This window comes from Cygnus atratus, chromosome 22, assembly GCF_013377495.2.
Source record: "Cygnus atratus isolate AKBS03 ecotype Queensland, Australia chromosome 22, CAtr_DNAZoo_HiC_assembly, whole genome shotgun sequence".
Lineage (NCBI taxonomy): Eukaryota > Metazoa > Chordata > Aves > Anseriformes > Anatidae > Cygnus > Cygnus atratus.
This window is the reverse complement of record NC_066383.1, coordinates 5,498,014-5,620,603: the sequence shown is the minus strand read 5'-3', so window position 1 is coordinate 5,620,603 and position 122,590 is coordinate 5,498,014. Positions and strand designations below refer to the sequence as shown.

Genomic DNA, 122,590 nt, shown 5'->3' with positions numbered 1-122,590 from the left:
TTCCTTCGTTGAGGCCCAGCTGGTGAAAGCTCTTTCCTTGCTACCTGGACTAAGCTCAGAAGCAAGGACTGGCTTGGTATTTGAGCCTGCCTCACATCCAACAGAAGGTATCGAGTTGTAGGGTGTGCGTTTGTTCTGTTGCTGTACGAAGGGCTCCAGGTGGTGGTGGAAGGAGGCCCTGCTAATGGCATCCTGCATTTCTGAGCCCCTCGCTTGCAGGCACTGCTGGAGGAAAGAACTGTGAATTTCTGTCTCCTCCAGCATCTGTCAGAACCTGAGTATCCTCCCAGCCCTGCTGAGATTCAGCACGTCCCTGTGAATAAATGCACGTCTCTGTCCGCCTGCCTGGAGAGGTACTAATGAGGCCCCATCTGTCTGCTCTGCAACCTCCAGCTGTGTCTGCTGAGCTGCTAAAAAGGTCAGGGTGGATGTGCAGGGTGGGAGAGCATCCGAACCTAGCAGGACTCGGGATCAGTGCTGTCCTCCTGCTGCCTCCCTGCCCAGTTCCTTGTCCAGAGGACAACTGCTCTGCGCGACTGGAGCGCTGCAAGCGGGGCAGGACGGAGGTGCCTCGGGTTGTGGGATCAGCAAAGAGGCAGAGGTGGAGGAAACATCCTGGTCCTCCTCCAGATGTGTGCATGTGGCTGGATGTCTGACTGGGGAGCAGGGGCCTCACTTGTCCCGTAACTCCAAGAATCCTGCTTGGAAGGTGAATTTCTGGGTAAGCGTTTAAACACGATTCACAAAACAGGCTTCAGACGACTCTTGCTGCAACAGGGCGACCTTCTCCATGCTCCGTGCGGCACAGAGAAGGCTGCTCTGTCCTCCTCTGGCTTCTGATAGACCCCAGTGGCATTGCTGGAGCACTTGTCCTGCCTGGAGCAGGCAGAGAGTTGTCCTCCGGGAGGTTTCTTCAGGCCTGTGTTGAAATGGGCTGGTTGGAAAGGCTGGCTGGGGAGGAACAGGGTGGGGACCCGATGGCTGCAATTCCTCTGCCTCGGAAGGAACATGCTGTCCAGGTGCTGCCCTGTGCCGTCGAGCCCAGCCCGATTTCTCCCTCGTACAAAGAGGAGGCTGTTTTGGCCCTTCCTGTTTTTTAATCCTCCCTTCTGACTTGGCCGGGGAAGCTGCGCTTTGAACGCGTTCTGTCGGAGTCAGCAAGGAACAGCAGGGCCACAGGCGGTGGGGTTTGTGCTGGGTTCGTAAGCACCTGCCCGCACCGCCAGGTTCGGGTTGCGCCCAGTCCCTCGGTCAGGACGCAGCAGTGGCAAACAGAGGCTTGGGTTTTCACCTTGACCTCGGGGCGGGTGGTTTGCACTTCTCTGGCGTTCCTTCCCCTGCCGGCAGCCTTTCAGGCAGGTACGATCCTTGCCTGCGTTTCGCAGCCCCTTGCACTGAGGGCTCCTGGGCTCTGCTCCGTGCTGCTGCACGTGAGAAACCAAAGGTGGAAGCCTCAGGTACGGCCATCGAGCCCTCGGCTTCTTGCCTTGCTTCAGGGCGGGCTGGGTGGTTGGCTTTCCCTGGGAGGAGACTTTCCTGCTTGTTTTCCACGGCCCACCCTGGCCCTGAGCGCAGTGCTGCGGGCAGACCCTGGCGGTGCCCCGCTGCCTTGGACCCACGCGGCCGGGCTCGGGCCCTCGTCTGCCTCCCGGCTTCCCAGGAACACGCTCTGGGGACAGGCAGGAGCTTTCCAGCAGCTTTATGCAACGCTGTCTGAATCACACGATAAACAAGTCCAAACCCTATTATTAGACTTTGGAAACTGCTGCCTTAGAGACAGGTTTGCTTATAAATATCCATTATTTTCTCTCCGTCTCTTCGCTAGGGAAGCTGGCAAGAAAAAGGGGCCAGCTGACCAGAGTCCAAAGACCAGAGTCTGCCTGCCCCTGCTGTTGTTGTTCCTTCCTACCTGAGCTCGTCCTCCTCCCTGTCCCAGCCTCCCAGGCTCTGTCTGTGCTGAGAGGAGCTCGTACCCCAAAGTGGGCTCGAAGTTGGGTTTCAGGACTGCAGCCTGGCAGCTGTGCGGCAGGGCTGGGCTTGCTGGTGGGATGCTCAGGTCACCCTGCGAGGGCTGCAGGAGGGCTCGTGGCTGGAGCAGGATCCTTCCCTCCGCATCCTTGGGCTCGTCTCCCTAGGGTCAGTGCTTCGGCACCGAAATCTGCCGTCGGTGGAGAAGTTTTGAGCACGTGTGTGAGCGCATGGCGAATTCCTGGGCGGGTTGGAGCGCTGCCCGGCTGGGGGACAGCCCCCCGTGGAGCGCGTGGTGTGCTTTCCAGATTTTTTACAGACGTTTAAACCTACACGCTGCCGATAGTAAAACCAGGCGGGGTGGGAGATGGAGGTGCTGAACGCGCAGGGAGTGAGGAAATTCTCGATGCTGCCCCGCCGTGCCGAGAGCTTTCCTTCTCCCCTGCTCGGGGACTGCCGATCATCCCTTTGCTTCCTTGCACAAGGGATGCGAAGCAGACCCAGGGCCTTCTGGCAAAGCGGGGCTCTCTATTCCTACAGCAACCCAGAAAACTGTCCTGCCTAATTGGGATTATTTCTGGATCACATTTTCCCTAGAGAGTTTACGCGTATTGACAGACAATCCGTGTCGGTAAGGAAAAGGAACGATTAATTGCTTCCTTTCAATTAGGCTCCCTGTCCTTCGTCTTGCAGAATTTGCTGACGAACGCATTCTTTCTGGCGGTCCCAAACAAGCAGTTATCCCCGTACGGGGCTGGTGCAGAATCCAAGGCTGTCCTGGTCTTTCCCAAAGGAGCAGGCCTGGAGGTGGGAGCCACTGGGCAGGAAGAAATAAAGTCCTCGTCCACTTTCGGGGCCATTTATCGGGGTACCTTAGGCAGGGGTGTGTGTAATCTGATTTCTACATTGTGTGAGAATGGGGAGAACAAGGCAGAGCTGCTACCTGGAGGACTTTTCATTTCTTTTTTCTTTTTTTGACATCATAAAAACTCCCTGGGGTTTTGTCCACAGCCTATATTTCATAGTACTTGGGCCGGGAGGTATTTTCTTCTAAACACAAGCAAAGAAAAGAAGACAAGGTGCGTGCCAACAGGTTGGGCGTTAATAGGGCTGCCTCCTGCATGTCAGCGGTGGTCTGACATGCCTGCCGCATGAATGATTTACAGGAACAGCAGCGTGTGTGTGTCTGAGCTTTCGGTGTGAGAGCGGCTGTGATGTCTGTGAGAGTCGGATGGCACTAGAGCTGTGTCGCGACCCCCAAAAGCCGCCTTTTCACTCTGTTTCTCTGACAGTCACCACGTAGGGCGCTCCAGTTACACCAGTAAAAGGCTGTGCATTTCAGTGCAGCTTGCTGGTGAGTTCACAGATGCATTTCTGTGGACTTTGTACCTAGCAGTGGGCTGGTGAAAATCGTTGATGTGCGTTTGCGTTTGGTCTTCATGCCCCAGATAGCTTTGGGCAGTTCTCCATCAGCTGGCTGCGATGGTGGTGGTGCTCGGGCAGTAACTATCGCCATGGGAAGCTGACGCAGGCAAAAACAGAGTGGTTGAACCTCTTGAACGAAGTCCTTGCAGAAGAGGGCAGACCACGGGCCAGCGTCTCGCCAGAGGAGCTGGGTTCAGTTTCCAGCCCAGCTGGGGCACTTGCAGCTTCTGGCCATCTGCTCTAATTCCGCATCCACCCTTGTTGGCCGGGGCAGCAAGATGTGCAAAGAACCCAGTCCTCTTTTCCCTGGTGAATCGCCTGAATGTTTGAGCTTACCCTTTAGAGGCTGCAGACAGCCTTTGGGACGCTTTTGTTCATGAGCAGAGCCCTTGAGCAGCTCGGACGTCCAGCAGCACCTTCCAAAAACCTGTGTTACAAATGTCCTTGCAGTGTTCAGCTGTGCCTGCTGGCTTGTGAGGGCACCTCCTCTGTGCCAGATCCGCCTCCAGCAGCAGGGAGGATGCGCCGACTTCTCCCAGTCAACCAGTCAATATTTGTTCTTCCACACAAGCTGTTAAAACGCCGTCGCTCTCTTGTTTTGCTGTTTGTTTCTCCTGTCTTGCTGGAATATTGCCCCAAAGTCTCCCACGTTGGCAGCCCGTTCGTGTAGCAGTGACACGTGGGCGTTCATGGGAGGCGAGGCTGGGGGAGCTCCCAGTGGCTGCCAGGTCATGCTGTCACTTTCTGTCGTGTATGGAGCGTGTTTCAGCCCATCTGTTTCAAGAAACGCTGGAGTTTGGGAAGAGAAAGCCACGGGAGCATTTATTCAGTCCTAAGGTGAAGTCTTGGTTCCACTAAAATTCATGAGGAGACTCCTCGCGTCTCTCGTGAGTTTATTTGCACCCCGTGTTCCCAGGATAGGGGCATCCCGGCCTCCTGGGACCATTCTCACCTCCCCAGGCTCCTGTCTGCCTTTCCGTCTCCGTGCCTGCGCCCTACGCCTGCAGCCCTGGTGTTCCCCTGCGCCTCCAGGGAAGCACCCTGCAACAGTAGGTGGATGTACAAGAAAAAGTGAGACGGCATCTGGTGAAAACGTGGGCTCAGGCGGTGTCAGGGGCACCCGGCAGCCCGGTCGCCTCTGGCCTTCGGTGCCAGCGGTGCTGGAGTGCGAGCGGCTCGCACCCCAGGGCACAGTTTGCTGAGACCGAGGGGTCAGGGCGGATCAGGACCGGCCAGCTCGGCACGTGTACAACAGGGGCACTTCTGGCTGCATTGCTCTGTCCTCTGCATGTGTGCTGCGGCCGTGCTCAGGTGGGCCCTGGTGGTGACAATCCACGCTTGCGTTACTTACCTGCAGCATAAAGGCGTCGAGGATGCTCTCTAGCAAAAGCTTTTGGGGAATTCTGGTAGAAAACCTTGCCCAAAGCCCAGCCCTCATTGATTTTGTGTGTGTGCATCGCTTGGATACGGCTTGCGTGTAACATAAGCTGGAGCTTTGCCACTGCAAGTCCTTGGCCTCTCTCTTTATTTTCAATTATTTCAATTTCTTCATTATTACAATTCCCTGTAATATCAAGCGTTTTTTTAAGAGAAGAATGACACTTGCTGACCTACCTCTCAGTACGCTTGCTGTTGCCTTTCTGGTTCGCTAACAAGAAGCCCGAAGATCTTCACTGGGCAAATTACTTTGCCAAAGAATTTGGCTCCATTAAGAAACTTTTCTCCTCTGCTAGCAGGGGAAGGCAGCACGGTCCTTAATTGCGTTCTGCAACGTAGCCAAGTGAAATCTATCTTTATGCCCTCGGAGCTGAAGCCAAAACCATACCCCTCGCTGGTCCCTCGCGCTTTGCAGCTCCTGACCGAGTGAGCCTGCTTCCAAGGGCTTGTCCCTCCTGGGATTTATAACCAGGGGGGCGGTTGGCTCGAGGGAGAACATTTAAAGCTCTCGTGTGTCAGCCCCGCACTGGGTTGAAAGGCAATTTGCGCTGGTTCTCTCGGTTTAGAGTCCAGGTAGACAAGAATGGAAAGAGCTTTAGGGAGAGGGGAAGCCTCTGCCCTGGGCTGTTCTCCAAACCGTCTCTTGCTGGCCTGCATGTCTGTGGAGTTGGCTAGGTACAGGTCCCTGGCTTGTGATTAAAGGCAGCGAGCGAGCTCAGGTCTAGAGCTTACAGCGCGACTTTCCTCCTGTGATACTGGCTTTAAGTATAAACACACACCATTGCCTCCCGTGTGTGTGGAGCCCCCAGGTTTCTGCCAACCACCAGGGGCTCCTTGTCCTTTGGCCAGCCTTGTTATCGGTCCCCAGCTGCAGTCTGTGGCCTCAGAGCGTGAGCTCGGGATGGCTGTGCCTTAATTCGGGGCTTCCAGTCCTGGGGTGGCCCTGCCTCAGTCCTGGGAAAGAAGGAATTCAAGGCAAAGGTGTTCACCTGCTGGATTAGTCTCTCTGGGTGGTGAACATTTGCTCCATTCATACCAGTTTCAGTTAGCTGGCCTCTGCTTTTCCTTTCTTTCCACTTATAGCTATTGTGAGAAGTTTATTCAAAATCACAGTTCGATAATTGTTACCCCCAGTGATGGAGTCAGAAGTCCAGACCACACGGTGTGGACAGCAGGGAGAATGAATTCTAGGAAAGGTCTGAAGAGAGTCCTGGAAGCTGTGGAAGAGCACGGAGCCTGCTCAGGTACTGTTCACTCCCTTGCAGGGGAGAGAGGGGATTGAAACTCGTCCGTCCCCAAAGACAGGTTGTCGTGGATTGGTCTTGCAGTAGTGAAACAGGGAATATCTTCCCCCAAACCTGTCAGAATATTAAGGCCCCAGTTAGCCTGAATTTTTGGAACCGGAGGAGGAACATTCGCAGCAGCTGTGGGGCAAAGTCAAACAGCCGTTGCTGGGGCAGCTGTGGAGTACACAGCTCTCCTCTTGCACAACCGCTGCTGCTTTGACTACTTTATTCCAGAGAGCTTCTATACCACAGCCCTGGGAGCAGTTCCACAAATTAGAAAACCAGCCTCCAACGCTTGCTTCCCTCCAGCTCCCCAGGCACCATGGGGCAGGTTGGTTTGGTTGCAGGGGAATGGATTCTCCAGCTCTTGCAGGTGTACAGCGTGAGGCAGAAACTCACGGACACTGCGGCCGGTTTTCCTTTAAGGCAGGCTTTTGGGTGGTTGCATTCCTTTGGCTGATGACAGTTTACAGAGAGTACGTGGAATTTTTCAGGCGATTTTCTGTTGACGTGTGATTAATGAGCAGTTGTGAGCACATAGAAATAATAGCGGACCCAGGTATGTATAGATGCTGTAATTAAAAACTCTTAGAGTATCTATTCATTTTAAATTACAAATGGCAAAGGTTGCTATGTCATCCTCTGGGACTTGGCTGATATTCCTGGGGGGGAGCAGCTCCGCTGTTTAGTGTCTAGGGGATAAACCCACCCAGCCCACCATTGTCTCAGCGTCTGTCCTACAGAGCTCAGCGCCCAGAGCCCAGCCAGCGTGCTAGGAATAGCCTAAATTTCACGAGGGCTTCTTTCTGTAGGCACTTGAGGTGTCTTCTCCAACAGAAAGGCAGCACGACCCCGTAACAGGGCAGTGTGGGCATGAAAGGTTGCCTAAGAGCCTCTTTGCTCGTGGCATCTAGGGCTTGCTTGTGGAATTAGGTGCTTCGCACTCTAAGTAGTGTGTCAGACCTAGTCCTAAATTAAACGGGGTGTCTTCAAAAGTAAAACGAGCCAGGAAAGGTGGAGTGATGGGGAGAAGAGATCAGATCTGGTTAGTAAGTGCAGGCTGTCCAATGTGTGGGGTGTTTTATTCGGGCTCTGTGAATTCAGGTTGCTTGTTCTTTTACCTCCAGGTGGAGAGAAGAGCTCAGGAACTTGTAACCCTGCTAAATTGCTCATTTTGCGTGCCAGGAAGGATGGGGTTTGCAATTAAACCCGTGTCTTTGAATCTCGAGATCTTGTTCCAAATCCTTTTGCTGACAGAAGTGGGAGAGCGACGTCAAATGGAGGAAATGCTCCCTTTGCAAGGAAGGGCGAAGTAGAATTCGTTCATGTTTGCAAAGCTCTTTGCACTGTCGGCTAGAGAGCAGAGGTTCAGTTTCTACCACCAGCTCCTTTTCAGAGCTGGTTTCTAGCACGCTGCCTGGAGGGGAGGCATCTGGTACTTCAACATCAGCAGAAAAACGCAGCTCAGATGGGGCCAAATTAGAGTAAATGGAGCAGGGCTTCGTGAGCTGTGCCTCCGAATGCCGGAGCGTACCTACTGAGAGCTCCTGGCACCTCCTGCCTCTGGGAGCCCGGCCAGCAGCGCACTCTGTACGAGACAGAGCACCGGAGACGTGCAGAGGAGCAGCTTTCAGCCAGGTGCTTCCTTCAGCAGTCGGGCTCCCCCAGACACTTAAAAACTTGTTACCGATAAAAGCAGCAGGTAATTGCCTAATCCAGAGGGGAGAACGGGTCAGGAAAGCAGCGTGAGGAGAGGCTGACACTGTCTGGAGGAGGGAAGCTGAGCCACCAAAGGCCGCAGCCTCCAGCAAGGGTAGTGGCAAAGCTGAGAAATTGAGTGCAGTCTCCTGAGCCCCAGCCCGGGGCTTTCTTGGACGAGGCCGTGGTGAATCCTGCCTTGCAGACGAGTGGCAGCAAGGGGGCTGAGAGCTTGCTCGGGAGATGCCTTCCTGACCCCGGCCGGTTGGGTGCCACCGGGGGAGGCAGGCCGTGTCTGTACGGGGGTGCTGCAATGAGGGAAGCAGCACCACAAAGGGCTGGGTGCCAGCAATGAGAGGAGTACCCAGGGGTCAGTACTGGGGCCAGTCTTATTTAACATTCTCATTACCAACGTCTCTGTTGGTGTTGTTTTACTGCAGCGGTAACTGTTATCGAACAGCAGCCTCTCGGGCAGGAGAGTTACCGGGGGTAAGGGCAGAGCACGCTGGCTCCCTGCTTTAAGCGAAGACTGATGTGTTCAGTAACCGCAGTCCACAAAGTAACACAGAAAACATGCTGCTGGGCCCCATCAGATGTTCCTCTGACTTTTTTTTCAGCTTTTTATAGTCAAAAATTACATTCTGAAGGATTAGGAAAGCAAGCAAGGAAGGGAGGGTGTATGATTTGCGTGTTTTCCCCCTTCCCTCGCAAAGCAGCTCCCAAAGTTGACTTAAAGGTCGGTGTATGAGTTTATAAGGAGTGGTGAACTCATTCCTGAGGAATCTGATGGCATGAAGGACCAGGCTGAACCAGCCAAAACATGATTTTGGTGGTGCCCTGTTAGCACTGGGCCTGCCCCAGAGCTCCTGGGAGGTTTTCTGTTTGCTCTAGTGCGTCCTCCCTTAATTTGCTGGGGAGAGAAATGACAAAGGTGCTTATTTGATTCCTGTTAATGGCAACACGAGGAATTCTTGTTGGGCAGATGCTCAGGTTTTGCATACTCTTAGGGAAAACTGTTAGGGAAAGACCTAGCCTGGAAGAGGTGCCCGCAGGATTTGCACACGCCAGCAGGGTGATGTAAACCTCCCGCCAGTGCTTACCTTGACCTGCTTACGCAAGTGAAAAGGACAGCAGCTCTACCTCCACCAGCAGTTCTACATGCTTTCAAGGACGCTTCCTCTAACGAGAAGTAACATCAGTGAAAGACAGCCCCGTGCAAGCAGCATTGCCTGCACAAAAAAGGCTGGAAAAGAGCAGGAAGGAGCCTCACTGTGAGCTGTGCCTGAGCTCAGTCCGAGGAGCGGTGGGGTGGCATGGCAGGCTGCCTGCTGTGCTCCACCTGCCGTGGGTTACATGTGTAAACGTGTAAAAAACACTAAAGCCAACATCTTTTTATGTTCCTTCCTTTCTGGGAATGGGACAAAATGGCAAGTGCTCGTGAAACAGCTCCGCTTCCAAAGTCGGCACTTCCCTGCAGACAAAGCATGAAATCCTTGCAAACTGCAGCGAAACGGCCTGACTTGAGTGGACTGCTCCACTGCTGAGGGCTCGAGCTTTTGTTCTGCCTCTTGAGCTGCTGTGATCGCTGATTTAGATGAAAATTCGTATTAGTCACTAACGGGTTTGTACCTGGAAGGTACAACAGGTACAGGTTGGTCAGCGTGAAGGGGAAAGGCAGCGGGGTTGTTGCAGAGCTGCTGTCGGTGACTGCTCTTGGCACTGACGTCATTCACTGAGAAGTGCTGCTGAAACAGGCTGTGGGATGGGAATGGACATTCCTTGCAAGCAGCATTTTTAAATGAAATTAATCATGGCTGAGAAACTGTAAGCTTCTCCCTGTCTGGGGGCAGAGCAGGCAGGGAACTTGCTTTCCAGAGCTGGAGAACGTGGCTTAGAAGGCTTATCCTTTTGGGTTGCCTGACTGTTGACTCCTACAGCTCCCTTTTGCAGGTGGGACGATGCTTTTAGACCATTGCACAGAGCAAACAGTGGTACAGCAAGCTAAAGGTATCGCCTGTGTGCCCAGGGAAGGCTGGAGTCACAGGATAATTCCCAAGTGAGCCATTCAGCACGGGGTACTACAGCTTCCCGAAATCCCCAGCAGGTGATGTGCCCTTCAGCTAGCTGCAGCTTCTGCAGGGAGCTGAGTTCATCCTTCACGTCCCCAGCAGCAGGCCCGCAGAGCTGGATCGCTGCTAGAGCCAGCATGGCCAAGCACGTGGCTCTCCCTGCTCCGTCTGACCTTCGCCTTGCTTCTCCAATAAACGGGGGGACTGCTGGACCTGCTCCAGGGGAACCCTCAGAGATGTGTGGGTACGTCACAGCGAGGTGCTGTGCAGCACCGGGGATCTGACTCGGCTAAATTTACCCACCGGCTCACTTGCTGGGTATTTTTGGGTGACCTTGGAAATACCCTGTGTGCCTGGTGGTAAGCTCGTTGCTAACAACTAATGCCTTATCTCCACGATCTGGTCAGAAAAGTCAGATTATTCCCACTTAGATTTTCAAGACCACTCAAGAGTCAGTGCTGAGTTTTTGGATGTTTTCTTTTATATAAAATAGGGAGTGTAACTTTCTGTCTTAAAAAAAAAATTACCTTCCTGAGCCTTTCTAACCCTCGCAGACAGCAGACTTGGTAGTACTGTTTCCAAAATCCCCTCTGACAAGACAAATCCCTCCCAGCAAATGCTTTAGCCTCGCCTGCCGTGTGACTGAGACCTACTTCGGAAGGAGGGAGAAGGGCACAACTGACAACAAAGCACAGCAGCTGATCCTGGCTGCAACCCCCCCCGGGGTGCCTGAACTGCCTGTTGGCAGCAGGAGATCAGATGCTACTGGCGTCAGCTGCCTCTCCTCTTAAGAAATGTTTTGGCCATTTTTCTTTCTGTTTAGATACAGCCCGAATGGGTGTGCTGCTCTGTTAACCCCTCACCTGCTGCCTCCCCTCCTGACCGAGCTCCGTGTTCCTGGAAGGTAGAGGGGGTTGCTCTGTGCTGCTGGTGGGTGACACGCGGCAGGAGCCAGCTCCTGGGCTCCTTGCTGTTATGGGAAGGCACTTGCATAAGATCATCACCTGCGAGGGCAACACCCTGACATGTTTCTCTTTTGTGAACCAAACCCTACATGCCAGCAAGAGCACCCCCACCAAGGGATGCTCTTTGCAGACTAGGACATTTGGCCATAAGGGAGAGCCCTTTATGTGCATTACAGCATCTCGTCCTGCAGCTTTGTGCCTTCCAAAGCTGACATTTGGATCCCGTCAGCCTCACACCAGTGGCTTTTGCACCGTGAAGCCTGTTAGGACACGCACCTCAGGGCAGAAGTGCAGCAGCCAGAGCATGCACAGCCCCCAGACACCATTCCCTGTCCTGCTGGGCATCGCAGTGCTCAGCTCCGTGCTCCTGGAGCACCTCTGCCTGCCAGGCTGCTGCAGGGAGCCCTGATTGCCACCACCTGGGTGCCACCAAGGGCACTCAGATTGCTGCCACCTGGGTGTTACCGAGGGCACTCAAAGCTTCTCCATGGTCCTTCTCAAGGTAGGCAGAGTGTGTGGGGCTTGTGGATAGCTGGAGGTAAGACTGGAGGAGTGAGGGGGGCTTGGAAGTGGGGTGGCACCACACTGGTGGCTCTGTGCGACCCCAGACTGGGGCTCTGGTGCTGTGTTCCTGCATCCTCTCTATAACCGTTTCTGTCGGGCACTGCACAGGCTGTGGAGTCCCTGCCCTGAGTGGCTTCCTGTCTGTCCTAGCACACGATTCTTGGTCAGACACCATAGCCACTGCTCCATGCTCAGGGCAGACAGGCTGCCCTTGTTTATGTGCATGGTTGGATTTCAGAGGTGAGGGTTGCTGTGGAAAAGTAGCAGCTAAATATGGTCCTTCTGGTGGCCAGCGGGAAGGTGTAGCTCTTCCCCTTTGCTCTGAATCTCCATGTCTGAGCTGCTCTGTGACCGCAGGAGGTCTCTTGGCTCGCCTCGGAGGTTTCCCCCATCCCCCAGTGACCCAGCTTGGAACAATGGAGGCCACGCGGCACAAAGACCGCTGCAATAAAGCTGCCAGGAGCTGACGTTTCTTTCCCCTCTGAGTTTTTCCAGGCTTATTTTTAGGCAATTTACAATTAATTCTCTTGGAGGAAAAAAAAATGCTGTTGTGGTTTCTAAGAAACTGTTAATATAAAAATCAGCCCTTTTAAAGACTGGTATTCTGGGACAAATACCCCAGGGAAAGACAAAAATCTGGGTATGTCGTGCCAAGGCTCTAGGCAACGTTTTCAAAATAAAGCAAAAATGCCTGGGTAGGCCTTCCACTGTATGAGTTTTTGTTATTTAAGTCAGCCCCCAGTTCTGAGGTGGGGTAACAACACATCAGTGAGCTGCTTATGAACCCGTTTTGTGCTCGTGCTGTGCGTGTGTGTTTATCTTGATCTGATTTTGTTGTCTGAGCAGGGAGCGAGCAGGGAGCTAGCAGGGCTTCTCTGGGCTCCACGAGTGGTTTCTGAAGGGGCTGACTCTTCGTGGGCTCTTTGTAGCAGGTTGTGTGGCCTTTCCTCATGGTGACTTCAGAAAGCCTTCCCCAAAATTCCTGTTGTTGTTGTGACTGCGTCTGCTGAAAAGAAGTGAATGGCAGTCAAGGAGTTTGCTTTCCAAGTCCACCTTGGTGTATAAAGTATTAATTAATTGTCCTTTATCAGAGTTTGGGCCCAATTGTGCTGGGGAACTGACAAACGTCTGATCTTTTTAGGCCGGCAGCACTGAACCGGAGCTCTGGCCTCTCTTCAAACATGTGATTACTTTAAATAAACATTAATAAAGCAAGGTGAAGTGCTGGGGACCACAAGAGCGTCTGTGGAGCTCGAGGTTAAGGGCCTGGTTGAAACCAGAAGGGCTAAAGGTTAGAGCTGTGTGGTTCCGGGAGGAGGTCATGGTCTTGCTTATTTAGCTGCAACTTGGCACCCGAGTGAGTATGTGGCAACTGAGGTACTGGGGGAGAAACGGCCTTCTGGCCTCGTGATACCGTGGTTGGGTTTTGCTTGCTCTTGTTCCAGGCCTGCTGAGGAAACAGCACGTGGTTTTGGCTGTTCTGTGCACAGGCAGTGCTGTATGTGTACGGGGTTGGTTTTGCAGGCGCCTGAACCCCTCAGAGCCGGCCCTAGCTCTTCCTTTGGGGTAATGTGGTCACACAGGTCCGGGGAAGAGCAGGACCTCAAGGCCGTCTGGTTCGGGCCTCGGGCTGTGGGTGAGTCCTGGGAGACCAGGACTCAGAGCTGCTGTTTTGGGGATTTTGCGTGTGTTTTGTTTTTTTCCTTTTTTTTTTTCTTTTTTTTCCTTTTTCCTTGACCTTGCAGCATCTTGAGAAGTCGGTCGTTCCCTCGGGAGGGGAAATGTGGCAGCTCGTCCTGCCCGTTTCCTCCAGGAGCTCAGCAAACCGGCTTGCAGCCGCTCCGGCCGCCTTCCTGGGGAAGAGCTCTCTCGGCACCTCCAAAGGGTTAAAGCACTTCAGAACCTTCCTTGGCTTTCTGTGTTAAATTACCTTCAACTTTCTCCAAGTAGGATGGCCTAGACAGATGTGTCGACATGGCAACAGCTCCAAGGAAACGCTTGTCAGGAGCGGGGAGCAGCTGGCCTCCGTCACGGCGAGGTGCCGCAGGCCTGCCCCAGCCGTGCCCCCCGAGCTCGCTGTCAGCGCCCCGATCCCTGTGAATAATTCATCCGTCTCCTGACCAGCCTCTAATGCGGCTGCCGTGACGTGAGCAGCGCTAACGGGACCTGACCGCTAATTTGCTGCATTAATAATAACGTTCTCCTGCTTCTGCTCGCAGCAGATGTGACAGGGAGGGAGGTTAAAGGCAGCCTGGCTGCTCGGCGGCTCCGATTGCTGCTCCCCTCTCTGTCCCAGATGGGCTGAGACGCTTGGAGCCTGCGGGGCTGGGAGCTGCCAGGCAGGACCCGAGCCTTCGGCTCCTTTTCAGCCTGTTCGGAAGGCAGCAGACCTTGCTTGCTGGAGAAACAGTGTGGCCTAGTGGCTAGGGCACCGGGCTGGGCTTTGGGGGATGCTGCGAGCAGGCCGCTGAGCTCTGGCACTGCTGCTGCGAGTGGAGGGGGCGTTCTGCTCCCATAGGTGTTTACACAGGTAATTAATTGCCTGTGGTTATCTGCTGTTAGTGTGACCCTTGTTGGAGTGTTGTGGTGCCAGCCCAAGGGCAGCACCACTGCACAGCACCCTGTGGCTGCTGCCAGCCCCCTGGGCAGCGGGCTCGGTGGTGCCTGCACAGCCCTAGACGGGAGCTCAGCACCCCTGGGCATGTGGCAGCTCCCCGGAGCAGCAGCAAAGTGGCCTCACCAAGTGATTAAAGTGTAAGCTGTTAATTGCAAACAGAACAGCCTGTCCTGGAGCGTCCCTCTCTTCTGCGGGGTTTTGGTGCTTGGTGCGTGTGTCACAGCATGTGAACGGTAACTGTGCTTGCAAAGGAAGAGATAACAAGGTCTGAGATGCTCAAATTACCTTTTTTTTTTTTCTCTCTTTTTCCGTGGGGGGGTGGTGGTCTTGAAGAATATTTACTGGATCTGCTGTGGTATTTTCCATGCAAGCAGACACCTGGGCTTCCCAGAGCGCTTTGCAGCCCAGCGCGCTCAGCAGGCTCTGTTGAAAGGGTAATGCATACCCAGGTGATTTCAGTACATGGTATTATTTACCCTATTGACGTCAGCAGCTGCATGCTCTCGGCTTCTCTCCACTATAGCAGCCTGCAGGAGACAAGCTGCAGAGAGCTTACGAACTCCCTAAATGCGCCTAACCTTTCCAGAACTCAGCATATAATTCTCGGCTAAGTAAATGTCCATTTGTGAGTATTTTGGGATCAAACCTCCTATTAGCTTTCCAAAGAGTCGCTCATTTTGCTGCTATTCTGCAAACCAACACCGCATGGCTTCTTATCAAAACACTGTAGCCTTTATTTGCTGATAAGTCAGTTCAGCAGGCACTGTTATATAAAACTGTATTATGGCATTTTCCTTGCAGAAAATTACCCCATTAATGTACCTTTCTGAGCAAAGAGATCTCTTCTCAAAACCACCATATTTAAAGTTTCCTAACACTGAGTGGCAGATATATGGGAAATGGAGCCCTCCCTTTAGGGATAACATATTGAACCCTTGCTCGAAAGACCTGAAGAAATGGGCAGATAAAACTTCGGAAATAAACTGGGCAGATAATATCTGGTGTGTGAGTCTTGTTTTCCCTGAATAACCTTAATTGATACCGATGCCTGTATGGGAACGAAAATCAATGTGTCCTATGGTGTGGTTCTGTTTGGTTTGTAGCTGCAGATTGGGCTCGGACAGAATATTTTGGGCATCCCAGTATTGCCATGTAGCGCTGCTGTTGTGCGTTTCAGACTCAGCTTTGATTAAAAAGGTTTGGTTTTAGCAGTTTGGGTTAGAAAAAGCTGCTCTCGTGTGAGCCAAGCGTCACCGCAGCAGAGCTGTCTGCTTGGGTTCGCAGATGTTTTGGAGCACGGTGCTGAGCCGCGTGATGAGCTGCCCTCCTCCCCTCCGGCTCTGCATGGCCACACCGGGGGCAACAGAGGCTCCCCTGCACACTCCTGCACTTGGCTGCTGGTGGGAGAGGGAAGATCGCCCACACAGGCTGAGCTGTTTAGAAACAGTTGGGTGTTGTGGCAGTAGCAAGCGACAGAGTGAGATGTTAGAGGAGGGGAAGGTGATTTTAGTGTGAAACAAGCCCGACTTGGGTTGCTTACACCTTTGTACCCACACACTCACGAGCAAGTTACTGTGATGTGCGTATCCGTGAGGTCTGTCTGGGTTTCCCTGCGGTGATGCTGAAGACGTGCATCTCACTGTCCATTCAGAGATGGGTGGTGGCATGTAGGTTTGGATACACCTTCCCGACCCCTTTAGGAGCTGACAAGGCTCAGCCTCTGAATTTTACCCCTCAACCCTGCCCCTCTGCCTCCTTTGTAAGCCACCAGGATTAACTTACTGTCCCTTGTAATATTTGTTGGCTTCCTAACGTAATACAGTTTGGCTGGTTTATGTCAGCTTATGGACAGTAAATTATGGCACCGAATGGTATCCTCTGTTGCTAAAATGGTGGCTTTGATTTCTCATTAGGTGTCTATAATTTATATTAGACATTATGGTGAGCTAGACGTGTCTGGTTCCTGGTTTCAGTTTTTGTGCAGTCCTGGGATTTCTCATTTGGCTTAACCTTAAAGTTCCCAGTCTGTCTGGATGCCCATGCTCCATTATAATTACTGCGTCACGCTAATTTTCAACAACTGAGGATCAGAATAACCTGTCCCAATCAGGTTAATATTGCTGTTAGTCCCCACAGAGTATATTCCCGCAGACTTGGAAATCTCAGTCAGTGGCACGGTGTTACTCTTGGCATCCTGAGGTGTAAGAACGCACCTTTGCAATCGCTTCCTATAACCCTCAAAGCAGTGGAGGCAAAAACGTTCCTTTTTTTGCCACCGCCGTTAACAGTAGGAGGCATGTCCGTCCCCACTGAGAGTTTCTGTTGCTTAGTAAAACTTTCAAATTGGATAATCCTTTTTTTTTTTTTTTTTTTTTTACCTCTCCCCTTTTCCCTCCCTGCTCTTTTCATCTCTCTCCTGATCATCCTGCTCCAGTTTCTTTCTTCTGTTTGACTTTAGCTGTGGCATTTGTTTATAAGGAGTGTTATTTGTACGAAATGCCAGAGGCTCATCCGGTTTATATTTCTGAAAGTGCCTTCCCATTTAGCCTGTAAATTGTGTCTTTTAGGGTGTCAATTTTGAACGCATAAGAGTCTCCTCCTTCCCATACACGAGTGCTGGAAGGCCCTGAACCCTCTGAGCAGGGACTCACCAGGCAGCGTGCGTTGCCACGGGCTGGTTTTGTGCACTTTAGTAAATCCCAGGCTGCGTGTGCACGAGAGTTGACTTGTCATGCACATCTCAGCTCTGGATCCAGTCTCTTGACACCTGTTTCTGTACTGTCCCACGCCGTTATTTAGTGTGTCTCTGTTTCCAGGTAGCAGGTAAAGTGCTGAGACGTCGGTTTATGAATTTCTCCTTTTCCTTTCTGCCTTGGTGCTGTTGTGCTGAACTAACTGCCGTCGCTATTTGCTCTGTGTGCCCCAGGTTGGCTGCTGCTGGCGTGGCTAAATGGGCCTTATTTCTCTGCTTTGTATTCCTTTGAGGTTTTCTGTACCTAATTCACAGCTGATTCCCTGTGCGATTCACCCGATTAGACATTTCTTTTCCTTGTATTTAGAATGAGCTTTCTGCTACCCGACCTCCACTTCAACCGTGCAGTGTAATATTCCCATCAGAAAACAACCTGAATCAGTGAAAATCACAGCGCTTTTGTTGTCCTAACGTGCAGTTGTCCACGCTGGGCTGACCTGCTTGGCAGCGTTCCTTGTACTTTGTCCCTGGCAGGGTCACGACTGCAGAACCCACTTAGCGTTTTCCATTGACGCACTTTGAATGTCAAACAGTGCGTGCGTGGGGGGGAATAATTCCTGCTACAATCTTACATTCAGTCTTAAGTCTGTTTCAATTTCATGTTTAAGGTGTTCTCGTCAATGACCGGACGGTCATTCTCTGCTCCCTTATTAGAAAATACACAAAGATGGTAATTTAGTTCTGCCTGCTGCTTGCCACGTAGCATTGCTCCAGTCTTATTTGAAATACCAGCCATTGATCTCTAAGGATAAGACTGATTGTTTTTTCCTTAAATATCCCAAAACAGCCCTAGCATAAAGCCTAGCAAACGTGTTTCCTTTTCGTGTTGTCCAGCAGTAATGCCTGTAGATAGTACTCCTACACCTTCTTGGGTTAGTGTGGAAAACGCCAGTGTGACGATGTGAGATCCTACAGGAGAGGAAAATGGGGTTTCAGTTAAAAACAAACTTGCTCTCACTTGCGCTCTCGTGCCCGTGTGCTCACAGCACCAGATGCGTGTCTCCGTGTGATGTGGTTGGGATTCCTCGCAGTGGCGGAGGTGGAAGATGGGGCCATGGCTGTGGCGTCCTGCTCACATCTCCTGGGCTGTTCTTAGGGCAGGGGCGACGTGCTGGATTCGGATGTGCCTTCTGACCCCCTCGGGAGCGGGCAGGGATCGGTCTCAGTGCCCGTATCCTGATCTCCTGTAGTTCTAGGTACTGCTTTTGTGCACCTCATGTTCTCTTGTGGGAGAACATCTGCCTCAGGGGGAGATGTAGGAAGGAAATGAGCGTGTGTGTGCATGCAACCAGCCCTGCGCTGGGGTCCCAGCAAGGCAGGGGCTCCTCTCAGGGCTATTCCCTGGGCTCCAAGTCCCCCGTCCCCCTGATGTGAGTGAAAAGCGAATCAGTGTTGTGTGCAGGCACTGCATGCAGGTGGTGCTGGACACAAGCTGGGCAGAAGCAGGGCTGTGACGTGCCTGGGTGGCAAGGACTGGGCACTGCTGTTTACTCGGGCTGTGCTGAGCGCTGCAGCCTGCCTGTGCTGTGCCAGATAACCCCGGGTTGGTGTCCAAGAGCAGAGCTTGGGGGCAGGGGCAGATTTAACCTTGAGCTGACCGACCTGTGGGGACTCGGCCAGCTCTGTTCTGCAGCTGGGCAGGGGCCCCTGGTCCTTCCAGCACCCACATGGGTACGGCTCCAGGTCACCGCACGCGGCCCCGTTCCTGTTTGGTGCTGCTCCCCAGCCCAAGTGGCAGACCTGCCCGCACCTCGAGGAACCAAGATTTGGCTGGTGCCCTGCAAGACCGAGGCTTCCAGCTGCAGCAGTATTGCTCCTGGAGCTTTGCTGGCCACGTGTCTGCGCTCTGGGCTGCAGAAGCCATTCCTGCTCTCTTTGCACAGAGGATCTTTTTTTTTTTTTTTGCAGCACGCGTGGGTTTTGTCTGTGTCTTTCTTTAGAGTATTCACTATCTGGGCCTGTCAGCTCCTGCTGCCGTCTCCTGGACATCTCCCTTTCTCTCTCTCCCTAGTGCAGCCGTTCTTCCATAGGCTCTCCACTCATTCACCAGCTTATCGCCCTCGCTGCTGCTTTGCTCTATACCAAAGGACTCAGGGATGCTTTCCAAGGCTTATCTTAAATATGTTCAGGACGCTGGGGGAAGGTAAGCAGAGGCTGAAGCTTGCACCCACACAAGTCTTAGGCACGACCTTCAGACGAAGAGGTCTGAGGATACACCTCACTGTTCAGTTCAGTCTGCCAAAGCCCAAACAGCACGAGTGACGTGTGAGCATTCTGCTCGCACCCCGTGCGTAAGTTGTGCCGTGGTCGGCTGCTGCCCCGTGCGTGTTGTGTTCCCCTGGCAGCCCGGCTGCTGCTGGTCCATCTGCCAGGGGACTTAACTGAGCGGTGTCAGCCAGGCAGCGCTGAAAAGGAGAGCGCTGCTGGCCCGCAGCCCGGCAGAGAAACGCTGCGCTCTGCAACTTTGCACGGGGTTTAAAGGCTGTGACCTAGTCTGTAAGTCAGAACTTATCCCGGCGAGGGGGAGGGCTTCCTCCTGGCTCCGCTGGGATAAGGAGGGCTTAGCCTTTGTGTTTCGGGGGGAGAGAGGCTTCCAGACACCTCGAGAGGTTGGCCGAGGCAACCCCTCGAGGTGTCACCTTCTCTGATTTTGCGCTGACTGCTAGCAGCAAATGAGCGTGTACGGAAAGCACATCCTATTTCTTCTGTCCTGCCGTGGCGCTGCCGGAGGAGGAGTGACAGCCCCGGTCCCTGCAGCTTGACTCATCCTCCTATCTCCGGCTGACGTCCCTGGGCAAGCGGGGCACGCAGATACCACGCTTCACCCTTCTGCCTTGGCTCATCACCCCAGACTCTATCAGGAGATTTAGGAGACAGCGGGGAGTAGAGTAGATGGGAAAGCAGCCCCAGCAGATGCAGTGAGCGTATCGACCTCGGGTAGCCCGAGCTGTAGTCTCAGGACTTCTTGGCACTCGTGATTCACGGCAGCGTGGAGGCCGATCAGTCGGTCAGTACCGCTACAAACAAAAACCCCAAATCTGGTGCCAAGTGTTCTGTGTCCCCGTGCGTCACACCAAGAACTGCTGCCTTCAGCTGCAGCTGTTCACGGCCAGTTACAGTTGAGGTCACTGCACAAAGGCGACGGGGACAGCAGGGTTTGTGGGAAGATAGGTCGATTTGCTGGGCTCTAAGCTCATTTCTGTTCAAAGAATCTCTGAGCATTGTGCATTTCTTATTGAAGAAAGCCTGGGGGTCATAAGGATGATGTTAGAGTTATAAAGGAGAGAATTATTGAGATTTTTTCACATATCCACACTTGTATGATCTTTCCTGGCATGTAACTCCTGTTGCAGTCCTATGCAAGAAGCTGTGATGGAATGTTTTCCCTGCTTCAGGTATCTTCTTGCTTCTGATGCTCCCTCTATGAAGAGCACGGCATTTTGCTTTCCCCCAGAGCCCCTTCTGGAGCTGCCCATTCTTTCTGTAAACGTGAACTTTCTACCTAAATTATCAGAGAACTTTTGTGGTTCAATGTTTTGTTTTACCTCAACAGTGGTGTAGTGCTTCAAGCAAAAGAATAAGATGAAGTTTTTGCTGCTGTTGCTTGTAGTTCTGGAGTGAAAAATCTTTTCTAAGAGGAAAGTCCCAGATTGTCCTAGGCTAAGTCCAAGTAAGCCTCTTACACCTTAGATCAAGGTGAAAGGCTTCAAGGAAAGTAGCGAATGGGATGCAACTCATAAAGAGCTGTCTTGTATTCTGAGTGGGGGCGTACTCCTAAAGCACAGGACCGATTTCATGGCAGAGCAGGCAGTAAAGAAATGCAGTTATTTTTTGTGAGACTATTAGAATGCTTTCTCCATTTGCCTTGAGAATCTTGTGGTGTCAACTGCCCTGTGCGCGTTACAGCGATAGGAAACCAACTTCAGTCAGAGAAGCCAGCCTTGGCAGCATTTTCTCTCTGTGATTTGCAGCTTGGGTTGCCAGAGAGGAACGAGCTGCCGCGTAATGCATAAAGAGGCTGCTAAAGAACACAGGGCTGCAGAGGCTGTGTTAGCTCACCACGTATTTAAAAATGAAATGTACATATTCTTTATTTTGTATTAATACACTGTAATTGCTTTACAGAGTCCAGCATACCAGTTGCATGTAAATACTACAGATGAACTTGCCAAACTGGAGCTCACAATACTAGTGCATTTATCCCAAAGCAGAGACTAAACCCTCTAACTCCTTAAAAAAATACATTAAAGAACGTACCACACACACACATATATTGCACTTTTCTCCATATGAAATTTTTTACCCCAAATACATCACACCAAAGTCTCTTCAAAGGAGCCTGTAATACGAGATAATAAAGCTAAGAATTACTCTAACAGTAGTGTACGCGGTCCTCTAATGTTAGACGTAACAGACTGGAACAAAAGAGCCACTTCAAAGTAGCGTGAATACGAAGTGGTGCCCAGTGGATCCTCTGCTCTATTAGAAGGCATTAGAAGCCTTTTATTCTAATTGGCTTAAAGGAAATTACGTGTGATGTGAAATAGGCTCTTGGTCGAGGGAAAGAGTCTAAACTACATTCGAAAACTGTCGCTTCCCCCTTTCCAGCACTGCCAGGCTCAAAGGAGCTGAGACGACTTGGCACGTTCTGACAAGTGAATCAGTTAATTCAGAATTATTTCTCTTTGCGTCCTGAAATGGAGGTGATGGTGGGGCTGGACAGGGAGGGAAGTGGTCTCGGTCAGGGCAGTAACCCAGCTCCTGGCGCAGAGCTGGGCCCGTCGCTGCAGCTGTGTCCCGGTCGCGTTTTGGCTTTGTAGTTCCTCGAGCACTCGTCTGATCTTAGAATCACGGAAAGGGTAAATTTTGTTATTCTCTGAGACTGCCAAGGAGTGAAAGGACAGGACTTGTGGTTGCCTCCTTTTCTCTTGTGCAGTAGTGAAACGCCTGGTCTGTGGTGGTACCGTGTGCTTCAGCTGGTCCCCGGCCCTTTGCTAGTCACCTGGGGGGCCGTGGGGGTGTCTGTGTGCCACAGCTACTGACCCTGTCAGAAAAGGGGTTTACTGTGGGAATTCCCTTCCTAAGGAAATTTGTCTATCTCAGCTACTTAAACTAGAGCTTTCCAGCCCTCTTTATCTTGCATCTAATAAGCAATCAGTGTGTGGATGGGATCCCTGCTCTTTAAACTTCCCTTTGCTGATGCCTTGAGAATCACTTCGCTAGCCGAGGTAGAAGCTGAGCACTCCTGGATTGAATCCAGCCGCACAGCTGGACCAGAGCCTGCAATACTCCTGAAGTCCTCCTAGCCTCCGCTTAACTGGGGTCTTATTGCTGTAAATGCTGGCTGATTTTTCACCTTTCTGGCGAAGGAAAAGAGAGCAGCTTTGAGAACTCCTTTTTCTAGCTAGGTAAGATCTCTGATTTGACACGCGCACAGAAGACCCAATGGATCAGAACTACTTTTAGTTTTTTTTCTTCTGGTGCCTGCTGAACCCAGTGCTTTGCTATGGCATCTAGAACACTAAAATATTTGTCTATCTATTTTAAGTCACTACATGCCCTGAACACCCAAACTTTGTGGTTGGTGACTACGCCTTCTTTATTCGTAGTGTCCAGGACCTTAACTCCCCAAACTTAATACTGGAGAAACTTTCCAGCAAATAGTGGTGTTTTCTATGTAAGCTATCAGCACGGTTTCTCCACCATTCTTTGTGCTTTAATGAATCTGCAATTGTGCTTTAAGTTTGCTCAGAAAAGGGCTGAACTGTCTAGCTGTGAGCCTCATCTTACAGGCTGATAGACAATAGCCCACAAGATTTCGAGACCTGAGACAAAACCCTTATTACAGAGATCTGAACTTCCTGCAGATTCCTGAACAATCCTCCTATGACTGACGTTTTGTGATGGAAAGTTCTGGGGACACAACTGCTTGTTGAGTTTCGTATTCGTTGAAATGGTTGATACATCAACAGTTTGTGATGCTAAATATTGCTGTAATACTTTCAATGTTATATATACACAAACAATCAAAACACTAACGAAGTTAAACATTATGTTCCACATGGTGGAACGTGTGCTCTGAAGGGACTTTGGCTGTAGCAAGGATATAAATGGGGTATTGTCTACTTTCTTCAGAAAAAAAGCATATAGTCTGATAAAGAACCGAAAAAGGCACAGCACTATCACTTCACAGGGGTTTTTTTTTTAAGCTCATTGTTTTTATCCTTAAGTTCTAAAACCCTAAATAATTGTCCAAATATACAAAGCTCAATAAACCACCAGCAACACATACTGCAAACTCAAAACACAGTTTGTTTGCTTGTTTTTCAAATGCCGCAGAAGGACAGATGGATCCTCTCCAGTGATCAGAACTTCTCCCAGACCAAGCCCTCCAGGAAGGCCTGTCTGCAAAAAGGGGTGATTGCAAACGCCACCCCGGTGGATTTTTTTTGATGTCACTGGCTACAGCTCTTGATTTTCTCATGGTACTTCTCCCCCCCTCTCTGTTAGCTAATCCTTTATCTTTCAGGTTCCTGAGCCCCACCCCGAGGTCTCTACAAATCACCGTGGTGCCCTGCGTCAGTTCCAGGTATCTTTTGACAAAGTCAGTATGTCACTTAGCAAAGATCCAGAAGCTTCCCTTAGTGAACAATTAAAATTTCCTTGTCCGGCTTGGGAAATAACTGCTCACTGGCTAGCAGGAGGAAGCGCAGGCTCCTGCGATGCCTGCTGGTCTCCCGCTTACCGTGGAGGAGTCGCAGCTCAGAAGCTTAACCAGCAATTGGATGCCGAAGTGCAACTTCCCTTGAAATCCACCTTACGCTACTGTTTCAAGGGTATGACAGTTGCCATCAGCTCAGACCCAAATCTAGTCTGAATTTCAATGAAAACTATTGCTTTTATTGCCAAAAAGTAGAATGCAATATGCATTCCTTCTCCTTTCTCCTAGTGAATGCTAGATGAATGCTGCCAGACTATCCTTTTTATTTTTTTCCTTTTGGAAGGGACCATTTCCTTCCTTTAAAACTCACTTTTTTTTCCCTCTCCTTCTATGCAAACTGGTTCTTTATGGGACCAAACTGCACTGCCTCTTCTCTAGCCCCAGCCACTAGCAAGAGGAGCTAGTGGCCAAACCCTTCTAGCCATCTCCTGCCTTTTTTTTTTCCCAGTCAGGTGGATTTTTAACTCCCCTGTTGCTTCAAGGGTTGAAAACTTTTGGGTTGGAACAAAAACAAAAATTCACATGCTTCTCCATTTGTCCCGTCTTCCACTCTGATGTTAGACACCCCGGGGTATTAATTCACCAGGACGTAGCCGCTGTGCTGGGGGTCTACAGTCTCCATCATTTCGCAGTCAAAGAGCCCGGGCAATTCTGAGAGGGTTAACGGGTCGTAGTTTGTCTGGGGCTCGTGAGATGCGGAGCTGCTCGGGCTGTCGGGCAGCGCTGCGCTGCTCTGCTGTGCTGGCTCCAGGGAATACTGGCACTGCTCGGGGAAGTCTGGCTCGGAAGAGGTGACAACGGGCAGCTCACAAGTCTGGTAGGAATATTGTAAGGGCTGGGGCGGCTGCTGCACCTGGATGGGTGCCGACAACCGCGACGAGCTGGTGATCTGGGAGGGCGGCAGCGGCTCCAGCTGCACCTTCGGATAGTGGCTGAGGAAGGGGTCGTATTGCATTCCTTCCGAGGAAGGCTCCAGCACGGGGCTCAGGGGCTGCTGCAAACTGAACGGGGCCGACTGCTGCTGCTGGGCTGGCGGCGGCGGCTGCTGCTCCTCCTGGCATGACAGTGGCATTTGGCTTGCCCTTGGGTAGGAGCTCTCGGCTATCTGCATCTGGTTGAAATAGGCCTGCAGCTGGGACTGCTTCTGCAGAAAGAGTCGCTTCTGATGCAACCTGAATCAAGGACACGAACAGCAATTATTTTTGCCCTTTGAAGTGTCAAGGCACTGGCACGAGTGCTGCGTGCTAGTCACTCAAACAGTTCCAGCAGGAAAAGTCCTGGGCACTCTTGCTTATTTATTGAAATCTACTCTGGGGAGCTGAAGAGTCGAGCGTCTGTGGCTACCAAGGGAAGAGAGCAAAGCCTCCCTCCCCCATACTCCTTTTCTCCTCCCCGTGAAGCCTTATGAAGCTCCATGGTTTTGACCCTTTACAAACAAGAATTTCCAACACAGTGCCAGGTGACACAGCTACCTTTGACAAATTCCTGCGACAGGACAAAGGGGAGGTCTCCTGCCAGCCAATTCCCAAAGCATGCAGAAATAGGAAACTGAGTACTGCCGCGTGCCGACACCATTCACAAAAGGAATCTGTTCTTTCTCAGCTTAGGCAGACCTCCTCTTCTTGAAGGAATATACCAAGGTGCTCTGAATGCTGTCAGTTGTGTCAGTTAAGGTCTTGATTAGAATTAATCAGTTGTCACGAGTGACCGTAATTCTAGATTACAGTCAAGTCCTCAGTGTTTTAGTTTTATAAAGCATGCAACTAGGTTGTTGTTTTCCTTTCTCTTTCTGCGATTCTTCTGTGGAACTCATGGATAATAGCTGTGGTTAGTATCTGTCTTGCTTGCTTGTTTAATGACTACTAAATGATGTGTTCATAAGGAGCCAACAGCCCTTTAACGTGGCAATTAAAATCTAGTCTGCTGTAATACAGACACGTATCAAGGCACACTTGCAATCTATTTACCCCCTTAAGTTATTTTACTTTACTGTAACTTTTTCAAAGAAGCATCACTTCTGACCTTTCAGTGACAAGAAAAACTTGATTCACTTTTTGTGTTCTTTACAGTAAAACTGATGGACCATGGGAACAAGACAGGAAATTCCTAAACGAGTGCAGGTGGAAAACCATGAGCCACGTTCTGACTTAGCATAAATACTGCAACATGTAATGAGTAGGGGGGATGAGGCAGAAAATGAATACAACAGTGTAACTGCTAGAGTAGCTTTCTCTATGCTTCCAGTTGTCCATTAGCAGTAAACGAAGCATGCAGGCAGCTGCAGTCTACCTGCACCGTAGCAGCATTAGCTGACAAAGAGCCTGTAGCACAGCACTTTGTAAACTCATGGCAGGATTGTTGTCCCTCTTTAAGAAAAGAACTGTGACATTACAAATTTTAAAGTGAAGCCTTCCTTCTCAAAGACTTCCTAAACCAAGACTGTCTCAGTTCTTCCATTACTCATCTGCATAGTTAGAAAGCTTCTTACCTGTGCTCCTGTAACTGCTGTTCCAGACTCCGGGGCAATTCTTTGCAGTACAGCTGGCAAGTATTCTGAGCTTTTGATAGCAGAGTGGGTTTCTGCAAGAGAAGCGGTGCTGTTGTAAATTATATTTGTTTTAACGCATCCATCCAGAAAGCAAGCGAATGACAGTTGCCTCCCCTTATGATGGTTTAAGTGACCACCTCCACTTCCAGAAGCTGTCACTAGAGCTGTCTAAAACCACCGTCACTACTGCTTACTGACTTCTGCTCTTGGGTTGTACAGCATCTTTGCATGAGGGACTTACACAATACCATCTACAGAAAGATTTCTTCCCAAGTGAAAGAGAAGCTGTGCTGGAAAAAAGTTTGGTTTTAATAAACTCAAACTATGTGAAAAATGGTTTAAAAAAAAAAAAAAGAGGGGCGAGCAGAGAAGAGGGAAGAAAAGCAGCAAGCCCCTGGGGGTCAGAAGTGGGGCAGATGCTCCTCAGATCCTGATGCATGCCCCTTATGGGGCGCAACACAGATAATATGTATTCACTAGCGGTTACCTCAAATTGCTTTAATAGCACTGTACAGTAACAGAGTAGGAAAACAGCAGCGATACAGTACGCATTTGGCATAATTAGGGTCAGCATCTGACAAAAGACAAACACAGCATAATTTCAAATTCAGCTGTTCTCTGCTAATTTAGCCTTTGACTGATTTTTTTTTTTTTCTTGAGGAGAATAACAAGAGCTGAAGGGCTGGGCTGCTGTGTAGCAGCAGCGTCTGGCTTAATGCAGCGGAGGGGAGGCATGGTACCTGGAGCCTGTGCTGTAAGAACTGGGTTTCTAAGCTCTGCCGTCTGGATAATAATGGGGGATGTGCACCACTAGGGAAAGCAGATGCAGCCTCCTGCTGCTGAGATGTTTCCTCCTGCAGAGAGAAGAGGAAGAATTTTCATCCCCAGAAAAAGCTTTTCTGCCTCAAGCCTTTCTTTAAGGATTTTCCCCTGCCAGAGGTTCCACAGCTGCCGTGTGAAGTGGGTCTGTGGCGTCACTCACAGCTTTCCCTCCATGGTGCGGAGCCTAAATTACAAAGCTTTGAACTATCTGTGCTGCAAAACGCTACGGGTTTACATCTGTATGCAAAACATTATATATATTATGTATTTTGTGACTTGCCTCCCTCTGAAACACCAACAGTACTGAGTTAGCACTGCCCAACCTCTGCGTGTGCTTTTGTGCCGCTGTGGCTTTGCATTCAGTTTTGTAGCTGTGAAAAGCTTTCCAGTGGTGGAAAGGATAAGCACAGAGCAGCATCTCCAGCAAGGAGGAGTGCTGAAATGGGAGGGGAGTCAACTGTTGTCGAGAGGATACCATGAGCACTGCAGGATGTTTACATCAAGTGGGAGATTCTCGTGAAAACATCACAACTTTGTGGCTGCCAGAGTGAAGTTTTGCAGCAAACAGGCAGACAGAAATGGATCTGGAGCTGTAAGAATAGCAGCCTTAATCTGGAACATTAGGTGCTTACAGTGCCTGCGTGCTGCTTACTTATTTTATTCATGGGGTCTAACAAAGTCATTATTCCCGTTTCCTGCAACCTGCTCCATTCCAAACAAGTAATTAGGGAAATGGTAGAAGCTATTTAGTATTTCACTATACAAATCAGGCTAACCGTTATCTCTCAGCTTTTGCACTTCTTAGTTACAGCCGGCCGATTCCAACACAGAAAGGTGTTAGTTGGGCCTTGTTAAATCTAAAGCAACATTCAATTAAAAGCAAGAACAGACCATTGGACTCAGAGTCCACGAGATAGCCTTGTTAGCTTTCCATAAGGATACAAAGGCTAACCTGCCCAGTCTCCGTTCTGCAAGAGCCAGAAAGGAGAGGAGGGAACCTGATCTGTAAAATAGCCCTTCTCAGATCTCCAGAACACCTTATCCTCTCTTTGTCTGTCCCAGAGCATTAGCACCTGAAAGGCCGAGCTGATTTCTTTTTGGTGTCGGTACCTGCGGAGGGCTGTTGACGAGGTCCTGCAGCTGGGTGGCGGCTGATGTCAGGGCAGGTTCTTCTTCCGATCCCATCTGTTCGTACAGCAGCTGGACTTTGTTCAGTTCCAGGATTCCTTTGGTTCGGGCCAGATTCTGGAGGTGCTGTCTGAATGCTACAATTCCTGTACAAGAGTTGAGCAGAACCCCTTGTCAGAAAATCGGTTAACGTGAGATGAGCTGCGCAACAGCCAGGGTGCCGTGGTGCATGCAGCACATTTGTTACCTTGGGTGAGGGACGTGTCCGAAGCCCTGCGCCCCTCTCGGAAGCTGACGGGAGAGCGGTTGTGGGTCTCTCGCTTTTGGGAGGTGAGCGCCTGCATGGCCGGGTTAGCAGGTCTCAGGCCGATGAATGGTGGCGCCATCCTGGGTGCTGGCTGGGTGGTGAGCACCACTTCCTTCAAGGAAGGGGTGTCCTCCAGGTAGCTGACGTCTCTCTGAATGGAGCCCATGTCATACTCCGAATCAATGCTGCCCAGAGATGAGTTCTCATCCAATGAGTAGACCTTCCCTGTGACAAAAAGCACAAAAGCCAGAATAGGAGAGTGCAGCAGTGCTTTAGCAAGGCAGAAGTGCCACAGACTTGAGCTACTCCTGCCAACAGTGTCTCCAGTGACTGTCTTGGATGAAGCGAAACAAAAAAATAAGTTTCATAAAATAATTGTAACTTAACACTTGCAGTACTGGATTTTATTCATGTATTTTTTTACTGCAGGTTTTTACGTTATTGCAGCATTAAGACACCATGCAGGTGATGTTCACCGTTCAGTGCTTTTTGTAGGTGATTCTGACAAGATTATAGCTTGAGCTGCTAGGCTGGGTCACCTTGCTGGTTTTGGGATACCCAAGAATCCAGAGGGTTTTGTTTTCCCCTGTCCTCTCCCAGCATGTCTTTAGGGGATGAAGGATTTGGCTTGTTCTTTCTCACATAACTAAATGTCCCCAGCTTGAAAGACTTCACCAGTTGCTGTTGGTACATGGCCATAGCCGGCTGTTTTAATTGTGGCTTTGATTTTACACTACCTGTACAGCACATTTGGGGTTGTTTTTCTTTTTCTTTTGCTTTTTCCTGTGGCCTTTCTAACAAATGCGAAGTGAAAAACCCAAGAGACTCTGTCTTGTGCTTGTCACTTTAAAAAGCCAGTGTTTTTCCTCCTGGGCTTATTAGATTGCATACTGAGAGCAGGAAATGGGCTTTGAGATGTCTGTGCTGACTTCCGTACCTGTGCCTGGCACCATCACCAGCTGGTTGGTAACTTCTGCCAGAGTGTGACGTCTCTTCCCACAGCGAGCTGCTTGGAGGGCTGCAAATGCCTGTGCAGGGTCATCCTCTGACTCGCCTTCTGTCTCTATCCCTTCGTCGATAGACGTTTCCATCATGCTGGTAGGCAGTGACTGGCAGCCCTTCCTCATCACCATGGGAGGTACGGGATCTAGCAGGCAGCCATTTACCTAAATGTCACGAGGAGAAGACGGACAGCTTTCAATTACTTGCACACGGCATCAGCCCAAGTGTAGGAAATCTCTGCCTACCAGGTAGGCTGAAGGCAGCCTGGTCATTTAAATGCATGAACTTCCCCATAACCTGCTGAGTTAAGTAAGACTTGCTAAGAACTGCACAAGACAAAGGAACCCTTCCAGGTGGTATCACCACTGACATTCTCTTGGTACTTGAATCCCTAACTCTAAACACTCTTATTTGCCCAGCACTGTGTTCTCCAGGGCTGTTCTTTCTTGTTTAAAACAAACAAAAACAAAACAACAAACCAACTTTGCCAGCTCAGTCAAATACAAATATTTACAGAATGTACGAGATTATTCCCCTTACTATATTTATCTTGCTCAAATAAGGACTATGCAAAGAAGTAGTCTTGTATTTAATTCACTAGTGTTCTTGCAGAACTGCCGAGATGTCTTCAAGAATAATACAATAAACGCACCCTTTCCAGCAGGAGTCCATTGGACTTAAACTGCTCTTCCACATAGAGAGGCTGTGGAATCCCCTTCCTTGGATTCACTCAATTCTGAGCAGTGTCATCTAGTTTTGATGTCAGCCCTGCTTTTAGTGACAGGTTGGACGAGATGGCCTTCAGACCTACCTTTCCAATCTGAAATACTCCTAGAATTTTATTTCTATGTTTACTCTGTTTTTATACTCCTGATTTAGCATAAAACTCCACTGCTCCAGGTGATTTTATGTAAAACTGTTGATGAACCATTCCCTGATTTTCTTTAGCCAAGATCTCTGGTATTTCCAAGACTGGTGTATTTGGAAAAGAAGATTCACTGCCTTAACAGTGGCTGTTAACAAAGGATCCTAGCAGCAGCCTATATTGCAGTATTCTGGGGAAGCATTTAAAACAGTATTGAGCAATGCTATCAAAATTCTGAGCTTCAGTATAGCAATGATATTGGCACAGGAAAATTCTGGATCTGGTGCCCCTATTTTAAATTAATGTATTTTATCTTTCAGCTTAATTTCTTGCACACTTTCCTTTCCATTTGTGACTTTCCCATTCAAATGCCTTCTACTCACATGGCAGCAAAAGCACTGGAAAGAATATTTAGTGAACTGCTAAAAGGGAAAGCTGAGCACGCGTGCAGCCAGCTCTTTACAGTTTACCATGGCACATGGACCAGAGCCTGGAAGTTTTAGCAGCTATGGTCTGTAATACTCAGACACTGAAATATTCCCGAGTCAGCTGTGATTTGACATCTCCCCTGTAGTCACCATTTACTGATTTTACTCTGGACAAACTGAATCTATAAAAGCACGAAAGCAAAGGAGGATACAAAATAAAGTTTGAAATGTTAACTTCCAAATCTCTTTGAACCACTTTTTGGTTTCCAGCTACAAGGGACCACACAAGCTGTTACTTACAACAGCGATGAGATCCAGGGCCGCACTCTTAGTGTCAGAAACTAACCACTAAATGACAAATAAAACTTTCAAAATGGTAAGTGTGAAATCAAAATCCTGTCTGGCAGCAGGCAGAATACAACATGCTAAAATGAAAGCTATAATATGATGTGATAGGAGAGAGAACAATAAAAGTTTCACGGGAATAATACATTTCATAAAAATAGTTCTCATAAGCAATTTCCCCTTCCTCACAAATGCTCCTGAGTTTTATCCCCGCTGCCACCTCCCATGCACTTCACTTGGTCTTTGCTGCCCTGCAGAGAGTTGTCACCGAGCTCAGAGCCGGATGGCAAAAAGCATCAGCCCGAAGCTCCCTTCGGAGAGCCGCAGCTGTAACCCTACATTTGTACGGCTGCGGAGCCATCACGTCCCATTACGTGAGCTCAGCTCAGGCTGGTAACTGGGAGGTGTGGGAAGCCTACACCAAGTCTTCCCGTCTGATTACAGGAAACAAAACCCATTAGATGGGACTGCAATCTGACAGGTCTCTAGAGGAGAGTTTACAGGCAGTCCTAGTTACAGGAATGGCCTAGCTGCGAACCGTGACCGCCTACTTGAGATGCTGCCGCTCTGATAGTTCCTGACAGTCCGCAGGTCCTGCAGGCTATTTACCATTCAACACAAAAATTAATAAAATGTAACTCTTTTGGCTGGCTTATTATGAAATCGGTAGATAATGACTTTTGAGTGTAGTATTTTTATAGCTTTAGCTGGCAAGGGCAGCACATGTTCCATTGCATCCCCCTGTTCTCATTTTTCTGAGTTTTTGGATGAGCAGCTGGGCAGGTTCCTCCCGATTTTCAGCACGAAGAGCGCTCAGGGAGTTAGAGCAGAGGCCAGCCGTCAGTTTTGGAGGGTTAGCTGCAGTTTTAAATTGAAGGAGGGTAGATTTAGATTGGATATAAGAAGGAAATTTTTTACGCTGAGGATGGTGAGGCAGTGGAACAGGCTGCCCAGAGAAACTGTGGATCTTTGGAGGTGTTCAAGGGCAGGCTGGACGGGGGTTTCAGCAACCTGATCTACTGAAAGATATCTACAGACTAAAAGGTCCCTTAAGAGGTCCCTTCCACCCAAACCGTTCTGTGGTTAAAAGACACAGGAGAGATACTGAGGTCAAGGAACTGACGTGGGTTTGGATTAGCAAAGGTTCTGGCCTCGACTCCAGCTCTGTGCTAGGATGACCAACGTCATTCTTCCCCGTCAGCAAAGGAAGCGATCTTCCTTCAGTTGTTCACCTAGAGACATTACCGCTGGCTGGGCTTTTGCTAGGCAGTAATTCAACAAGCAGCAATCTTGTTTTAGTTTGACTAAATTTTGACACAACAGTAGGGTTCTTTTATGCTTTTAGGTACCTTTGGTGTCTCAACTCTTTCTTCTTCCATAAATGCTGTCTCTGTCTGGCAGTTGGAGGGAGGGAACGAAAAGGTTTCTGCTCCCGAAGCTGGGGGAAGTCCTGGAGACCGCAGCAACCTCGCATTTTGTGAACGCAGGTTCACTGGTGGCACCACAGTTTGTGCCTAAAAGATGAAAAAACTCCAAAAACTGAACAATTTTAGGTAGAAAACAGCATGCAAAGTCACAATTAGACAATACCCATCCCATCAAAAATGAGATGTTTTTCCCACAGAAAACCCAGTCTTAGTACAATAAAGACCCAGTTTCTGGACCTTTTCTCTTCCTCCTTGCTCCTCATTCCTATTCACCTGCTTTTAATACATCTTATTATTATTATTTTTTTTGTCCTGTCTCTTTGTATCATTAGAACTACTCTCTAAGAAAATAGCTGGTTTTAATCTCTGTCAGCCAGATTATTCCTGGACTTAGGTTTTCACAGTTGAAGTGGTTTGGCTTCCACTTCAGCAGAATGCGAAACCAAATAATGCCTTGCTGCCTTAAGCAAAAAAGGAGCAGCATGGTTGTGATTTCTCCTGGAAGCGGAATCCGGGCCCTTGTTCCATGCGGCAGCAATACCGTACCTAAGAGGCTGTGAACTTGGGAGAATATTTACTTGAGCCCACGATAATCTGAGTCATCTTAGGCCAAGTCTTTTGAAGAGGTCAAGTCTTTCATGTTTCCAGTGAGGCATTAAAAGGAATCAAAAGCTGTACAACGTCTGTGTATCTTAATGAAACAAAAGAACGCAAAAAAAAAAATCTGAGAATTATTGGAATAAGACACAATAAACTGTACGTGACCTTTCTTTCTGATGGAAACTACTAGGGAAGAAGCCGACTGAATAGCCGTAGAGCCTGTGCTGAATCAGTCAGTATAATTAGAGAGGATGCTAAGTGGACAGCCTGCTGCAATGGATGGGCTGGCACCAGATGTAAGGAGCACCCAGAATTGCTCTTGATAAAACACACATGACATCCTTAAGACCTAAATCAATTAGTCATCCCGATGGCTCCGTGGTCGATGCACATGGAGGTTTTGCAGCCATGCTGTGAGATCTCCTGCAAAATCGGGCTCTTGCTGGGTAGCAGGAGTAAAAAGTGGTGCAAGTTTTGGCAGAAATGACATTATTTAGGGACGTATCTATGAATCTTGAGTGACTCAGAGTCTCACAGCAGCGATACTCGTATTTTCTACATAGATATCACGGTGATTTGGCATCTTAACCTGATAGATTGATCCTAATATTTTCTCTTGGGTACCTCTTTCCTATTCTTTGCTATGCTTCATTTCAAGGGAGATAGAAAGTGTATCTAGAAAACAGCAGGGGAGAAAGTGATTTTATTTTCAACAGGTCCCTTTAGGGTACCTATGTTTAATAACACTGAGTTGAGCCTGCATGCTTCTAGCCCCATGCTAGCAGAGCTCTCCATAAATTCAACGTCTTGTTTGTCGATCACATTAAAGATACTCCAAGTGTTGCGCAGTCTCCAGAACCTGTATTTCTCTAACACTTTAACCACTGACTTCCCAGCAAAAGTTTTGAAATTCTCAAAAACTGAAGTTCTGACAGGAGCCAAACGTAAAAAAATCTTTCCAAAATGATGCTGCAAGTCTACATCCTATAGAAATCAGAAAATAGCAGTGACTTCTAAGTGAATGTAGAAACAATTTCAAAAGAAAATAATGTCTTGCACAGCCTTAAGCCCACCTCTGCTCAGAAAGAGACCTCACCTTGGCTACGGTCTGCTCAGCAATGGTGCTTGGGCGGCGCTGGCGAGCATCAAGTCTCTGCTCCACAGGGAAGCTACTTCGATGGGATTTGAGTCTCTCCACTAACAAGTAATAGATAGCAGCAAAGTGGTTGTAGCTCTTGTTCTGCAGAGACTGGAAAAGAAAAGCACAAGAGTTGGTGTGCAGCCAAATGTGTGTTATCTTTTCTGTTCTGTGAGACAAGGAATAAGACAGAGTTGTCAACTAGGAAAAAAAAAAAAAGATATTTAAGAGGTGGTGGGGTGGGCAAACTCTGTAGCAGTTCTGAATTGAGAAAATTTCAACCCAGAGCGCCAGGCAACAAAAAGCATCAGCCTTGGTTCAGTGGCCCCTGTAAGTCACCAGAGCTTGTAGTTCACATTCAGGGCTGTTCTGAGCCCCCAGAATTTGAACCTGGAGAAGAGACTGATCTCTGGGACCTCCTGAATATACTTGGCCTTTCCAAATCACTTGAAGCAGCAGGGAACTGAGCCTCTGCAAAGCAGAGAAAACAGCGTCTGCTGGCAGGAAGTGCTCAAACGTAACCTCCACGCTGGTTAAAAATATCAGCCAGTCCAGAGGAAATGATTGTGTTGACTCCACGGGGAGTCTTTCAGCATTTACAGTTGGTAAGCAGCATGATTTGGGATTGGAGGGAGACATTTAACTGCTCAGTACTTTTATGCTCCTTTTTGAATTTCATTTCCCAACCTCTTAGAAGCTCAAAATGAATTTAATTTCATCTCTGATTTTCCCTCCTCTCTCTCCCTTTGACAAGTAACAGTTTATCCATCCTTATTCCTACTCTTCTGCTTAAAATCCAACTCGGCTAACAAATCTCTACAAATAACCAACCGTAAGCCGCAGCAAGTGTCACCACCCTAACAGAAAGTCCTACAAGGCTACCATTTTGTACATAGTGCACACTGTATTTCCATGCATCCCCTTGCCTAATGCAATTGCAACATCAATTTTTTTTAAATGCATGCTTGTTTAGATGGAAGTCAATGGTTCATGTGCTAAAAGAACAGTACGGAGCCCTGGGATGTGGAAGCAGAATGCATTATTCTCTCCCATGGGTTCTACTTTGGATTCCTGACACAGAGGAGGATCTTGCCTCCCACAGTGCCGCCCTTTCAGCAGACTTGCTTTCCTCTGATGGGCAAAGAAAGCCTTGGACTGGACTAGCTGTTTGTGGCCAGCCAGAATGAGGTACACAGGTGAAATTGTCTGGGGGGCCATCACACAGCTGGTTTGCCTGCGTAACACAGACACCTCGCCCTGCCAGGGCTGGTCTTTAGGAAATTTTCTAGAGGGATGACTCTCCCTCACCAGCCTGCTGGCACAAACCAAGACATCAGCAGGACAGGAAGGAAGCAGCACAGCATTGTAAAATGCTTCCTTTTTCTAGGGTCTGACCTAGTAAAATATACCACCAGTTTTGATTTTTCTAAGTGTTGGAATGAAGAATGCTGCGAGGAGCTCAGGTAATAGGTTCCAGCCATCGAGACAGAGCAGGAGCCCTCCCACCAGGGACAGATAACCCTTGGAGTGTGTTTTACCTCGATGGTTTTCTGCTGGTCTATCCCCAGGCTGTGCATGAGCCGCAGAACCTGCTCGTTGTACTCTCCGATGGAGGGCTCGTTCTCCTGGCCCGGTGGGTAAAGAACGGGTCTCTGGGCAGGAACCTCTACAAGCATCCACTTGTGCTCTTTAATGTGAGCAATCGTCAGCCGTTTGGATGGGTCTAGGACCAACATTCGCCTGATGAGATGCTCGCACTCTGTCGGGAAGAACACCACGTTACCCACCTGCCTGCAGAGCTTCACCTGACACCCACCAAACAGGTCACAACAGGAAGCTGCCGAGCCTCTGTGCTAAAAACATTTCCTGGAGGCTAAAACCATCTTTCAAAACAAGATTAGAAGTCACACCTAAAATGACAAAAACTCAACTACTTTAAATCCCCGCAGGGCTTCAAGAAATGTGCAGATGTAGACCTTAGGAGCACGGTTAGGTGGTAGACTCAACAGTTCTAGGTTAAAGGGTGGACTAGATATCTTAGAAGTCTTTTCCAACCTGAAGGATCCAATGAGTACACCTACACAGCCCCTGCACAAGGGTAATGGTAATATTTAATACCTCTTTGAAGCCACTTGTGCTTTTCTAAGTACAGTGCCACCATTAACTGATAAAGCTTCAAAACTCCTCCGTGAATTGTGTGTGTGGACTAATTCGCATTCTCCCCTAGCAGTCTGAAATAGCTTGTCCAGGCTTATGGGGGAAGGGATTGGCAAAGCTGCACTTCAAATCTGGATTATTATTATTTTTTATTTTAATTTTGTTTTAAATTTCCACACCAGTAGTCACAAAAACAAAGGTAAAAGTAACACCTCTGTGGCTTTGAATAGCAGACGGTGACTACGACAGCAGGTTTATCTGTTTTAATTCTAGGAACAAAGCACAGTGAGTGCTTTAGGTGGCTGAATAATTCTGAATATACCAGGCCATTGCTACTTTCTGACTACTACACATTGGACAGGGTTAAAAACATCACTTCAGTGCAGTTGCCATGAGTCAGGCCATTCAGGTAGTTCTGACAAATAGTTTAGAGAGAGATTTCTGGCTATTTATTCCTGTTGACCTCTTTCGGTTTCAATGTTTTGCTACCAGGCACACCCTTCCCCACTCCCTGCAGCGCCGTGTGAGCAGCAAGGGGAGCAGCAAAGCTGGAAGTGAAAGAGCAGATCTGCGCTGCAGGCACAGCGAGGACAGCAACTTGCACCGAAGTACCTGGATCGAGCTCGTGTACTTATGTCAGCAAAGTCATAGACACAAACACAGCTCAGCACACGCTGCAAAATGTGCCAGGAAGCTGAAGGCTTGCTGTGGTGCCATAATTGCACTGCTAAAAGCAACCGAGTGCTGAGCTAACTAGCTCAGCTATAGCTACTCTGTAGTGGCTATTTTGAGACGCAGCCAGGAAGAAAAAGGGGAGGAACAGAATGTTTTGCACCACAGAACCCTGAACAACAGGCCTGAAAACTTATTTTTAATTCCCTTAAAAACAAAAAAAAAATCATGGAAAGGAGTGTACTGAAAAGGGGGATTTGATTCAGGAAAGCTGTTATAAAGTACTCAGGTTTTAGACCCTTTAACATAGGGAAGCTGAAGGACATCGTCAAGCCCTGTGCAAAAATGGCCCCGTTTGTTCTTGTCTGAACAGGCACGAGGGAGAGTGAAACCCAGCAGACGAGGCAATTAAGCAAGGCAGAGATCTGATAGTCTCTTTGTCACGTGTGGGAGTGCCAGATACATGACTCTGAGAGCCTGGCATATGAATTGGTCGCGCACTTCTTTGCTTCTGTTTAGCAGACACTCAAAAATCAGGAGACACCCAATGCACAACTTCGGTAGAGCAGCCACACTGCTCCCAGTGGATTTTCTATACGAATTAAAATGTTAGTGGCCTTGCAGAATGAAATTGAATTGCTACACAAATGTGCCTCTCCCCCTGTACCCCTGTATTTCCGGTCATTGTAGGATGAGAGGTCCTCCACCTTCCATTTTAGATCTCTCCTTGCCCTTGGGCAAGCTACACTGCGGTCTCTAGGAAAGACGGGCTGGTTTCTGTACCTAGCAGCAGCAGCCTGATTGCAGAGGTATACAACTCATCTAGGCTTATTTGTGTTTCTTAGCAAAATGAAAAATAGTCTGCCATACTGTAATCTGGTGGGCAGGTGCACCACCCTTCACTGTATTGCAGCAGAGAGTATTCTAGAATTTATTCAAGGTTTCCTATAATAAGAGTGGGAGAGGACAAATTGTTACCTTCTGACATAAAATAAGGTATCCTGAACCTTCCTTCCAGAACTCGTTGCCTCAGGATGGGGAGCGTTGGCCCATCAAAAGGTAATGCTCCACAGACCAAAACATAAAGAACTACACCCATGCTCTGTAAAAAAAGAGAATATTCATTTCATTTTTCAAGCTACCTGCAAGGTTGTTGAGCTTGGTTAGCTAAATCCTGTCACAGAGAAAAATTAAATTATGTTCTGCAGAAACAGGAAATTTATACAAAAAGGAGTAATATTTCTGGAGATCCCTAGACATTAGGAACTGTCAGCTAACCCCAGATGGGGAGGCTGGCAGTACCTCGTGCTGATAAGCAGGTAAGGTGAAATGTAAAGTGTTAGAGACTGGCTCTAGCAGGATGCTCCACGCATGTGACTGAGGGGTACCTGCAAAGTGAGCCCCCACTTCAGGTGACAATTAGAGACCATTAATCTGAACGTTGTTCAAACAAAAGCAAACCTCAAGCAGCCACTCAAAATAAGAAATTGTAACCTTTCACGTTTACCAGCTTGCAAAACCTGGGTAAGAGGCACGCTGGTAACTTCACCAACAGTCAGCTTCAGGGGAACACCACCTAATGACTCTGCCTTGCTGCGTACAGTGCTGAGCACGAGGGATTATGCAAAATGAGCAAAAGGAGACAATCTGGGCAATAGCTCTCATCCAACTGCCAGACTCATTTTTTAAAGTATGCAAGTTAATTGGCATTGCAAGTGGAAATAGTCTTGCAGTATAGGCCAAAAAAAATACAGCGCCACACTAGATGAAATAACCACAGCAGATGAAATAACCACACCAAGCCCTCATGCCATCAGCTGGCACAGAGAGTCACAGCACTGGATTTCTCCAGGGGGAAAAAGCAAGTATTTAATATTCACCTTAAAACCTTTTAAGTACACAGAGATTTTAAAATCAAATATGTATTTTAAAAAGTCATTTCCTTCCTTACCCCGACAAAATTTGAACTGGGGATTGCTGCATTCCTCCTGCCAGCTTAGCACTTGCAGCAGACCTATTCTGTGACTGGATGTCGCAAAAGAAATACAGAGTCCTTATCTCAGAAGATAAGTGAAGAAGATAATGGGTGTTATCTTACCCATAAGTGCACGTGTGCTTCTCTTTGTAGCACTTTTATTCCGTTCATGATTTAGGATCTAATGTATTTAAAGAAATATTTACCAAAGCTTGGAGATTCACTTTTGCCATTCAAACAGGGCCTGTGCTGCTTAAAAGAATAATGGAGCTGAGGTCTGCTGTAGGTTTATGTGCCAGTTACTACAGGTTTATATATATATGTGTGTGTGTGATATACAACAGATAGATGCATACACACATATGCCCATAAAAGCACAGTGTTTATTTGTTGACTAGAATAACTTAAATTAGGTTAGCAGCTGAAAGGTGACTTATCGTGCACTGTCCTGTTGTGTACCAGGCTCTGACGAAAATGTCAGCGTGCGTGTTGTGAAATGTATAATGTTATCACTGCAAACCTAATGCCAGATCAGAGACTGCCAACTTGCACTGTCTCTGCTTGTTTCAGAATATGAATCTGTCACTGTAAGTACCAGAATACTGAAATTATAAAAAAAAAAAAGAAATGTAAAGCAAACTGACAATGCACAAAGGGTACAGAGAACCTCTTCAGTTCATTTCAGTCCCTTTTCCATTGCACAAGAATGTGGTTGCTCTCTCTGTCCTCTTCCACAGAGTAGTACACATGAACACACAGATTCAAAACCATGCAGCTGCTTGCACTACAAATGTTTGTGGCACAACTGTGGCTGAGGAAAGCAGTCATCATCTCTACCGTGTTTCAGTTGCTCAGAGTCAAGAACTTACAAGCCTTACAGGTTCAATTCAAACTTAATACAGAAGATCCTAAATGCACCAAAACAGTGAAGTGCATGCATTCAGTCCAGGCAGCTTTTGGAGGAGGTACAGTTTTTCCTCTGGTGTGCTTACGTAGACCTACAACGTACATTTAATAGCCACCTGGATGGGTAACTTCAATTTAATTTAGTGTTAAGAAGCATTTTATGACAGTCAAGAAATGAAGCCAAAGAAGAACAGCTTGTCTGCAAATTAAGAAAACTCAGAGGTAAAACTTTGTTCCAACCTTCCCAAAGTTGACTTGAATCCATATAAAAAAAAAAGAATAACGATACCCAGATATCCAGCTGGGGTCCCTCGTATTGCTGTCCTTCAAAGACTTCTGGGGCTGCGTATGGTGGGCTTCCACACCATGTTGTCAGAGGCTCGCCACTCTTATAGAAATTTCCAAATCCAAAATCTGTTGAGAAATTAAGGGGAAAGTCATTCCAAACTCCAGTTGCACAACAAACCGAATAATTATATGCATGGGCTGGGCCTGGAAACTCACCGTCATTCACGAAAGGCTCTATCACAAATCTATTTATGATTACTCCCACTGAAAGCATTTATCAGGATGCTGAATGTCCTATACAGCTATTTTCACGACAACTGCATGATTATTACAATACTCTGCAAAACTTCACAACCTGCAGGAACTTTGAGTAAACTTCTACCAGTTTGCTAAATCCCAGTTTAGAAACAGCTATCACTAAAATTCAACGAGCTGACAATCACACATACATATGAGCTTATTTACTTGCCAAGAGATATCTGAGATTCAGTACTGCATCTGAGACTTCTTGAGTTTTCTTTAGGTGCTCTCTAGCCTTGAACAAACAACAAATAATGACAACAAAAGCATCGATCCTGGAGAAGGGAGGAGGGTACTCTGCCAAAAGCAACAAACATGGGAAAACACGCAGCCTTCTGCTAGGGAGGAAGCTCTGCTCCTGGGATTGTCTACAGCCCCTTCATTCTCCAAGTGAAACTTACCATTTTACAACTGAGCTGTTCTTTTAAAGGGCTTTTTATGGCTTAAGATGGAACCAGACTTTGGGACTTTGGTATTAGTCACAATGGGTAATAATCCAGTAATGAAGAGTGAAATGACAGCCACTACTAAACAGAGGGGTGAATTCAGAAACGAGTCTGATGCAAATTTTTCAGCTTCACTGCATGTTTTTTTTACTAGAACAAAACAGCAACAACAACAGTATTGAGGAAACTTGCTTAGTGACTTATCTAAAGCTGATTTTTTTCAAACTGCAGGATTCCAGGTGGGTATTACCGTTCCCTGGTGGCCAATCTGTAGCTCTCTTGCCATTCACTTCACCTTTATTGGTGTCTTAGAGATCTTCACAGCCCAGACCTTCCAGTTCCTCTTATTTCCTGCTATCCCTCTCGCTTCCTTTGCTTGGTTCAGACATCATTTGCGTCGGCATTCTTTATTCTGTTTCCTAATAGTCCCGCATAGATCCCTTGCAGATAGCCATTCTGAACATGCTCCTTCAGTAATACTACTCAGAATTAACATACATGGCTCCACTTATTCATCAGTCTTCTGCAATAAAAGCAACCGAAGCACTATGTTAGGGTAGACCTGGTCACGCCACGAACCAAAATCCTGGCTCCGCTCAAGTCTAGCAGTTTTCTCGTGGATTTCAGGGAAGCCAGCACCTCTCCCTGTTGCTCCCAGCAGCACTGCTGAGTCCTCTATTCCACTTGTGCTGCGGGCCACTCTCTGTGACAACAAACGCTGTTAATACTAAAACAAAGGAAACAGATTTGATAACAAGGACAAATACTCTTTGGATTTAAGACTTTCAGGCAAACCTGCTTCAATTCACTAACAAGTCAGCTGCATCTCCAAGGGAAATAGAGAACGGAGCATCAGCGTGTGACGCGCAAAGACCACCAAGCACAGTGACACTGCTGCTGTTCAGCGCTGGTTTGCTCCTGGGTGAAGGAGCTTTAGCTGCTCTGCTACTTTTTGCATGCTGGAGCAAAGCAGGCAGTAGGTTACAAGTTGCTTTGTGTTTCTTTTCTGAAGTGATAATGCTTTTACCCTTGGAGCTCCCCAGGCTCCTGCAGAGTAATGCTGGTGTGACTCGAGGAATCCTGTAAAAGCCAGCAGTGCTGATGTACAGCAATCAGGCTGTTGATTTAGGCCTATCAACCCCCGAATACCTCAGAGGTATGTTATTACAATGCTGATCAGCAGATAGCAGTGCTGATAACCGCTGTGGTTACCAGACACCGTAGAGGTGCTGCTGGTCCAACCTCCTTTACTGCTGTTTGCATGGGTTGTGTTACGCAGAGGGAAGGGCCTGGCTCCCGTTGTACGTCCTGAGCTATAAACCATGAGACAGCCCTCGGAATCAAAGCAACACAGAGATATTAAACAGAAAAACTCTCCAGGCTTAGGTAAAGCTAACCTGTAATTGTTGTGGAGGAGCAGTGTGGAAAGGGAATCGTACCCTTCTGTTTAACTTCACAAAGGTATTTGGTTGCTTTCCTAGCAGAAGGACAAGAGCTCCAGCAGTTCATTTAACAGAACTCCTGCAGCGTACATCAAAAAGTGAACACAGGCAGAAGAGGCAGATTCAGGAACACCAAAACTGAAGAGGCTTTAAGAGCAATTCTTCTGCCTGTCGAGATTTTCCTTAGCGTGTAACACGGTATAGGCTCCTTTTCCAACTGCATCCATGGGCAAGACATACCACCTACTGCCAGAGCACCTACACGCGAGCTGCAGGAATGTTTTTGCCCTTTGAGACTTTTGCTCTCTGGCAAATTTGGTTACAGCCAAGCAACAGGTTCTAAAGGTATCTGAGTCACATACAAAACAGCATGATCTCACAGGCCTTTTGGCTGTTGTCATTAATTCTTTTAACTGTGAATTCACTAATGATTTCAGCAAGACATCTACATGGCTTGGGAAGAGATCCCAAGTCTTTTTGTACCACAGGTAAATTCTTACGACAAAGACTTCCCCTTTAATGCCTTCCTCACCTCTGCTTCCTTACCGCATTGCACTGCGAGTCTCCATTGTGTTGAAAAGAACCACTAATCTAAGTAGGATATATTTTTAGTTGTTTCTAATGAAATGCACTAATTAGGAAGAATAGAGGAATTATGGAGAGCCAGGACTATGCATCCAACCAGCTCTCAGGATGGAAATCTCTACAGTGGGTAACACACACCGTAAGGTGATAGGAACAGTCACTATTGCATTTAACAGTTATATTCCCGGGGGCATCCAGAATACAAACCAGCCTTCTCTCCACACCTTGTGCTGGTGATCCATTTGATTTAGGTAAGCAGCTGGTAACTGTAGATCAGCCACAGTTACACACACATAATTCATGTCTTTCTGTCCTCATTATGCTACTCCTCTTTCTAAAGCTCCCTTGTAGTAATCCTGAAGGAACAGCTCCATAGAGCAATGCACATCTAACCTCACCAACACCGCTTCTCAGCGTTGTTCTTCCATAGTAAATGCATCTTCAAAAACATTCTGCAACATGTGATCATAACATCATCAGATAGCCTTGTCAGCCTCCATTTGAGACTAGAACCGTTAAGTCTGATCCGACATCAGACCTGCTCAAGTGGTACTAGGGACATATAAGGAGCTGCAGTCCAAAGCTTTAGTTTGGAAGAAACACATCATGAGAATCTGCTGGAAGGAAGATGATGATTAGAGTCTTCAGACCTAAGCAAAGTGCTTGGATAAAGGGACTCTGGGGCATGCATAACTTTGAAACTGTTAGATTTAATGATGTATCTTACCCTGTTTGACTTAGTATCATCTCCTAGGTCAGCAGAGCAGCATTTGGTGGATTGATTACTTTAAAAGTCTAAAAAAAAAATTTGATGGCTTTCTATAAGGCAAACTCTAGTTCAAATACAAATGATTGAGCTTGCTGGCCGCAGTGATTGATTCAATTCCATCAATTGAATCAATTGATTCAATCAGATCCTTGTCAGGATCTGATCAATCAGTCACACCAGCTCCTCAGGGATTTAGGATTTGTGTAGCTGCGTGCTGACTGCTAATGACCATCATTTTTGAGATGATGTGGGACACTCCCATCCCTCACCCATTTTTGCACTACTAACAATCAGACTGGACATTTAAAACACAAATATTTAAGCTTCATATTCCCATTTAACCCAATGTTAAATTAAAATTAACCCTAAATTTAACCTTAACATAAAATAGTGTTCCAGATAATTAACATTTGTTACAAGAGCCCATCTTATGTTACTGCAAAGACCTGTTCCAGGTGAAACTCTCAAGAGAGTACAATCTCCAGCGTCAGTCCAAGGTCACTGTACTGGCTCAAAGCCCGAAAATCAGACACCCGGCGTCACAGCAGTGAACTTTTAGGACCTGGCCATCATCAGAGAGCCCCAGTGCCTATCCGTGAGAAGGCTCCAATGCCAGAAGCCGTCTGAAGGTCAGACCACACGGGAGATCCATAACAGCCAGCGTCATGCTCTGCAAGCACGCCGAAGGCCCCACAGTTGCATGAACCGTTACGCAATGGCACCCTGGCGTGCCACCACGATCCAGAGGTGCAAACGGCCAAGGTCAGCTCAGACTCCAAATCCACACAGGAACCACTAAAAGTAATGTTCATGCCATCCTTCCTTTTATTTTCTCCTCCAGTTCTGAAACAACTGCAACTTAAGTCGCAGTAGCAGAGGGAGCAACAACAGAATCTCCTAAAACAAATAAAATCCCCCAATTGTGTGTCACCTGCCTTCTTCTTATCGCACCCAGACTTTTGTTTATTCTCTTTGAGGAGACTTTTCTTCATACATCATTGGCTTGGCAACCTTGACAATACTTCGGGAGACATGAAGCAATTTCTTCTCTCAGAAGCGTTCTGCCATCTGTGTAGGTGTCATTAGATCTGATCTCTCCCTTATCTCGAGTTCGTCAGGTTTTCAACATCCTCTAAGCACTGCAGATAAATATCAGTCTTATCTCTGAACTGCAGCTCCTACTCAGGTGCCACCCTCCTAAGTCTCTGTACCAGCTTCACAAGTAGGTGTACGTGTATTTGTAAACACAGCTACAGGAAGCGTGACCTGCCTGGAAATACACGAGATTTCAGCTCCTAAGAAAGGGAAACTTTTTGCCTATCCAGACTGGATTTCACGTTAGGTTTCTGGTAAATGTGAACATGTGGAAGCCACTTCAGGAAGAAAAATAAACAAATCTCAACAGCAAAAGACAGAACAAAGTCTCTAAGTATGACTGGTCAGTATTAGAGGAGCTGCAGGTTTATGTTATAATTGGGATTTTTGCTTTTTGCCGTTATCTTTACATGCTTAATTTCGTAACACGATAGTTTTCTTTACAATTACCGTAAGTAGCTCAAGAGCAAGGACGTCTTACAACTTACTGGCACTGTCCTTGCAAGGCTGCAACCTTCTGCTCCCTTCCTGAGCAACAAATCACAGAATTTAATGCCATAAAGACAGCGCTTGTCTAGTGCAACAGCAGCGGTCTGCTTCCATCTGATGGTCTGGTGATGGCAAAGATGATTAAGTTTTACTAGCCAAACCCACAAATGAAAGGTCTATAAATTGATACTAGAAGAAGGCAAGGGTGCGCTCTATACAGGCTCCAATAAAACAATACTGGCTGCTGGGGTTCAGGGAAATGAGTACAAGGGCAGCAGGCTGCAAAAAGCGGCCAGCTTTGTGTACTCTCCCCGTCGCTGCCAGATGGATCTGAGCCAGTAGGGAATTTCCTCACGAGTCTGTGCACCTTGCCTAGAAGTGTACGTCTTACAACCTGGCAAACGGTTCCTTTACGCTGTCTTTGATCTGCAGCTCTGTAACTTCAATTTCTTGCCTTTTTTCAAGGGCAGAGAACACTAGTATCCTTCAGTTTGAAGTTTTTGCTGAAGAAATAGCATGCATCAACAATTAAAAGTACAGTAAAAGCCAGGTACCTATTAATTTGTGCTGTAAGTTTTCATGTGACATAAAACTTAAAAACACAGTGATGCATATTTCAGCAATTTGCTCTTATCTTTAGAAATCCAATTACATTCTATTGTTAGACAAAATAATTACCTGTGCAGGGAGATCAGCATTATTTGCTAGGGTACATAAATTATTACGGTTACCTCCTTTTGTTTCCATCATACTTTCCACACTTGTTTCTTCCAATTACGTTAAACCATTTTTTTAGGACCTCAAGAATTAATAGGATCCATTAAAGCCATTTCAAAGAAGAAGTTAAAGGTTTAGATAGGATACTGGATGCTCGATCCATTGGGCTTCCTCAGTGTTTAATTACTGCACTGTCAGTGTGGTTGTCCCACTTTTTGAAGTGTTAGAGCGGCCAGGATTCAATTAAGGACAAAACAATCATTAGCCTCTCTTTTTCTCCCCCCTACCTTGTTTCTGCTTTGCAATTGCTGATCTACCGCAGTCATTCTGGATCAAAGGTAATCGTTTTTAACTTAAGAACAGTGTTACTGTTTCTCATTCCAGAGAAATGAATTTTAAGAACATTACTGTCATTTAAAGGAAAATATGCCAGCCCTCCACAAAACATATGCCAGCCACGGAAATCTAAAAGGACTGGAATTGGACTTGTTACCAGAGGACTGAGATTATATAATGGAGTGATCTTTATCTTCTTAACATTTGCCTGAATCTGCACGTTAAAAAAATACAATCATTTACGGCATTGTGTTCAGCTGAATAAACTCCATGTTTGTGCAATCTGCAAATACTGCCTCTCAACATTTGGGGCATTTTGTTTCTCAATCTCATCACCCTCTTTAGAATAATCTTGAATTTAGAAGGTATAATTTTTTGCACATACATCATTCAAATGGAATCTGTTTTCCCGTTAAAAATGGAAGCAGAGTAAGATTTCAGACCAGTTTGCAATTTGAGAAACAGAAGCTCCCTGCCAGAGCCACTGCAACTTCTGCTGTGCATCTAGCAATATGAGGTGGTCTTTAATTTGTACCTCTAAAAATCCTTCAGAAGGGATTCTAGCTTCCGAGCTCTAATTAATCCACTCTTCTAAAATTGCCAGAAGGATTCAATCAGCCTGGCTTCACAGAGCCACATGGATCTTTTGTTACAACAGCAATAGGAGCGAGCAGAGGAGATAATCGGGAGGAGAGAGGTACTGATAAAGGAAAGGTATGAGTGTGTTAGAAACAAACCTGACCCACTTCATGAACTGAATGCTGATCAGCCAGTTCTGACGTCAATGCATATTTTACTGTCCACCAGCAAGACAAGCCAGCACTACAACCTCCTTCAAAATAACAGTCTCCTACCTGATCTGCTTTGCACGCAGTAGCTTTACCATCAGGATGCAATGATTTCTGCAGACACATCTATAAAGCATCTTAATCTGGCAGTTTTGTGGGGCTGGAAGGACACGGAGAGAACCTCACTATTCCATCCCCAATTCTAAACTGCACTTTCTGCTCGCAGCTGCAGAGGCATCTCTTTGCATAGAAAACGAACAAGTTTTATCTGATGGCAGCACAGCTTATCAGCAATCAGCCACTGAAATCCAGCCCCTGCGATCCCTTCAGAAACCAGCAAAATGCAAAAGGTACATGAACAAACTGGCTGCCTACAGGCAACAACTTTGAGAAGAACAAAGGAGCTTTACCTTGCCAGTGCTAAAAACAAATTTCATGGAGAATGCCTGGTTTGGGAGTCTTCAGCTGGAACTTTCTCACTGGCCGTTTTATCTGATTAAGACCATTTTTATGTTACATATGCTCAAATTTAAGTTTGAGGTTTTTGCTCCCAACTCCCTAATATCTTCTAGAACATAACAGTATCAAAGCTCTCACCTCAAGTTCTTTATGCATCCCCTGCTTCTTGCCCAGTTACTAAGAGAGAAATGAAAGATCCTTGGAATTCGATCTATCCTCTTTCTTTTAGAGCAGTATTAACACAAAAGCATTACATCTCAATCCAGCTTACTTGTTTAAACATAAAAGGTGGCAGTCTCATCAGCTTATAGTTTTAGGAATGCTTACTTTTGAGTCTTAGCTGATTCTCCTACTAGCTGATATACAGAGATAACTTTATGCATGTTTCAGTATTTAACTGAAAATGTTGTATTCTTAAAGTTTAAAAGCTTCAGTAAAAGACTTAGAAGCCATCAGAATAAATCAAGAGATCCTGTGGAAGTTAAGAGGAGCCTGGAATGGCCACGAGTATCCACGTGGATTTCATAGCTGCCTGCAGTACTCAGCAAGGCACAGCTCCACACATAGTGCTGGGCCCAACGCAGACACCGATGCCGCAGAGCTTTCTATCAAAATAATTCATCAGTTACTGTGCTGTTTTTAAATTGCTAGATTAATTCTAATTAGAGAGTAATTCTAGCTATCAGAGTTGGGATCCTGGCTGCCCTTTGTTCTTGCACAATTTGATAAATGAACCATGAAGAATATGAGCCACTGGAAGAGACTGTTCTCGGGGATCTGTGCAGTGCTGGCTAACTCCAAAATCTCAGATGAATTGCATAGAATGGTTTATCATCTATCTCCTTTGCAGAGAAAAATAACTGGTTTGGGACAACTCACAACAAAGTTTCTGGCAAGCTTAACTCTTCTCCAGTTACTTTATCACTGCAGCTGGACACGGGAAGTGCTATCAATCTGATAAAGCTCGACAGAGCTATGCGAAAGAAACAGACCATGTGAATCACCACTAGTTAATGTGATCATTTACATACAGACCATCTGTAATTAGCTTTCTGCAATACAGAGGTAGAGCACAAGAGCAGCCAAGAGGAGAAAAAGAGGCAGCAGCAGCTGATGGAATCTGGTAACAACCATTTATCAGTGCTTTCGGTTATTACCGAGTCTCTGGAGAACCTGTGCATCGAAATTCCCCGTGACAGACCAGTCGAAGTCTCTAACCTTTCCTTGGGTAACAGGGCTCCTGAGATGCCTTTGAGAAAGCATTTTTGGGAGCCCGTGTTATGCTCGCACTGCAGTGTTCATGGAGGCAGGGCATGTGCTTGCCTACAGTGCTAAGGACATCCACAGAAGAGAGACCACTGATGAGGGCCCCGCTCCATGACTTATACTTGGGCCACTCTGGTACCAAGTCCAGACATCATCTCTACCCTACACTGTTCCTTTTATTTTCTTCAGGCATTAAAAGCCCTAAGTAAGAACTCAAACTCATACCAGAACTGCACCTTCCTGCTACAACAGTTGTAAAATCCTTTTGCTTCCTACGATAGTAACTTTTAATATCATTACATTTCAACAGTAACATGAAACCCTCCAATAGAGGAAATTAAAAGATAGCCTTAAATAGCTTAATATAAAATCAAATAGAGACTGCAGCAAAAACTCCGCTATTTATATGAAGCATTAAACAACAAAACCGTTTTTACTGCTTTCATGAACCTTCTGTAAAATTCCCACTCTGACATGCTAAAGAGCCATGAAATACAGAGCACTCGTCATCAAAGACCAGATTACTAGGCTTCCCTTTTTAGCTTCAGAGAACCTGTTTTATGCACCATTCCTTCTGCCAAAACAAAACGCCTGACATTCAGATTTGACTAACGAAAATTAGCCTAATAATCTACTCAAATCACGGTTCTCCAACGCACATCACAATTTTCCTTAACCTTTCCCTTACTTAACCTTTCGGTAAACTCTTCAGCCATTAGAAAAACATGCTAGAGGTGGGAAGGTGGGGGTACAGGAATGGAGAACGGAATGTTTCCAACGTACAGACAAAAGTAAAGGTCAATACAAAAGCAACAAACACATCCAGGATCTGGGAAAGCTGCCCCATTAATACATACACTGGTAAGAAATCCTTCTTAGTCCATCAGAAACATCGCATATTATATCCAAAAATAACCCGTTTTATGAGCAATGACTATAGGTTAAGAGGAGGATAAAATTCTTGCTCGAGCAATAGTTTTGATCTCAAACGTGAAGTGCTCACTGCAAAAGATTGTGTTGATTTCCCGTTCTGATAAAGGTGACTTGAAAGAATTTAAAAGGTTTTTCCTAAGGAAGAAGTTAATCCCCATAAATAGATTGAATGCTTAGTCTTCCCAACGTCTTCTGTAGTATCCCAGAGAAAGGGATGAATCTTCATGACAGATGCTAACCAATTAAACAGGTGCTAAATTTTCCTTCAAAATCTTTCAGGATGCTGTCTTCATACTCCATAGATAAGAAGGAGCATGTTTTAGAGATCTGCTGGTACATTTAACACTTTTCTGCAGCCTTACCCTTACAGAAAACATAAGAGATCTAGATACATTTTCAGTTCATCCATTTCAGAAATGCCAGAGAGGAAATTCAAGGGTAAAATAATCCAGCCGTGATCTATAACTCAGAAACGTTTCATCACTTCATCCTTCTCAGCCAACTGAAAGTCTATTCACACTTCCTTCTCTGAACTCACAGGCTTACACCAATACAAACCAGCTTCTTCCAGCAGTTAGTCTTCCTTTCCTGCTCCTGTATTATTGATGATTGAAGTTCAACAGTCCTCCAAATCAAGATGTTATCTAGCCTTGCCGTTTCAAGTGTCTCCAGGCTAAAGTCAGTATGGAAGGATTCGTGGAATTGTAATGAGTTGACAACCGACAAAATGATTTCCATTGCTAGCAACATCTGCTGTGTCTAAATTTATAATTAAAATGAAATCATGCATGCAAAAAGAAAAAAATCAATAAGCTTCCATTTTGAGTTTTTCTAACGTTGAAAGAAGTTATTTGATTAACTCTGTTTTAACCTGAACATCTGGCAGCATTATAGGCATGTTATGACACCCACAAAAACCAACTATAACTCTAAAAATTATTTCCTTTTTCCTGAAAGTATAATAGAGCTAATCTAGGAATTCTTTGAGCTATGTGCACTGTGATATCCATCGTGCAAAGATATTGTATGTATTATCACTCTGATTTTCTCTGCCTTAGGCACAGCAGGATTTCTTTGGTAGCATCGAGGGAATTGCTGGAACAACTTTCACAAAAATCAGGTGTGACTGAATATCATTTGCATTCTGGGTACCTGCTATTTTGATGTTCATGTTGTTGTCGAGCAGAAGATTTTCAGCCTTCAGGTCACGGTGCACAATCTTTCGGCCATGGCAATACTCCACTGCCGAGAGGATCTGCCAGAATTTGCGCCTGGCCTCAGACTCACTCAGACGGCCATGGCTGGCGAGGTAATCTGTTAAAATAAAGTCGGTTTAAACAGATTAGACAGCAAGCAGTAACCCTGAAATTAAGTGATTTCTGTCAAATATACTCAAATGCATCAAATACTCAAAATTTCAGCCAAATTTCAGCCAATCCCAGTTTCCAACACATTATTCTTGCATTCTCCTCTCCAAAAGAGTAGGGACAAAAAAGCTGCTGCCTAGTGGAACTCTGAAACTCAACCTTTTATTCCTTCTTTTATGGTTGTCTGACTATTCTGATAAATATTTTCATATAACAACTCCTGTGGAATGAGGAATACTTGGAATATCTTGCTTCCCCATCACCAGGTACTTTTCAGCCTCTCATTGATTCCCAGCAGCTTCATGCCACACACCTTCCTGTGAAGCCTCAACACGCTGTGTGGTGGCTAAAAGCATTTTTCCTTTGGAAATAAAACAAATAACCATAAGGTACCCATCCTGACCTCTCTCTTGTCTTCGTTGCATCACAAGCCGAAAGAACATTTTGTTTTCATATTTGATTATGTTGTAAAACTAATGTTAGCCCTGAAACAAATGATAGCTCTGAAGCTGAAGACGTCATTTATCCCCAAGAACAAAAACAAGCGAAGCAGCAGCTGTGTGAGTCTTGACAGAAACAGCTTCTACAGCCAGTTCTTTTCTTCCTCTTACAAGGCAGAAAAAGCAAAGAACCAGCCATTAGGATGGGTTCAGAATAGCCTCCTACATCCCACAAAGAACGTGGTTAATGGCCAAGGTGCAGGAAATTCACATAGGTGTGCTGCGCAGGGACGATGAGCAAAGGCTGAGCATATCTCCAACCAATTGCTGCAGCACAGCTAGCACTGAAATTAAATAGAAAAACAGCAAGGAATGAGCTTATGTGATGAATTATAAGAGTTTGGTTCAGTTAATTTTTTTCCAAGATTAAAAAAAAAACAACAGATTTTGTTCACGAGATGCACAATAGGTACCCCTTTCTTTCTGTGAGATGACGGAGGGATGTGAGGCTATGCCATGGCCTCCTGCATCACACGACCATACACACACACCTTCCATTACACAACTTGATACAAGCTCAGCTTTTAACCGTGAGGACAACTTACACACATATGCAATGTGATGTTATCAGACATCACATGCAGAGCTGCTCTATCTGTGCTAATCACTTAGGTGAAATGTCCAGTCACGTAACGTAGCCTGCCCATGGATCCCCATCCCTCTCCCCGCATACATCAGAGTAGCTAGTAGGAAAAGAAATGCAGTTGGGAACAGACTAGCTGGACAGGGCAATAACAGCTACCCGTGATCTACAATATAATGCACTTAAGTCACACACATGATGATCAATGACCCAATAAGCTTTTGGAAAAGCTTGCCTATGGACTGTTGATTTCTGCTTGGATAAATCAGAAAAGACAAAATTAAATTTATATAATCTAATGTTCCTAAAATAAGTTGGTACTTTGGTTCTTAATAACATTTTAATGTTGTTACATTAACTTGCAGTCCTACGTTTCATTTCCATGGCAGGTAAGCTTACTCTGTACTCATAGTGAGGTGATGAAGTGCAGCCTTATGAGTTACTGTATGAATACAGTACCTTCCAAAACACTAAAGACAATGGAAGGTGGTTTACTGGTATTTGCCTATAGCTCCTGCATTATGACTGGAAGGGAAAGTTCAGAGCAAGGAAACTTTTTACATCCTGCAGGTTCTGTGAGAGCTTACTAGACAGTGAGCACATTCGCTGTCAAACATTCTTCCCTGGAAATAGTTCAGAAAAACAACAGAGGGGAAAAAAAAAACAGAAAAAAAAAGGACAAACGCAATTTAAAAACCATCAATAACAATGTAGCTGCTAGCTTATGATGCTACTTGGAATAAGAATAAGCTGGCAAAGGACCAGCAGGAACACGAGACAACGAGGGCTGTGCTTTCAGTTACCTGTAAAGCTATGGAAAATTAGCCCAGCTTAGCAGAACTACTTTGGACTCGTGTGTGTGCAACGCGACCGACTTTAGCATACCGCAAATATATTAACTTTCAGTATAAACTAGAAAAAAATGCAGAGGAACAGCAGTACGAAGATGTGGAGGAACTGCGTCATGGCGTTGCTTGAGGAAGAAGAAAAGGGTTTGAGAGCCGTTGCCTATTTGCCAGGAAATCAACACCCAGCCCACGAAGCACACGGGAAGGCTGTTCATCTGGTTGGCAGGGCAAAGCCACTGGTTCCATCAGGAGAAGATGATTTCCTCATTGGCTCTGGATTACAGTTCTGCCACAAATGCTTACGTGACCCCGTGAATACCCCGATGCTGTACGGCACACCACGGAAAGCACCCACGGGGCAGCTGGGCTGTTGTGCACACTGCAACAGGACGTGCAACAGAGTGCCACCGGGCGATACTCAGCTACCTAACCATTTTAAATTTGGGATTTAAAAAAACCAACCGTGTATCTTCTGCTTCAGCGATTTCACTGTGCTGTCAGCAGTTCTCCTGTACCATTTCAGCTTTACATCAGAGCGCTGAGCTGTTTGATTTGTTTTGGCATAGCCGAAGCCTTTCAGATTAGGCAAGCAAAACTTTTCTGTATTTTTTTATTTACAGTAACAATTTAAAACCAGCTTATCATTGGTTTAAGACTACACTAATGGCATCTGAGCAACGTGACAAAATATATCAGCAGTGAAACTATAACTAATAATTTAACATTTAAAAAAAATGATTGCAATATCTAGGAGATATAAAATAAAACGTAGAAATGCAGTGACGACTTGAAGATTGTATCTCACTTCATTACAGAACACCAGGTAACAAATTCCACTTGAGGAGGCACGAAACACTGTCCTCCCTTACTGGCATTACCAGCCAAATCACTGGAAGATTTCACCAGCCTGCAGGTACAAGCAGGATGAAGGCAGTACTCTGAAAACGTGGAAGACTACAGCTCAAGTCTCCAACGTCAATAAACTGATTTTATTTATTTAATTTTTCCAATATGGACATGTCTGGAGAGGGCTAAGAAATGGGAGACAGTGGAAGTTCTCTGAAGCAGAGAGCTGAGTTCAGTACTGACAACTTCAGGACATTAGCCTATGGGCTTCTCCACCTCAAATTAACAACCTGCATGTCCCCAGTCTCACACTGCCTTCCTTCAGCATGGAGTCCTGTCTTGAAATGCTCTTTCAAAGCTAAGGAATATGTGAGGAAAAAACAAACAAAAACAAAAAAACACTGCTTAAGCACATTTAAATTCAATGACGCAAAACTAGGAAATTTATGAAATAAGTCTTAAAATAACTAAAATGTCTGAGCTGCCACCAGTCCCTTCTAATTATCATTTACGCAAAGGTCCCACGAACAGGACTCGTCATTTAGAGACCAGCTGGCACAACCATTTCAGTCTGAATTCAGTTAGCAGGTTAAAACAGCTGCTTCTGCAAGCAGGAAAATGAACACAACGGAACGGAGGTTTTCGGTCTACCTCTGTTTACTTACAAGGATCTGTGACAAAATCCCTAAGTAAATGATTAATCATATCTTCCAAGCTAGTTACGTAACCTCAATGACCCAAAAAGGATCATTGTGCCCAACACGATGCCAAAGCAGCAAGGTAGCACAGAATACCTGTTTTTGTTAGGTTGTGTGCTTTTTTTGTTGTTGTTTGTTTGTTTTTTAAACTAACATAATATTGTTTATGGGTGTTATAGGTGCTCGTTATGTTTTCATTTAAGCTGTTCTGCTTTCTCTATGATAAACAGCTCATATCAAGCACACTAAAACCAGAAAGTACATTTCCAGTAAAACTTCACTGAAGGTGCAAGTCAGCTTTGTTATTACTAGAAGAAAGGACAAAGGAAGAAATATGCTGTTCAGGGGAAGGGGGCACAAACCATGAGAATTCTTGCAGAAATTAATAAAAACATGAAAAAAACCATTGTTGTTGGATTGTATAAGACCAACAACTTCACTGACCTTGGGCTCTTGTACATGACAAGTTCTTTGCTGCTACCTGGACCACAAGGAATTGCTGCTACTGCGTGCTCCAGGCAATGGCATATTGATAATTGAAGAATTGATAATTCTGAATTATATCATCACTCATATGGTTTAAATAAGCACAGCAATCATTAATAAACCATCCTGTTAATATGCTCAGTAAAACAGGCTTATTTCAAAGATGCTTTCTTGGGGGATCTCGGAGTATAAGAACAGAGACCTCAGCTGCAGTACAACCATTTCAGCAACCCTCACAAACATTTTTAAGCACTTTGTTCAATCTGATCTACAAAACCTGCAGATCTAAAAACTCTCCTCAGAGCTTCTAACCTGCCTGGATCTTAATGCCTCTTCAGCTGGTTTAACTTGGCAAAGCACGAGAACAAACAAAAGCCTGGCAGCAAGGGGAGATCATAATATTTGCAAGCAAAATATCATTGAGTCACGGAGTGACTGACAAATCACATGATGGCAAGGTGAAGTCAGATATCAAAGACACAAACTAAATTACACTGAATGCAAGCCAGCCCTGTAAGCTGTTAATCCATCCTTTGTTAGCAATGCAGCAAATACATTAATGGACCTAAACTGTCATTTGCTTTCACAGCTTTAGCCTGTCAGGGCTCATTTAGAGCTTCCAAACCACCTTTAGCAACAGTCTTGGCCTTGCGCTTTCCACCAAGTCTAGCAGCTTGCGTGGAATGGGTAATTTATTCTGAAATACGCTACTTTATCTCCCAGTGAAGTAGAATATGCCAGGATCTATCTGAACAGGTGAAGTTGGTGCATGCAAGGATACAGTTTGTACATTAACTAGTTTCAAATAGGAAAGGCTGGGACATAGGCATGGCGCCAGCTCCTGGCTTTCAGCAATGACTTTAAGGCAGCTGAAATTTGCTAGAGACATTCTGCCACAGCAGCTCGAAGCTGGACGCTGATTGCACGTGCACAGCTCTGGAGCTAGCAACCAGGATTAACTTAGGTGAAGAGCAAAGCACCCCCTTGTCCTTTGCAAATAAAGAAACAGCAAAGCTACCTATGCCTTTATAGTTTGGTGAATCTCATCCTCATGTCATACCCTTCATGTACAAGTTTTAAGGTTACTTTTTTCCCTCTGTTTTTCCGTAGTGAGATCGAAACCAGAAGTCACCTTCGATTCAGCTGGATCCACAGCAGGCAGAAGCAGGACTTGTGCTCAAAAAGCAGCTTCCTGTGCAACCTTTTCAGTACCACAAAGTACATCTGTTTACTGGGTAAGTGAAACATGAAGATGGTATCCACTTCAAAACATGACTCAGAGACATTGTCTAGCACTGGCCAGTGCTTTTCACTGAAATGACTGTCCTTCAGCTAGGTGAACAATTGCGTATGTTTTTTACTTTGTATGTTCTCTCTGCTAGGGAGACAGGGACACACTGGAGAGAGCACAGTGAAGGACAATGAGGATGGTTAAAGGACTGGAGTGCCCGTCACATGAGGGGAGGCTGAGAGAACAGACGGCATTCAGCCTGAAGACCAAGCTCACAGGGGAATCGTATTGCTGTGTATAATACTTGACAGGAGGAAAAAGAGAGTCACTCTTCTTACCAATACCCAGTGAAAGGACATGGGGAACAAACTGAAACAAGGTAATCCCATTTAAACATAAAATAAAGGTGTTTTTTTTCATTTTTTTTTCCTCTGTGCATGTTGTCAAATGCTAGAACAGGTTGGTCAGAAAGATTGTAGAGTATTCATCCGTGATCCTGTGCAACCTGCTCTGGTTGACCCTGCTCTGAGCCACAGGGCTGGACTATACATTCCCTACGCATCCCTTCCAACCTCAACTATTTGGTGATTTGGGTTCAGTGTAAGACAGTCAAGACATCACTCATCCAGTTCAAGCTTAGTAAAGAATGACTATTTGCATATTAGGGGGACACACTGCACTTCCAGTCTTATGAATGCCTATTAACACAAGTGATAATAATGGGTTAGAATTTCAGGTAAGGAAATCCAGATTATCCATGACGAAGAATAATTGTAACTAAAAAAAAAAAATAATAATCAGATCCTATATATTCTTGTCTAACAAGGTTACGGTATCCCCCTTTCTAGAGACAGCTGATCCTGTGCCAAGGCTAGGACAAAACCGAGAGCTGCTCAAGCCTATTCCAGTCCAGCTTTCCAACTCTGCCCAAAAACATAAATGAAATTGTCCAGGACAAACTGCTAGGTAAGACTAGGATCTTATGGATACAGACATAATTATTAATACTCTAACAAAGGAAAGACATGTCTGAATGTCTCCTTTATGGAGAAGTGTTTCTGGAGAGACTGCAAGGTTATTGTTCACTGAAACAGGCACGGGATTCTGAGAAGCTGAAAACATAAGTACAGAGGTTTATAATATCAAATGCCTCCTTAAGGATTGATATTTATGCTGAAATAGCCTAGAGTAGTTGGAAGATGCTGTCGTCTTTATCTACTGAGCAAGGATACTGCAATATTGCAAAGTGCTAGTTACAAGGGGAATCATTATCTCTATCTCTGTACTAGTGGCACAACGGTACAGCCTGGCACTAGCCCACTGTTCCCTGCAGCTTCTCTACAAGGCAGCAAGTTCCTCAGTGTCTACTGCCCAGTTGCAAACAGGCTGAAGGTTGTAAGGAACACCTAAACAAATCAGGAAAGTCAGCTGTGAGATGTAAGATAACAGAAGTGGGTAGGCAAATATAGTTAAGCTGTTCTTCCCAGGACCATGGCTGGAAATTGAAATGCCTGCCTCGTACCTATGCTTTAGTCTCTCTCCTTCACATTTCCAGAATGTAGTAGGGAAAAAGGGTACCAGAAGAGTACATACATAGGTACAGTCACCCTCAGAAAACTGAAGGACAAGATCAAAGGAATTTTTCTTAAGGGTCAGCCAAAAGTAGCAAATTCCTTTAAATAGTTAAAAGGTAAACCAGACAAAAGTCAAACAAGCTGTTAGTCTTGAACTCTTTTGGGTTTTGGTCATGTTTACTGCTTTAAAAATACACCTGTAGTGAGCATGCCAGACAGCAGGCAAGACGGGGTGAACTACTTTCACAGTAGAAGAAAAAAATCCCAACTGAAGCCTTGGATATTCATTTTCCCCTTGCTGAACAGTTGGGTTATTTTTAGGCTTAATAGTCAGCTTCACCCTCCACGGTCTCGATTTTTGTAATATAAAGAAACCAAATGGTCATTAATGAAAAACTAGAGAATTAGCCCTTCAGAATAGGTTGACTGTAATTAGTTTAGCTAACAGTTAATCTGTGTCTCAGCTGTTTAAGAGGCTTCAGGTGAGTGATGTTGAAGGTTACAAGGTGGTGGCTGTAAAGATATTAAAAAAAAAAAAAGTGAGTTTAAAACTTTGTAGGTCTGTAAAGTACAGTAAGCACAACTGAAACCTTTTTTTCAAATATTTTATTAAGTCTAAGGACTTAAGGACTTGTTCTTTTAAAAAAAATCAAAATGTAACCACATTTGAAGTGCCTAGACTAAAAACAAAGTATTTACTGCAACAACATTAGCTGGCAAAAGGTAAAATTCACAACTGCTGAGTGCAGAAAATGTTACTGTAGCTTTGAAGACAGCAAGGAATATCAGTACAGGGGATAAATGTAATCCTGTCCAGGAACCACCAGTCAGCACTAAGAACTGATGGGTTAGCAGAACTGAAAAGCCTCAGTGAGGGCTAGCACCAGGCTACTCACAGTGATCCTGACAGTGTGACAAGGCATTAAGGGAACATTCACCAGACACAATCTACTGAGACCCATCCTGAAGAGCATGCTGTGCTCTTTACAGCACCTCATGCAAGGGGAAGGTCGGAAGGGACAAATATGGTCTCTCACACATTTTCTAAACCACTGAGTTTTTCGGAGAAGTGACCACAAAGGCCAACTTCAACTTATTGGGTCTACTCTCTCTCTCTCTCTCAGCTCCTTCTGTAATCAGAAAAGGAGAGGCTCCTGTGGAGGGAGAGCTGAATTTCTGTAAGGCCTTGCTCTGAACCAGACCCCTGAGAGGCCTCCCGCTCCCCGCTGGTAACAGAGGGATTGTACAGGAAAATCTGCCCCAACAGACTGCAGTTTGTCTTCTTGGATATACTGATCCCACACCTCATTGGCTTTTCAGGTAAAAACTTAAATCTTGCCACAAACCTAGAGGTTTTTTTGTTGTTGTTTTAAATCTCCCTCAAGTGCAGTCGAAGGTCAGTCAAAGAACAAACCTGAGCACAATAGTTAAATGATGCCAGGAGGCCAATTACCTGAGGTAACAGGAGTTTCCACAGGTTTCTAATCATCTTGCTTCAGGAGAGAAAACAAAGTAAAAACCCCCAAACCATGAAGACACACAGCAAAATGTTAACAACTTCAATGACACTTGGGTACAGAACTCCAGGGGACAATCCTACTGTCTGCTGTTTGAAAACTAATGGTGGAAAAGTGAGACTATCTCATAACCTGTTAGTCTGGAAGTGACAAATCCAGCAGACACAATGAACGATCAGGATGGGAAAAAGGAAAACATCATGTAGTTTGAGTCTCCTTTCTACTTCTGTTATTTTTGTTTGTTTTTTAAATACTACCCCAGATTTTCTCTACTTCCAAGTTACGTTGAAGCTGCCCTGGACGTGATATCCTGCTTATTACAAACAGTCCAAAGATAAGGACCTAAAGGTGAAAAAAAAAAAAAAAAAGATAACCCAGAAAACAAAGAAGGGACTTTGAACATTTGATTTGTTTCCATGAAATCCACCCCCTGTCCCCCAGTGCAAAAAATGAAAATCAGCCATGCTCCACCTCTTCTGCTCTCCAATCACCAGGGCCCTCCAGAGGGGCCCTGGCGGCATTTGTAAGGCAAACAACACACCAGTATTTCAATCTCTTATCCTGTTTTCATTGCATATTATCTCCATCTCTCACAAGTTACGGGAAGATGCTACATGAAGTCTGAATCACACATCAGCATGATTGTCTTTCCGTAACAGTAACTGCACAATTTTTCCAAATCAACAAGAACATTAGTACTGCTTCACACATCTGAGTTCCTCCAGGAATCTCTTCAGATTCCTGTTAGTTTACTCTACAAACAACACATAACAGTTCATGAGCAGCATGCATCTCAACAGTGCTCTTTCCTCTCCAACTACCAGCTTCCCTAGACCTACACTCAAATATTGCTAACAAATAATGTGACCAAACAAGCTCTATCAGAATGGGACCAACGTTTTCAAGATGAGTTGTGCTGTCATTACATTGTCCAAGCAGGAACACGTACCTGGAAGCGCTATTTCTACAGACAGGTCTCACCGCCTCGTTCACACAAGCCCAAGGGTCACCAGCCTCCAGTTCCTCTCTCTCTGAGTATAATCCCTTCACTGCTGTGTTAAACCCTCAGCTGGTAATGGCACGATGGAGTTTGATCATCAATAGACGATCATACACAGTTGTTGGTCTCCCACTGCGCTGTGATAAATCTATTTGCATATTGCTACATTTTGTTAAATTAAGCTAAGCCTGACTGCCTCACATGACAAATATCCATCTTGTTTCCATCTTAGATGAAAAATTAACTCAGTGTTAAGAAAGACAGGGAAAAGTGAGTCAACTGTACTGTGCACATGCTACGTTGCATTGTGAAACAAAAATCCGTGATTTTTTTTTTCCATTTCCAACAAACTCTCAGGTCAAAACCCACTGTCTCACTATAGTAATTTACTACCCCAGTCACTTTGCCTTTGCTTCACTCCTGGAAACATAGTTCTTGCTGTTAAATAGCACTTCAATGCTTCTATCTACCACCACGAAAGACAGGTCACTTTACTCAGTAGGTGCCCAACAAAACCTGATTAAAAGCCGTTGTAACTGAATCTCTGCCCATGCAAATTCATATTTCATCACCTCTTCTGTCATTTTTCAACTTTACCACCACCCTCACATTTTGAGGGTGAGACACAACAATGTATGTTCCAGATCAAAAGCGTATTAATTCCAACTGTACAGCAGCTAAGTCCCTTTAGAGCAAAAATTTATGTTGGAAACTCAAACTGTAATGTTTTTTCCCTAAAGTTTTTAGTTCTAAAAAGAGCAGCAGTGCCAGTTGTCACGTGTTTTTCTAGACAGAGAAAGGAAAATTACATGCTAGAATAAAAAGAATTCTTGGGCAAAATAAATACAATTGACAAATTGCAGATGTTAAAGGGCTGAACTTAACAATTGAAACATTCTCTTGCTTACCAAAAATTTCTCCGTTTTTGGCAAATTCTGTCACAAGGTACAGCATGCTTTTGGTCTCCATCACCTGTTGATAGAGAAATTGTACATTAAACAACTTGTAGGAAGAGCAAAAAGCAAACAAAGCCACAAGAGTACTTATTTTCATAGTTTTCTCCTGGTAAAGAGGTTAAAGTCTGTCTTGCACATACAATTATCACAATTTTTCAATTTGTTTCTTCAAGTTACCTCAGCAATTTCAAGGGGAGCGTTCGCACAACAGAAACAAACCTACTGAAGAACTAGTTATCTGTCTTCTAGGAAATGCACTTCAAGATTAAGTCTTTGGGTAGCTCTTGCTTGGTACGTGCATTTACACCACAAACACATTTGCAGAGTCTGGACTGACACATCCTCACGTCTTATCCAAAGATAAGAAAAGCTGCAAGTACTCCTCAGTTTGCTCTCTCAGCCAAGGCTCGACCAAAGAAAACCATGACGTCCTCCACAGAGATCCTTCTAGGTCATGCTTGTTGTAGACATCACGTTGAGTATTCCCACCCTGCTCTAGCTTACATTGTACCTTTTCTACTTAAACGCATCAAAGTTTCATCGCCAGGTATTTCAAACTCAGCTCTCTCACTAACATCACATTTGCAACTTTCTGTGTATTTCATGCAGATGTCACATACTTTTCTGTATCTAACACGGGCAGCCTAATTGCTACAGTAGAATGAACAAGACCACAACTGATGTGCTTTCAAAAACGTTAAACATGCATCCAATGCAAATCAATTCCAGAAAAGCTGAGCTTGTCTCAGACTGCTGATCTACAAGAAGACAACAGTGCAAACTCTTCAAAGAGGAGCAGAGAGGAGGAGAAGGGAAAGGACACTGCTAACCGTACCTGGTAGAGCTTTATAATGTGTGGGTGATCGAGCATCTTCATTATCTGCACTTCTCGGTAGATCTTCTCCAGATTCACAGCATCCAGCTGAGATTTGTCAATGATTTTTATTGCCACCTGCAGCCAAATAGCAAAAGTGAGATTAAAACTCTCCCCAAAATTTATCAGCAGCAGGTGGGAACAACTGAGGACACACAGAAATGTTTTAAAAGACAAAAAACTTTTTAGGAAGTCTAATGATATCCATTTCTAGGGTCAAGGTAGTCAATTTGAATTCCACAAATACAAAAGTGGTATTTGAAAAAGAGAAACTGTTGGCTCAACACAAAGAATCAAAACATAGTGGATCCAGGTAGTTTCAACTGTTATATGCTTGTTTTAATTTCAGTTAATATGCTATTATGGAGGGACAACCGCAATTCATCCATTCAGGGAAAAACCTCTATGGATACGTCTGTCAGTCAAACCTCACAAACAGGTCTCAGGTAGTTTACAAAAAGAGATCAGGGTCCCACTGACTATTTTTAGTCAATATCTGCAAGGTGAATTACAGAGAGTGACACTTGCTTACGAGACCAAACATTTTAAACAGGAAAGAGTAAGAAACAAAACATTTTTTTAAACCAAGAAGCAGCAAAAATATAGCTGCTAAAAATCACACAAAGGATTATAATACTAAGAAGTATTAAATATGAAATGGTGTTTATTCACCCTGAATATCACATTATTAATGCTGAAGCAGGAGCAAACAATGTAAATCACACAAATGCTTCCAATTACAACTGCATTTCACAAGGTATTGAACTATAGGAGACAGCTGTTATGCAGGAGACAAAATCCACAGGAGGTGAACCTCATTATCTCCAGCAAGACTGATTATGGACCCACCTGAATTCAGAATTAACTCTTTACTGACTTCATTTCAGTGTGCTTTTCCTTGACAGCCTCTTCAGAGGTCTGCTTGTCTTCCCGAAACACCAGAAAAACAAGATTCTGCTATGAACAAGTAAACTGATCTAGCCTTGTAGTCAGTGAAGAGTGTTTGGTTTTAAGATGCAGGATGCACTCCTACTTAGATGAGGCAGAACAAGGTTCTGTTTTTCAAATCAAATATTTTTAATGGATTTGTTTTTAAACAATGTTTGATTAATGCAGAATTCACTGCCACTCAGTGAACTAGATTCATCAAAAACAATATGCTTTTTAATGATGCATTAAAGATAAAACAAAGAAACCTAAAGTTCCATATCCCTCACCATTAAACATTGAACTGTTCCAGGGCCTTTATTTTTCAAAGCTTAGCAGTGGACACTTGGGAAGAAAGCATTGAAAGTGCTTTTCAAGCGTTGCCTGCTGACCTCCTCCTCCCCAGCTCTCGTCTTCCATCCCCACATGACATGCGCCAACTTAGAGGATCCTGATGCCTGATCTTGTCAAAACACGCTTTCCCTTCACAAGATGTCTCGGAAATGCCTTTGTCTTCTTTCAAAACGTGCTCCTGCTAGCTACCTGTATTTGCAGCACCTCCCCTGCCTGCTCGCACACGCCGTTACGCTGCACGCTGAGAAGTGCACAGGAACCATAATGCCCACAACAGGTCCTAAGAGATTTTGCATCTCCTGGTAAAAGTTTGTCGTTTCACTCAGAAGACAACACCCTTAAAGCATGCAAGTAAACACAGATAACCTGCTTCTGTTCTGACGTGATACCCTCCCGTCCTACTCCTCTTCCTTCCAGCTACACAACCTTTTTGCTGTCTGATGCTCAGTGAACGCATGAAGCTGGATAAGGCCTGGCTTCACCCTCGCAAAGAAACAGGACAGGAGAGGAAGCAGAGCAGCGTGCATCGGACGGGGCTGTCCCAACACACGGCTCCAGGCTCGTGCTGAGCCTGCTCCCCCGCAGCTCCTCTCCCTGCAGGTCCCTTCGCTGGCCCAGGCAGAGCAGCAAACTGCTTCCTTTTTTGGCCTGACTTCATGCCGTGTGGCGGCAGAGGATGCAAACCATCGTTCCTACAGCTTACAGAAAACCCACCACACCCCCCCCTTTAAATCTCCCTAGCCTAATGTAAGATCACACCTAATAAACTGACTGTTTTTTTCCGGGCAGAATTTATTAGCCCAAAGAAATCCCTTTGCTAGAAAGTTGCAAAATATCAAAGAAATCAAAGCAAACCACTGAAGTCAGACCAAGTTCTTAAACATACATTAGGAAATATTTATTAAAAAACAAACCACGTGTCCCATTTCCCCACTTCCTCTAATTTATTTTCTGCTGCCTCTCTGGAAACAACCAGAGACACAAGATGGTTTCTTATTCCTTCTCCACATCTGCCCTGCTTTACACCTGTTATTTGGGTGACCTCCAAAATTAAAAGAAATGGAAACCACTCTTTCTTATTTACAAGCCAATTAAAAGATTAATCTGGGGCAATCTCGCATTCCCATCACAAACCAGTAATGCATCTTTCAGTCGAGCAACAAGCTCTCTCCCATCCTGGGTAGATCTGGTGTTCTGGACGGTCCAAATACCTTCTTCATCAGCCTACTGTAATGCAATAAAATCTTGCTGCCTTGTTCGGTATTTAAACTTTACTGGCACCCTAATTAGTGATTTACACAGCGTCAGTCTCGCTAAATTGAGGCATTCACAGCAGCTTCTTTCTTCACCTCCCGGAGTTGGACTCGATGATCCTTGTGGTCCCTTCCAGCTTGGATATTCTGTTTCTCTGAGTCTTCACACAGACAGCACAGCGCAGAAACCTCGCCTAAAACCCACAGCACTTAACTTCTGGACTGCCCCTGCTCCGGTCCATTTAATTTCTCCTTCGTCTCACTGAGCATTTTCATTTCTGAAACTCTCTTAAAAAGCAAGCAAAAAAAAAAAAAGAGTAACTTTGAGTAACTTTCTCTTATTTACTCTTCTTGCACATAGGAATGCATGCAGTGTGGAGAACGTAATAAAAAACCTACACAGGACTTCAAATAAAAGGGGCTTGGTCTAGCGTGGAAGAGAAAAAAAAAGAAAAAAAACAAAACAGTGAGAATGCAAAGTAATAAATTAAAGAGGTTTTTGGACAATTTGAAGGAAGTAACAGCAGCCTGCCCTCTGTGGCTCTTGCTGAACAGAGGAGGCTGGGGGGGCTCTGCAGCTCACAGCTTGCTGTTGCCACTTTTTCCAATGAAGCTCGACTCCCACCACCTCATCCTATTGAAGCGATCTAGCTTTGCAAGTACACAGACTCTTGGCGTTTCTTCCAGTATAGTTTGGCACTTCCACGGTTTGCTCTTAAATTTTAAGTATTCCTTTTACTGAAAGTATAAATATTTCAAATACAGCCTGTTACCACTTCCAAGCCGGTCTCCCGACGTCTGTTGCCAGCTTTCTCCAGATACCACGCACAACTCGGAGCGCTGCAGCTCCCAGCTCCTAACATCCGCAAGGAGTTCCAAGCAGCTTTTAACTTTGCTGGCCCAGATTACAAAAGTATCTATTGCCCCAGAAAAAAAAAAACTAGGCAAAACTCATTTCTCCTTCTTCACTTTTAAAGATTAAATACTTCCACTGGACGTCTCTCTCTAGGATATACATAAAGGCATGGATGTGTTGTGTATCCACTTTAGCTCAATCTCAAGCATCTGAAATAATCCTAAGCACAGTTCTCCACTAATCAGGAATATGTTATTTGAGATGCAAGAGGAAGTCAGGCAAAATAATGAAGAGTAAGCCATATTTGCACTTTAAATAGGGTTTTAATTAAAACAAAAAATACATTAGAGCAAACCGCATTTTGCCTTATAATGTGGAATTATTTGGTACTATTAAGCAGTTGTTTTTTTGAACGCAGAGTAAAGGCGTGTGGCTACTTGAAGAAAAAAAAAAGGTATTTGGAATCCTAGTACAGCTCTCAATGTGCATATTATGTACATGCACACAGTGGCAGGCTTCTATGTGAAAAGAAGCACAGGAGCAGCTGGCACCGCTGCTTCTGCAGTCAAATGCAGATGAGATATCTCAGCCTATTCTCAATCTTCAGCTCTCACGCATCTTGTCAGGTCCCTAGGAGGTTTAGAGAAAAAGCACTTGGAAATACTTAAAATCCAGCCACTTCTTCACAACGCCACGGGAAGGAACAGTGCATTCAGCAGCAGCGGCTCGTTTTTGTCCGTAATCTCAGCTGTGTCACGATGACAGGAAAAGGGGAAGTAATTCTTAGAGGTGGAGAAGCTGCTTCAGGATGGGGAAGAGTTTCCTAAATGAAAAGTGTGTTTTCTTCCTGAGTATACAGCTTGCTAACAACTGCTAGCGTCTTACAGAGATGCTGCGGCATCACTTTGATCTTCTGAAAGCAGTGCAGAGACTGACTGCACGCAGCAATGAATTCTCATTTCTCTACCACGCTCAATCATTACCTCAACACGAACAAACCGACTTAGCGCATGCCACATTAAGGACAGTTACACAGATTCTGTGATTCTAGTGTTTATCTTTATTTTTTAAATAAAGGTTATCACATCTCCTAAAAAGAAATCAAAAAAATACGACCAAACATGACATATGAATATGTACTCCAAGACAACTTCAAGGTCACTAAAGAAAAAGAGAAAAGCACAAATTCTGTTAGCCTGTTCCTTCCCTTCTCTTCCCCCCTTGCCCATTTTTGCTGCTTAAGAACTTACAAACGCTGCAAAGATATGTTTGAATATTATTTATTTTTGGGTTAGAAAAAAAATATTAGGAATAGCACACGCTTCCTTCCCTCTTTTGCTAGAGAGCTAGAGAACTGGAGTTTGCTCAAGCCTCATCTGGCATCTGGGAACTGAAACTGTCAAGCAGCAAAGCTTGTTAGAAGAAAGTTGCTCTATCCTTCAGCTGCTCCAGGTTTCAATTTCCATTGGTTTTGCATCATCCGTTTAATTCTCTAATCAGTCTTTCCAAGAACATCCCCCCAACGTGGCCTGACAAGTTAACACACAAGAGGAAGTTTGTCCACATCAGTGTAAGCTTTAAGGTTCACCCAGGTTAGAGAAATTCAGACCTGAGCTGCTAACCCAATGCATCAGAGAAGTAAATAAGAGGCACTGGAATTAGCAAGCGTCCTTCTGCAATCTGGAGCAACTCCAGTTTGCAACAGCGAAGGGTTTGGCTACCAGGGACGCGTGAAATGTTACCTGCTGGAGGCTGCAGCCCCGCGTACCTGCGGAGCTGCTCTGCTCTGCCTGCACAAGCACGTTCCTCCTGTGCCCCTTGCGACACATCCAGAGAGCCCACGGCTGCAAACAGATCTGCACCCGGAGTCTTTTTTGGCAATAGTTTTATTTTCTCACTGAATTACTCCACTAAGCCAAACCGCTGGCTGCACAGCGCAGGGCGCTGCTCCCCCTACTTTATCACTCACTTCTAGGCATTCCTCAGCGCAGGCACTCGCACGTAAACCAGCCTCCCATCTCCTACCAGGAGCCAGGACTTCTCAGAGACAAGTATGAATCACCCATAACGTAACAGAGAGCTGAAAGCATCACTGTGCCCCGTGAGGAACTATCAGTCGGAAGGGTTTAATCTTCATTTGAGGAGCAGCGGCCAGCGCTCTCCTAGGGGTGACAAACCCCAGGGGATGTTAGGTGCAGAGCTCTGGGGTGGGAGGGACGTGATTCTTCCACACAGATCATTCGCAAAGACTTGCCATCATCCTTAAAGCGCATTGCTTTTTTGCTGCCTTCACCCATTCCCAACAGCAAGCAAAAGCTTCTTGCTACCATTCATATTTCACACCTCATCGTATTTCACTAGAAGCAAACATACACCCTCCTCAACTTCATGTTTCCAATCACTTTTGTTGCCTTTTCTTAGTCTCTCCTCCTTCCAAGGAAAAAAAAAAAAAGCTTATTCGTGCATGTTTCATTAACAAAAGTTACTCTGAGATCACAGGATTTCTTGGCAACGTGATAAATAAGCATGGCAGGAAAATACGTGTCATTAACTTAAATGGCAACAAACACAAACAGGCAGCAAAGCAAAGGTCACATTCAGCCACGCAGTCCCCTCCGAGGCACCCGGCATGGTCTGTCATTAAGGAGGGTCACTACGAACACGTACTGAATCCCCCCCACTTTCGTCAACTTTCGCACTCCTTTCTGTTTGACTATTTAATCTTGCAATTTCATTGTTGCATTAATGTAGGGTTCAACCTGCAGTTTCTGGGTTTGTATTCACACAAGACAGGGTAGGAGATGGTATCTTTTGCTTCAGGCCTGGTTTCTTTTTATTTTGACCTATGTTTCGCTAACAATTTATGGCTACTATATTTACCTTTTTCAGTTCAAGTTACAATTCCATATTCTGATACGTATATTTTCCATAAGAAGGATGGATTCTTTACATACTCCCTAAATTATGACCTTTCAAGATAGTAAGATGCCATCTTTTCTTTTAATCTGACAGTTGCTGACTAGTCAGAATATAAAAAAACAAGCAAATATTTTCATGTGTCAAAGCCATCTAAAACGTGGTTTCCAAGTACCTACAGTAAAAAGGCCAAACAACAGGTTTGGGATTCGGACAGTTCAAACAGGAAGATTCAAGAGGATCTCAGAGAGTGGAAGAGCTTCTTTTAAGGACTTTCTGAGCAGGTCTCAAGAGCAGCACACTGCAGATCTTCCTGCAGTACAGACCTGATGGTGAGTTTGTGCCAGAACCTAGCAGCTGCATATTATTCCACTGGAACTTGAACAGAAGCTGTCCTACTCTGCACACAGATGAACTGAAAAGTTCGCAACTCAAGAAACATAAACTACAGTTCAGAACAAGCCTGGAATAAGAACAGTCTTCCACCAAAAACAGCATAAGCAGGACTTGTACTTTCCTACGCGTGCAGTCAGCTAACACTAAATTAAGTGAAGTTGGCCCAACCTTGAAGCACTTATTTGAAGTAGTTCTTGGCTAGAATTAGTTTCCCCTGACATCACCAGAAGCGATCTTGATAGGGTTCCTCTTCCTCAAAGACCGTGTGAATACTTCCAGCAACTACCTCGGCTAAGTTCCAGGCAACGTGCTTGCACCTCCGGCTGCAGAAAGTCAACGTAGCTGTACTGAGAAATGGAAGACCTGGATGCAGACCCCTAACACGGGGGAATCTGCTGTGAAAATGGTGCAGAAAAAGCTGCAGACCAGAGCCTTGGCTCCCCAGATAAAGGAAAGCTGGATGACAAAAGTCAAGCTTGCACTGATTGGGATGCACGGGAATTTAGTGGTTTCTTAAGGTGCAGGTGGGGAAGTCACGCTGGACCGGGGAGCTGTTAACGGCCAACAAATACACGTTCTAAAATGACAATTAAGACTTGAGATTAAAGTTTTTATGCCCATTGCACAGTCTGCCGGGGAAACGGGAGCTGCAGAGTAAACAACCACCTACAGCCTGCAAGTGAAGCACTTCGAAGTTTGGCATGTGGCAGCCAACTCGGAGCGGAGCGCCCCAACGCCGCGAGGTCTTTGCTCAGCTTCCCGGCGATGGCGAGGAAGGATTTAAGGGCGATTACCGCTTTGTTGGGCAAGCGGAGAAACAAGAAATTGAGTATTTGGGATGCGACGCTCGCCTGGCGCGGCACGGCGAGAACAATGTGTTTGTTTTTGTTAGAAGTCCAAACTAGGGGCGTTTTTTATTGCTGCAAGGAGCGAGCTTACCACCTAAGCGCCCCGTAACCGGATCGTTTCGGGTGTTTTCAGATTACTGACCTCAAAAAATTGGATTTTGGGGTTCTGTTTGCTCACCAACCCCTTCCCCCCGGTGCAGGGCACTGCGGGCAGCCCTTCCCGGCAAAGCACCGGGGCCGGGGGGCGACCCCAGCCGCTGCCCCGCGTCCCCCCCCCCCCCCCCCCCCCCGAGCTCCGGGGTCGCACAACGGGACCAGAGGGGACCGAGCCCCCCGGGGGGCACCGAGCCGGGGGGGAACCGAGCCCCGGAGCGGGGGGGGGGGGGGCACCCGGAGCCCCCTCCCCAGGCCGCGGGGCTGCAGGCCGCGGGGGATACGGCGGGGACCCGTCCCCGAGGGGGCACCGTGAGGGGACCGAGAGGGACCGTGAGCACCGGGGGGGGGGGGGGGGGACCGAGCGGGACACCGTGGGGACAGCGGGGAACAGCCGGGGGGTCTCCGCTCACCTCGCTGCGCGTGATGCGGTGCCTCGCCAGCTTGACCACGGCGAAGTTGCCCTTGCCCAGCGTGCCCTCGATGTCGTAGAAGCCCACTCGGACGGCCCCGGCCCCGGCCCCGGCCCCGCGGGGCAGCGGCAGCAGCGCAGGGGGCGGCCGCCGGGGCTCGGCCATCACCATGCTGGGGGCGGCGGCGGCGGCTCCGGCCCGGCTCCGGCTGCGGCCCCGCGGCCCCGCCCCGCCCCTCCTGGCCCTGCCCCCCCCCCGGCCTGGCCCTGCCCCTCTCGTCACGGCCCGCGTCAGCCCGGGCGCGGCGTCGCCGTGGCAACCGTGGTCAAAATGGCGGCGGTGGGGAATGGGGGGGGAATGGGGGAATGGGGGAATTTGGCGTCGCTTGGGGGCCCTCCTGCAGTGTGCTTCACCAGAGCCCTGCTGCTGTGTGCAATCACCGTGTTGTTACCGCCCCGCTCATCCCCCAAATAAGCCCTGGCGGTGACTAAGTGGGGTTAGTCAGCCATCCACCCTTCACGGTGATGGATGGGTACGTGAGCAAGCTCCCCGTAATCCTGCGTGCACGGAGCATGATGCAACCCCGAGCTGCTGCTTGTGAAACTTCCCTCCTGCTCACCTACCTGACAACGCCTCGTGTCGGTTCCAGAAATCCCAAACACCAACCAATCAATCATTCTGGCACGAGGCAAGCTCACGATGTTAAAAGTAGCTTTTTCTTCTAAATCCCTACATTGTGCTGCTCTGTACCAGGAGAAAAGGGGCTGACAGAAGAACAAAACATTGCCTGGTACTTGTTCTCAGTCACATACATATCTATACAAAATTTTAGTAGTCAAAAATTAACTTTATTGCTGCCCGCTTTTATCCATGTAAAACTTCACAGCATTGGTCCCGTATCAATTATAAATTATTTTTCATTTGCAATAGAAAACTTTGTTTGCAGAAACTTTCTCGTGCCGCACAGCATAATGTCATTTCTGGCCCGAAAATTCAGGTTGCAAAAGCATTTCTTCATGCTGCTGCTGGAGGAACAGCAGTCACAAAACCACTCTTTGTAGAGAGCCACTGATGGCTTTTGCTGTGCTTCAAAGAAGGTAATTCAAGTGCTCATCAGAACAAAATATTTTTTTTCTTGGACAAAATACGAAGAGCACGTCCAGGCAATTTTCAACAGCCCAATGACACCAACTGTGGAGCACACTTGCCCTCTAGTGGCCGCTGCTTCTGCCACATAACACTGCAGCTATGGTGCTCTACTAAACAGAGATGTCAAAGATCAGAAAATTACCTTTTCCTGACCCAGGTAGCTCATTAGAACAAAAGCACTGCAGACAGCTAAGCAAAGGAACGCACACTTCTCTGCCCAGTAAGATTTTATAGTACAAGGGAAAAAGAAACACACGATAAAGGCTTGAGATAAATCTCCAGTGGGGATTAGGCACATAACCCAACACTATCCTTTAAAGGTAACTTTAAATTTTCTTAGCTGGTTTATCCTTAGTGTGATTTTAGGAGTGGATTTCAGCAGTGAGAATGAGAGTTTAATAGAATAGGTTTAAACAGAGAAGCAGTTTCCTTGTATATCCTGCTAAGGCTGTTTCATGGGAGATTTTCCTTTTATCAGGATTAAATGTGTAAACGCAATTCACATTCTTTCAGACCCACCTCTGGCAAGCACAGAAATGATGCCACCTATCTGTATTTCTACAGGCAGATGCTTTTAATTTCTTGTTTTCCTTTGTGCACAAAGTTACATGCCTAACAGAGGTTAGAGTGGCCTGTGGTATACGGAAACAAAGCCAGGTTAAGAACCAGCACTGCCATCGATACCTGAAGTGGTGGATTAGATACGTGCATTCTTACTTTCACCTAATTCCAGTTCAGTCACTGGGTGGCATCACTTCTGTCAGAGTCTGTAACCTTGGGCCACCTTTCCGATCTGTAGAATGGGGATAAGACACAATGCTAAGGGATGCTAAAGTATTCCATTTTCTCTCTAGGGCCAAACTGGTACAAGACATTGTTCATCAGCAATGAAACTCCAGTGCGTTAGAATGCTGAATAACCTCCACAGTGACTCAGTGGAAAAGCCATTTCTTGGTGCTTAAAATAAGCATAAGAACGCTTCGCCATCAGTAAGACATGTTCCAGGCAAACAAACTGCTGCGAGAATGCCATGTGCATGTTGAAGATTTTAAAAGAAGAGAAACCAGGGAGACAGACTTCTCTGGTAAGTTACAAGTGCTGGAGTACCCAGCAGCTGATCTTTAAAGCTTTCTTGTTTTGTATTTTAATTTTGGTGTCAATTTTCCTTGGTACCAATACCGGGTTGTGTAGGGGATTAAGGCACTGACAATAATAACAGTTGCATTCAAGGAACTGCAGTTTATTACAAGCTGCTTTATAACAGATTAGGGCAAAATTGTTCCAGATGGGAAAAGTAAAGCTGGCCAGAAAAGTTTATGGCACCATGTAAAGCAGAGAGGAAATTTCTCCCTACGATAACTCAAAAGCTATGCAGTTTCCAAGTACGAAAGCACAATTTCTCAAGAAGTTACTATGAATGCATTTCAAAAAGAGGCAAATATTACAGTTACCTCAATTATTCAAATTTTAGAGGCACTGGCAAGAGCTGATTTTTGGAGGAATGTTAAGTTTTGCATATCTTTCACTCCCTAGCCATCTCTTTCCACAAGATCTGTTTTGTGGTACAATCTGGCCACAGTTGTGTAAAAAACAATATCCCCAGAGAAACAGCAACGGGACATGGGTATTTCAAAGAATTTCAATTACTCTCATTTCAAAAATAATTTAAATTTCGTTTCTTATCACAATAAGCTGTTCTGCACAGAAGACAGATTGTTTTGTTTTGTTTTGTTTACAATGAATTCAGATAGGAGGGAAAACATTTGTACTTCTGCTTACCTTTCTAATCTCAAAATCAGACAAGATCCCTGAGGGGAGACGAGTAGTGACTGTGGTAGGACACCATGGACATTAACTTCCAGCCCAACACAATTTAAACAATAAAAACCCTCTGAAATGCAAACTGCATGCACAAAGCAAGGAAAGGACATAAATAGCCTTACTCAGCCCCATTACTAATAAAACACTAATTTGGGTCACTTGTACATGACTTAATACCTACTTAATCTATCTCTGCAGTGAAGTAGCTGGCCTGACTTCAGAGACACTGAGCACATGCAGCTGAGTTTGCCTGACTTCGATAAGCCAGCAGCTCAAAGACTAGGGCACACAGTTGCCAAAATAAGGCTTTACATGTTTACACACCTAAGCTCCAACATCTGGCTTGAGCTTTTTTCTCTCATTTCCTGTTTTTCAATGCCTAAAAGATGCTTAGAGCCTGCCAAAAGGGGGGAGGGGTGGGGAGAGACAAAACACCAAGGCTGCTGGACTAGAAGTGGATACACACTCAATTGCTTAATAAAAAACGCTGGTTACTGCTTTAGAAAACCTGAAGACTGGTAGCACCCGGCAACTCCCTTCACCAGGATTTTGGTGCTCAGGAGGCATGGTTAAGCGGGTATCATTTTCAAAACATTCAGAAGACTTTCTTTTTGAAGAATTACTTCTTTGTTTCAAGGCTTGATGCTGTACTGCTGCCTGCTGAAGGAGCAGCTTCAGATTGGCACACACACTGTTACACTGCAGGTACGCAGAAAAAGTGTTGTGCACAAAACCCTTGCCTATAACATTCAGGAAGTGGGAGAAGCAGTTGTGGCAAATGACCGAAATATTTCCACGCTTGCAATACACAGCAATAGCACACAGCCCCAAAAATGTCTTCCTGAGTATTTATATTGGCAGAGCATGCTCACAGCCACGTCCTGCACTCAGTTCTGCTGTTGTTTCAGTCCTGCAAAACACTTTCTGCCAAAGCTTTTGGCACATCTTCGCTTCCTGGTGGCCTATGCAAATCGGTTTTGCTTCATTTTCCTATTTATTTATTTCCATGCAACGAAGAACAAACTTTGAGTGAACTCTATCAAGAGCTAAAATCATTTCAGATGCTTCAGGGAGTTGTTTGTAAGCAAAACCGCGCTCTCAAAGTTGGGAATATTCACCTGCAGAGCAATAGGTGAGTAACATTTGTGGTCCTGCTTGGCATGCTTTATTTGCTTGGTCATTCTCCCTCCATTACCTGGTCTCTAATGAAAGAAAACAAACAAAAAAGAGACCGATCCAAAACCTAGAGTTTAGAAAGTCCTTGGAATTTCTTGATGTCAAGCAAGACAAAGCAGCTACAATGTTTTATGATCTGAGCTATGTATTCTGAATAGTTTTGGCATCAGTAGCCATTTCATAGCATCAAGACTGCCTCAACCTGCTCCTTTCTTTTAGCTCTGTATTGCATCCTTTATGCCCCCAGACAGAACTCACCCAGTAGAAGCCTGGCACCTCACAACATCATATTTACTGTCCGTCACTGTGTACACAAGGTATCCCGGACAAGGGAAATAGTCTTAAAACATTCAACCATAAAAAAAAAAAGATTAATGGAAATCTGTCCTTGCCCCACTATTGCAGGCTCTTAAATAAGCGTGTTTGGTTGAGAAATGACCAAGAGTTACATGACAGTCTTCGTGATTGCTTAAGACCCCAGTCAGTAAATCTGAACTAAAGATTTAACAGGGCTATAAAGCTTGAAAATTTCCCTTGGCTGTTTAAATCATAACACTAAGGATAAGCTTCAGTGACTAATAGTTCTTGCTGCAGTATATACTGTGTTCAGAAGTTGTATGTTTGATATCTATAGACAAAAGTTTTGTTGAAAAGTTGATAATTGCAACCAATACTGAATAGCAGATTTATTTAAGAAAAATAAATCTAGATAGGCAAATGGGAATTTACTATTTTTATTTGGCTTGTGAAAAGGTTGAACATGATCCAACAGAATAAAAACATTACTTGCTATACACAGGGTCAGGTACAAGAACTGTTCAACCAAACCATGTCTTTAATCCAAAGTTTTTTAATACATAATGACTTAGTCCAGACACGCTTCAAAATTGCTCCACAGATCTGCTGGACAAGAAAACTAAAATTCTGGCAATTACAAGGCCTTATTACTGTAGTCTCCAAATCAGTTTGGAGTCACTCAATTTTCCAATTCCAAGCATTCCTGGAAGTCTGTGAAATGCTGTTATTTTCATTTTCCATATGGGACCGAGACACTGGGTGGCTAAGATCAGACAGAGTATAGAACTGAATCCAAGTGGCCCCAAATACATCAGAACATCCTAACTGTTTTTTCTTCAACGCAGATGTCCAGCTTCCCAGTGTTTGACATGGTTCTGCGTGACACTCCCACTTCTCTCTCAGTCCAATGGGATACACTCAAATAAAAACACCAGTTAAGAAACAGCTCCATTGCTGGAGTAATTGAAAATAGAATAAGTGCAGACGAAGCAAAATGAGCTGCTTTACTCAAAGCTGAACATATTTGCCTTCGGAATATATTAAAGACGTATGAAACAGCTGAGACATCAGAACAGACAGAACAGAAATGTTAATGGCCTAACCTCACAAAGCTTTCTACACACACAGCTATGAGCACGCAAAGATTTCTACCACGAATCTATGCAGCTCTGAATGCAAGCCTCCAAGCGTATTCCTGACTTCGGTATTAACAGCTGGACTCAATTCACATTAGGAACTCAGACTAGGTTTGTACTTACAAAAAAATAATAATCCAGAGACCATACTGCTATCAGTATCTCATGGCCACTGACTTGGCCTCAAAGTCTGCAGAACTTGTGCTCTAAACCCCACGCATTCACTTAGCCCCAGTGTGTTCAGGTAAGGACAAACCTCTTTAAAAAGCAGAAGAGCAAAACAACACTGTGTTGCCTGTCTATAGCCTGAAGCAACTGGGGAGCACAGGAATGGACTGTGCCTTTTTGTTTCAGCGGGGGAGTCTTGTATTTGTATTTTCAGTTTTGCAAGCCTCATAGTGACATCAAACATCTTATAGAAATGTTGTGGTTTAGCCCGGCTGGCAGCCAAACACCACACAGCCGTTCGCTCACCCTCCCCCCTCCCTCTCCGGGATGGGGGAGAGAAACGGGAAAGTGAAGCCTGTAAGTTGAGATAAGGACAGTTTATTAAGACAGGGAAAATAATAACAATAACAATAACAATAATAATAATAATAATAATAATAGTAATAATGTGTACAAAGTGATGCACAATGCAATTGCTCACCACCCGTTGACCGATGCCCAGCCTATCCCCGAGCAGCCGGCCCCCCCACCCCGGCTAGCCACCCCTATATATTGTTCAGCATGACGTCAGATGGTATGGAATACCTCTTTGGCCAGTTTGGGTCAGCTGTCCTGGGTCTGTCCCCTCCCAGCTCCTGCTGCACCCCCAGCCTGCTCGCTAGCAGGACAGAGCGAGAAGCTGAAAAGTCCTTGGCTTGGTGTAAGCACTGCTCTACAACAATTAAAACATCGGCATGTTATCAGCGCTCTTCTCATCCTAATCCAAAACATAGCACCCTGCCAGCTACTAGGAGGAAAATTAACTCTGTCCTACCTGAAACCAGGACAGATATCCACCCCTTATTCCATACCATTTATGTCATGCTCAGGTTACACTCTTTCCAATACCTTCTAATTAGTCACCATTTTCATCTATGATATATAGCAACCATGGTAGTGATGACATACAGTGTTATATGATAATTAACATACTACAATTCAACTCATGGGCTATTCTCACCCAGTATTAGGTCCCCTTGAGGTACACACCGAACCTCCCCATTCTTTTGCATTACCCACCAAGTGCATCCAGGTCCCTGGGCAAAAGCAATCCCACGAATGGGCTTGCCTTTTCCTGAGGCAGGAGTAGCCCAGACTGTCTTACCCAGCATGTTTCTTACGTGCACTACAGGAACTTTATCCCCTTCTACAGTGCGTAACAGGTTTGATTGGGCAGGTCCAGCTCGGTTGGCAGATCCTCTAGTATTGACTAACCAGGTGGCCTTTGCCAAATGTGTTTCCCAATTTTTGAATGTCCCAGCACCCATCGCTTTCAGTGTAGTCTTTAACAGTCCATTGTATCGTTCAACTTTCCCGGAGGCTGGTGCATGATAAGGGATGTGATACACCCACTCAATACCATGTTCTTTGGCCCAAGTGTCTATAAGGTTGTTTCGGAAATGAGTCCCATTGTCTGACTCAATTCTTTCTGGGGTGCCATGTCGCCATAGGACTTGCTTTTCAAGGCCCAGGATAGTGTTCCGGGCGGTGGCATGGGGCACAGGATATGTTTCCAGCCATCCGGTGGTTGCTTCCACCATTGTAAGTACGTGGCGCTTGCCGTTGCGGGTTTGGGGGAGTGTGATGTAATCAATCTGCCAGGCCTCTCCATATTTGTATTTCAGCCATCGTCCTCCATACCAGAGAGGCTTTGACCGTTTGGCTTGTTTAATTGCAGCACATGTTTCACAATCATGAATAACCTGTGCTATAGTGTCCATGGTCAGGTCCACCCCTCGGTCACGAGCCCATCTGTATGTTGCATCTCTACCTTGATGGCCTGAGGTGTCATGGGCCCATCGGGCTATAAATAATTCACCTTTATGTTGCCAGTCCAGGTCCACCTGAGCCACTTCAATCTTAGCAGCCTGATCCACCTGCTGGTTGTTTTGATGTTCTTCAGTAGCCCGATTCTTGGGCACATGAGCATCTACATGACGTACCTTTACAACCAGGTTCTCTACCCGGGCAGCAATATCTTGCCACAATGCAGCAGCCCAGATGGGTTTGCCCCGGCGTTCCCAGTTGTTCTGCTTCCATTGCTGTAGCCACCCCCACAGGGCATTTGCTACCATCCATGAATCAGTGTAGAGATAGAGAACTGGCCACTTTTCTCGTTCAGCAATATCTAAGGCCAGCTGAACGGCTTTCACTTCTGCAAACTGACTCGATTCACCTTCTCCCTCAGCAGCTTCTGCAACTCGTCGTGTAGGACTCCATACAGCAGCTTTCCATCTCCGATGCTTTCCCACCATACGACAGGACCCATCAGTGAACAGGGCGTATTTCTTCTCATTTTCTGGTAGCTTGTTGTACAGTGGGGCTTCTTCAGCACGGACCACCTCCTCCTCTGCTGATATCCCAAAGTACTTGCCTTCTGGCCAGTCCATAATCACTTCCAGGATTCCTGGGCGACTGGGGTTTCCTATTCGAGCCCGCTGAGTAATCAGTGCAACCCACTTGCTCCATGTAGCATCTGTTGCATGATGTGTAGAGGGGACCCTTCCTTTGAACATCCAACCCAGTACCGGCAGTCGGGGTGCCAGGAGGAGCTGCGCTTCAGTACCGATCACTTCCGAAGCAGATCGAACTCCCTCATATGCTGCCAATATCTCCTTTTCGGTTGGAGTATAGCGGGCCTCAGATCCTCTGTATCCCCGACTCCAAAACCCCAGGGGTCGACCTCGAGTTTCCCCAGGTTCTTTCTGCCAGAGGCTCCAGGTGGGACCATTCTCCCCGGCTGCGGTGTAGAGCACATTCTTTACGTCTGGTCCTGTTCGGACTGGCCCAAGGGCTACTGCATGAACTATTTCCTGCTTAATTTGTTCAAAGGCTTGTCGTTGCTCAGGGCCCCATTCAAAAGCATTCTTCTTACGAGTTACTTGGTAGAGCGGGTTTACAATCAGACTGTAATTTGGAATATGCATTCTCCAAAACCCCACGACACCTAGGAAAGTTTGTGTTTCCTTTTTGCTAGTTGGTGGAGACATAGCTGTTATTTTGTTGATCACATCCATTGGGATTTGACGACGTCCATCTTGCCATTTTATTCCTAAAAACTGGATCTCTCGTGCAGGTCCTTTGACTTTATTTTGTTTTATGGCAAAACCGGCCTTCAGAAGGATTTGGACTATTTTCTTCCCTTTCTCGAAAACTTCCTCTGCCGTGTCACCCCACACAATGATGTCATCGATGTACTGCAGGTGTTCAGGAGCCTCCCCCTGCTCCAGCGCAGACTGGATCAGTCCATGGCAAATGGTAGGGCTATGTTTCCACCCCTGGGGCAGCCGATTCCACGTATATTGGACTCCCCTCCAAGTGAAAGCAAACTGTGGCCTGCACTCTGCTGCTAGAGGGATGGAGAAAAATGCATTAGCGATATCAATTGTGGCATACCACTTGGCTGCCTTTGATTCCAGTTCGTACTGGAGTTCTAGCATGTCCGGCACTGCAGCACTCAGTGGTGGCGTGACTTCGTTCAGGCCACGATAGTCCACTGTTAGTCTCCACTCACCATTAGACTTTCGCACTGGCCATATGGGACTATTAAAAGGTGAATGGGTCTTGCTGATCACTCCTTGGCTCTCCAGTTGACGAATTAGCTCGTGGATGGGAATCAGGGAGTCTCGGTTGGTGCGATATTGCCGCCGGTGCACAGTTGTGGTAGCGATTGGCACTTGCTGTTCTTCAACCCTCAGCAGCCCCACAACAGAAGGGTCCTCTGAGAGACCGGGCAAGGTAGACAACTGTTTAATGTCCTCTGTCTCTAAGGCAGCTATGCCAAAAGCCCAGCGGAACCCTTTTGGGTCCTTGAAATATCCTCTTCTAAGATAGTCTATGCCAAGGATGCACGGAGCATCCGGGCCAGTCACAATACGGTGCTTTTGCCACTCATTTCCAGTTAGACTCACTTCAGCTTCCAATACAGTTAACTGCTGGGATCCCCCTGTCACGCCATAAATACAGATGGGCTCTGGCCCTTTACAGCTTGATGGCATTAGAGTACATTGTGCACCGGTGTCTACTAAAGCCTTATACTTCTGTGCGTCAGACGTGCCAGGCCATCGAATCCACACAGTCCAATAAACTCGGTTGTCCCTTTCCTCCCCCTGGCTGGAGGCAGGGCCCCTCTAGTCCTGGTCAGAATCTTCGTTTCTGTGTTTAAAAGACTGCCTGCTAGAAGTTGGAGCAGCAAACTTTTCAGAGAACCCCTTTCTCCCGATTGTTTTCTTTTGTAACTCACGTACCCGTGCCTCTAGGGTCTCAGTAGATTTTCCATCCCATTTTCTCATGTCCTCTCCATGGTCACGTAGGTAGAACCACAGGGTGGCGCGGGGTGTGTACCCACCATATTGTCTTCTTTGCACGGATGCGCGTTTACCCCTAATAGCCGAGACGCTGGTTCGTACAGGTGGGGAAGAAAATACACTCTCTTTAAGTTGGTGGACCTCTTCAAAAAGTTTCTCCAAAGTATTCTCTTTTAGTTGGTGGCCACTGGTTCGTTCAGGTGTGGGGGGGGAATATAAATTCTCTTTAAGTTGGTGGACCTCTTCAAAAAGTTTCTCCAAAGTATTCTCTTTTAGTTGGTGGCCACTGGTTTGTTCAGGTGGGGGGGAAGATAAATTCTCTTTAAGTTGGTGGAACTCTTCAGAGAGTTTCTCCACAGCCGAGACGCAGGCCTGTAGGGAAGAGGAGAGATTTCCTTCGTACTGCCGGAGTTGTTTAGCCATGTCACCCACTGTGGGATCTTCACCGTCTTTCCAGGATATTATTGCCAATGTGCTGGCCCATGTTGATGGTGCATTATGTACAAACTTCCGCCATATGGGTCGAGTACACTGGACGTCATCTGGATCTGTGGATGTTTGTGCGTCGTCTAGGTCCTTATAAATTACTTCCCGTACGGCTAATTCCCTCAGGTACTGGATTCCCTTCTCCATGGTGGTCCACTTGACTGGTAGACATACAAGTTCTTCCTTGTAGGGATACCTTCCCTTCACAGCTAACAGGAGACGCCTCCAGAGGCTGTGAGATCGTGCTCCATCTCCAATTGCTTTGTCAATGCTTGCATCTCTAGCAAGGGATCCCAACCGCTTGGCTTCCCTGCCCTCTAATTCCACACCATTGGCTCCAGTGTCCCAGCACCGGAGCAGCCAGGTGACAAGCTGTTCACCTATACAGCGACCAAAATCTTTTCGCACATCTCGTAGCTCACGCTGGTATAGGGTTCGGGTAGTTACTGTTGATTTGTCAACATCCTCATCCTCATCGTCATCCTCCTGCACACTTGATGGCCCAGCCTCGTCTTCTCCACGCCCAGACTTAGCAGAAGACTTTCTGCGTTCTAAACGACCTGAGTCTCTATACCATTTTTTCACCTTTTCTACAGGGGCAACTTGCACTGCTACAGCTCGCCTCTCCGACCCAGCCACAGGGTCTGCCACAGGGGTTGGAATACCCTCTGCAGGGGCAACTTGCACTGCTACAGTTCGTTTCTCCGACCCAGCCACAGGGTCTGCCACAGGGGTTGGAGTACCCTCTGCAGGGGCAACTTGCACTGCTACAGTTCGTTTCTCTGACCCAGCCACAGGAGTGGGAACGGCTGCGGGAGCTGGAACGGCTGTGGGTGCCGGGACGGCTGCGGGAGCTGGAGCTGGAACGGCTACGGGAGCTGGAACGGCTACGGGAGCTGGAACGGCTGCGGGAGCTGGAGCTGGAACGGCTGCGGGAGCTGGAGCTGGAACGGCTGCGGGAGCTGGAACGGCTGCAGGAGCCGAAACCGGGACGGCTGCGGGAGCTGGAGCTGGAACGGCTGCGGGAGCTGGAACGGCTGTGGGAGCTGGAACCGGGACGGCTGCGGGAGTTGGAGCTGGAACGGCTGCAGGAGCTGGAGCTGGAACGGCTGTGGGAGCTGGAGCTGGAACGGCTGCGGGAGCTGGAACGGCTGCGGGAGCCGAAACCGGGACGGCTGCGGGAGCTGGAGCTGGAACGGCTGCGGGAGCTGGAACGGCTGTGGGAGCTGGAACCGGGACGGCTGCGGGAGCTGGAGCTGGAACGGCTGCGGGAGCTGTCACTAGGTTGATAGTAGCATCAATTGCAGCTCGATAGGCACAGGCCAGACCCCAGCACGCCACAGTGATTTGTGTCACTTCGGAACTGCCGGAGTCATGACACCTTTTTTTCAAGCATGCTACCAGTTTTTTAGGATTTTGCAGCTGTTCAGGGGTGAACGTCCAAAACACTGGAGGTGCCCACTGCCCTAGAAACCTGCCCATATCCTCCCACACTCCCTGCCACTCGCAAATATCCCGCCTCAAGACAGATCTCCGGATGAGATTCCTAAGTAGTTGTTTAACCTTAAACAAAACCTGAAGCGCATTCAGGAGACATAACAACAAGAACATGCTGGTCTGAGTATCCCAAGGATATTCAACATCTTGGAGAGCTACCGTAACTAGCTCGGGGGATAAGAGGGTGGTGAAGGAGGAAGGGAGAGTGAACAGGTAGGAGAAAATATCTTCCCCTGTCCCCTCCAGAGATTGACTCCCTGATGAAAAAAGGCAATAGGTGTAATTGCTAATAGTTTCTGAGATATGGTTTCCGAAGTATAGAGTCGACGACAGTGCTGAGTACAAATACCAGGTTAGAGTCATGACCAGATATCTCATCATTTCATAAGCCATCGTTACACCGCACAGTACCATAACAATCTTGAACCAGGGCCCGGAAAGGATAAACAGCATGACAGGGAGCACATACAGAAAGTAACTTGCTATAAAACTCAATCTGGGAAACAGGTACAGCAGACTTGAGATGAAAGCAATCAACATTGTGACTAGCAACTATTAAGCAGGTCGAATACTTATACCAATTTTAGTTTAACACACTCGGGTCAAATCTGTCGATATCTCAACCCTTCGTGCCCCACGTTGGGCGCCAAATTGGCTGTTGTGGTTTAGCCTTTAGTCCTTTATGCAACTACTGTGCTTGTTTGATACATCTGAATTCCCTTCCCATTCTTTCCAAAAGCCTTGAAAATTGCACGTACTTCCAGCTTCCCACAGGCTAACTTTTACAGTGGCATTCAGCTAAAGCAAGCCCATACCCAGTAGCACATGGGATTTTGCCTTGAATATATTTGGCTCAGTACATTGAGTTGAATCTATGTTTTTATCCAAACTCCTACTTCGCTGCACTGACAAATGACTTCGCCACAGGAGTTAGCTGCAAGTTCCTGTGGAGATTGTTGTAATAAGGCCTTACTTCTGAGACACAAACATTGATCTGACCGTGTCTCGTGAACAAAACACGTCAAAAAGACCTCACCAAAAACAAGTTAATTATGGCCCCAGATTTGTCAGCACTGCTCCTCAGCCCCCATTCACAGCCTTTCTTCTCAAACATATACAGTGATGCTCTTTACTACGTGGCATCACAAATTACAAGCCTGTATGGGAGATGCTGGTATGTCTTCTTCCTAATGCACTGAATATTAATATTTGATTTGAAAATTTTTTAACTTTTTTCAGGAAAATTCTCATTTCATTCATCACCTGAATTTATGTTTAGTTATATGACAGCTATACCCTCTCATCATTCATTTCTACTCCTTTAAATGTTTGGAAAATAGATATCTAATGTGGCTTCAAAACAATGCCTTGAAAACTATGTTAAAATAAGATATCATTCCTTCTCCCACTTCACGTGGGAATTTCATGAACCATCTCCTCAGTACCTCCCCTTGATACTTTTTTAATCTACATACTGGAATACATGAAGCCCCTGTAAATAGACAACAGCTTACTATAACTGATTAGCACCATACTGTAGTTTGCCTGTCAAAATACTACTTTTAATCCAGTTTCTTATGCTCACCTACCTCTTGAAAAACTATCTCTGTGGAAATTAACATCAGGATGTCAGTCTTTGGGGAATTCAGTATAGGTCTCAGGCCCAAGGAGGAAAAAAACCCTCCAACGGGCTATTCCTTCTACAAGAAAGGAACTGCTATTTGTCACTTAGGTCAAATTAGCACCTCTCTGGACAGCTAAGTAGACTGCGGTAGTTTCCAATAGCAATTTCCAAGACCGGAAAGCTTTGGAGTATAACATTCTCTTCCTTCAGCTTTAGAGTGAAGTCCCCTGTTGCTTGCTTTGCAATTCCTTTTTCCAGGATAAGCGAGGGGACACTTGCACTTACTTACTTGCACTTACGGAGGTTCTTGCACTTACTGAGATTCTTTAAAAACCAGCTTAAAGGTGCAAGTAACACTGTTCCATGCTGCGACTCATACACGCTACCTTGGAAGTAAGAACTAGGAGGGAAAGGAGTAGAAAGCACAGTACTCTCCTAGTGAAGTGCCTGCCAGCGTCATAGGGAAGCCACACAGCTGGGACAGGCTGGCGTAGGAAAAATGACCACCCTGCAACCACGGCAGCTTCCTTTGGGACGCCTAGGACAAAAGAAAGTGTGCCCAGTGATTGACTTTTGACTTTCAGTGCCTCTGAAGATGAGCAGGTCAGTTTAAATAAATAGGTATTTCGTATTGTTCTTTAATTTCAAGGACATTAATACTTCCTTCTTTGGAGTGCAAGAAGTAATCAAGACTTGAGCTACTGCTGGGGCAAAATGGGGGTTTGATGCAGAGCAAGATATATAAATACTTTCCAGTTTAGATCTTTAAAACCCATATTCTTTCAGAGAAAAAGAAGAATACAGGGATGATGCAAACCTGCAAACCTCCCATATGCTATCTTTCAAACAAGTGCATGGGGAGGGCAGGTTAACTTGTGTTGACATTTCGCTTTGTCATCCACATTTCAGGCTTTTTTGTCCATTTCCTTAATATCCATAAATCTCATTCTCCACCCAGGCTGATTCCTTGCTCCTCCCCACACGATCTCCACACAGTTCATAGATATCATTGGTCACAAAGCCGCTTTCAGTACTAGCCAATGTCACAAAGCCGCTCGACGTATTCATTGCCACATCATCATAATCCCTGGAGAGGCTGTCGAGCACCTTCTCTTCTTGTGTGCGGAAGGAAGAATTCTTAATGTCAGGCCTGGTTCCAGCCAGATCTGCTTCAGATTGCTTCTTGATTACTTTGTAAATCTCCAGATTTGGACTGTTCCTCCTGTGGTTAGAGAGCCAGGCATCTTCCTCCTTTGGGCTTGCTTCCATTTGTTCCCGTCTCCTGAGGGATGGAGGAAAGAGGACAAGTCTAACATGTTCTTTTACAGAGGCAAACAAAACTATACCACACCTCTCTTAAAATAATCTAAAGATGACCCTCGAGGAAAGCTGACATTCAGAGCCTGGACCCAGGATGACATTTACTACTTAGGAGTTCCAGGTGTGTTGGCACACTGAGAGCTCAAAGCTGACACCCCCAACACCACAGCCACCATCCCCACCAAAGGCACTATGCACCCAGGGAAAAGCAAGAAGAAATTGATCGATATCGTTTGCTCCAACCACACATCCTCTTATTTCTATTAGGTTTTCACTTTTGAAGGGGATCTTCTGATATTGAAAATCTCTTCTTTAATAAAGAAGCTTAAATGCTAACCCTTCAAAATCACTTTGTTTTACATTATTCCCTAACTGCTGTCTATCTGTGAAGAATAAAATAACACTTCTTTTATTATTATTTATTTAAAATGTTATTCATAAGTAACTTGGCCTGGAGAATCCATGCTACTTTTTAAAAACTTGACTGAAAGCAGTCAGCTTCAGAGCACCTTACAGAGGTCTGTAGCTAGCTGTAAAATTATTGTCAGGACAAGATACCACAGGTTCAGTTATTACAGAACAATGTCACTTGCCTCTTTGCAAAAATCCAAAAACAGAAGATGGCTGTAATGACCATCAGGAGAAGCAGCACAGGAATGCTGGGAATGAGGATGTAGGCAAGACTCTGAACAGGTTCTGGGGTAAAAATGAGATTCCAGCTTTTATTCACTTCTAGTTGCATTTAACATGCACAGAACTACATAGAAAAATTAAGTTACACAAGGCAGCACCATCACACCTCAATGGATTTCTAGTCTTGTTCATAATCTAGCATTATCTACACCCTCGCAAAGCCAGCAACTCCAATAGACTGATCATCTTATAGCACAGGTTAAAATAATATAAGCTCAAACCTGCACGATGAGAAACTAACCCTTACTCTGTCTCACTGTGACAAGGCAACAGCAGTGCGAGTTAGGGATATGCTGTCTTCTGAAAACTTACAAAGCAGAAGTTTTCAGAGAGTGGAGTGTTATGATCTGTGAATTTGTAGGAGTAAGTCAGCGTGGTAAGAAAGAATAGGAAGGTTTTAATAGTTAATAATAAGCTTACTAACAAAATATTAGTAATTCTGAACTTCAAGAGTGATTCAATAAATTTAAAGTATCTTTTTCAGACCTCAGGTACTTTGCTGTAGACTGGGAACATTTTGGTAGTCAAAGCAATCGTTGAAGGTTTGTACTGGAAGAGAGTTGCAGGAAGGTGTCCCTGCCCCCCTTCAGATGCAGTTGCCTAAATTCAGACTTCTACATTTAAGGTCTAACACTTCAAATTAAAGTGCTGAGTGTTCGCAGCCACATCTGAGATGTGGGCCTGCAGAGTTAGAGAGAAGACAGGCCAGGTGTTGAATGAGCAGCATACCTTTGGCTTCTTTAACTGTTACATTGGCATCTTTCTTATGGCGTTCTTCTGGGAACACCGGATTGACGGGCTCTGTTGTGACATCTGGAAAGAAGCATCTTAGTTAATATCGCAGGTGTTATTTGCAAGAGCTTAAGAAACATAAAAGATGAGGGTGAGAGGGGACGGGAGAGACTGCCAGCTGCAGAGAGGTGTAAGGTCTACTGGTGCTCTTCTGCTGAGCTTTCTGCAGCGCGTCCAGCAGCCCCGGGTACTGCACCACCAGCAGGACCGTGCTTCTGCAGGCTGGGTTACAGAACAGTTGGAGGGACATGCTGACTGCAAGGATGCCTCTTGCTCATGGAGCATGCAGTCTGTGAGGGTCCTTGACAATGAACGTTAACAAAGGATTTCTCCTGAAAGTCAGTATAGTGTAAAGAAAAGCAAGTATCTGTAACTGACCTCTTGGAGAGTTCTCTTTTGGAGCAGTTGTTGGCTTCTCTAGAAGAAAAAACATAAGTTTCCTTGTAAGTTTGTGTAGGGAGACCAAGTGTACAAAATATTGTCCAAGCAAGCACCCTTTTTATGTTCTCCCCCTCTCGGGCCCCATTTGAAATCTCAAATATTTTATAAAAATCTCAGAATTCATAAGTCACAAGGCAAGTACCTACAGATATTAGATACTGAGATTGTTTTTACATCGATACCACAATCTCCTCATACCTCCTCTTGGGGACTGGGAGCAGGTTGTTTTTTAAAGCTACAGAATGACTCATTACCAAGAGAATATTTGCAAATGAAGTTATTTTTCATGTTGCATCTGTCGTCATTCCATTGAAACATGTAAGGACCTCCAACACCTGGTGGGGCAGATGGCTGGTGGTACATCACAACACAGATTTCACTCCCACAGGACGGCTCATCTACATACCAGTTCCTAAGAAAACACAACAAACATATCAAGTAAGACCTGACATCACTTTCCATGATACTGCAGAAGCCCTGCGAGGCTGAGGAAAGCTCAGAACTTTGACTTTCGGTGCACACTGTCAAAATAATTTTACTTTCTGGCCTCAGTGCCCAATGCCTACAAAATTGACATGCATTTAATAAGAAAATGAAATAGGTAAGACAGAATCTGTTCTTTTCTGATCAGGAAACTGCTAACATGAAAAGAAACCTTTTTGAGAGATAGGTTGTAATAAACTTCACCACTGGAAAACTTGGAAGGCCTTTCCACACGGGATGTAGGAAGTAGGCTTCACTACCTAACACTCTATAATATAATCATTACTGAAAAGGCATTCTATGCATCTCTAAGAAGCACTTCTAAGATTATATATCCTCATTTTGAAAAATGTTCAATACCCACTAATTTTGGAACAAGCAATATTCTGCATGCCAAGCACTTCTTGGAAGCTGATCCTATACCGTAGAAATACTTCCAGATATACCAAGGTCTTCAACATGAGGGAAAAATCACACGTGTTAAAGCAATAACATTTCAATCATCATATCCCTGTACTCCTTTTCCTCCCAACACAACCCTACCACCACCCCACTTCCCCTTGTCAAGACGACACATCTTTTCCTTGGCTCAGTTATTCAGTTTTATTCAGTTCTGTCCAGAGCAACTAAAATCGCTTATGGGTTCCCATAGCAGTTAGGTGACAAGTTGCTATAAAATATTTAATAACATTTGGGTTATTTCATTAAATTCATGGTTCAGTGACTAAATGCAGCATGAAATTCAAGATGATTAGTGAACATTGTATAGGTACATTAGTTTGTTTTTCATGACCAATTACAGGTTCAATAGTAAACATCTACCAGGCAAAATTCTTGAGCCTGAAGTTTACTGTAGAGCTGGCACATCGTTGCTAAGGCTTTCCTCAACCCACCAATATTTAGAGCAGATTCTCTTCTATTTCGATACCACAACGGCAGACCTTCTGCGCCTGGATTAAAGAATATCTTTTGTCTAGAAAACTGACTTATGCTTGAAATCAAACTTAGCAGAACTTTTGAGGCTAAACACATTGTGGTTCAATGACGAAAAGAAGTGTGCAAGCAGTGAGAACAACTCCAGTAAACTTGGATTAATTATCAAATCATCTGGATAGGATGAACCGCTCTCTGGAGATATGACCACCCTTCAGTGACTACAGTAGGAACACATGACAACTGGGACAAAATCACTTGGTTCTTTTGAAAGAACCCTTTCTGATTGCTGAAGGCAAGTGACAATCCCTGACCAAGATGTTGCCCAGTCAGTCGCACTCCCTGGTACCTACCGGAACTTGGATGAGCTGCCATCCGTCCAGGCATAGAGGTTCTCACAGTCTGTGCTGTTGTCTACCTCTGCCTTTTTCCTCCTAAGCCCTATCCAAAAATCTCCATCAGAAGCTACGAGACTCTCAATAAATTTTTGAATCAGTCCTTGCTCTGCTTCTGTTTCAATACTGACTAAGTGTCCACCATCAGCTCTGCAGGCAAGGTGCGCTTCTTCGTAGGTGACCCTGCGTGAAGCATCATGAAAATAAACCGTTTTGTAGCACGGTCGCTGTGTTCCACCCCGGCAAACTGTCTGTCCTGCAGAAATGGAAAGAAACCCATTACAGAAACCATACCTGCTAATACTGAAAGCGGACACTAATGCTTTTATTTGGTTGAGCTTTGCACTTTGTGACCAGTCATATGGAGAATACAACAGAGGTAAAAAGCCTCTTCTATTATTGGAATGGCAAATGGCACCTTCAGACTTTTCTTTCCAGATGTAGCAGTTTTGGTCATTCTGCAATGACCAAGCTGAGAGCAAGCTGACCTATGCAGCTTTTTAAAAAGACTTCCTTTACAAGAGTTCAAGGATGCGTCTCCCTCTCTACCCCCCAAAAAAAGGGGCTTTAAATGGTTAAGATTAGAGACCCCCTTCTACATGCGGACATAATAATCATTTAGCTTCTGGGCTCTAATAGTTTCATGGAGTGTACTGCAGTGTATCAAGGTGCATTCAGGCAGTCCGATTTGTAGGCAGTGCTCCGCTTTCCAGTGTTACTGACTGCCCAGTGCCTGTTTCATACTGTCATACACCAAGGACTCTCATGCATGAAGCAGCACGGCTTATGTTGATTATATTATAAGAAAAGTAGAGATCAAAGTGAAAAGATACATAATCTAAAAATTATACACTTCTGTTTCTCAACAGAAGAGTCCCAATATTTAGGCTACGGAAACAAACAGTTTTGTTTTGCTTAGTAAATATTTATTTTCAAACACACCACAGACACAATCTGCTAACCTCCATGCTTTTACAGAAGAAAACCATTTAGTGATTACAAGAGAAAAGCAACATTTATCATGTAGTCAAGAACATGCACGGACGGGTCATTATAAACCCGTCCACAGGATTTATGCTGGCTTTTCTTTACTCTTCAATGTCCTACCATGGCTACTCTGAGACTGGAAGTTCCAACATCTTTCAAAGTGGAGCTCTTAAGCAGTTAAGTACTCACAGAGTCTGCTAACATCTTACACAGAAATTAAAACTGGCTGTACTGCAAAAACAGGATTTAAAAACGTATCTTTAGGCAGAACCTGTGCTTCTTTTGGTCATTTAACACTCATGCATGCTCAGTGAAAAAGGTGAGAAACCTTACCTCTTCTGAGGGACGCGTCCACTGCTATTGTGAAAGTCAGAAGGAAAGCAGAGATGGCACAACGTTACTACAAATCTGCAGCAAGCCTCTAGAAATAGTGTCACAAACTACACTTGGGCTCTTTTCTGATACACAAGCACTTTTTTTCCATTAACTGGCAGAACATCTGTGTTTTATTAGCCAAACTTGCCATTGCTTTCAAATAAGGAAAAAATTCATGCAGTTGATCACCGTCCAGACTTCATTGCTAGTTAACTTTCCAAACACAGATTAGGTAACAGAACAACTGGATACGCAGCCCTAACCAGTGCTAAAAGGGTCCCTCACATTTTCCCCTTACCTCCTTGTTGCTAACATGGGATCTGCCTCCGCTCCTGCTGGCTTCAGGACTAGGGAAGCCTCAGTTACATCAAAAGCAAGAGCTCGTGGAAGGAAAAATACATCGCCAGCCCCGGAGCTCGCTGCCCCACAAGTCCTGCTGCAGCCACGGGCACGGCAGAATTAACAACAGAATATTTCTAGGTATGAGGAGAGTTGTTTTATGTGGGACTAAGGAAGCACCTCAGTGCTGACAGCAGCCAGGCTTTGGGCTTCCCCCAGTCCCGTTCTCTGCAGGCGGCTGACACCGCCCGGGGGGAACCCATCCCAGAACACTGCTGGTCACCCCGAGCTGCCACCCTGAGAGGCGACCAAGCTACAGACGACGTTACTGTGCCGAGAAACCAGACGACTTGGCAGAGGAGCAGTCACACAACCCAGCGCGGGCTGGAGGCAGCGCAGGGCAAACCCCCGGGGCGCGGAGCCCTCCCCGGGCAGGACGGGCGGCTCGGGGGTGGGGGGGGGTGGTGGGGGAAAGCTCCGTGCCGGGGAGCACCCACCCGCCCCCTGCCCCTTGTCGCCCCCTGCCCCTTACCCCTGCCTTACCGCCGGGCAGCCGGGCCCCCGCCGCCCAGCCCAGCGCCGCCAAGCCCAGCGCCGCGGCCGCCAGCATCGCCCCGGCTCCCCGCAGCGCCCGGCTGGGGCAGGGGAGGGACGGGGAGGAGCCTTCTCCTCCTCCTCCTCCTCCTCCTCCTCCCGGGCTCGCAGCTCTCCCCTTCCAGCCGCCCGGCCCCCGGCAAGGTGTGCGCGGCCCTGGCACCGCCACCCGCGGCGGGGAAGCGGCAGCAGCTCCCCCTGCAGCCCCTCCGCGGGCCGCCGATGCGCGGCTGCCTTTCAGGCGCCGTCTCAAGACGGAAAACGGGAGGGAACTTGGCTTCCAACAGCGGCTAGTAACTGCTGAGCCGGCATTTCCCCCGCCTGGTTCCTGCTGGCGAGGAAGCCAGCTCTTCTTTCCGGCATCCCTGGCTCTCTCCAGCTGAAGTTGTGCAGAGGAACCTTCTGCAGGCTGCGGGAAGGGGGAGAGCAGCGAGGCGACACAAAACGGGAGCCCCAAGGGCTGCAGTTTCCTCTCAGATTCTGATGTCAATATTTTAAGAATTTAACCGTTTTATAAAAATTCCAACCTATACCAGCTCTTCATAATACAGTTGGAGAAGCTATTTCTGAAATCAGTACCTTAAACAGAAAAAGATCCTGTAAAAAGCTGTGAAGACATTCCACTCCAGGTCACCAGGAGTCGGAAAGTTCCTGGATATCAACTGAGGCCATGGCTTTGCAGTCTGTCATGTCTAAAACACAGAGTGATAGTTACCTAGGGCATACTTTTTGCATTTCCAAAATCCTTGGTGATCACAGTCAGTTTAGTAAATACCCAAGCGCTTCAGTAACTTTACAAATAGGAGCAATTTTACTGATTTACAGGGAAGAACTGAGCAGCTGAACTGGCAGTAGCCTGGGCTTAAGACTGAACTCATGCCTTTACCAGCCAAAGCTTCATTAGCTTAAAGCTCTGCCAGTGCATGTGGTCTTTGAAGAATGCTTAACACAAAGGACATCCTGTTTAGAGAGCTTTTTTCTTGTTTCACAGAAGGTAACCAAAGTAATCCAAGTAATCACAAATAGTTAGTATTCCTAGAGACTAAAAACCTCACTTTCTTTACAGCTGCAGGTATTGCCATAACAAAGCTTAAGCCCCCTGGCTCATCATTTTAGAAGTCTATCCTTTTTCTAGCATATATGCGTACTAAATACATTGGAAAATATTTCTGTAATGGCTCTGAAGGAAAAAAAAAAAAGAAAAAACATTGGAATGTATCCATGACAAGTAGTGGCAGTATTATCAACACGTTTTCTTGAATTAATGGTAAATATTCTGCCACATGGCATCAGTCTCTTCTAGTCTCTCCCACATCAAGAGCAGAACTGGGGAACGCAGTACCATAGAACCCCAAAGTGATTACCAAAGATCTCGCTCTTTTCAGCAGGAAAGCGCAGTAGCTGACAGAAGCCTTTTTGATCTATTTATTGAAAGAGGTCAACTCCAACCACTCGAACACTATAGACACTTGATAACAAAGCTTGCTGTGTTTATTGTGCAATCCTAACGCTATTACTAGCCACAGACTCTTCCGTTTGACCTGTTTTCTACTTTTAAAGAACGATTTTGCAACAAAGGTAAAACAGTTGCTCTCCATTTATAATTTTGGAGAATTGAGCACACAAAATGAATATATTCAATATAACAACCCTTCAGATCATAGAAGCAAACATTTTGAAAGCTGACTAGTAAAGTACGTGAGACTTCAAAGCCCACGAGTCAAAAGTCCCAGAACCACTCAAGTCCATGGAAAACAAGTCTAGGGGATGTTTATTATACCACTCCCTTGAATTACCTTAGGCAGCAGCTTGGACAAGGACTCTGAAGATTGACAAGGAGCTATTTGCATACATTGTTTACTGCTGTCGTGCCAAGACAACAGAAAAACTTGAGGACAAACAGCACTGCCCAAGCCACTACCACCACATTAGGACCTAACAGTGTAGTAAGTAAAGCAATTAAGCATTTATTTTAACTTCAGCAAAACAAAGAAAATGATGGATAGGTTGCTGCAAGCCTATACACAGCCTTTGTCTGTCATGCCACGTCTCAGTATGAGCAACTAGAAATGTAGTCAAATTAGAAATGTACATGGCTTGAAGTCCAGAGCAACACGGTTCTGATAACATATTTTTTCTGGAGCAAAGAAATATTTCATTGTCTTCATCAGAGTTTAGCTGAACTATTTGAGGGCCTTTACTGCTGCTTGATCCTGATGGTCTGCTTCAAACACCTTCTGCCTGCTGGAAATAACAGAACCTTGTCAGAAAGTAATCTGTTGATGAGAAAAGTGCAGCTAACGTACAACAAGGAATAGTGCAAGATAGCTGCCAGGGTGCAGAGCTCTTTAACCCATTCTGTGTCATAATGTCACATCCTTCTATGTGTATCTCTAAACAGGGATGCCTTGTAAATGCCTAACTAGATGTAGAAAACAAATTTACAGAACACAAGCTCAGAGAATCCACGCAAAGGAATACCCATATAAATACCAAAACTTACAGAGAAGTCTATAAAGAAAAATCAAGCTAACAGAAAAACCCCATTCCATCAGGTGCACTACTGCACAGCATTCATATCCCATTCTGAAACTTTTCTTGTCAAACTGAGGAGTTCTATTAAAAATATAAGCACAAGAAAACACAGTACCCAATCCTCACATTCAGAAGACTGCTCTGAAGATTTCACAGCTTTGATGGAACTTGACAGCCAGAAGTTTGACAGTACCGGTGGTGAGAGGAGTTCCCAAACACTGATGGAAAAAAGAGGGCTAGGAGGAAATCAGCTAGCAAGAAGCTGAGGTTTTTGCCACATACTTAAATAAGTGGTGAGGCACATACTACTAGTTTCTCATAGGCAGGAAGAGAAGTAAGTCTAGACAAAGGGGAAATAGACAGTTAATGTACAAAGGCAACGGGAACAGCCTACTCTAAGCAGTTCTGCCTCCTTCATTCATTGTACAAATCAGTGCAGTTGAACCTGAACGATCACATCCTTCCAAACAGCTACAATGGCACAGCACCCTGAATCTGAGCCAGAGGACCACAGCAGGCAAAACCTTCTCTGACTTATACCAAAACAATACCAAATTTGACTTGTCAGACATGCTCGCACAAGACAATAAATACAGGCCTAAGAATATCACAGCCTCACTTTGCAGCCCTCAGTACTTTCTATACTCAGGTTGGAGGAAAACCTTTCGACACACATCTTACATTTATGTGAGTTTATCACTATCAATATATAGTTTACTGGGACTTCTTTTTAAAACTATTCCAATATTATTCAAAATAGGGTTGCAGTTTATATGTTTCAGTATAGAGGTGCCTTATACTAGCTTAACGCCTTTCTCCACAGAAATGTTTTTTCTTTTTCTAAGGACACATAACTTTACGTTGATAGACCTGTATCCACTTGAGAGGATTAATTAAATTGTACATTTCAAGCAATACAAATTCAGTAGAAAATCCCCAAGCTGCTAGTTAAACAAAGCTAAAAAAGCCAAACCACTGAATGACTTAGGCAATTTCCCCTGAACACTAGAAAAGAAGAAATCAGTATTTCTATTTTTAAACACTGGGAAAGTGAAGGCCTATGAAAATACATGCACAAATCACGAGCCCACTGAAATCAAGAATGGGACGAGAAATGACAAAAGAGAAGCTACCGAAGGAAGAAAAACAGGAAGAGTGTATTTTCTGTGAAACATTTTGACAAATGTAGCTCTTCTAGAAATCATATTTTCTCAGCCATTCATTGAGTTGCCTCTGGAAACAGGAATCATCCTGGTCAATACAGGCTATAAATCTCTGACAAGACATCAGTAAAATTGGTATGATCATATTTCCCAGTAATGAGTGCTAACAGACCATTACAAAAATACAATTATTCTAATTAAATACAGCAATAATCAATACCCTGTGCTCTGGGTGAGTTTGCTTCAGTGAATAGTGATGCTTATTTTCCAAACATTAAAACGTTTAAATGAAAAAAAATATAGCAGGATAATAAGCCAGAGTAGCTTTCTTCACAGGCCATAAGCTGCTATCTAAAACCTGAACTTCAAGCCTACCCATACAAATAAGTATCACTTAGGTAAACAGCTCCAACAGCTGTCCTTGGCACAGGTTCAAGACAGCTTAGGCTTTCTTTAGTACATATCCTATGATGGTTGGAAGGATTCTGTATGGATGTTCCCTTATGCCTACTCCCACAGCTGCTCACCTCAGCAGACATTGACCTTCAGCCTCTTCACCTGTTCCAGATACTTCTATTTTTCCTTTATAGCTAGCTCCAGAGGTAATAGCCTTGCTAAGAATTAATTCCGTCTAATGCCCAGTGTTTTCCTGAGGCATTTGCTTTCAAAATGAATTGCTGTCAGTTGTTTCTCAGCTTTCATATCCATATGGTAAGTTGGAAGGAAGATGTAAGCTGCAGATTCATTGCTTAGTCTTTAAGTTGTGGATATTCAATGACACCACCTTGCTTTAACTGGTGCCAGTGTGAGAAAAATGGCCTCACTTATATTATATAAATGCCATTCATTAAAAGGAAGAAATTGCTAAATCAAGGGCTGTGAGGTACCTTGTCAGCATTTTCAAAGATGAGATGGTTTTTAGGAATAAAGAGCAACTTCATAAAAAAAGAAGCTATACTGTTTAAACACTTACCGCTGTACTATAGCCCATGACCCAAATGCATATTTAGAACTGATTTCACAGGTCCCACCTGACTGACCCAACTATAGATAGGGCAGAAAAGGCAGAAGTAACTGCCTCAGCTTCACAGTTCAGAGTGCGAAGTATTAGTGATAAAACGTGAAAAGAAACAACTAGCCAGTAGTAAAAAAAAAGAAACCACTAACCCTGCCCATCTGAAATTGAGAAGCAACTTGTTAAGACCAGTTAAACCACCCTTTAATCTGAAACAGAGATCCCTTTTATGAAGACAACATAAAGGGAAAGCAACTACAACACTGGCAGTAGACAAAACATGCCGTTGTAGTTCTGCTGGGGCAGTTTTCCAATCCGTCTCACTCCCAGACTAACAGTAACAGCAGATGACCTTAAACTTCAGTTTCTGCTTGCACAGTACCCACCTGACAGTTGCAGGGATCCTGTTTATTTTAACAGATAGTTTTTGACACTGGAAAATAACAGTATTTACATCATCCAGGAGGCCACAGGCAAGTGCCAGAAAGGAAACTGTCTGACCTAACATAAACAGATTGTCAGCAACCTCAGGCCTAATGTTTGCTGGAAGTTAAAAGAATCTTTCACCACCTGGTTTAGCAACTGTCACATCTACATCACTGGCCTCAAACAATTCGTGCATTAAGGCTGACTTTCCACGTTCCAGATCCTTTCCAGACTCATCTCCCACAGCATGACGTGATGATGTAACATGCTGTTATGGTGATCTTTCTTTGGATCTATAGCTGGGAAATAAACAAGGAAACTTGTTTATTAAAATGTGCAAAGTATAACCAAAGAAAGCATCCATACAGCGTGATGCAACTGACAAGGTCACACTCATGCTTTTTCTCATTCAGACAAGATATGCACTGGAAATAAACAGGCTTTATGATATTTCCTGACCCTTTCAAAAATATAGAAGCCACTGACAACTGATCTTTTTCCTGACTTTCTGCATTTGAACCAGAATAGCAAAATTGAACTCTTCATGACTATAAAAAAAATGTCTAAGCTTCCACTTCCTTCCTCAACCTCTATCTAAAAATAAATGGAACACATATAAAGAGTAAAGAAGTACAGAACAATAGCAGTAGTCGGCCTTTCAGCCTTCCCATTTCTAAGTTTTGTCGTAACAGATATTAATACAGGATAAAACAGGCATTTTCAAAATAGTAAGAGTGATTAAAACAGAGCATCTTTTCTCCCCAAATAAATCCTGACTATTTAGATAGAGGAAAACTTATTTTTGAGTATTTTCATTACCTTACTTCATCAGCTTTGATCTTTGGTTTATGTGGATGAGAAATCAGTTCTTTCTAAAAAGAAAAAGACTCAATGATTATCACTAGCTCATTCTAAACTTACTGCTTATCCTGGAAGACAGCTTTATATAAACACTGAAATAAAAGATTATTCTAGCAATAGTATGGGAGGTTTTTATGTGCTAATATGGTACCTGAGTAATCAGGAATAAAAAAATTTGTATGAGTTACTCTGTCAGAAGAACAGTCTCATGTTCTGTTTCAGGCCTAGCTTTAATGCATGGAATTTCGATAAAGCAGATATACTTGATTCAGCATTTTAATGAACTTTGAGAAGAGGAAGTACTTAATATTTACCAATTTAAAAGCTTAAATGAAAAAAAGAGTGCTTTTACTTCCAAAATGAAGACGTCATTTCTGGAAGTATCCTTTGAAATCTTGTTTTCCAAGTTACTTTTCAAATCACTACACTTATCATCTTAAAAATTTCAGTTCTACTCTCTTCTATCAAGTGTAATTAAATTGTATTAATCAGGATATGTAGTTTCTTCAAAAGAACAGATGTTTAACCTTATATGGGGCAAAACCTCATCTATCTCTGCTTTGTATCTTGTGAATTACAACTGAAAGAAAGGATTGCCTAATATAATACAGACCTCTTATTCTTGAATTTTCTTTTCCTGATAAACATCCGTCCATGCCACAGAAAAACATTATAAATCAGTAAATCTAGTGTTCACTACTGATAATAGTAATAAATATCCCTAATTGGAGTTCTTCCTTTTATGCTCAAATTCGGTTTAAGAAAGCTTTTTAGGGAGCAGAGCATGCCAAACCTACAGCCAGTTTTATAGCTCTATTGTAAACTGAGTTTTAGTGTTTCAGTGGAAAAAAGCTTGAGACAACAATGAAAAACAATCTAAGCAACTACATTTACAATGAACAGTCTGTAAAGATTCTTTTGGCAAATTAAACTAAAAAAAATAGCCACTTAAACGTAACTGTATTAAAGACGGTGTAATTTAAATAGCCAAAGTCCTTTCATTATGCATCTATAAGGAATCCAGGGCCTTCAACAAGAAATGCTGCCGGTCCCTTTCCTCTCCACCATTCTGACAGCACTAGTTACTGCTTCTGCTGTATTTCTCAGTCCCACGTTGCTCTAACTTTCAAGAGCCAGCATTTTTCATACGTGCCTTGTTTCCTATTGCTTCCTACTGCCTGGCCTAACACCTTCATAATGACACAGCTTACAGGATCCTTCTTGCTTGGGCAGTTTGTAAAATGTAGCCAACTTTTCTTTATGCTTAATCAGTTCAAACTGAGGTGCTTATGCTATGCAAGACTGCTGTCACGGTACACCTTGCAACACCCCATAAACCCTCATACATTAAATCATGGTCCTTGCAACGCTGTCCATCTTGTAAGGATGCACAAACCTTGAGATGCATCTAGAGCATAATCAGAAAAAAAACTTACTGCAATCCTTTCTTCTCTCTGTTTCCTCAGCAAAGCTAGTATATCTTCTCTTTTCTTGGCCTGAAAAGAAATATCTACTACAATGATTTCAGAAAAATGAATTAAAATCTTGTGCTACTTAACTTCATTGTAAACTCAAAAATCCTTATCAAAGCTAAGAACTAGGGTGAGCATCTTGAGGTTATAAGATTGGGGTAATTCATCTGAGAGGTGCAACCAGAGATAGCCTGTCTTCACTATGCAGTTTTGGATTAAGCCAGCCTCTGATATCTCGTAGAAGTGATTTAAAACGGTGATAATTTTTAACATTTAATTATTCCTTTCAATCAATGGTCCAGGTTATCCTCTCTTCAAGAAAAGCACACATCCCAGAACTTGTTAAAGCTCCTCTCTTTATACAGTTGAAGGAAAGAATGAATTTCTAAGGAACAATGCTTCCGTTCCCACTGAGAGTTTTTTAGTATTCTGATTCCCAGACGTGTGAACATACATTTTTCTTCATGGAAGTGAACACCTTTCAGATACAGTGAGACATTCCTGTTGAAGCCGAGTAAAAGCATATTACAGCATTTTCAAAAATTCCTAGTAAAACGTTATAAGACACTCCAACAAAGAGTTGGACATGCCTACCAAGAAGGAGTTGGAGACATGCCTACCCTTTAACTCAGGAAAGAAACAAGAGCCCAGGGCTGAGCTTAAATGAGCTCTTGCCATGGGTGAAGGAGATCCCAAGGGAGGCTGCTCAGGGCCATTAAGGGCTATCAGCGCCCCCAGGTCCCTGCTGAGCACACCCAAAACACCCGATGATAAAATGAGCTGGTAGAGCATTACCTTAGCACTTACTAACTAAAGACAGGCAAATAAGACCAATATCAAAAGAAGTGGCCAGAGTAGATAACCATCTAGTAATAATACACAGATCTATTCAGATAAGTTAGGCGTTCCTATTTTAGATGGATTAAACTGATTATTCAGATTTGCAGGGTTTATAGTTTTGAAATATCTTTGTTAATCATGAAGTACCCTGTAAAGCCTGTGAGAATTAAACTGCAGAGTAGCCCAGTGAAATGAATGTTCTAAAAGACAACAGCTATTTTGCTTCAGTCCTATTTCAGATGAAATTAGCTAATTAAAATAAGCACTTCTAATAAAAAAATTGCTGTCAGTTTGTAAAATAAGAGTGTTAACGCAGCAAACTTTTCTTTCTAAAAAACTCTGACCCTGTTCTACTGTGGAGACAAAATTCACTTTCTGGACCCACACAACAGGGTTTCCAGGTTTTGCTCACCTAGGGGCCATGCTGCAGGAACAGAATGTCTGAATCAAGTCTGAAATCTGGATTTGAACAGTAAATGACACCTATGACTGATAATAATGTGTACATTATTCTTATTTCATTCAGTGCATTAATTTTCATTTTCTTAGAATATTTGAGGCTTATAGCATGTCCTGTAGTTCTAGAAAGTAATTTACTTACTGAAATTAATCAGCCATCCGTATAGCTGCCAGATGCCCAAAGCTGCAAAACCTTGCTATCATCTATTGTTACTGAATTAAAAAAAAATAAAAAATGAACGGAAGAATCAGGGAACTGTTGCTGGCTTTAGCCAGAATTTAGAAAGAAGGCTAATTGATGATAATGGATGAGATGCATTATGGTGTTATTAATTAGAAAAGGCGGATTGCTGAGTTGCAGGAAAGACTTGCAGACCTCAGCGCCTTTCTGCACCTCTTGCAGATTGCACTCATCTGGCCTGCTTCCCAAATACAGGCTAGAGGCTTTTCAGTAAAAATGTGGAACATTTTGCTAAAATGAAAAAAATGTAGTATCATTACAGAGTCAGACTGGCAATGTTATCACATATTTAATACTAGTTGTCTTAGGTTCCACTACTTATGTGAATTGTACTCATGATATATATGTGGAACATCAATTCATGATTTAGATTAATGGTGACTTCAGGAAAAGTTTTTATCTACAGGCTACATCAGTGCCTTGAAAGCGAGCACAACTGTTGTCTGCATCTTACGGCAAAGCAGTAGGAGAAACCCCAAGCTCTATATACACAGTCCAACCTCACTGTTTTGGAGGAGATGAACATCAAAGATCTGGATACCATGTCACTTATTTTGCTTTTTTTCATAGTCAATTTAATGCTTGGGCAAATTTTTAAACATGAATCCTGCTAATCTGGTGTAAATGGAGGGTGTGTTTTATGAACACAAATATCTACAAGAACCAATAACTGAAGTGCTGACTGGGTGGTACCGTAGCAGATTGATGTTTGCTTTTGTAAAACCCCACTGAATTCAGCAGCAATCTGTGCAGCCCAGAAAGGTCCAGCCTGAAAGGCTCTGCGGTATCCCAGTTGCGCCTTCGTTTGGAAAGGCAATGTCATCTAGAAACTCAATTTTGATGTTACTTGCTAAAATCTACAGTTTGCTCTGCAGCTGCGTAGTTTCTACAAAACTTGTAATGGCTTGGTCAAACAGCTCGTGAATTATACCTCTAAAAATATCACCTAAACCTGTCCCTGAGTGACAGGCCGAGGCAGAAGCAGTCCTATGGAAGCTGATTTAATAACCACTCACTACCAAGTTTCCCGCATCTCACACTCAATGTACTCTTGGCACTAGCTGCTGCTGGGCACAGAGTAATGGAGAAGATCTATTAATAGCTAAGGCGACTAAGAAATTAACCTAAACTGCGAGCTGTGCTTCAATGTCTGTATGCCAGGATTTTTTGTGTGAAAGTGCACGCAGCAGTAGATTCCGCCCCCCCACCCCCACCCCCCACCCCAAATTATCCACTTTTGGATCTGGGAACTCTCAATTGGCTTCTTTTAGATATTAAATCAGAACAGACATTATGTGCTTACTATGAAGAAATTAACTATAGAGCCTACTCCTTTCAGCCCTGTCCCAAGCAAACTTATTCCCAACTGGGAATAAGTTTAAGCTAAACATCAAAAAACGGAGCTGCATCATGTAAACCTAACTGTGGGCCAGGTCCAGGCCATTTTTATTACTGTTCATAATTGCATTTCCAAAATTCCAGAATTCCACCAATTGGCATACAAAGAGTGAACAGGAATATTTATGAGAAAAGAGTTGCGGTTAGTGGCTCTTACCTGCTGAAGATATTTTTCTTTTACTTTAGTTTTCTGCACATTTTGAGCTTCTGAGATTCTCTCTTTCTCACTGTTTTCCTCACTTTCTAAATAAGGCAAATGAGAGGCAAATTACCAAGTGTTCCTGCTACCACTGTCCTTTGCAGAGGGCAGCTGAACTGTAGCAGACCTTGGGGCTGTTCAGAAAGTGAATGTCTGGATCCCCAGACAGTAGGTATCAGCTGAAATATCTGTCAAGCAGGAGCTGTGGCTCTTCTGTCATCCACAGCTTATTGGCATGACTTATTCATTCCTCCGAATTAATTCCTCACAGAAATTTAGGCTACGTAGGTTTCACGAGGTGGGGGCATACAGTAGCCATACTTACTGCGAGGAAGCAGCGGGCCCTGGAGAGCAGTACTTCCCTCTGGAAAGAAAAAGGGCATTAAGGGCACTTGGGAAGGTGGTGGGCGGTGGTGCAGGGAGGGTAAGGGACCTTCAGGAAGGTTTTGGGGATCCTCAGGTGGGCATGGAGCCCTAGGGTAGGTGTATGGGGCAGGGTGTGTGTGTAGGGCTGGAAAGGGCACAGGCACAGGGGATGGGGGCTGCAGGCAGGGCCCCCTCATGGGGCTGGGTCCCTCATGGGGCTGGGTCCCCTCATGGGGCCGGGTCCCCTCACAGGGCCAGGTCCCATCAAGGGGCAAGGTTCCCCGATGGGGCCATGTCCCCTTATGGGGCAGGCCCCCCTCAGGGGAAGGTTTCCCTCACGTCGAAGGGTGGCAGGGCCTAGAGAGGACTCGAGCGGCAGCGGGAGCGTGGCTGAGTTCCAGAAGATACGGGCATGTTCCACATCAGCTGGGCTCGAGCCAGCAAAGACGAGGGGCCCGTCGGGTGCTGTGGGGCACTGCCCTGGCTCTGTGCCCATGGCACCGCTTGGGGCTGCAGCCTGCTGTCTCCTCTCCGTAAGGTGGCTGTCACCAGCTCGACCTGCCCACTCCAGGCCTGTGGCCTCGAGGAAGCGAAAGGACGTCTGGACCCTGGTGCTGCCCACGCTGCTGACACGTTCCTGTCACCGTCACCTGCTGCGGTAGGTACCCGTTACCCCTCTGCTGGGGCCCTTCCCTTTTCACAGGCATCTGGGTGGTAGGAGGGGACACTGCAGCCATCTCAGGGGGATGCAGCAGCACAGACGTGCCCAGGGAGCCTGGGTCCAGCTGTGTGATACACTGCCTGTCACAGTAAGCATGGGACACCAGAAGGCTGACAGCTTTGCACATCTCGTTTCAGGTCTCTTCAGGCCATCTTTCACTTACACCTAGACACAGGCCTCTGTGGGACAGGGAATACCTGCCACCACACTCCCAGTTCATCAGCCTCAGGTAGCCAGTTGCCCTCAAACCTGGTGGTCTCAAAACATTCCAGGCTGCTGAATTTCTGTTTTAAAAACTTTATTTGCAAACATCAGGTGAAGTCATAACTTCCTTCTGTATTTCTGTGGCTGATGTTATTAAAGCTCTTATGTAAAAAGGGAATGTGGAACTGGAAGTCAGTAAACTTACAAGTCCCTTCTGTGGGACTGTCCTTTCAGTCTGTACTTGTAGAGTGTCTAGCATAGAGCGATCCACTGACTAAAACAACATTCGTTTTCATAAAAAAATCGCAAAGCTGAATTTTATTTATTCAGCAAGAGTAAATGGAAGTAAATTTTGGCAACAGTGGCCTTAGGCAAGTGTAAGGCTGAGATGAGTACAATCAGAACTGGAGCTGATGTCTACAAATTTTAGGAAGAATAAAACTTCCAATTTGCTATCGTGTTTTTTGAGTGTTCTGTAGGCAAAACAGTTGTGAATGAAATGTAACATGCATTCAGGAGCATATAAACAGTTATGCAACACTGGCTTGATAAATGCACTGACCTCTCTTCCATGTGTGACAGGCGGTCCAGCACATTGTACTTGTTTAATTTCACTGCCCTGCCTGTCTATTAGACCGATGCTTCTTAGATGCTTCTTCAAAGAGGTCAGTCTGCCTGCCTTCTGTAGTCAAAATTCCTGTGCGTCTGATTTCCATTGAGATATCTTCCAAGCCTTTTTACCTGGCTGTGTGGTTAGTGATTGTTACTTTTGTCAATCAGCTAACTACACTGCCTAGTAACTAGGCTGATCTAAGAGACAGTTCCCTTCCAATTCCAACTTTTATGAAGAGTGATTTTTTTGTTAAAAAACAAACAAACAAAAACCACAAAACCTATTATAGCAGGTTCTAACACTATGAAGTCTGTATTTTTTCCATTATTAAAACGGTTGGACATTAAGCAAAGTGATCATAGTAAAAAACGTTTATAGCATTCAGGGAGTTTAATATTTAATCATTGCTTAGAAACCCCTTAACTTACTAGCTTGTTAAATAAGACATGAAAGCTAAATGAGAATTACTGGAAATAAAGCTGTAAACAAATAAACATTATTAATATTTTTGCACTAGGAATAAAGATGTAAGGCATGCAGTTTTCTGTAGTGAGGCTGTAGCAGGGAATCCTGTGCATTGTTTTGATGGCAGTGAATTTAGTGATTGTGAAGCAATGGATACAATCAGCTAACTACACTGCCTGCAAACCAAGCACCACTCTTGTGATGGTGTCATGGCATTCAATCCTGGAAAAAAAGAAAGCACTTTGATCATTTATATTAACTTACTCTATCTCATGACATGTCCTTATAGCAACAATCAATTGATAATAATGGAAAACATTGGTCATACCATCCTTAGTATCATTCCACTAAATCCTGAGTCGTTATATCACAAATTCATTATTCTTAATAATTAAAAAGTGCAGTGGATGCATTACAAAGATCACGTCAGGAATGCAAACAATGAAATATCAACTTTTTAATGATTATAATGTACCACAATGGAAATGGGAAATGGGAAAAGGCTGGGCATGCAGTCCTAGCTGCATGAATGCAGACTAAGTGGTAGCTCTGGTCAGAGCTGGATGTGCAAATAGAGCTGTAAATTTTGGCTGAGACGAGATGTTCAACAAGACCAGTAAACTACCTGGTTTACAGCATGGCAGCTGTTAATGGTTATGGCACAGAGGTCCAACTTGTTCTATTCTAGGTTTCGTACAATTTCCATTTCAAGGTTTTCAGAAGAAACTGCACGTAACTACGGCAGAAGTAAGAATGGTAGCATTTCGCCACTTCCCTGGCCTACAGAGAGCTCTCCTTTTTTTTCCCCAGTGGTGCAGGAACCCCGGCAGTGCTGGCAGTCAGACGTCAGGCTGCTCAGGCATTTTGTGCTAGTCTGTGGTAGCTAAAGAAGTTAGCAAACCTGTTCTACAGAACAAAACTGGATATGTACAAGGAGTTATAAGTAATTATGCCTTGTGTCTAATATATGTGTACGCAATTAATAATTTGATAAAAATATTTTATGTAGATTTATCAGGCCATTCCTAATTCAGCAGTGAGACAGAGCCTGTGAAGTTACAAGAATGACTCTGCCTGCAAATTATTATTATTATTATTATTTTTTGGCTATCTTTCACCCATAACCGCCTTATTCCTAAAATGCAGAAAAAAATAATTCAGAAGCTTACCTTGCAAAAATCCTGATAAGGACTGAATTTATGATAAAATGCTTAAGAAGATTTAACGGAAAGAGAAAAAAATGGGTAGCTTCTCTCCTCATTTCCTTCCTTTTTCCACCCACTGAGCACCCAGCAGGCTTTCACGGGCAGACGTGTCTGTGGGGCTGGACCCGAAGGTGGCACCGGGGTGCCCCACGTCTCCCCCTGGCACTGCTGGGCTGGAGTGTCCCCAGCCTGGGCCGTGGGCCAGCCCCACGGCTGCAACCTGTGTGTACGCTCTGTCGTCATGGTCACTTGGGGCTGGCGTGGGGAGGAAGGGCCACTGCTTTGAACTGTCCACATGGCTCTTGCCATAGGAAGCTTTGTTGCAGAAGAGGTTTCTACGGGCAGAGTCAATACAGAGCACGCACGGAGTTTCTGCCCTTCTCCTGAGGTAAAATGGCTACAGGTTGTGTCGGAGCCATGGGGGGATCCGGGCTTTGGTTACGTGTGGCAGTCTGGGCTGCTACCTGGATTGTACAGCTCCATACCAGGAGCCCAAGCTCTATGGAGGGAGGCCCCAAAAAGACAAACAGAACGAATGTCTTGTGCTCCTGGCAATGGGCTGCAGTTGGAGACACACGCTGCACATCTTCACCCACGGGTGACCAGACCACCTCTCTCCCCATTCCCTGGGGGCCTAGCCGTCCATTTCTGTATGCTTTCTCTTGACCTGTTCAGCTCACTGCAGTCTTCTCACCCCCTTGCATTTCAGGTCATGTTTCCCTACTTAATTCTTTGCTCGTTTCTTCCTGACAACCTGCACCAACATGACCTCAGCCTGCCGCAGCTGACATGGGGAGAGGCAGGGGGCAGGTAGATAAGCCCATATGGACTGTGCGCACTGCAGGCTCTCCTTTGCTCCACACTGGAGGAGGAGAAAACATATTTCCTGTTCTGCATTGCTCTTTGTTGCGTGGGAGGTGGAAATGCAAGAGTAAAACAGCACGGTCCTCCCTGCTGCTTTAGCAAGGCACGATGCTTAGCTGGTGATCCACGCACGTGGTAGGCGTAAGAGTGTCTAGTGATTTGGGGTATCTCATTTTAGAGGAAAGACCTGAGATGCATTCAAAGAGCTTGTCCTTTAGAAATTTCTGTGCATCTCATCCCCTTTGAGAACCGCCTACCTCTAACAGGCCCATGTAAATTGTGTGGGTTAGGCCCCTCCTAATCAGTGTAATTAGCACGGTCATATGTCCTATGTGCTTTGCATAATAAAATACAGGACTCATGGTAAAATGTTTATGCAGAAAAATTATCTGTAGGTACCTGTCACTTAGGTGTTTACAGAATACCCACTGAGTTACTAAGTAATTAAGTAAAGATGAAAGCCTTAATCAGAACGTGATTCATTTCTTAAATAAATATTCTTAAGCTCTCTCATCAGGCCCAGAAAGTTTCTATTTATAAAAGGAAAAAAATTGTGAGCCATCAACATATTAAAAGTGTAGTTTGTGGCTTTGATCGGAATGACTGTGTTGTTCCATCCAAAAATAAATCTTTGCACAGAGACTGCAAGATGTGAATAAACATCATGCTTCCAGATACACGGCTTCCTCTGCCCTCCGACATAACAGAGAGCCAGCTGAATCGCTGCTGTGCTCATGCAGCACTGCTGGTGCTCATACATTGCTTTTGGTGGTGCTTGTGAACGAGATCGGGGCAGGATCTACCCTGACAAAACCAAAGTGGAGTCCTTTTCTCTAAGAACACTGTCATCTAGGATGTTTTCCCATACAGAAACAGCTCACGCTTACTGCTCTTACACCAATAGTTAGGACTTCGGCTGCTTACCTGGAGAAGGCGTCTGTCACCGAGCATACACAAAACCCAGGTGGCTTGTAGAAGGGAGATTGCCACTAGCAAGCTTCGTGTTGTTTTGTTGGCTCCATGAACTCAATCCTGTAAAATAAGAAAACTGCAAAAAAATTCTTCAGGGGTAACTGTTGCTGGTAGTGTGTTTAGGCAAACTGCTTGCTCTTGGTTTGGCCTGCAGTTACTAGAGAAACTGTGTCTGACTCTTTTCCCTTTGTAGTTCATGCCTAGGCTTGCCTGGTGACCCAGGAGACCCATAATTTAATCTAGCTAAGAATGCTTGTGCTGAGTTAGGGGCCTGATCTGAATCCCACTGAAGTCTTTGGACAGGTTTCCATTGATCTTACTGAGCTCTGGATATCTCCCACGGATATCCAGGCACAGCAATGCAGTGTTTTTTAGTGTTTTTTTTTTTTTTTTCTTAATAATGTTTAAAAAAAACAGCAGCACCCTTTAGCAAAAGGCATAAATGTCTGCTCATTTATCTCATGCATGTTCGATCAGAACACTTGGCTATTCATCGTGGTCTTTGCAGAAGCTGCTGGGATGCTAACAGTTTCTGTCTGGATGCAACAGGGAACAAGTGGGAGCACAGTTTGTTGAATTGCTAAGGGATCTCACTTTGGGATGGACTGCTCACATTTTCTTTCTGACACTTTGTTTCTCTGCTGTTTATTATCCAAATAGGGTACCCAAGGCTGCCTTTCCTTTAGGTCAGCAACAACTGACAGCATTATGAAGGATTTGTGTTCAATGAATCTGCCTAATTAAAAGAGACGGTTTTTCTTGTCAGTGAAACGGGAGGCCAGAAGTACTCTCTGCTATTTGTTTCATTAACATAAATACTTCTGAATTCCTGCACATTAAAAATACTAAGTTAAAAAGTTCTCATTGCCTTATTTCAATGGCAATCTGTTAATTAGAGCCAACTGGATGGGTTGCCAGGATCTTTTCTTAAATTTCCCTTTTTGTTGTTGTTGGTTTTTTTCCCTGTCTGATGCAGAAAGTTGGTATAGTGAGTAGTTCAGCCTCTCAGCTTCCAAGAAATACACCTTATTGCATGACTGATTGCACTGCTTCGTGGGGTTTCTCAGGTGAGGAGTTTGTTTATGGCTGACCTGTGCTTTATGTGTTAGCTATGGGAACAACTAACTCAACAAAAGGAGGCGTTGTAGGGATTCAAACTTCTCTTTGACTGTCCTTTGTGGAATCTGGTCACTTCTTTTGTTGCAGAATTTCCTAACTCACAGGGCCTGCCTGGGCAAGTTAGAGTCGGAGAAAGTAGGAAGGCGGTAGACAGTTCAAAGACCCTACAACTGACCCAAACCAGCTCGGCGTTTACTGAAGAAAAGGCAGCAATGGGCTGATTCCCGAGACCGCACTGTGTCAGATCCCACATGGAAACTGATCAAATTAGGGACTTCAGTGGCAGGCGATGGACTCTGTAAGATGCCTGCCGCTGTTCTGCAGTGGGAATGTTATTTTAGCCCTGATAGTTTAAGAATAAAAGGAAAATGAGGTTTATAGGTAGAAGTGATATCTTTTATTAGATTATATTATGATGATATGAAAAAATGACATGAAGACAAAGAAACCAGACTAAGCTTTGGCAAGAAGGACAACATCACCCCTAGAGGATTCACAATCTGTAGGTCTGTGATTGTGCATGAAGCCTTGAGAGGACTAAACTGTTATTTAGAAGAACTTAAACTATAATTATGTGCATTATCCATCATTTTTAGGAGGTAGATCTTGCTCTTATTTAATATTTTCCTGGACACCACTTTGTCAGCAGAGCTGAAGAATCCAGATCTGTGGTAGTTGTTCCCAGCTGCATCCTCAGGGTTTACATGAGAATCGGAAAGAGAAACCCATCAATTGCCTGACATTTTTAAAGCAAGTTTAATCTATAAAATAACATTCCAGCCTCAGGCGTAAAACTCCAGTTTGCTTGCTCCAGAATTCTCACCTGTTACCCTGAGCTAATTTTGGTGTGCAGGCAGCAGACAGTCCGTGGCATGTAAAAATCTTCACAGGCTGCACAGAAAGGGGCGAACAACTCCTGAAAAGACCTTGTATGGGAATTCTTTACAGCAATGCCCAACAGAGATTTCCTGTTGTCCCCCAACTTTCTCCAGAAGCATAAAACAGGTTACCATTGCCCTCTTCTGCTGCGTATGTAAGGGAAGGAATAACTCATGGCTTGCATATGGAACAAAATTCCCATTTGTTGTAACAAGAGACTGAATGCAGTGCAGAGCACACAAGGGATTGTCTTGTGGTCAAAACACTGGTGTATGACATTAAATCTCATTCCTGGCACTGTTGTATGCTTTTCCTGAAGATTTGTTATCTCAGCCTTTGATTTTCCTCTCATTTGAGTGGTTACTGGAAGGTTCCTGTTGCATGAGGAAGTATTTTGGTATGTCAGAAAAGGAAGGGGAAGACACTGTTTTTTTCCCTTTTATTACACATTCTCTAAAGCCAGAATTTCTCCTAAATGCCTTGGCAAGTCTGTTTCGTGATACTGAACGAAACTGTAAAGAGAAAGGAAGTAACTGTGTGGGCGGAGGAGAAGGGGAGTCCAGAAATAGCCAGAAATGCATGAATCGTGGTACTCTTCTGCAAAGATGTGTACTTCTGCGATGTTGTGTCCTCATGCTTCATTGTGCTTATCCGGTGTATTGTATCACAATCTATTCACAAAACCAAAATGTAAGCACTTGAACTGCTTGGCTGCAACATCTACAATCAAATCAAGAGCCGGTTTAAATACTCAGCTCTTTTTACCTTAATTTGTCATTTTGTCTTGACAGTTCCTGATATCTGACACTGGTGGCACAACTTCCTGAGACAGCAAAGGGAAAAAAAGAACACATCAGCTTTTCTCTGAATGTTCCCCCCTAATTATTGCCTGAAGTTTTAAACATGGAAGCATTCGTATTTGAGAAACTGCCTTTGTAAAAACCCTTTAACAGAGCCATTTCCACTCTCTATAAAACGCCTCAAAAATTAAATAAAACTTTACTAATAATGTGAACGTTTATACAGATCACTAGCAAGATTAATGTATGATAAATACAGAGTCAAACAATTTTCAAGATGAAGAGTACCAAATGTGAGGGCTTCATAGGGAAAGTAATCGCTGTGCAAAGTCAGCTAGTAGCAGTCAAGTCCAATTTTAAAAAATTATTAATAAGCCTGGTACTATTTTTCTCATGGTGAATATTTCACTTAAATATTAAACTGATGTTTATCTGATGGGCTCGTGGATACAACAGCACACAGTGCTGATTTAAATACACCTTAAAAGATGATGCTGATATTGGGATAACACCAAATAGCTTGGAAGTACCTTTGAAACCAGCATGTCGATAGGTGTAATGGTGCACACCTGAATATTGTTAAATTTCACAGAGCCCCTTGATTTTCCTCTTCTATATAAACCCCTAAGCAAGGTGTGTTGTTTAGAAGAGTGGGGGGGAGAAATTGGGTGTTTTTGGGGTTTCTGTTAAAAAGAAAAGTAAAAGCAAAGCCAACAACTACGTAGGTTCTTGTAGTATTAAATCTGTTTCCTTGGTGACTATTTGGAGTTGTATATAAGGTATACCTTAGATTTTCAACAGCTTTGGTCTGAGAAGGTAATGTTTCTCATTTTCATTGTAAGTAAAAGAACTATGTAATTCTCAGTAAGTACTCCTGCTTCATTATTGAAATGTGTATGTGATGTGTAATAAGGAATAATATCTCTTACACTTGTTAATATTTTAACAAGTGTAGTGTGGGAGTCTTCTGGCAGTATGTTAAGCTCGTGTCAGTGTCCTGAACTGAAGTGACCGGTTGTTTAGCATCTGGGCTTATCTAGGCTTTATCTGACACAGCTTATGCAGGTTCTGTAATATCTATCCTTGGAATTTGATACTGCCTTAATGTTATTAAACTTATTTAGTGTAGCGTCTCATTTCTACTGATGGCTCTCCAACAGCCAAAGCACTTTGTGCACTTGATTTAAAATGAAAGATGAAATTGCTGCCACGGTCTTCTTCATCACAAGGCTGGTGAAAAGGGAAGACAAGCTGAGTAAGCATAAAATGGAGAAATTTGCAGCTAAGTTGACAACAATACTGTTTGAAAAGTACAAGAATCACTGGTACTTGGACAATCCATCCAGAGGACAAGCCTTCAGGTAAGGGGATCCTTAGCAGAAGAGGAGGTGGACTGGAGTCTTTGCATGACGTTCAAGATGCAGCAAATGTAGCTAAATGGAAACTAGTTTTTCACAGGATGTATCTGCAAGTATGTCTAGAGAGCCAGGGTAGAAAACCAAAGACAGTGTGCACAGTGTCTTGACTACCCCTCTGACTTGTTGAGTGCAGAACTTAGAACTTAATTATGAGTCATTAAGACCACTTGTAACAACTTCAAGTCTCCAGAAATGATCATTGTGGTGAGTTGCTGCATAATGTCTTAAAATGAACAAGAAGTAACAGAAGCCTTGGTTGGGCTTATAAATCAGCTAGTTAATTTAACTTGCTTCTTGAAGTTGTCAGAACTTGCATCAACAGGCTGTGTTAAGATAAACTGTAGTAAACCTAATTGAATTCTGCTGTGGCTTTGCAAGTTCTGCTCATACAAAATTCCAATGTTCTACTTGCACTTGTGTCCTTAACTAGGTGTATAAGGATAAACAAACATCAGACGAGAGATCCGCTGCTGGAGCAAGCTTGTGTGGAGAGTAATGTGGACTTCAATAGTCTTGGTCTGCCGAAAGAGATGACGCTATGGGTTGATCCATTTGAGGTATGTTGCAGGTGAGTTGAGAACCTGTGACTAACATCAGTGACTAATGTCATACCGTGTGTTCTGTCCCAGCTTGATCCTTGCTGAACTTATTAATGAACTTATTATAAGAGACTGTATCAAGGTGTACTTCTGTATTAGTGTCAGGTGAGTAGTAGCAAATGTCTGTACTGCTCGTGCAGAACTGCATGATACAAATACAGTTTCTTCCAGGTATGGTGAGAAGAACCGGCCGTTCACAATTGCCCACTTTGAAGGAGAGGAGAACCCAGAGCTCCCTCAGCAGATCAGCTATGCTGTTGACAGAGCAGCTCTAGACTATCAATCTGGCACCTCTTCTGATGAGGAGAGCTTCAACAAGGAACCAAAAGCTATCCCTACTGTCAGTAACCCTAACAGTGTCTACCAGGTAAATATGGTCATGGTATGTAGCTTTTTTGGTCAGAGCTATCACCTGCCCTGCAGGTTCTGTTGTGGAGGAGTACGGTAAACTAACAGCTGGTGGCCAGACTAATCTCCCCTCTCGTGTCCAAACACACTTTAACTTCATCTCATTTCTTGTTGTTTAGTTTGGTGACTACTGCAAGCCACCCATACAGCCCTGGTCTCAGTATCTTCATAGGAAGACACACATGACTGATGGCTCATACTATGCCCAGCACAGGGGTTACAAAGTCTACAGGCCAACAGCTGCTTTCACAGGACCGCGTGTTGATAGATACCACTGGATCAATACCAAGCGGTAGATCTGTGGCTGCACATGTTAGATGCTGTTGAAGCACTGAGCTATGGGATGGGATGAAGGCTGGCACTGCAAAGCTTCATAAAAACAGAAAGCACTTACTGTCTATTCCCTATCTCTTACTCGGTATATCTGGAACTTTGGGGTTTTATTATGTAACTTTTTAATGTTTTATTAATGTTAACATAAGACTGAAAATTAATGTGAGACTCTACTTGTAAGCTAAAAAGGAAACGCATATACCAATAAATCTAATCATGTTTTTTTTTAAAAGCTGTCTGATCTGCTATCAGTGCCCTGAAGGCAGTTAAAGCTTTTCAGTGAAGTCACAAGCAAGTCAAGGAAGACTTTCAAAAAAAAAAAAAAATCCAACTTGCTTTGAAAGGTAGTCTGCTTCCTTCTGGCAAAAGTAGCAAGAGCAGAAGCACACTCCGTATTTGCATGTCTACACATCACAGGTGGTTGAGTGAAGCTTTACTATATGCAGCTGTGAAAGACTGCCTTGTGGCTCCAGCTGGGCTTCTGCTTCTTAGCCTCTAGCTTACCTGTCAGAAGAACACAGCCTACTGGACAGGAGAAGGATGAATACATGGCATTGTAGCTTGCCAGTCTGCAGTACTGTGTCCCCTGGGAAGCTTTCCCTGTAGCTGTGGGACAACTTGAGTCACTTGATCTGTTTTCCAACTAGTCCAGAACTCTGGACACAGTCTACACTCCCAGTAGGAAAGACACTGGAGTCTTTAAACTGTGTTCTAGGATATTGCTTGAGACATCTTTCCTTATTTTCACTCAGTGCTGGTACTAATCACATTCAACACAACTGCTTTTTTATTGATTTGCAGTATCTGTTCCTACTGACTCAACTTGTCTCCTATTCCACCCCTCTGCTTTTTAAACTGGGACATGAGGGTAACAGAAGTGATGTCAATAGCTTGTCTTGCTGGCTAATCTGCTGAAAATGCTCAACAAACTTGTGTGTCAAAAGCCAATAGCTCATGTAAATAAATGCCTACTTACTGTGGCTATTTCTACTTGTTTTAGTCTACCTGTTGCTACCTAATAAACAGTGATGGAAACCGTTGAGAAGTAGTCCTGAAAGAGAGAGGCACTCCAAAAGCAGGCAGCTAGAGCCACTTCAATAGCTGGAGGGCTGCCTGTGTAAGTAAAGCCAAACAAAAAGGATTAAAACTATCGTGTAAATTTCAGGTAATCTCAAGTGTAGAAGATACTTGCTGTATAAAGTCACAGGTGCTCAGTAAACTGTATCTTAGTTACCTTTTTATTATGATGTACATATGATATGGATGGGGGATAATTAGGAGACCAATTCTTGTAATGCTGTTCTGCAATGAGGTGCTCTCAGTCATGCTTCACCATGACTTGGTCTGTATTTCTTCAGAACAAACCCACACTACTGAGTCACATGTACTTCTGCACAAGACTCCTTGCAATAAACTTTATTAATAGGGCTCAGTAGATCACTCATACAAAAAGTCAGTCCTACGCTGCCTGTAAGTATAGAGAACTTCCTTTTTAAAAGACTTCATTTTGAAGTCTGCTCTTTGTGTGAATGCTGTAATCTCTGTGATGTTGCATAAACTAAATAAATGAGATGATGTGAGGTGGGAGGCTTCTTCATTACTGTGAGTCAGAAGCAGTGTTTTCAACTAATTCTTACAGCTTTGATAATAGAGCTTGCATTTGAGCAATTTGATCCATTTATTGTAATCAGTGGTGTATTTTTCCTAGCAAGATCCAAGTAAGCATCTTTGTATAGGGGGAAAGCGTGTTTGACGTGCCAATTCTGAGAGAATACAATGAGTGTGCAATTTGTGAAGTTGTAATAATCTAGCTACTTCTCAGTATTGAATGTTTGATGTTTAATGAGGTAACAGCATTAGTATGAGGTTATTCAGTAGGTCATGAAATAACTTAAAGTTCTTGCCCTCTGCCTTCATAAATTGTTGTACTGGTGGGGTGAGAAGGATTTCATGTGACTTGTTACCTAAACTAGAGGCTGTGGTGGGCAGATACTTCATTTACTATTGGATGTCAAATTCCCCATGCCCTTCAGGGCTTGGCTCTTGAATTTGGGAGGAGGAAAATCTGCATCTCTAAGCTTAAGAGCGGGGCGAGTCTTTGACAGTGCAGGGATTGCATTCCTTTATGGTTGGCACTACAGAGCAGCCGATGTGTGGTGACATCAGGAAAAGTGAAGGTTGTCCACACTGGGCAAGCTGCTTTTGGTGGTGGAGGTTATGTCTCCTGCTCCTGTTGTGCGATTGTGTAGGTACAGTTACTTGGGCTGATTATGTCTATAGCTTTCCTTGTCTTAAGGTCTGAAGCATAAATGTCAGCTGATGTCTGTAGAGGCTTCAAAACGTAGCAAAATGATACTTTAGTTTAAAATATATATACTTAATGAGATTTAAATACTGTTTCTAAATTTTGCTCCTGTTCCTGAAAGCTGGGGGTTTGGTGAGCTTTTACAACAGTGTTTGTCATTTCACTACTTGGATGTAGTAATGTAGGCTAAAATCTTGTCACTTAAATTACTGTATTGCTTTCTCTCTCAATTTAATGAGCCTTTGGTATGAAGAGGAAAAACACAGTCTCATAAAATGAAAACACAGGATTTCTTTTGGTGTAAAGCCTCAAGACAAAAGCAGAGGACCAATTTAGAACCAATTCATGAAGTCTTCTTCTGAATGTCATTAAAACTTATTACCTAGGGCTATCTTCTCTTCTAACGCCTTTATTTGTCGTACCAAATGGTCTTTTTCCAAACTAGTTAATTCAAGGTGGTCAAAAAGCAAGTCTTCACTGCCTTTACTGTTCAAAAAGTGGCGTTCACCTTCTATGATATCCACCAGCTCTTCAGTTAACGTATCCACTTTATCCTCAAGTTCTGAAGGGGTCAAGTCAGTGCAGCTCTCCTCTGCTGAGCTAAAGAAATGGAATGCTTAAAATCAGACGGTCAAAATGCCACTCTTGGTGCTATCTGTAGACTTTTCCCAAGACCAAGCCAGAAAGACCAATTTCACAGAAATTTAACTTCTGTTACTCAAAAGATGATAGCTTAGACAGAAGCAATCAGTCTTTGTAACAATCGGGCAGCACATTTGGCCTGTCCTTTATACAATGTCAGTAGATGTAGCAGGTTGTGGAAAATGGTTTTATAGTGTAGAATGAGGTCATAATGAAGAGGTGTCATGATTTGCTTTGTTTACAACCCCCCAGATTGATTGTTGTTGTCTTAATACAACAGTTCATAATACATCCTCTCAAATCATTCTTACCGTGTCCTCCGTTCCAAACTGCCCTTTTCATAGCTGCTTAAGGCATGAGGGAAATGTTCTTTGCTCTTCACAAACGACTTGCCACTTAGTGGTTCCTCAAATTTGTCATGCAATAAGCACAGAAGTGGAGAGAGCAAATCAGTGTTAATTTTAAAAGCCATAGAAAAACTCTTCAAATACATTATTTCATGGTACTACTTTTTATACCGTTGTAGTGATTTGCATGAGGCCCAAAATTTCTTTCAGAAAGAGTTTTTTCAGATAAAAATAACAGCCTCTGATGCTATTTGTGCGGCTTTTAGATTCAAACAGTCACATGCTTGCTGGGTACCTATAGCTGAAGATATAAGAGTCCAGACACCTATAAGCAGGTTTGAATTGCAATTTTGCAATGAGATGAGAATAAGGATGGTGAGCTTTCAACCAGACCAGGACTCGTGATCTTTTTTATTACCTTCTCAAATGCTTCCATCCCTGTGAAGCTTTTCACTTTCACCTCAAAAAGTTGGGAGATAAGAGTTATTTCTTCCTTGGAGAATGGTTCTTCCTTTAGCAACATCTGAGTTATTCCAGAGGATTTTTCACCCTGGAGAACTGTTGACAGCTGGAGTCTAAGAGAGAACATTTCACCGAGGCAAGTCTTTAATGCCTAGAAAAAGAGAATACAGTATATGGTGGATTTTTTTTTTGTTGTTGTCTTGCTGCCTTACAGCTGAGATGAAGCTGCATTATTTAGGTGTTGAATATGAACCATTCTGTGAACAACCTTTGTGCAACAACAGTGGCAGTTCAGATAACAGCCTTTAACCATCTATTCTTTCACCTTTGATTTTTGTTTTTAGAAGTTGTACAAAACTGTTAAAAACACCTGCTTTTAAAATGGTGCTTTTTTCCAAACGCTGCTGTGATGTAATTACATTTGGAACATATTGGTGTACCTGATAAAAAAGCCTCAGAAAGATTGGGTTGGTGTCGTGGTTGAAGTCAGCAGCAGTGATATGAGCTAAACAGTGCACAAGGAGCAGGACGAAGCTTCCAGCAGAACCCAGGCAATCCCTTAGAATGAACAGCTTGTTCTCTGAATTCTGAGAAACAACAAACATCTGGAGCTGAGACAAGAGCACAGCAGCAGTCAGCTCAGCTGATGCAACTCCTCCAAGGGTTGGTCTCCATTTTACAGAGGTTAAAAGACTCAAAATAGAGAATGTTGGTGAATATCCATATACTAAAGAAAGCAGCGTTGTCATAAGACTTTGTTTTCCTTTGTGTGAAATCTAACACATTGTCACATTAGGTGTTTCTAGACAGTTTTATCTTTGTATATTGTGAACTATAGAAAACTCAATGTCTTGGAATTTTAGAAATATGGAATCTGGCTATTCAGTATTATTTAATTATAGCACGTAAAATGCTGATAAGCTGTTGACTTCTATGAAGGTGACCTGTAGATAATTTGGTGTAACTTGAATATGAGAGACTGGGTAACCACAGCTTGTTTAATAAAGCGTGCTTTGAGTATGACCCTCATACAAAACATTTATTAAATCTCTGTATCCTAGAGTGCTCTAAGTTTACATTCAGAGATACCTGAAGCATACCATTAACATTATATTGATGTTTTCCTAGAAAGCATCAACCATACCATGACTTAAAAATATGAACCATTTCTGCAATTTCCTCCCTAGTTCTCTAATTTAATGGATATGAAAATATTACGCACACTGGTTAGACGTGAAGTTGACAAACCTGATAAAAGAAGCAGTTTCCGAAGGCATTGCCTGTAGCGTTACAGAGAGGTATGCTGGAGGCAACATACAGGTTAATTTCTGGAGCCTGTAAAGGGAAGGCAAATTGCTTCTGTAAAAAGTATGTATGCACATCAGATCTGCAAAGTAAGAGGGATTAATGGGATATAAATTCATTTAAATGTCAGCTTTGATTTGCAGTTAGTACACAGAGCCAACAAATACCACAAGGAAATGGAGACTGTTTAAAAAACCCTTGCATATCACAGCAGTTCATCTTGCCAGTTTTCTAATTAAATAAATGAAAGTGTACTCTTGCCCTGGAGCTCTGACTGTAGTCACCATTATTTTTATTATTATTTATTTGATATTTTTATGAAAGACCCCGGAGAGTCTACCTTGACTGCAGCCATAATGTGCTAAGAACTGTAAAAAGAAAATGAGACTCCTTGCTCCAAATTACTCAAAAAGAAAAGCTTTATCCTAATATTAGGCAGTATTAATATTATGCATATGCAGCAATTAGGTAATGCAAGAATTAAGTGATGTGCTCAAGAAAGATGACACGGTAAATATAAGAATGGACCGTGGATCTTGTGGGACAGAGATTTGACTTGAAAACAGTCGTATACCGTTGTGGAGAAAACAAATGGATTTCACTTCCTGATGCTTTCAGACTGGTTATTCTCTGCTTGATCTTACTTGATAGTTGGTAAAAGATTTTTTGGATACCTGTATGCTTTTGAAAGCACCGATTACTAAACATCAGTGTCTTAAAAACTTACATCAATGTGAAGTCTGAGAAACTGCAGGATGCAGATGCCATACTGATATATGACAAACTCCCTCGGAGAAAGGGTTGCAGAATCAACTACTATTAGTTCTCCTCCTTGATCCATCAAGGTATCTTGTACACCCTGAGAAGAACTTGCTGTTTCTACAAAGAACAATACCATTTTGTTAAACTAAATAGTTTGTGTTTTCATTTTGTTTGTCCAAGAGGGAACATTGCAACAGAAGCATGTAATATGCTGCATTTCTCACCTTATAACACTTGCATCATTATTTAATATAAAATTAAGCCCTTCTGATGCATTAGAAATTTTTTCAAGAGTCATGCCATGCTTTATTCTCATGCAACCCCCAAAACTTTGCTCTTCCTTGTGAAATTTCAGATAAAATCTAAAATAGTGAGATGATTCGTGTGCCTTGGACTTCATCAGCAGCAACATCTGAGTGATTCTGGGTCTGTCTTCCATTGTTACAGCACTTTCTCCAGAGGACAGTAAATTTAAGTTGTCTGTCCAGTAAAATCTTATCACAATTAAAACAGCCAAAGGCTACCTGAACGATGAAACCAAAATCATTGCATTACATTCACCTTCTGACATTTCTTGTAAGAATGAGCAGAGAAGAGGTTTACTTTTGTCTGGCCTTTGGCTTTGTAGTAGTCCAGTTGCCGCCGCATGCCTTTGGAGCTCATCATTGACATCTTTCAGAAGACCAAGAAGAAAAGAGGTTTCTAGATACTTAGTTTTATTACCACCTGTGTAAAGAAATACAGAAATGCTGCTTTCTTAAACAGTCCATCTCTCACCATCATTCCAAAAAGGAATTATGTAAGCAAGGTAAAATGGGTAAATAGTTTTGCTGTTTGGAACACAATATTGAAGTCTGGGCAAAGACATGTCAACATTTCAGAGAAAATCTCTCTCTCAAAAACACTTCACAATATCCAGTTGGCTAGTTCTCTCCTTTTTTCATGTACCTCAAATACTATATGGAAGTCTTTACACAGGAAGATGATACTCTCAATATGAAAACAAGCAAAAATTCAAAATCCTGCCCAAAAAACAAAACCAAAAAACAACCACAAAACAAGACCAAAACCTAAATGCTTCTTATTCCCACAGATTTTGTTTGGACTTCTTACGGAATGCTCCTGGCAATTTTTCCTAAGAGTGTTGTGTTTGTTTCCAGCGTATTTTTCTTGATGAAAAAAGATGATTATCTGCCTTTGAGTCTATAAATAATGGCTTTCTATTGCATATCTCATCTAAATTGGTAGGATTTATTTTTTAGCTAATGAATGCAACATTTGTCTAAGTGCTTTAAGTACAGTCTTTGGTTTATTATGAGCACCACATCGTTGCTACTTCACAGATGTAGGCAAGCTGCTTATGCAGATATCACGTGTAGCTCACGCAATTTGTTGTTATACAAACAAAAAGGTGGTAGTTAGTGGGAAAAGAAGGGTTTTGTGAGATCGTTTTGTGTAGCTCCATTTGTGGGGTAGTAGTCAATAAAATGATGTAAGGTTTTTACCACACAGAGGAGGTGTCGTGAACTGTGGATTCAGAAGAATAATTCTGGATGCCATCAGGTGTTCTGCCTGCTTCAGCACCTTGATGTCTGTGAGAGCAGTATATAATAGTTAATAACTGCAAATAATTCCAGACGTTCCCAGCCATTCCTCTTGTTCCATAAGCTAGCCTCGATTTCTTTTGGTTTATTTCTTAGTGTTTAGTTGAATTCCAGGATTGTGTTACATACCGCTTCATCGAGATAAGGGGTAAATAAATAGCTGTTTGCTTCATAGAGAAGGTGCTGGAAAACCTAAACACTTAGGAATTGATCACAAGTGATAGTTCACCTGCTCCCAATAACATTTTTTTTCAGTCCAAAGAGGAGGAAATTCTGCTACTTATCAAATAGCTGCTGATGTTTCAAGGGAACCCCCAGACACCTGCTTAACCCTAAGGATGGAGGAAATGCAGCTCTGAAGATGTATAAAGATTATCTAGGTAAGAATTGTATTCTTGCCAGAAAAAGCGATCACCCAGGTAAGTATCCAGATTTATACTTTAATTTTGATAATATCCATTAATTGAGAGGACACTCATATAGTCTTAGCTGTAAAATGCCTTTTTAACGTGAACTCTTCATGTTTGCTCAGTTTTTAGGATGGTTAATTGCGAGAAAGATGTTTTATTTTCATAGAAACACATAAAGCCTTCCTCATCTTATACTCTTAACTATTGTCTGAGTTCCACCCAACCTCTTCCCTATTCTTCCCATTTCCAAAGCATTAATGCCCTCCAGGAAATGTAAGAACATCAAAAAGGAACGATAAGTCACTTGAGTTTCTTATGACAAACTGAACTTACTCTTAGTCAAGAACTCTAAGAGCTCTTCATCTGCCTTATGATGTGTCCCTGGAATCCAGAAGGACTTGGTGATAGACAACAGAGGTCTGTTGGTTTGCTGCCTCTCTTTTCTTTCTTCTTCTGATCTCATTCTCAGCTTTTCCGGATCTGGAAGAAAATCCTTCCCTTTTGTTTCACTGCATTTATTCATCAAGTTCTACAAAGAAAGGTAAGGAGGTGTAAAAGTGCCTATAAAAATCATAATGATAATTACAGTTTATTTTTAACTACTTGTCTGGCATAAATTTAGGCTTTGTGTATTAGAAACTTATGTTCTCTCACATTGTTAATGGCAAAAAAAAAAAAGTTAAGCGAATACAGAGACCTCCAGCAGACTTTCACCTTAAGGAGCTCATTTTTCAGGCTGTATATGCGTTGCTTAGGGCAGATCCTAGTTGCTTAGCTTGCCTTCTGCTGTTAAACTGCTCAGACTGTACAATGATTAGTACTTTGGACTACATGTGGCATTTCTGGGTACCAGTCCTCAGTCTCTAAATAACTGAAAATCAGGAAAAAAGCAACAAACAAACAAAAACGGCAGCCAATCAATGCCCAGAACAAACGAAAAACCACTGCGGGGTGGAGTGGAGTGGTTATGTGAAGGGATGTGGTCAGGGTCCCTCCCATCATGCTGCTCAGGGTGTGCTGTTGAATCAAACCCCGTGTGCTTCATCCTCCTTTGCAGCTCTCCACACAGCAGGTGATTCTGCAGCTTTGCTCTTTTATCTGGTACTTGCCATATGGGAGATTCTCTGAGGTCCAGATACTTCTCTTGAAGGTCTGCCAGAGATCTTTTTTTTTCTGATGTTTCTTTTGTTTTCAAGGTAGCTTTTTTCTTCTCTTAAGAAGAAAACTGTCAAGCTCTTTCTTCCCTTATGCTTTCACTTGGGAGGATAGCTACTTTTAAAAGCTGTGTTTTTCCTGTCCCTTTCAAGCTTCTTCAAGTATTGTATTCCTCATCTCTACATTCAACCAATGTCTTCAAACATCTGTTGTGATTATTGTAGTACAGAACATAATCCACGCAACTAGCTGCATTCACAGTCTCTTTAGCATTACACCGTTAATCTTATATATTGTGCATATGATGCAGCCTGTTCAATCGGAAAACTTTTGGGATTTAAGGTTTTCTAACCTGCAATGGATCAAAATTACTTGAAATATTCTTCTTCGTTCTTTTATTTCCCAGGAAGAGTTTCAGTTGATCCTTCAGCTTTCTAATTTTCTGCTCTCTGAATTTTTTCAGTTCATTGGTTATGTTGTTAGCTTCATCCACAAACTACAGATCATACATAAGGAAAAAAAAAAAGACAATAAGATCCTGGTATTGTTCTGGAAAGGGTGATACTTGGAGAACAGAGTCTTTTGCATAGTAACAGTAGCAATGCAAATTAGCATTTTCTGAATAAAATCAGTAGGTAAC

General features: G+C 44.6%; 4 protein-coding genes across 5 annotated transcripts; 1 reads left to right on the top strand and 3 right to left on the bottom strand.

The window, feature by feature from the left end:
- Positions 1-20,833: 20,833 nt before the first annotated feature.
- SIK2 (salt inducible kinase 2) lies at positions 20,834-70,531 on the bottom strand. Of its 2 annotated transcripts, XM_035555730.1 has the most exons (15): positions 70,332-70,531; positions 62,177-62,293; positions 61,294-61,357; positions 50,888-51,049; positions 40,112-40,236; positions 37,920-38,043; positions 35,651-35,871; positions 34,071-34,223; positions 32,297-32,461; positions 29,245-29,473; positions 28,248-28,532; positions 27,983-28,146; positions 26,791-26,904; positions 25,991-26,082; positions 20,834-24,674 (listed from the first exon to the last, which is right to left on the bottom strand). In XM_035555730.1, exons 1-15 carry the CDS (start codon positions 70,500-70,502, stop codon positions 24,077-24,079), a joined length of 2,784 nt encoding a protein of 927 aa, XP_035411623.1. In that variant the 5' UTR covers positions 70,503-70,531; the 3' UTR covers positions 20,834-24,076. The 2 variants fall into 2 exon arrangements, with proteins under 2 accessions (XP_035411623.1, XP_035411624.1); XM_035555731.1 differs by lacking the exon at positions 26,791-26,904 and having other exon boundaries at positions 70,332-70,530.
- Positions 70,532-82,396: 11,865 nt separating this feature from the next.
- LAYN (layilin) lies at positions 82,397-91,425 on the bottom strand. The gene is made up of 8 exons (XM_050715026.1): positions 91,333-91,425; positions 90,409-90,432; positions 89,047-89,344; positions 87,532-87,689; positions 87,215-87,253; positions 86,774-86,857; positions 85,945-86,047; positions 82,397-85,313 (listed from the first exon to the last, which is right to left on the bottom strand). The coding sequence occupies exons 1-8, from the start codon at positions 91,397-91,399 to the stop codon at positions 84,959-84,961; spliced, it is 1,128 nt and encodes a 375-aa protein (XP_050570983.1). The 5' UTR covers positions 91,400-91,425; the 3' UTR covers positions 82,397-84,958.
- A 2,141-nt stretch (positions 91,426-93,566) lies between these two features.
- HOATZ (HOATZ cilia and flagella associated protein) lies at positions 93,567-102,854 on the bottom strand. The gene is made up of 5 exons (XM_035555592.1): positions 102,650-102,854; positions 101,951-102,036; positions 98,820-98,879; positions 97,342-97,394; positions 93,567-93,627 (listed from the first exon to the last, which is right to left on the bottom strand). The coding sequence occupies exons 1-5, from the start codon at positions 102,852-102,854 to the stop codon at positions 93,567-93,569; spliced, it is 465 nt and encodes a 154-aa protein (XP_035411485.1).
- An 8,534-nt stretch (positions 102,855-111,388) lies between these two features.
- BTG4 (BTG anti-proliferation factor 4) lies at positions 111,389-112,921 on the top strand. Its single transcript, XM_035555919.1, has 4 exons — positions 111,389-111,561; positions 112,049-112,186; positions 112,389-112,584; positions 112,745-112,921. The coding sequence occupies exons 1-4, from the start codon at positions 111,389-111,391 to the stop codon at positions 112,919-112,921; spliced, it is 684 nt and encodes a 227-aa protein (XP_035411812.1).
- The last annotated feature ends 9,669 nt before the right edge of the window (positions 112,922-122,590 follow it).

Coding starts and splice junctions, on each gene's coding strand:
- SIK2 (XM_035555730.1), bottom strand. CDS start 70,502: ATGGTGATGGCCGAGCCCCGGCGGCCGCCCCCTGCGCTGCTGCCGCTG. Junction 61,358..62,176: donor ACATTATAAAGCTCTACCAG/GTACGGTTAGCA, acceptor CTCTATCAACAG/GTGATGGAGACCAAAAGCAT. Junction 26,905..27,982: donor TCGTCAACAGCCCTCCGCAG/GTACCGACACCA, acceptor TTCTCTCTGCAG/GAGGAAACATCTCAGCAGCA.
- LAYN (XM_050715026.1), bottom strand. CDS start 91,399: ATGCTGGCGGCCGCGGCGCTGGGCTTGGCGGCGCTGGGCTGGGCGGCG. Junction 90,433..91,332: donor GGGGGCCCGGCTGCCCGGCG/GTAAGGCAGGGG, acceptor CTTTCACAATAG/CAGTGGACGCGTCCCTCAGA. Junction 89,345..90,408: donor GGACGCGTCCCTCAGAAGAG/GTAAGGTTTCTC, acceptor CCATTTCTGCAG/GACAGACAGTTTGCCGGGGT.
- HOATZ (XM_035555592.1), bottom strand. CDS start 102,854: ATGGGCACAGAGCCAGGGCAGTGCCCCACAGCACCCGACGGGCCCCTC. Junction 97,395..98,819: donor AGAGAGAAGAAAGGATTGCA/GTAAGTTTTTTT, acceptor TTTTCTTTTTAG/AAAGAACTGATTTCTCATCC. Junction 93,628..97,341: donor ATCAAAGCTGATGAAGTAAG/GTAATGAAAATA, acceptor TGTTATTTCCAG/CAGGCAGAAGGTGTTTGAAG.
- BTG4 (XM_035555919.1), top strand. CDS start 111,389: ATGAAAGATGAAATTGCTGCCACGGTCTTCTTCATCACAAGGCTGGTG. Junction 111,562..112,048: donor TCCAGAGGACAAGCCTTCAG/GTAAGGGGATCC, acceptor GTCCTTAACTAG/GTGTATAAGGATAAACAAAC. Junction 112,187..112,388: donor CCATTTGAGGTATGTTGCAG/GTGAGTTGAGAA, acceptor AGTTTCTTCCAG/GTATGGTGAGAAGAACCGGC.